This window comes from Halichoerus grypus, chromosome X, assembly GCF_964656455.1.
Source record: "Halichoerus grypus chromosome X, mHalGry1.hap1.1, whole genome shotgun sequence".
Lineage (NCBI taxonomy): Eukaryota > Metazoa > Chordata > Mammalia > Carnivora > Phocidae > Halichoerus > Halichoerus grypus.
The window spans coordinates 29,689,728-29,833,437 of NC_135727.1; the positions used below are offsets into that span (position 1 = coordinate 29,689,728).

Below are 143,710 nucleotides of genomic sequence, written 5' to 3' on the forward strand. Positions count from 1 at the left end.
GCACTATGCTAGATGCTTTACATATACCAAAGGAGGAGGGACCGGAAATGAGGAGAAATTTATGAATGCTATGACACTAATTTAGGCAAAAAGTAATGAAGGACTTAGTAGAATGGTAGCAGTTTGAATGGAAAGGAAAGAATAAACAGGATTCACTGTGAGGGGAGTTTCAGGCTAACTTACCAACTGATTGGGTGCAGAGGTCAGGGAGGAGGAAACCAAGAGAGCTTTGGGTTTTCATAGTAAGTGACTGGGAAGATAGGGGACATTAATAGGAAAATGACTGTCAGGAGATGGACGTAGGCAAGGTTGATCAATTTGGTTTGGGACCTAGTTAATATTTAAATTTTTTTTTAAAAGATTTTATTTATTTATTTGAGAAAGAGAGAGAGTGGGAGGAGGGGCAAAGGGGAAGGGAGAGGGAGAGGGAAAGAATCTCAAACAGACTCTGAGCTGAGTGTGGACCCTGACATGGGGCTCGATCGCAGGATCCTGAGATCATGAGATGAGCTGAAACCAAGAGTCAGACGCTCAACCGACTGAGCCACCCAGGCACCCCTTGAAATTTTTTATAATACAAATTTTCAAACATAGAGAAGAATTGAGGAAATAGGATACTGAAGTCCCATGTACCCATTACCTAGCTCAACAATTATCAATTCATGGCCAATCTTGTTTCATCAATACCTGACCTATTCCTCCTTTCCCCAACTGGATTATTTTGAAATAAATCCCAGATACATGATACCATCCATAAACACTTCAGTATGTATTTCTAAAAGATACTCTTAATATAGCCACATACAATTATCTTACCTAAAAAAAATTAATCATCAAATACTTAATGTCATCGGTAAGTATTCAAATTTCCTCGATGGTCTCCTTGTTTATAGTTGACTGGTCAAAATCAGGATCCAGATAAACAGACCCATTGAATGTAAGATTCTGTCTAAAACTGCCAGGTATACATACCAAGCAGGCAACTGAAATTTCAGGTCCAAAACTCAATGAAGAGGTAGAGGCCAGGAATACAGATTTAGAAATCATCTTCCCAGAGGGAATGATGAAGCTATTTGAATAAATGAAGCTACTGAGTAGATACCATAGAAGGAGAATATAGCAATAAAAATGGCCCAAGGATAGAACCTTGGGGAACAACGACATTCAGGAAGAGAAGAAAGAGCCTCCTGGGATGGGGATAGGAGTAGTTTGAGACAGAAGTGAAAAGTTGGAAAAGAAAACAAGATAGTGATGTCACTGGAGCCAAGAAATGAAAGCACTGCACAGAGGGAGGACCACACAATTTTGCCCATTTAATGTTTTCCATCACAAAAGTCTTGGGCTGGGGCACCCAGGTGGCTCAGAAGGTTAAGTGTCTGCCTTCGGCTCAGGTCATGATCCCAGAGTCCTGGGATCAGGCCCCAAGTCAGGCTCCCTGCTCCCTCTGCAATTTCCTCCGCTTGTGTGCTCTCTCTGTCTCTCTGTCAAATAAATAAATAAATAAAATCTTAAAAAAAAAAAAGTCTTGGGCTAAGACTCAGTCCCTGCTCTACTGTGTAACTTTCTAGCTATGTTACACATTAAGCAAATCATATCTATAAACCTAACATCCTTCAGATGTAAAAAACGGATAAGACCAGTCCTTCCCATTAAAAGGCTGTGTAAGGATCAAATGAGAATGGATGCACGTGAAGAAGGCCTTTTTTAACTGCAAAGTATTGGACAAATATGAGAGGCTATTCACTCAATAAACCTTTACTGTTTTTATTAATGTGAAACTATAACTTAACTGTTGAATGGAGGGTTAAGTTTCTAATATTAAAAAAATGCTGAATTTTAAAGGCCATGATTCTTCAAGTCTCACACTAGCTAGCTCTTATGAGCATCTATCATCTGCTGGGCACTGTTGTAAATCCTCCACATAGGGGCACCTGGGTGGCTCAGTCGGTTAAGAGTCTGCCTTCAGCTCAGGTCATGATCCCAGGGTCCTGGGATGGAGTCCCACGTTGGGCTCCCTGCTCAGGAGGGAGTCTGCTGCTCCCTCTGCTCATGTTCACTCTCTTTATCAAATAAACAAATAAAATCTTTAAAAAATACATCCTCCACATACCTTAACTCATTTGATCCGCTCAAAATCATGAGATAGGTACTATTATGAGCCTTGTTTTACAGATGAGGAAGCTGAAGCTGAGAGGAGTGAATGAACTTGCCCCAGGTCACACAGCTAGGAAACAGGTGAGCCAAAGCTCAAGCCAAGTCTTTCCTATGCCCAAACCTGACCTCTTAATCACTACACCAAAGTTCCTCTTAAAAATATGTCTCGAGGGCGCCTGGGTGGCTCAGTTGGTTAAGCGACTGCCTTCGGCTCAGGTCATGATCCTGGAGTCCCTGGATGGAGTCCCACATCAGGCTCCCTGCTCGGCAGGGAGTCTGCTTCTCCCTCTGACCCTCCCCCCTCTCATGTGCTCTCTCTCATTCTCTCTCTCTCAAATAAATAAATAAAATCTTTAAAAAAAAATATGTCTCGAGGGGCACTTGGGTGGCTCAGTTTGTTAAGTGTCTGACCCTTGATTTCGGCTCAGGTCATGATCTCAGGGTTGTGAGATCGAGTCCTGTGTTGGACTCCACACTCAGCAGGAGTCTGCTTGGGATTCTCTCCCTCTCCCTCTGCCCCTCCCCCCACTCGTGCCCCCCCCCAATAAATAAATAAACAGTATCTTTTTTAAAAATACGCCTTGAGGGACGCCTGAGTGGCTCAGTCGGTTAAGCGTCTGCCTTCAGCTCAGGTCATGATCCCAGGGTCCTAGGATTGAGTCCCGCATCAGACTCCTTCCTCAATGGGGAGCCTGCTTCTCCCTCTGCCTGCCGCTCACCCTTCTTGTGCTCTCTCTCTCTCTGACAAATAAATAAAATCTTAAAAAAAAAAAAAAAAAGAAATTAGTCCCTTAAAAAAAGTATGCCTTGAGGGGCACCTGGCTGGCTCAGTCCATGGAACATGCAACTCTTGATCTCAGGGTCCTGAGTTCAAGCCCCACACTGGGCTTAGAGCTTAAAAAAATTAAAAAAACAGTGGAAAAAAATATGCCTGAAAAATTAGAAGATCACCATACTATAATCCTAATGAATTACAGATCTAGGCATTAAGCATCCATGCAGCTATCATCACAGAGACAACCAGACATTATATGGCTCCTGAATGAAGCACACATCCACCATCTATGAAGTTAATCTTGCGCCCCACCCCCCCCCAAACCGAACCTGAATCAAACAAAACTTTTAGATTAGGGTTACAGTTGCCAGATAAAATTCAGGAAACCCAATTAAAGTTGCATTTCAGATAAACAACAAATAATTTTCCTAGTATAAGCATGTCCTATGCAATATTTAATATGTCCCATGCATTATATTTGGGACATACTTTTACTAAAAAGTATTCATTGTTCATCTGAAATTCAATTTTAACTGGGTATCCTGTATTTTTATTTGCTAAATCTGGCAATCCTACTTTATCGTTTTTTAAAGATTTTATTTACCTATTTGAGAGAGAGAGAGAGCACGAGCAGGGGGGAGAGGCAGAGGGAGAAGGAGAAGCAGACTCCCTGCTAAGCAGGGAGCCCGATGCAGGGCTCAATCCCAGGACCCCGGGAACATGACCCCAGCCGAAGGCAGTCGCTCAACCAACTGAGCCACCCAGGCACCCTGGCAATCCTACTTTAGATCTAACTACCCATTTATAAGAAACACAAAGGACTGAGAAATGTACTAATCTGAACACTCACTAGATGTTTGATTATATTAAGAAATTATTAACTTTTTAGTTGTCTAGCTGTATTGTGGGGTTTTTTTTTTTAAAGAAGCTCTTATCTTTTATAGATACACATTGAAATGTTTGTGGATGAAATTATATAATGTCCTGAAGGTCCTTCACAATAATTTGGAAGGGAGGGAAGTGGATGGGATATAAATGTAACAAGACTGGCTGTGAACTCATGATGTTGAAGCTTCCTTAAAAGTACATGTGATTTCATTATACTCTTCTATTTCTCTGTGTGTTTAAAATTTCCAATAAAAGTTTTTAAAAGAAACAATACCTAGCACAGTGACTGACATACTGTAAATACTTAATACGTATCTGTTGGCAGGCAATTTTTTTTTTTAAGAAAGCTCTCAGATGGCCATCAAATGGAAAAACATTCTGGAAATGAGATTACAAGCATGAATATGCCTGAAAACACAAATGAGATTCATTTAGGGACCAAACTATACTCAAATGGAAACAATAATGAATTTGCCCAGACAAGGGAATTTGTTTATTGAAGATGAACAGTTGTGAAAGTCTGGGCAGAAGAGGTACATACATTACAGGTACCTAATTTGGGTAAACACATAAGACATCTTTAACCCTCCAAAAAGATGTTATGCGGAAAACAATCCACCTTAGGTTTTCTTCAATATTAAGTATTCCAGTGAACTGCTGTGGAAAGCCATATTAATTTCCCAAAGGCCTTTGGACAGATTTTGAAAATTTGAGTGCTCACATGCAAGTAAATCGCCAGTTACTAGAAATTTATGACTTCTCATGCTGAATAATGCATGCACTTGACAGGAGGTCTTTATAAAAAATGCAGTATTGTCAATTTTAAATGCAGTGTTGCCTTAAGTGCTGGGTACATGAGGACAACCAAATTCCAAAGCAATCTCCTGCACAAGGTGCAGGCTACTGTGTTTAGTGAGTGTTTAGTGTAGGTACGTGAAATAAGTTTATTTTATGCTTAATATCCCACTATATGGATATGTTATAATTAATTCAACCATTTCTCTTATTGATGGATGTTTCCCACCTTTGCTATTATAGACAACAATGCATTTACCCTTCTACATTTAGCCTTACATTCTGGTGCTTTAATTTCTGGGAGAGATTATAAGAAGTGCGTTGGCTGGGCCAAGAGTATAAATATTCTTAATTTTAATAGATACTAATTGCATGTATTTTTAAATTAGGGCTACAATGTGGAATGGTGTTCTAAAAATGCAATCACCTAGGGCTGCCTGGCTGGCATGACTGGTTAAGGATCTGATTCTTGGTTTCTGCTCAGGTTGTGATCTCAGGGTCCTGAGATCAAGCCCCGCGTTGGGTTTCATGCTCAGTGTCTGCTTGAAATTCTCTTCTCCCTCTGCCCCTCCCCGCCACATGCTGGCTCGTGCGCTCGCTCTCTCTCTCTCAAATAAACAAATCTTTGTTTAAAATAAATAGGAATTGCATTTTTGAAATTATTTAACTACAAGTCAATCATCTTACTAACTTCACTACAAATGCTAAGTATATTTCAGCTCTGCTTTAAGTAGAGAACTGGGTTCTCCAACAACCTCCGATTAACAGTGCCTTGGTATTAGAAATCCCATGGTTTATTCTGTTTCAGAGCATCCTGTAGCTGTACTTCCAGTTTGGTCCTTCCTTATCAGGAAGTGGCATTTTAAATTGTCATCTTGTCAGTCTCTGAATTCTGAGTGCCATTTCAATCTGTCCTTTCTTGGTCCTTTTTTGCAAGGAGAGACTGGTTCTCTGCACTCTTTAAAAAGGTGCCTAGGGGTGCCGAGATGGTTCAGTAGTTAAGCATCTGCTTTTGGCTTGGGTCATGATCCCGGGGTCCTGGGATCGAGCCCCGCGTCAAGCCCTGCATCGAGCCCCACGTCAGGCTCCCTGCTCAGGGGACAGGCTGCTTCTCCCTCTCCCTCTGCTGCTCCCCCTGCTTGTGCTCTCTCTCTGTCTCTCTGTCAAATAAATAAATAAAATCTTAAAAAAATAAAATAATAATACAAAAAGGTATTTTTTTTAAAGATTTATTTATTTTAGAGAGAGTGCAGTGAGGAGGGGCAGAGGGAGAAAGAGAGAACCTCCAGCAGACTCCCCGAGGAGGAACTCGATCTCACGACCCTGAAATCATGACCTGAGCAGAAACCAAGAGTCCGATGCTTAACCGACTGAGCCACCCAGGTGCCCCCCAAAAGGTATTTTTATTAGTAACTTTTCCTCTTTTACTTTTTGTCCCTCTAATCTTGAAGATCCCTTTATTGGCTACTCTTCAAATTCAAAAGTAACAAATGCTTGTTAGAACCAGTGAAACAATTCACTATGAGGATGTATAAAGACAAAGCTCATCACCTCCACCTCAACCTCCTGATATAATCAGTATTAACAGCCTGCTGAGTCTTCCACAACTTTCCCTGCTCATACAAACAGATCACATATGTAAAATTTTGTTTACACCAAAATATAATCATACTATACATTGTTTTGCAACGTGTTTCACTCAACTATATATGTACATATATACATACATATATACTTATTGTATATGTGACAATGACAATATCTAGTATTTAACAAAATATAGTGGAGATACTCCACAGTCTTAAGTTCCTTTCCAGTTCTAAAATTTTTGTATTCCTTCAGAGAACATACTACCATTATAATTATTTGTAACGAATTGTTCAGTGTCTTTCTTCCCTGAGAGACTGAGAACTCCATGAAGGCAGGGGGCCAATTTTGCTCACCCCTCTAACTCCAGAATTTAGCATAGTGCTGCCAGGATAGTAATTGGCTAAAATCTATTTGTTCATTGTTTCAGTGCTTCCCGAAACCTTCAGTCTACTTAAACTGGGTCACTGTCAATACTCAAACATTTATCTTTAAGAATTCAGGCCCGAAGAAAGTCACCACTCAGTGTTATTTGGATGGAACCTAGTGACAGTACATTTTAAATATTTGGGGAAATTTGTATTTTTTAGCAAAAAAAAACAAAAAACAAAAAACACCTCGCTACCACACAAAAAAAAAAGAATTTTAAAAAGATCACGTGTTTAACAGAGAGTTCTGCACTTGTAATTAGGAAACCTGGATTCTAGTCCCACTTCCAACATTAATTACCGTGTGGCCTTTAAGAAGTTCCTTTCCTTTCTGGTCCTGGGGTCCTCATCTGTAGCTCTAACCTTCATTAATTCCAAAAGTATGTACTGTCTACTGCTTGCTGGCACAGGCTAGGTGCTAGTGATATAGGGATGAATAATAATAACAGCCAACATTTAATGAATGCTTACTCTGTGCTTGGTCTTTTACTAATGGAGTCCTATGCACTCTCATTTATCTCCTATAAGCACTACCGTGATATTTTCTGTACTTTACAAAGGAGGGAACTGAGGCATAACGAGGTGAAGTAACTTTCCCAGCATACCAAAGGACGCGGTGAAGACAGGATTGCATTCCAGTCAGTGGGACTTCAGATGCCATTCCAACAACCATAGAAAATCCTTGCCCTCATAATTCGAGGAATGTTTCAGTGGCTTGCATTTTGGTCCCAGCCCAGGAATACTGGGTGGCGCAGCCTCCTCATCGATATGAGGATGCAACGATGCAGTAGCACGTTAGAGAAACTACTGGGAAACGTGACACAAGCGCTGCAAGCCGTAATGCTCTACCTCGCTCTCGCGGTTTCCACGCCGAGAAGGTGAAGAGGTGGGAGGTGTCAGCGGGTCGTACGCACGCACGCCTCCCATTGGGTACAGGAAAGCGCGCGGGTCACGCCAGCAAGACGCGCTTCTCTGAACTCAGCAGGAGGCGGGGAATAAGGGAGCGCGGCGTGCGTGCGGGCCCTTCCGACGTCAGCACGGGCCGACGGCTCCTCCCCGCTGCCCGCGCGGTCGCGGCGTTCACTTCCTGGCCCTCCCCGCCTTTAGTGAAACCAACGAGAGGACACCCCCTGCATCTAGAGCAGCCCGACCAGGAGCGTAACCGGGTGGCGCGCGAACGTGAGAGGAAAGCCGTGCGCGGCTGCGCTTTCCCGCCTTTGAGCCGTTCTAGATGCGGGTGAGTGCTGGGGCCTCGGCCCGCACCCTGAGCCGACCCGGGAGCGGACCGACCCCACCCCTCTCCTGGGGGAAGGCCTGGGCTTTGGCCCAGTCCCAGCAGGCTTCACGCGGGGTACCCGGGCAGGTGCAGTGGGAGCGGTAGTGGGGGAGAGTGAGAGTCGCCTGCGTAGAGGCGCTGCCTTGGCCCCTCAATGGGGTTTTGAGGTGACCACGTCCTCCCTCTCATTTTTGTTCTCCATTTCGTTCTCCTCTTCCATACTCCACCTAACTACCTTCACCTTCTAAAAAGATGCCATCGCAGAAACCACTGTGGTAGTTTTTGCCTCATTTGTGCCCATGTGCAGTTTTAAGTTTCCCTCTCCTCTGCACCAAATATCCTATCATGTACAACTCCAGTGTTACAATTTTTTGCCCCCCCCTCCGATGGAAAAAGAGTAATTTATGCATATGATCCATGAGTAATATCCCCATCAGGAAGAATTCTGACATGCTATTCTCAAGCTAGGAGACACGTGTGAATTACCATATGTGGGCCAGAAATAATCAAAGTCCTATATAAATTACTTTTAAAGTGCATCTAGTAATTCCGATATTAAACAGAGCTTGTTTCCTATTAGTTCTCTTTTCCTTCTGTACCAAGTTCTGTGAGTGACACAGGAAAACCATCCTGCCTCTTTGCCCACTCCACCCACACTCAGGAATTATTCTGCCAAGCTATTCCACACCTTGGCCTTCTAATAGAAGTCAAAGTCTATTTCCTCTACAAGAAGACCAAGGGGTGGTTTCTTTATAGCAGGATGGTAAGATGGGTGCAAAATGTCAATTATGATTAACAGATCCCACATTTTTTTTTCATTTGTAGGAAAACAAGGTTATTCGGTAACTCATCTATTAAATTTTCAACAATATGAGTAGAAGCACTCTTCAGATCATTATTCTGTAATAGAAAGAGCATTACACTGATATCAGGAGATCTGATTTCTGGTTCAGTTCTACCACTGACTGTGTGACTTTGGGTCAGTTACTTAACCTCTGTGGACCCTCTCTTTCCCTATCTGTAAAATGAGAGAAATGATATTAGGTAGCTTCTGAGGTTTCTTTCAACTTTTAAGAGACAAAGGGAAAAATCTAAGTAGCTCAGTAGAACATTCCTTGTGGAGATACAGAGGAGATTGGGAAATCTCAACAGTTGTACTTAAGGTTGGCTTTTCTTTCAATTTCTAATTGAAATCAAAGTGTAGACTTTTCCCTTTTTACTTCCCCAAAGAATAAGAAAATGCCTTTGGAGGAAATAAAAATGTTCATTAATGGTTCCCCAGATACGCCTATATTGTGTCAGTTCTCATCCAAATAATTTAACTATTTTCATTATGGGCTTTTATTAACATTAGTTGGTTGGGATACTGTACTGGAAACCATTTAGTCTTAGGAATGAAAGTAATATTAACATGTACGGTATCAATCTCAAGAAATTTGCTGTGGATGCACTCAAACACCTAAAGACAGCAGCCATCAGTTAAATAAAGCACTAGGTTGAGAACAGAAATGCCAGCACAGATACCATTGGTGATTTGCTAATTGTAGGTGGTTTTATCTGTTCAATTTAAGGTTTTGATGTAAAGTCCATTTACATCTATGGAAGTATTTAAATAATATAAATGCAAGCTTTGAAATGAAATTCCTTCAGAGAATGATGGACTGACAACCTCTGTAACATTGGTTTCTAGGGTTAATGTTTTGATTTATTATTTAGTTAATTAATAGATGAAGTGCAGAATGGCCTCCCAGAAAGTTCTAGTGCATAGAGGTGTTGTAAAGTTCCAGTTTATACAGAACAGTGATCAGATACCATTGGAAGCTAAAGATCCTTAGACCTCTTGGTATTGGTACTCTATGCAACTAACTTGATTTCAAACTTGGGAACTTTATTTTAATGTTAAGAGCAAAATGTAAGTATATAAGGTATACCAAATCAAATTGCTAGACTAATCCTTTTCTATTAAGTATCCTAAGGATCTTTTTCTTTTTTTATAGGAAAAATGCTTTCTGAAAGCAGTTCATTTTTGAAGGGTGTGATGCTCGGAAGCATTTTCTGTGCCTTGATCACTATGCTAGGACACGTTAGGATTGGTCATGGAAATAGAATGCACCAGCATGAGCATCATCACCTGCAAGCGCCTAATAAAGAAGATATCTTGAAAATTTCAGAGGATGAACGTATGGAGCTCAGTAAGAGCTTTCGGGTATACTGTATCATCCTTGTAAAACCCAAAGATGTGAGTCTTTGGGCTGCAGTGAGGGAGACTTGGACCAAACACTGTGACAAAGCAGAGTTCTTCAGTTCTGAAAATGTTAAAGTGTTTGAGTCAATTAACATGGAAACAGATGACATGTGGCTAATGATGAGGAAAGCTTACAAATATGCCTTTGATAAATATAGAGACCAATACAACTGGTTCTTCCTTGCACGCCCCACTACGTTTGCTATTATTGAAAACTTAAAGTATTTTTTGTTAAAAAAGGATCCATCACAACCTTTCTATCTAGGCCACACTATAAAATCTGGAGACCTTGAATATGTGAGTGTAGAAGGAGGCATCGTCTTAAGTATAGAATCAATGAAAAGACTTAACAGCCTCCTCGGTATCCCCGAAAAGTGTCCTGAACAGGGAGGGATGATTTGGAAGATATCTGAAGATAAGCAGCTAGCAGTCTGCCTGAAATATGCTGGAGTGTTTGCAGAAAATGCAGAAGATTCTGAAGGAAAAGATGTATTTAATACCAAATCCATTGGGCTTTTTATTAAAGAGGCAATGACTAATCACCCCAACCTTGTGGTTGAAGGATGCTGTTCAGATACGGCTGTTACTTTTAATGGACTGACTCCTAATCAGATGCATGTGATGATGTATGGGGTATACCGTCTTAGGGCATTTGGGCATATTTTCCACGATGCATTGGTTTTCTTACCTCCAAATGGTTCTGACAATGACTGAGAAGTGAAAGAAAAACATGTATATGATCACCGTCTAGGACAGGTATTGTCACTATTTGTAGTAACAACTACATATCCAACACAACAGTATGTTTCTTTTTCTTTTTTAGTTTGGTGGCACTGGTATAGTTGCACATTAAAGTTTAGTGGTACATTTTTAAAGAGGGTGGGGTTTTTTTCCTTAAAACACGTGAAAATTTCAAACATGTTGGAAAGAAATGTTTTAAGAATGATAATTTTGCAAATAAAAGATATATTTATAAATATTATATTTATGTGATAAATCCTAAATTATGAATCTGTGGCACATATTTTTGCTGATCGGTTAAAAAATTTAACATGTCTTTTTAGCTTTCTAAGATATGCAAATAAAATCTCTAGTTGTGAATTTGTGATTAAAGTAAAACTTTCAGTTATGTGTTTCCATTACTTGTAATGCTGGTATATGTTCTAAGCCTCTGCAAGTGCCCATGGATTTGCTTTCTCAAAATACACAACCAAGCAACAAAGGAAATTAGTTCCCAACTAATGTTAAAGTGAAAGTTGAATTCTGTCCCTGAGAGAAAAAGTGAAAATTACCTATAAAAGTTAATAATTCTCCCAGGAGCTAATTTAGTGGCATTCCTCAGCATACACAAGTTGTCTAACTCTCTACTTCTCTGTGCAGACACTGAAATTGGAGTGGTCACTATGAAGAATCTATTATCAGTTGAGATTTCTTTACTTCTGCTAGGCAAATGAGTTCTGTGGAAGTCTCCTTTCAAGAACTTGTTTTGATAGTCTGGCAGTTTCACTTACCTGAGTGGAGTCTGGTCTTTGTTTACCTGTTCAAATTCTGAGATTTTTCCCATATTCATAGTTGCATCATATCCAATGGTTTGGGGTGTGGAGGCCTTAACCTCACCATTCACCTTGGATTACCATACCATTTGCCTAATTTCAGTGCCTGCCCAGAAGCTTTATCCGGGGGTGAGTACAATAGCTCTTGTGCTTATAAATGTGTGAAATACTTGCTGCTGATTTGTCCTATAATTGGGCCTGCACATGCTCTATTAAGTCAGATCCATAAGCCCCCCCCATAGGGTGTGAGACCATGACATTTTAAAGATCACTATTTCCTGTAACTGGCCTCATGCTGTTAATGGTCTCCCACAGCTTTTGCAAACCAAAAAGAGAATTTCCTCAAGAGGGCCTCAGGCTTCAAATTATTGATCATCAGTGCATAAAGCGCTTTTTAAAAATTTATCTGGTTTTCCTTAGTGGGGCTTTTGGCTAAAATGAAGCATTATTAATTTTAAAAAATAATAAAACCTTTTTATCAAGCACTCTAATACGTGGTCTCAAATGCAACTAATACAGATCAGGTCATGGTCAGTGTAAGTACAATGATAAACAGCATCTCCCTGAATGTGACACCCAATTTATAAGTGTCACCTTGCCCCAACAACAATATATTTTAAAGAACTATGCATTTATCACAACCAATTACATTAGTGTATCGAGGTATAATTGTAATAAATATATCAGAGAATGCATTCCATTGTTTGATTTCCTGGTGGGTGCTAAGGTAAAAATTGTTTTTTAAACCAAATTGATGCTCTTCAGAGGTGCCTGGCTGGCTCACTTGGTAGAGCAAGTAACTTGATCTTGGAGTTGTGAGTTTGAGTCCCACATTGGGTGTAGAGATTAAATTTTTTTAAGGGGCAGCTGGGTGGCTCAGTCAGTTAAGCGTCTGCTTCAACCCTGAGGTCCTGGGATCTAGCCCTCTGTCAGGCTCCCCACTCAGCAGGGAGTCTGCTTGTTCCTCTCCCTCTGCCCCTCCCCCACCCCCTGCTCATGCTCTCTCAGATAAATATTTTATTTATTTTTAAGATTTTATTATTTATTTGACAGAGAGAGACACAGTGAGAGAGGGAACATAAGCAGGGGAGTGGGAGAGGGAGAAGCAGGCTCCCTGCCGAGCCGGGAGCCCAATGTTGGGCTCGATCCCAGGACCCTGGGATCATGACCCGAGCCGAAGGCAGATGCCCAACAACTGAGCCACCCAGGCGCCCCAATAAAATCTTTAAAAAAATTTTTAATGAACCAAATTGATGCTCTTGGTTGTATTTTTATACACAAGTATTCCTTTATAAAATTACTTGTCTTAATATGCTGTCTCTTTGAATTAATTTGTACCCAGTCTTGTAGATAAAATCTGATTCAGTAATACAGAAAATAGTACTATTGGGGTCCTGGTTACAGATTTGGTCACTGTGCATTCAGTAGCCAAAAACTGTAACCCTAACCTCACTCTGTTACTGGGGACAGAATTGCAAAGAGTGGAGGTTAATGGAAATTAATCATGGTTGTGAATATATTTTACAAATGGCTAGTGACTACCACATTGGACAACACAGGTCTAACCAGTTCCAGAAGTGTGAGATCCACTGGATGAGATGTGAAAGAAAATTTAGGGGTGCCTGGGTGGCTCAGTCAGTTAAGCGGCTGCCTTCGGCTCAGGTCATGATCCCAGGGTCCTGGGATTGAGCCCCACGTCAGGCTCCCTGCTCATGGGGAATCTGCTTCTCCCTCTCCCTCTGCCTCCCCCCCCACCCCAGCTTGTAGCTCTATCTTTCTCTCAAATAAATAAAAAAAAATTATTTTTTTAAAAAAGAAAATTTTAAATTTCTTCTAAAAGTTTTTATTTTTCTGCATATCTTGAATGCAGTGGAAACTGCAACCTGACTTTTCACAGGCCCTAGGCCATCTCCTTGTGTGAATTTAATCACTAGATCTTCCTTCTCAAAATTAAAACATTGGGTTTGGAGGAAAATATAGATTAGACCCCTTGGCTTTTTTTTTTATGTAGCTATAAGGTTGTGTATCCATTCTGATTTATAATGGCCAGATTTTTCTGTAATGCATTTAAACCCATCTACTGAGCTTTCTTAAAGCAGGGCACACCTGTATTAGGAAATTTACTGACAGTACAGAGTCTAGTGATGACGTACCACTAATTTCCCCTTCATTTGTTAAGAATATTGTGTTCCTTTTAGTGCCAGCTGACTTGGAATGATGAATTCAGTGAAGGTTTGAGTGGTTATGTGAAGAGCATTGTGTTTGGAGAAGTTTAGCGCTTTTTTGGCATACAAAGAAATTCAGAAATGTTTGCCAACCTCCCCACAAAGGAGTCCCCCAAAGTTTCATTAAAAAATAATCACTCAATAATTCTAGTATCATCAAGGATAAAATATTTAAAGAGCAATGGGAAAATTACTTGTTTGGAAAGTATGAAATGATGGTATATATCTGGGGCCTCTACCATAATTTTTTTAAAATAAAGATAAATCCACTTCTGGGGTTCCTGGCTGGCTCAGTAGGAGGAGCGTAAGACTCTTGATCTTGGGGTCGTGAGTTTGAGCCCCACGTTGGGTGTGGAGACTACTTAAATTTTTTTAAAAAGATAAATCCAAATTTATTCGTATGGCACCTGTATTCTATAATATTCCTTGTATAAATTGATTATCTATGAGCTCAACACTAGGCCTGGTATTTTGTGAAAGCAAAAGGAGCCCAAACTCATACAATTCGTACAGGGAGTCAAAACAATCACTTCATGAAAGCTCTGCATGAGCAATAGAACAAGCTATAGTTTATTATTAGAATATGGTGGTCCTTTTGCGTTAAAAAGTCCTCAATTTGATAAATGCTATATATTTTAACCCACATAATTCTCATTTCCTTGGTTGTTTTCACTGATTCCATGCAAGAACGGCCACATTTGATTAGGCTATTGCTTTGGCAATTTGGCAAAAGCCTTAACAGGAAGAGCAGGACCTAAAAATAAGACTCAAGATTTTCACGGGATGCATGGATGGATGGGAGTGATGGAATAAGGATGTCCTGAATGGGATGGGCTTGCATTTTTTTTAAAAAATGGAATGCTTTGATCTAGTGAGTGACTAGGAGACATCCACATAGGCACTCAAAGTGTTGAATAAACGGGGATGTTCTAATAGTCAAAACACCAGCTCCATATGATCTGACGGGAAAAGGGAAAGGCTGGTCCTTGCTTGATGGAAGAGTGAATACTGGCGTTGGGAATCTTTTCCATATTTACATCTCTAAGGCACTCGCCACTAGAGGGAAGCTTCAGGGACTACTGCCCAGTCTCCACTCCAGTGCCATCCAACAGAAATAGGTGAGCCGCATGTGTTGTTTTAAATTTTCTAGTAGCCATATTAAAAAGGTAAAGACACAGGTGTAATTACTTTTAGTATTTTATTTTACCCAGTATATCCAAAGTATTGTCAGTTCAACATGTAATCAGCAGAAAAAAAATAATGTGATAGTTTACATTACTTTTTTATTTAAGTCTTTGAAATCCAGTATGTATTTTAGAGTTACAGCACAGGTCTAACCAACTTCAGAAATGTTAAGACCCCCACCCCCCACCCCAAGGCTAATATGTGAAATGGGAGAAAACTTTAAGTTCCTTCTAAAAGTCCTCTTTATTATTCTGGTTGTCTTGAATGCTATGGAAATTGCAACCTGACTTTTAGCAGGCCCCAGGCCATCTCCTTGCATGAGTCTAATCACTAGACCTTCCTTCTGAAAATTAAATCACTGGATCTTCTTTCTGAAAATTCAATCACTGCATCTGGAGCAATACATAGATTAGACCCCTCAGCTTTTCTCCTTAGATTATAACTGAACCAAACTGCTCCTGTCATTAGTTTTAATATTCACTACTCCTTTCCCCCATTTATCTTTTGGATATATTGATAGTCACAAAGCAGCTGCTAGCCCTGCCCTTGCACATTATACCCTATAATCTCCCCCATTTAACTAACTCTCCCCCTTATATCCTTTTCTAAATGGCGTTATCAGCCAAGGCTCCTAAATGGCATAACCTTTAAATGGTCACAAGTCACCTGGCTTGAAGGTGACTAATAGAAAAAGTTCAGCCCTCAGGACTGAGTCCAGTTTCAAAAGATTCTCTCCATATACCCCACTGATGAAGAGGGAAGCAGGAAAACATTCCCTCAGAAGCACAAATAAGCCCTGTGCAAGCAGCCCATTCTTAACCACATTCAAATCCTCCTTCTATTTTCCCACTGTGGATCAGAGGCGTGGCCAACTTAGACTCCTCTCCAATAACCCAGAAATAAAGATGGCGATACGACTGTGGGCTGAGGTTATTTTTTGAAATGTGTAGGGAGACTTTCTGCAAAACAGGGTTTGCAGTCAGACCTAGGTCCAAATCTCAATTCTGTATGTATCTTCAGGAAAATTATATAACCCCTCAGGTGCCTTAGTTTCCTCATTTGTAAATGAGAATTAAAATTTACCTCATGGAATCATACTAAAGATGAAGCAAGATACTGGAAGTAGAGCTTGTGCATATAGTAGGTGCTCCGGGAATGTTATCTCCCTCTCCTTCTCAGCCACCTGAACAAGTTTAACTAACACTTTACACAGCTAAATATGCACCAATCCCTTTTATTAAATACCTAGATGGTAAAATATTAAAATGTTGACGTGAATAACAGCTGGTATTGAATATTCAAATTCATAAGGGAACTCCTTAAGTTTTAAGATAACATCTGTACATTTAATCTGTGCCATGCAATAAAACAGCTCTTCCTCAAACAGCTTTTTTATAAAGTAAATACTTCTTTAGGAGAAGTTCAGAAGTTGCTTTTAAGAACATTAACTTAGAGCAAGTTCCCCTTTCACAGCAAATTAGACATTATTGAGCCCAAACTGCCCAAATCGGTATGGTTTCTCTCTCCTCACACTTTAATCAAGATGTTTCTCTTTACATAGGCAAAAACCACAGCTTAAATGAGACTCCTGCATTCCCAGTAAATGTATCTGGGCATTTGGTAGTTCAGAGAGAATTGGGTTTGACAACACCCAGAAACTCATGGGGCCATGTGCCTTCTCTCAGACTTCCACATTTGGGAGCAAGAAAGGGGAATTACTTTGTAGACTTCTTTCAAAATATTTTACAAAATACAAAATTTGTACCTTGTAAGTCACAATATAAAATCAGTACAGTATAAGTGTCCGAGTTTTTACTAGACTTTTAGCCCCTACTATTTTTAAAACAGAATAAAGCATTGCCAGTGAAAAATATTTTCTAGTCCTGTACTTTTGGAAAGCATTTAGGAGACACATTAACTTGATGGGCTAGAGACAGTGGTTATCCCACTAAGTGAAACTGTTTCTACTCTATATTCACATACATTTCAGGTTGAACTTTCTGAAATCCAAAATGCTTACACAAGCAACTTTTAGAAATATCTTAGTCAGGCAAAAGCGTACTTTTTCCTAATCCTGGATAAGTCAACTCTCCAAGAAACCTTCCAGAGCCTACAGGGCGAAAAGGACTCTCCTCCCATCCTCCTCATCCTGCCCAATCTAGTCCAGATGTCTAAGGGAACAGTGAATTTTGGCTTTACAAAATGAGTTCATCAGCATTAGACCCGATGAAAACAGAATCCAGACCAAGAAGTACATACAAAATCTTTCAGATCATGAGAAAAATTATTGGTAAGACATCTGTATGCAGAAACAGACATTTCAAGCCCTGCTGATAGGGAAGCAAAACTAGAAGAAAGTGCGCTGCTCCTTTTAAAAGTTGTCTCAAATTTAAGCTCATTCACGGGCAGTATCAATCCAACATGCAGTTTCATCACAAAATCATCTCATTAGTGTGCAAGTTTCCAAGCCTCAGGGTTTCATCATGCATCAGCATAGAAGGACAACCCCAGCATTTGGTGACAAAGACAGTGTCCCCTTTTGAAATAGAAAGTGGGAAGAATAAAAACAGATTGCCCGACCTCAAAAGTCTCCCCAATATGGCTTTCCCCAAGGCAAAAAGGGAACTGAATTTGATTTGTTTTCAAGGCATATGTTTGGAGAAATGGCACTTCCTCCAAGCGAGTGCTTACATGATTTATTGCTTATTAAAACAGTCTTTTGCTCACATGCTTGTGAAGATCAATAGAAATTACTTATTTCACCACAGATTAAATGAAAGTTCACAGTTATCATTCACAATCATGTCCTGTGATAAAAAATTAAAATTAGAAGGAAAGAAAACTAATCTGTGCATCTTTTAAATTTAGAGTTATTTCCCCCTATGGTAGAGTTCTGGGAACACTTACAATGAACCTGAAGGGAGTGAATGATTATACCCCAAAAGTTCCCTCTATTCACATATTAGCTGAAATTAAAGTACTTTAAAATTGAGGAATGGAACAAGAGCAATAAAAAATAGGATGTGGAAATCATAATTTGTTTTACTTTTAAAAAGATTTTAAAATGTGTAAGATAACCCATTTAATTAGAATTGAACAATAATGAAGCATGTCATTCTCTGTTAACAATTAGGATTTTAATTAGAAATTATTTCACTAATTGATCTTTTATTTCTCAAAGTGTTCAAGGATAAAATTTGGTGTCCTTTCATTTTTCACTCCAGGAGACAAAAATTAATAGTACTAAGTAGTTTGGATGAACAGGATATTACTAGGAGAATTCCAGTGAATCATCTCCTGTATGTTTTCCCATACATAAATTATATTCTCCAGGAGGCCAGCCTCTTAAGCAAACCAACCAATCAACGAACCAACCTGCATGCTTAATAGTCTCAACACAGATTAAAAACTGGTTCTCAATCACATTATTCACTCCTGTTCTGATGGAGTTGTAGTCCTTTACAAGTACTTAATTAGTTTTAATACAATATTAAACAAATTAGTGTTATAGTTCATTATGTGTACTCATTCTTTTACCTGCTATAAAAAGTATAATAAAGTATACATACAAAATATAAAAACATATAATACAAAGTATACATTTACATGCATCAGTCTCCATGTTGACAGGCATAACTTCTTTAGGAACTATTGCTGAGAGACTGGGATATTAAGAACAATTATATTTAATCTAATTTTTACTGCCTTAACACAACTAGTAACATTCTAAACATAAGTGTTCTGAAGGGCTTTCCAAATATATTTTAATGGCCTAATTCTTACTTGAGTAAGTTTCTGATTGCTTGAGACCTCAGAAGTGATGGTTATATTGACATAGGATGCATACATTTTCATTTTTTTCCTTTCATTATAAGTCAGTTCTAGTGGATACTCCTTTAGAAATTGGAACATTTTGAGTTTCGTGAAGAGCCTTGAGAGAGAGATTCTCAAAATTAAGGAACCTAGATAAACAAAGTTAAAATATTTACCACATTTTGTTTGGGCATACATTCATTTCATATTCCCATTAATATATGACTGCTACATTATTCTCATGAACAACAAAAAAGTAAAATACTTATTGTAATGAAATACCTGTGCAAATTGAGTCATTTGCCATTCTTATATTTTTTGAAGTACTATGCTTAGAAATACCGTATCCTCAGTAGCTGATTTGTATCCAAAGGAGGAACTTGGCTGGATATAATCATTGTTTGACAAATGGCATATGACCTTCTGTTTGGGGACTATCAAATTCCTCGAATTGGAAATGTTCATGACTACCCCTGGGATAAATCCAGCTGTCTGTTTTGGGTCCAGAACATGAGAAAAAAAGAAAAGGAAAAATGCAGCTGCCAAGAGACCACCACCAAACCACTATAATAGTCTGCTAGAAGAGGGCTGATCAGGCCTTTCTATTACTGCACAATGGGTCAGCCATCTGAGTTGGAATGCTGAATCATTGCAACTCCAAGACATCTGGATGTTTTTAACCTTCTCACATTGGATACAATCTAAGGAATATTTTTATATTTAGCTCATGTGTAATTTGCAAAGTTTGGTGACCGAAATTGGAAAAGTATTAGTAATTCCCAGTGGCTTTATAAATCGGTATTGGGCTGTCACCATTACCCAGATTTTTAAAAATGTAAATTTACTCACGAGCCTGGAAGCTCCTTAAGGGCAAGGGCCACTTATGTATTATTCATCTTTGTGCCACATCACCTAGAACCTAGCAGGTATTCAATAAATGTTCATTGAGGGGACGCCTGGGTGGCTCAGTCAGTGAAGCATCTGCCTTTGGCTCAGGTCGTGATCCCGGGGTCCTGGGATCGAGTCCCGCATTGGGCTTCCTACTCAGCGGGGAGCCTGCTTCTCCCTCTCCCTCTGACTCTGCCTCTCGCCCTACTTGTGCTCTCTCTGTCAAATAAATAAATTAAAATCTTTAAAAAAAAATGTTCACTGAGCTGAACTGACCTTGGCTGAGTATGTCAGATACATAGAAATGGCTACATTATAGGCAGGCTTGACACAAAGTTAATTCTGAAACTAAAAATGAACTGAAGATACATTGCCTTAGAGAAAACAGGCTCTCCCTGTATTCCTACTCTCAGGAATGTGGGTAGACCAGGTTTCCTTTAAGCATAAGACCTCAAGAGGCTGAGATGCTAGTTTAACCTCTTTGAATTGGCTTTCCTGCATGACCTAATGTTGAGACACTGACCAGGCTCCCAGTGTAGAGTGACACCCCTGACTAACACCATGACCTGAGGCCTCAGACCCAGGGGAAGGAGAAAACATACATATTTAGTCCACATCACCAAGGCAACAGTCACTATACCTCAGCATAGTAGGAAAAACAAGCACAGATGATGGTGTTAAATATTTTTAAAGTATTCCCTACACCCACTGTTAACAGTGGTTAGAAATAAGGATAAATTATTTCAGAAACCAGGCAATTAAAGGTTTTAACTTCTCTAATATGTGTGTGCTTTGTTTTTCATTGCTAACACTCCATAGGCAATCTTGGTCGATTAACATTAACTTAGTACCAAAACTAGAGGTTCAAAGTCTGGTTTTGACATCAGTGACTCAGATATTCTCTTTTTAAGAATGTAAGGTGATACAGGCCTCAAAGAGGGTGCCTCATCCCTCAAGTGGAGAGACATCTGAATTTGAAACTGGTAAGTCAGCATAAAATGAGACTGTTGAAGAAACCTACCCTGAAAGATGATTTATAAATGGGTCACTGATGAGACTACACTTTTATCCATCAGGAATAAATAGTAAAATATAACAATATACCAAGTTGTAGAATATAACTGTCATGACAAAGGAAAATATTCTACATAGAACTTAAAAAGAATATAGGAAGTAAAAATATCAGGGTTCCTCTACAGGCTAGGAAAGAAAGATTGTGGCAGACATAAGCATTCTAATTAATGATGAAGTAGGAAAAAATCTCTAAGCCTTACACCAGCCCAGATGAAATATTCCCCCAAATTTCAACCTTCCTTTACTCTTATTCATGTTCACCAAGAAACTTCCTGTTTACTGATTGTGTATCCTAAGCAGACTTACCACTATAAATGAACACATTCACATTCTAATGTGGGACTCCTCAAGTCTTACAAGTTTCATTAGTGGGAAATAGTTTCTCAGTCCGAAGGTCAGAGCCTGGATCAATAACCTTCACCCATGTTATATCTTGGGGGCCCAGCTGCAACAGCCAGTCAAATGGTCTCTCTCTTTTTACTATCCACCCTCACCTTTCTCACCACCTTCTAACTGTAACATGGGTCACCACAATCTTGTAAATGTCTGTATCCATCTGAAAAATAAAATCACATGTCATATATTTGTAAACAACCAAATGAAAATGAGACACTAGAACAGCAAGGTTATTAAGAAATACCTACTGTCACTATATAAATTCCCATTTAATTCTCGTTTAATTCCCAAAACAGCTTACTGTTCTTACTGAAATAGGTCCATGGCCTTCATATAACACTTATGATAGGAGATACATGTTCTTTGGGGGATACAGTGAGGACCCAAATCTGAAAGTTCTGAGCATCTGTGTAGCATGAGTTTACCCAGCTTCAGGACAGGGCACTAAATAAATTCAACCTGAATCTCATCAAGCCTATCTGTTTATGGGTTACGCAGGGGGCATAAAAACAAGTTAAACTACTTTACAGTGAAACTGACAAAATCCAGAATGGGGGAGAAAACTCTGTAAGACAAAACAACCAGATTTCTTCAATCATTAATTTAAAGGGGAAAAGACAAAGGGAGAACTTCTAACTTAAGGGACTTAAACAACCAACCACCAAATGCAATATATGGACCTTGTCTGGGACCAATTTCAAGCAAACCAATGGTTAAAGAATAAAAAAAGAGGAAATCAAGTTCACTTGTCACATATTTGAACCAGATATTTGATCATATTAAGAAACAGTTAAATTTTTTAGGTGTGATGATTTTTTTTAAAAACCCACTTATCTTTTAAAGATACATATTAAAGTATGGATAAAATGATATATCTGGGATTTGCTTCAAAATAACTGGGGAGTGGGGTGGGAAGGAGTAAATGAGATACAGATGAAGTGAGATTTGCCATGAATTGAAGCTGGGTGATGGATACAGAAAAGATCCATTATACTATTCCCCACATACTTTCATATATGTTTGGAATTTTCCATAATGAAAAGTTTAAAAACAACAACAAGCAAACAAACAAAAAACACACACAAAAGAGAAGGGGCATTTCCAGGGGGTAATGGGAGAAAATTCCCAGTCTAGCTTCCAGCCCCATTAAGTAGTCAGATTCTCTGGGGGTCAGCCATATACTATCAAGTTCATTTACCAAGTCCTGCCCTTCATTTTACATCATTAGCCTAAGAAAGGACACCAAGTTGTCTGAGTTTGAGTACTTACCAGATACCTCTTAATGTCCAAGTTTGCTACCCAATTTTAACTTGACTTTAAGAGAAATTAAAATAATGTTTGAAGCCAACAGAATTTTAGCATCTGTTGAATTTATTCAGCATAACCACAGAGGTATTGTCTTCATGCTCTCACACACAGACACAAACACAGATACAGCACAATATCCATATTTAGCCAAGTGCATTCCTTCCGAGGCTCATTTATATGTCTTCATATGCCACAGCCCATCATTTAAATAATGGATATTTTCAATGCCAATTCCTTTGTTGACTTTCTCACTGTAGAAGGGAAAAAGCATATAAACATATTGTTATGAATTTTTATAGGCTTACTTATGGTAAATATAATTCAAAGTGCATTGCTATTTTGCAATTATTGAGCCACATGTAGGGAATTTATTTATATTACATTAACATTATTGACTACATTAAACTACATTACTCTGCTGCAGTTCCTGTCTTAAAGTGATTCTAGTGATCTAACTAGTCTATAGAAACAAAGTAATGATGTCACCATACCAGGAGAACATCAAAGTGTCACACTTAACCGTGAAACAAAATTAACAGGAATAATTTGGTAATCAAATGAGTTCCAAAGTTTTTCAGTATATTGACTATATTTTGGTAATATATCGTTAATATTTCCTTAATATTCTATACCACCAGGTCAAAACAGAAGATAAACACTGTGTGGTACTGAACTATGTCACTGTTTTAAAAACTAACAGCAGGGTGCCTGGGTGGCTCAGTTAAGCGGCCGACTCTTGATTTTGGCTCAAGTCATGATCTCAGGGTCCTGGGACTGAGCCCCATGTCGGGCTCCGTGCTCAGTGAGAAGTCTGCTCAAGGATTCTCTCCCTCCCTCTCTCTCTCTGTCCCTCCCCTTGCTCTTTCTCTCTCTCTCTCTAAAAAAGAAAGAAATCTTTTTTAAAAATTAAAAAATTTAAAAAAACTAACAGCAAAACATCTTTCCTCCCACCCAATTTAAATCATACTAAATAAGAAGTTCCTAAAATACCACATACATACATATAAAACAGCTGTGTTGGCACACAGTTCTTTTCAGAGTGCTTAAGAAAGAATGCAATCCCAGAGGCAAAATAGGTTTCAATGGCTTCCTAAGAGTTAGGAAAAATCAGAAATGAGGCTTCTGTGCTTAAATATTTGTAGGATGTGGTATGAATGAGAGCAAATTTCACCTGTAATTCTGATGCTTTCTGAGTAGGTGACCCATACCTCAAAAGCTTAGGGGGACTAACATGAGACTTACATATCTTCTGCAGACATCTTCATGACTCCGACACACAGAGCATGCTGTTTTCCTTCTGCCATGATTGCCTGAAAACACACAGCTAAGAAAACTATTTATCTATCAAAATGCCTTAGAGAGGGGGGTTCAATGATCACATTACTAGTGAAGCCATTTTCAACCCATCTTGTATCCTCACCCAGACCATCAACACTCCTTGAGGACAGGGACCTAGCAGAGTCTGTAGGCACATTGTAAATATTCAATAAATGCTAAATGAATGAATCTAATTATCATTCTTGGTTTTTAAGTTAAGTGCTAATACTGGGGCGCCTGGGTGGCTCAGTCGTTAAGCGTCTGTCTTCGGCTCAGGTCATGATCCCAGTGGGATCGAGCCCCGCATCGGGCTCCCTGCTCCGTGGGAAGCCTGCTTCTCCCTCTCCCACTCCCCTGCTTGTGTTCCCTCTCTCGCTGTCTCTCTCTCTGTCAAATAAATAAAATCTTTTTTAGAAAAGTTAAATGCTAATACTATAACCCAATGCCAGCAAAAGCAGTAAGTCATGCGAAAAAGGAGATAAAATTTCTTGCATGTATTAAAAACTGTGAAATAAATACATATGAATTGTTCTAATGTTTTAATCACTGAATGGTGGTTTTATGTAATAGACACATTAAAATAATAATTATACCCCAATCTATCTTTAAGAACTCAGTGTAAGTTTCAACCTTTCTAGAACAACCAAAATGTTCTTGGTTATCACTTGAAGCATTCAGAATGTTAAACATTGTGAGGCACCTGGGTGGCTCAGTCGGTTAAACGTCTGCCTTCGGCTCAGGGTCCTGGGATCAAGCCCTGCATGGGGCTCTCTGCTCAGTGTGGAATCTGCTTCTTCCTCTGCCTCTACCCCCACTTATGCTCTCTCACGCACGCTCTCTCTCTCTCAAATAAATAAAATCTTAAAAAAAATAAAATGTTAAACATTGCAGTACATATTTTACAAAAAGTTCAAGGGTACACAGTATCTCTCTGCACTAGTTTTGCAACTGTCTAAAAGTCTATAAATTTCAAAATAAAAATTATTTAAAAAGCAAAGGCTAGGTACTAGGAAAATTTTCCATTTAAGAGAAACTCCAGAACTATTAACCTACAACACTTAGAAAAATCATAAACATAAAAAAAACCCTGTCCTTACAGAATACTATTCTCCATCTTCTCCATCGTACTTTCAGTTCATACATTCAATCTGATGTTCCAAAAATATTTGAGCACTTATTATGTGACCAGTATCTATGTCAATAGAAGCTGTTCCTAAGATATAAACCGACACTTTATACTACCCCTTAAATATAACCGCCACAACAGAGAATACTGTCCTTTCGAGTACAGGACACACTCTTTTTTTTTTTTTAAGTTTTTTTTTTTTTTTTTTTGCGAGAGAGAGAGAATGAGAGACAGAGAGCATGAGAGGGAGGAGGGTCAGAGGGACTCGATCCCGGGAGTCCAGGATCATGACCTGAGCCGAAGGCAGTCACCCAACCAACTGAGCCACCCAGGCGCCCACGGGACACACTCTTAAACCCACTCCAATGGCCTTTCCACTCCACAGTGATTTCCCTCTTCCTACCAAGTATTTTCTCAACCTGAAGCAAATGGCCACTTTATCTATGACAAAAGGAAAGATATCCTCCTGTCCAGATAGTTGACAAAAACCTAGTTAACCTAGAATATAGCAAACCACTGCTGTAGAAATGAAAATAATGCACAATTATTCAGCCACATCATGAGTTTTAAGGACTACCTGAAAAACATTTCTCTTGGAGAAAATATGTTCTGAGGCCCAAAGAGCCAACTTGAAAATGAACTTTAAAATTAAAGTTGGGAATTGTCCATATTTCCCACTACCCACTTCTAATACTCTACCTGGTACCTAAGCTCTTTTCCCTTTTGAGTGCTTTTACTTCAGTGTAGATGGGTAAGCCAATGGTAAAAGTAGCAAGCTGATGTCCAAAGAAGTGATTCAATCATATCATACATATCCTCTCCATTTATAATCAAGTTTTATTATTATTTTCTTTAAAGATTTTATTTATTTATTTGAGAGAGTGTGAGCAAGAGAGAAAGCACAAGCCGGGTTGGGGGGGAGAGGCAGAGGGAGAAGCAGACTCCCCACTGAGCAGGGAGCCCGATGTGGGGCTTGATCCCGGGATCGTGACCCGAGCCGAAGGCAGACGCTTAACCAACTGAGCCACCCAGGCACCCCAATAATCCAGTTTTATACTGTGTCCTGAGTCTGATAACACTGGGCCATAACTGGGCTGAAATGCAGCTGGGACTCTTTTATTACTTGTTCCCATTTAACTTCTAAGATGGGACAAAATTTAGTCTCAAGAAATGATGTTATTTCCCACATTTTGAAATGTAACCAGAAAGGTATGAGAAAACAGTAACAGTAACCTCCAAAAAGTACATCTAACCTTCTCTTGGACAAAGATCTTTTAGTAATGACAAAAATACTGTGAATACATTTTTCCACAGTTACAGCCTGGGAAGGATACAACAATCGTATCTACCGCAGCAGGGTAAAGTTTAGCTCCAGGAGAAGTTAAACCTGGACACATGATATTTGCTCCACTGAGTACGAATTTGATGGCTCCTTTATCAACTTGCTGGTGTGGCAGGATAAAAGGATCTAGAAGAAAAGAAATACATTACATAAATTAATGAGACTAATGACTCAATAGAAAATGGCAAAGGACGTGAACAAATATTTCCCCAAATTACAGGGGCGCCTGGGTGGCTCAGTTGATTAAGTGTCTGCCTTTGGCTCAGGTCATGATCCTGGGGTCCCCGGATCGAGCCCTGCATTGGGCTCTCTGCTCAGCGGGGAGTCTGCTTCTACCTCTCTCTCTCCCTCTGTGCTCTCTCTCAAATAAATAAATAAAATCTTTAAAAAAAATTTTTCCCCAAATTACAGTATTCTGACAGATGCAAAATGAAACTGAAACACCATCCTTCACTTATCAAATTGGTAAATGTTTTTTAAAGATTTTATTTATTTGTCAGACAGAGAGAGAGAGGCTGAGCACAAGCAGGGGGAGCGGCAGGCAGAGGGAGAAGCAGGCTCCCTTCTGAGCAAGGAGCCCGATGCAAGACTCGAACCTAGGACCCTGGGATCATGACCTGAGCCAAAGGCAGATGTTTAACTGACTGATCCATCCAGGTGTCCCCACATTGGTAAATATTTTCAACAGAAGTAATTCCCAGTGCTAATGTAGGAAAACTGGCATTCTTATATACTGCTAGAAGGCTTATAATTGGGTATAATCTTTCTTTAGGACTACTTGGCAACATGTATCAACAGTCTTGAAAAGGTTCAAACTCCTTGACTCAGTAATTCTATTTCTAGGACTTTATCCTATGAAAAAATTAGAGATATATAACATATTTAGGTAGAAATATATTCATTGCAGTACTACTCTTTATAATAGAAATAAATTGGAATCAACCTAAATGTCCAACAATAAAGAGATAAATGACTTAAGGTATGTCTATAATATACATAAAATAGAACCATATTTTTGGAGACTATGTAATACCCTGGTAAATGTTCATAATATAATGTTAAGAGAAAAAAAACAATAAAAAAAAAAACCACCAAAGAGATCAGTGGGTGCTAGGGGTTGAGGGGAAGGGGAGGGGGAGGAGGAAGGGACAAAGAGGTGGAGCAGAAGATTTTTTCAGGGCAGTGGAACTATTTTATGATACTATGATAGTACATAGTGATACTGTAACAGTGGATACATAACATTATGCATTTGGCAAAACCCACAGAATGTACAATGCAAAGAATGAACCCTAATGTAAACTATAGACTTTGGTTAATAATAATGAATGAACGTTGGTTCATGAATCATAACAAATGCATTACATCAATATAAGATGTTAATAACAAGGGAAGGGGGGAAGGAAGTATATGGGAACTCTGTACTTTCTGCCCCATTTTTCTGTAAACCTACAACTGTCCTAAAAAAGAAACTCTATTAATTAAAAACTATTTAATGGAGAGCCCAATTTAAAAAGGAAAAAATACACGCATTTATACACACACACATCATAGGAAATAATTTGATGAAAATACGCCAATAAGGGCACCTGGGTGGCTCAGTTGGTTAAGCTTCCGCCTTCAGCTCAGGTCATGATCCCAGGGTCCTGGGATCAAGCCCTGCATCAGGCTCCCTGCTCAGCGAGGAGTCAGCTTCTCCCTCTGCCCCTCCCCCTGCTTGTGTTCTCTCTCTCTCTCTCTTAAAGAAAGAAAAAGAAAGAAAGAAAGAAAGAAAGAAAGAAAGAAAGAAAGAAAGAAAGAAAGAAAGACACCGATATACTAACCATGGTTATCTCTAGGTCATGGAAATACAGATGATTTCATTTCTCTATTTTCCAACTCTCTAGAATGAACATAAATTCCTTTTGTAATCTCAAAAAATTTATTTTTGTGTGTGTATGTGTGTCTACTAATAGTTCATAATTTAAGAAGTAAAGGATCCCTGAAGGATTCAAAACTTTTTAGACCTCTCAGGGCTTTCTGGGAATAATAATAACTGGTAAAATTTATCCACTTCAATGTCTTACCACTAGCCCTCCCACTAATCAGAGAACAAGTAAGTCTTCTTCCTACCAAGACTACAAATTAAACATGGCTCCAAATTTAAACATCTTACTGAAAAAAAGGAACCTGAATGAATGCATTTATACATAATTTGTTTTCTAGTTCTCCATCCTCATTAATACCTGCCCTTTAATAATAATGATGATGATGACAGTAATACATAATAGTAGTGGACATTTTTTGAACAATTAGTACATCATTACAATGGCTGTCATATATTGAGCCATTGCTGTGTTCTGAGCATTGTGTTAGATGCATCATATACACAGTCTCATTTAATCCTCACAACCCTGGGAGATAATACAATATATCCTTTTTATTAAAGATTTTATTTATTTATTTCCTTATTTATTTGAGAGAGAGAACGCAAGCGCGCACAGGGGAGGAGGAGAAGGAAAGAGAGAGGATTCCAAGGAGACTCAGAGCTAAGCACAGAGACTGACGCAGGGACAATATATCCATTTTTAAAGATAAGGCAATAGGGGCGCCTGGGTGGCTCAGTCGGTTAAGTGTCTGCCTTCGGCTCAGGTTGTGATCTCAGGGTCCTGGGATTGAGTCCCGCATTGGGCTCCCTGCTCAGCGGTGAGTCTGCTTCTCCCTCTGCCTGCCACTTCCCCCTGCTTGCGCGCTCATGCGCTCTCTTTCTCTGACAAATAAATAAAATCTTTTAAAAAAATAAAGATAAGGCAATAAAGCTTAAGCAAGTTAAGTGACTTGACCTGTTTAAATGGCTTGGCAAAAATGACCTGCAGTGGGAACTGAACCCAGGTGTACCTAACTCCAAGTATGGTTTTAACCACTATATTACCCTGCTTCTTGCACATCAATAACTTTAGGATGTCCAAAAGGCTGGTTCCTGGCAAAATATTATCAAATAGGAACATTTTTCTCTTCCAACTTATTATGCAAAGGCTTAACATACAGGAAAACCATAAGAATAGTTCAATGAACACTTGGACACCATCCACTTAGATTGAACAACTGTTCCTTAACCCTTTGCTCTACCCGCTTTGTCTCTATCTATGCACACACATTTTGTCCTCCACCATTTGAAATTTCAGATGTAGTGCTTCACTATAAATAAGTACATATCACCTAAAAATAAAGTCATTCTCCTACATAACCACAATACTATTATCATACTAAGAACTTAACAATAGTTCCACAATATTGTCTTATACCCAAACCATATTCAAATTTCCCCCCAAGAGTCTAAGAAAGTGTTTTATAACTTTTGAGGCAGGGGAGGAGGGCTTGAATTTTGTTTTTCAAACCAGGATCCAATCTAGATTCATGCAATACATCTGAATATTTTGTCTTTGTCCTCTTTTAGTTAAGTAGGAATTAATGTCATCAAAACGTCCTAATGTCACCAAAATATTTTCATTTTAAACTTTTCCCATTGCATCAGGACTTAGTTTCTCTCCCTTGTACTTTTTTAACCTGAGGAAATCAATACTTAATCAAGTAATTGTAAATAATCCTTTCTAAATATTAAAATGCTTCACCTCTTTTAAGACTTGCCTTACTGCTCCGGACCTCCACTCCACCAGGTAACTCAAAATTGATCTCTTCTTACCAAAAACCAAACTCATTAAGTTACCACTACCATCTACAGAGCCCTCCAGGTGCTCCCTTCCTTTCTGCCTCTTAGCTAGAATGCCAGAAATACACTGGTTTGAAAAGCAGAAATTTTAACTTCACAGTTGAAAACCTCTTGTGCATGGGGATTGTATCTCCTTTGGATTTTCTTTTGTAACGTACTCGATCTAACAATATACAAATATAAGTATGTAATAAACATTATTTCATTTTATGACACCTGACCTTGGCACTCAACTAACAATAATGGGACTCCCACAATTAGCCAATGCTTTCCCTTATATAGAGTTATCTCCATGAGGCAAATCTAGATACAAATTTAAAAGAAGGAAGTGCTCACAGCACTTATCACAGTTTGTGAATATATATCCGTGAAATTATCTAATTGTTGTCTATTCTTCCAACTAGACTGTTAGCTTCATAGGGACAGGAACAATGTCTGCCTTTGCTTCCCATCATATTCTCAAGTAGCTAGCTCAGTGCCTGACACATGGTAAGTTCAATAAATATTTGCTGAATGAATGAATGAATGTTCTTTCTTGGCCTTTCTGGAATGCATAATAAGAAAATTTGCATTTTTCAGATTTACCACAGGATGGGGATTCATTTTAGTTTTATATTCCATATCACCTAGTATTAATAAATAAGTTAACTACCAGAAGTCACTTTCAACTCCTTTTATATCTTTCCATATCCCCAAATACATATTTTCTAACAAGACTTACATTTGTGAAGTAACCTTAGGGTTGGATAAAAAGGCCCTTCTCTTTGTCTAAAAAATAGTAATTCTCCATTTACTGTAAGGATTTCTATATGTTCATGGCTGTAAGACAAATGTCACAAAGTACCAAGTTAGATATCTTCCTTCAAAAATGAATATGCCAAACATCCTTTAAATAACAAAAAATATGAAACATATATATACAAAGATACAGTAACCTCTGTTTAACTTCATTAAATATCCAGGCAAAAAAGCATTGTTTAAATTGTTTCACCTACCATTCCAGTCCAGTAGAGAAAAAAAAGACGATTATGACCTACTACAATTTTATTTCACATTTTATTATTTTAATTTCATTGTTAGATAATTCAATAAAACAAATATCTACAGTACAAACTGAAATAAATTAAATTCAAGTCTGAATAAAAACACTTAACTCTTTAATAAAACAATCAGTACACAAAGTCACATTTTTCAGGAACATAGAGAAACACTTGAAAATACAAATATTGATGTTTTAGAGTTATTCTATTTATCTAATCCTATAATTAATCTACCAATGGTTAATGTGAAAATAATTCCATTTATTATGAGTGCAATCTAATCATACAATATTCAGCTACTCTGAGCTCTATATAGAGAAAAATAAAGACTTACCATCGCACTATTTTGACAGGATCTTTCTTAGGCATGATTTGATTAAGCCATGGCTCAATACCTGGGAATTGTTCTATCAATTGGTTCTTAATACCCTTTATAACTGAGGTTTTCAACTGGATGCAGTTGGACACATTTTCTTTTTCATCAAATCTGTCAAATGATTTTTGCAAGAAAAAAGGTATTTCTAAGCAGACATATCAAAATAGCTAAAGGTATTGTTTTAATTAGTCATCTATTCCCAAGTATTTAGATGTCTAAAATAATTATGAAATAAATTGTTTTTTAAAATACCATTTCCCTTTAATTCTGTCCAGCACAAAACCAGTGCCTTAATACAATATTAAACTGTCATGTATACACAATGGGGGGGGGGCGGGGAGGGGTAGAATATGAGGCATATTTCACATTATAATCTGTAATCAGCTACACAAACGTCTTTCCTGGAAAACCCTACTCAATTCTACCTAGGAAGAAACAGATTCCCACCTCTAACAAAACCCGTGTGAAAAAACAGAGTAAAACAAAACAAAACAAAAAACCCTCAGGCGCTGAGACACAAAAGACCAACCCAAATATAACACAGAAAACTGACCCCTGCTAGGCTATGTAATCTGCTGAGATTTTTTTTAAAGTGATGATGACGATGATTTCTAAGATCTCTATTTATTTTTGTTCAAAATGTCATGCACAAAACCCACCTTCCTTTGCCCATGTTCCCCCTTTGCTTTTTGCGTCTATCAAGTCTGGAAGGTAAACCCACTAGGTGGGTTCCCAAAGAATTTTTGTCTTCCTTACACTGAATAGCCTATGGGGCAATCACGCTATTTTCAAGACAAGGTTAATCTGGCAGCTAGGCAATAGGCATGACAGGCCGCTTGCTTCCTGTCACCCAGACTCCTTCACTGCCATGACCCAGGAAGTCAAGCCTTCCCTTATTCAGTTCATAACTAATAAACATATGGCAGTGAGTGCAGGGCTCTCCTCTCAGCTAAAGAGGATATACCCTTAAATCACGGTGCAAGATTGTGATTGGTAGAACCCTAGGAACAGGGATAGGATTGGGAGAGGGGGCAAAAGAGAAAGAGGGGTAAGGAAAAAGAAAATGAGGGTGGGAGGATCAAAACCCGACTGAAGATTAGGGATGGAAAGGCTACAGTGTTGCAAGTTGCGAGTGAGAGCATAGTACTATAGAAGACCTTGGGGAGTAAGGATGGCAGGGGCGGGGGAGAGAGAAAGAGGATCTTTGCTCTCGCCCTCTTCCCCACCCCCACCCCCACCACGTTTGTGAGCAGCCGATGGAGGCCACAGCATGTCCTTACTTCTTGAACATGATCCAAGGTGAAGGGGGCGACGATAGGGAAGGGCCCGGAATGGGAAAAAAATTGAATTAGCAAGGGTCCGGCAGATCCTCTTAACACGAGGAAGGCCGGCACTGACAGTCGGAGCTGTTGTCGTTATCCGGAAAGGGAGACAGCCAGCCGCACTTTACGGTTCTCAATGAAATTTGACTACTTCCGCTCCTCTGAACACGTCGGCGCTTTTGCCGGCCCTTTTTGGGCTACCGATTCCCCCTCCAGAGAGGAGACTTGGAAGGGCGGGACTAGAGAAGGAAGAAGAGATAGATAGAGCAATCATTCTAGCTGCAGGAAGAGAAGAATGAAGGGGGTGGGGTAATTAATCAAGGCAGCATTTATGGCAGTTGCGTCAGTTACGGGTTCCTCAAAGGGTCAAGATTATTCCGTGTTTGGTTGCTACCTGCTTATTAACCTGAGCAATTTTTTGGTGGGAACGGTTTTTGTTCCCTGACACAACCGAGTGGATCGGTGCTTACCGACCACCGTGAACCCAGGCAAGCCTCATGGCATCTTGTTAATGTATTCCTGGGCTTGCCAGGTTTAGCAAGCAAAAATACAGGATATCCAGTTAACTTTGAATTTCAGATAAACAATGAATATATATATTTTTAGTATGACTACATCTCATGCAATATTTGGGACATACTTATATTTTTTAAATTTCCTTGTTATCTGAATGTAATTGGGCATCCGGTATTTTGATCTGACAACCACATTCACCAGCCACAGTGAGGTGCCCCCATAGAATTATTCACTAGGTTGCTGTCCCCTGCCTCACCATACCTACGAGTTGGTCTATAACTCAAGGGAGCTAATTTCCCTGACGATAGAATGGCCTCTAGGCAAGCTATACAAGACTAATCTGATTGAAGAGATAACAGTTAAAGAAACACGTTTTACTAGTGTAATTTTAAAAAGAGCGAATCCAAAGTTTTGATCAGCAAAGAAACCATAGAAAAATACAAAACCTAACCAAACAGGCACCACCCAGGCAGTGGAGTGGATGAGCACTCACCTATAAAACAAATACACCATTCTCTCCAGGGAGCAAATACTCTATATTGGGGAGATGGGTGTTTGGAGCAATCATAATAAACGCTATTATGTATTTGAATTGTACAACTAACTCACCTTGCCTTGATTCTGTAGTAGGGACAATCTTCTGATTATAATTTGGTTTCCCATGAAGATCTCCCTGACAAGAATTTGCCATTTTTTTAAATTCTATTTACTTATTTGAGAGAGAGAGAGAGAGAAAATGAGCTGGGGGGGGGGGGTGGGCAGAGGGAGAAGCAGGCTCCTCACTGAGCCGGGACCAAAGGGGGGCTGGATCCCAGGACCCTGAGATCATGACCTGAGCCAAAGGCAGATGCTTAACTGCTGAGCCACCCAAGTGCCCCAAATTTGCTATTTTCAATTCAAATCCTCATGAACAATTGTTTGTCTTTGTAAATGAATTGTCATTCTGGTTTATACATCAGTCTCTTGTGAATGTCCTTAGCGTGAATCCGCATTCCCAGCATCAATCAACTCTGTGACGTTTAGAATATTGAGTTTATGAACATGCAAAACTGAAGCCCAGACCCCAGGCTGTGGTTGGTGCTACACTGTCAGGCTTCTTGCCAAACAGCTTTCTTCATCTGGCACATCACCCTGGGAGCCTGCCATGTAACAATAAATACATTATAACAACAATAAACAGTTATTAAGTAGCTTGAGATGAATGGAAAAAAGACCCCATTGAATCCGTACATGTTAACAGCATAGTAGTAACTATATATTCCACTAGTGAATAAAATTTAACCTGATAGACCCCAGAATTAATAACACCTAGATGGACTTTCTACTTTCTTGAAATTGTTTGAGAAACCTAATAATTAAAAAGTTGAATACTGGCAGTGCTAGAAATAATAGCTAACTTTTAATTCTATAAAATCATGCACGGGGCGCCTGGGTGGCTCAGTCATTAAGCGTCTGCCTTCAGCTCAGGTCATGATCCCAGGTTCCTGGGACTGAGCCCCACATGTGCTCCCTGCTCAGCGGGAAGCCTGTTTCTCTCTCTCCCACTCCCCCTGCTTGTGTTCCCTCTCTCGCTGTGTCTCTCTCTGTCAAATAAATAAATAAATTCTTTAAAAATAATAATAATAAAATAAAATCATGCATACTCTATCCAAATTATGACAAATCGTATATGCATGGGAATAGATACATAGCAACATGTACATACATATTTTAATCCACTTTCATACACTCAGATGATCACAGAAACTGAATCTGAATTATGACAAATGCCAAGTTAGGTCATTAGTATTAATGAGGTATTTACTTCTGTATGTGTGTATGAATACCTTCATTCATAACCCACCTACACAAATACATAAGCAGGGCCTGATTTTCACTGCAACGTGCTCCTGGTTTTGTGTTGTAAATGGTATCATCATAAAGTGGATTTTGTTTTTCCAAGGTTATAATTGGGGGTTTGCTCCTGACAAAGGACTCATCCTCAAATAAATCATTGCTATAACAGACAATATATCATAAAAGAAGAAACACCCCAACCTAAACCTCTTCAAAAATTAAAATAATGAAAAAAATTTTAAATAATGGGGCACCTGGGTGGTGCAGTTGGTTAAGCATCCTACTCTTGGTTTCCTCTCAGGTCATGATCTCGGGGTCATGGGATTGAGCCCTGCGTTGGGCGCCCAGTCGGCTTGAAGATTCTCTCTCCCTCTGCCCCTCCCGCTCATGCTCTCTCTCTAAAATAAATAAATAAGTCTTTTTAAAAATTAAAATAATGGGGTGCCTGGGTGGCTCAGTCAGTTGGGCATCTGCCTTCAGCTCGGATCGTGATCCCAGGGTCCTGGGATCCAGCCCAGTGTGGGGCTCCCTGCTCAGCAGGGAGCATGCTTCTCCCTCTCCCACTTCCCCTCCCCCCTGTTTGTACTCTCTCTGGCTATCTCTCTCTCTCTCAAATAAAAAAATGAAATCTTTAAAAAATTAAAATAATGAACTTCATTTATTCATGCAATAAGTAGTTATGAAGGGCCTTTATGTTTTAGACATACATGCTCTCTGTACTGTAATTTGTGCATAAATGTTCTGTGCAATTTACAAGGTTCTTCAACGTATATGCAGCATTGTACACAGAAAACCCAAGTCTATCATACATTTTACTAAAATAAATAGATAACCTAGCTATACTAAACATTAAATGTTCACAAATTGTATTTGCCTCCTTAAACTTTTGAAAGGTTTTTTTAGGGTCATCTTAACACAAGGCTCTAAAATGCTGCCCAGGGAAATTTGCAGGAGGACTGCCTTTTCTTCTTCATAAGCTTCCTTGAGCAATAAGCATGGCACCAAAACCCCTGAGCCCCCAGTAAAGAGAGGTTTCTTTAGGAGCTAGGCCACAGCTTTGAACATTGGAGGAACTGCTTTCACTGCAAGAAAGTATTGGGCCACTGCCAGACCCCTGCTGGGCCTCACATCTCTCAGAATCTACAGCCCCTGATGTCTTCCATTAAGGTCACTTCTCCCACAAACTGCCTCTTGGCCTTACACCTTAGAGCCCTCTGCAGCCCGGCTTTCTACCCCCCACAAGGGCAAGACATACCTAAGAATCACACCAACTACCCCCACCACCAATCACTCTGCAGAGCACAAGTGAGAAAATGCACTGGGCCCCGCCGATGCCTGAATCCTTCCATACGGAGCCGTATAAGGAACACCAACAAAACAGCAGCTCCTGCCTCCAGTGCCAAATACAGGTAAATTTGGAGAGAGCTGAGAGCCTCCTGTGTATCAGAAGACTGTTAGGACTAACCACCCTGCCAAACTTGGGATAAGTCAAACTCACCATGCTCATTCACATCCTTGTTTTCCTCTGTCACTGCCCAGTATGTAAGCACCCAGTTCAACTTATTTGCTATCTGACCTTGGGCAAGTGACTTGAATTCTGGGCCTGTCTTCTCATCTATACAATAAAGGCTCTACTTTATGAGGTTGCTATAAGGATTAAATGAGATAATCCACGCAAAGCATTGTTAGTTATCTTTTTTTTTTAAGTAAGCTCTACCCCCAATGTGTTTCTTGAACTCACAACCCTGAGATCAAGAGTCCCATGCTCTACCAACTAAGCCAGCCAGGTGCCCCTATTAAATTACCATATTGTTATTGTTTTCCCCATATTCCTCTGTGCTTCTTCTTCCCCCACCTGACCTGTCATTTCTACCTTAACTTCCAGGTGCTTCTGCTATCGCTTCTAGAACACCACTCCATGATTAACAAACTCTCCTACCATCCTCCAACTCATCCCTGAATATTCATGGCTTTCCTGTGAGGATGGAGCTTCTTTTGCAGACCTTTCAAGTGAAAGTGATTTATACCAACACATGCATGTACTGCAGAGTGAGGAGGTGAGGTGGGCATCCTCTTCCAGCCACATTACAACTTCCAGATAATTCTTCCTTCACCCTCAGGTGAAAAACCCCGATACTTCCTCTAAGTTTCATACCATTTGGTTATACCTCAACACCTTTACTCATTCACTGAAGATCCTGGCATCTGGTTCACAGTCTGTCCAGTCCCCACTCCACCCCCGTAAAGCATTGTTTACAAAAAAAAAAAAAAAACCCTCCAAGATATATTTCACCCATAAAGTGAAAAAAGCAAAAGCAAAATTGCATGCATTGTATGATCCTACCTATGTTTTTTAAAAGCACATATGTACAATGTATGTAAATATGCCAAAAAATTTCTGGAAGGATACACATAAAACTATCACTAGTTATTAACGTACTCGCAATGGCAGGGAGCTGGGGCCAAATGCTCTGGTCTCAGGCTTTGGGAACTCTTCGAGTATGGTTAGGGGTTCAGGGGGGACAGGGGTTAGCCAAGACATTGGAAGCAACAGCAGATACGGATTCCCCCTTCCCCCGTGGCTCAGTCTCGCCCCTCAGCCAGGCCCTACCAGGCCAGGGAAGGGGGACAGGTGGTGGGGTGGCTTCTCTGGGGTCAGGACAGGTGAGGGGCTCGGCCTCCCAGGGCCTGGGTCTGGGCCCCAGCCAGAAGGTCTCCAGCTGGTCCTGGAGAACAGGGGAGCTGGCTCCGCACGTCTCAGCAGCCACAGGGCTGAGGGGAGCCACGGCCCCGGGCGCTCGGAAGCTGCGGCAGCTGGGCGGAGGGAAGCGTCCCCGGTACTGAAGGCCTGAGCGCATCCCCTCGGGGGTCCGGCTGGCCGGATCGGATCTCGTTCCGGAAGGTGCGGGCACACTTCAGGAAAGCCTCTTGCACGTCCTCACCCGTGAGGACGCTAGTGTCCAGGAACATTAGCTCATTCTCCCGGGCAAAGCGGGAGGCCTCCACGAAAGCGACCTCGCGCTCGGGGTCCAGCTCTTTCTTGAAGCCACAGAGGCTGACCACGATGTGGGGACTGGCCAACGTGCGGGCGTCCGTCGGCCAGGCGGCCAGCGAGTTGTACGAGACGTACATGCAGGGCTCCAGCCGGCCCTCGGTAGCAACTCCGGGTCACTGCCCGAGTCGGCTCCTGGCCGGCTGGGTCCCTAATCGGGAGCTTCACAGGCTCCGCACCCACGTTGACCACCCGAGATCCAAACTCCTCCCGACTGTGCGCTCGGAGTCCCGTTCGAACTTATTTTCAATGAACTGACGAAGGAGACATGATTTGCCAGTTCCCGCACTGCCAGTCACCAGGAATTTGAAGGGGAGGTCGGAGGTGGCGGCCACAATATGGCGCCGCGGCCCCGCCTGCTCCTCGGCGAGCCACCGCTCCCCTCCGGCTGCCTCCCTGGCTCCTTCCTACTCCCGGGGCGGCGCCGCCACTTCATCTTGGAGACTTGTCTATGTCAGATCATACATGAGAGACAGACAGATAGATATGCTTCATTGCTTTTGATGGCTATAGAGCGTTCCATTGTAAGTGTGTACCATAACCGATTTAGCTAGTCTCCTTCTGATCGTCACCTACAAGAGGACTGAAGGGTAGGATGGAGCCAGAGAACTCCAATGCTCCTCAGGCCTTCCACTGGCCTCCCATCATCAGGGGTCAGGGCCCTGTGCTCTAACACTTACCTTAACCTCAAAAGTCTTCAACTGTATCAACAGGAGGTCACTGGGGACCCCATACACAGCCCTGCCCCTGGCAGAAGTCAAGAACAAACTCATACACTGGGACTAACCCCTCCTGGAGGTTTTCATCCACTGTCAACAGTAGTCAAGAGGGGGCTCAGAGTGGGGCAAATTTCAAGCCTCCCCAAACTTCCTCACCTTTATCTACAAGAGTTCAGACATGCAATGCTCCCTATAACCTCATCATCACAATCTACCTTGAGTCCATCAGGGACTGCTTTCATTAGAACATCTATCTCCATTTATGTTGGTCCCATAAGGAGCCCCAGACTCTCTAGTCACCACCCCTCATCTCACCCACTCTCATCTCTATGGCTCTGTACATCCCCCATTCTGTCCCCATCTCCCAACCTACTGTCTTCCCATTTCAGTAAATGGCAATTCCATCCACTTATTTTCTTGGGTTAAAAATCATCTATGTCGTCTCTCTCACATCCTACATCTAGTCCGTCAGCAAATACTATCAAAATATATCCAAACTCTGGGGAGCCCGGCTGGTTCCAGTCAACTCTTGATCTCGGGGTCGTGACTTCAAGCCCCATGTTGCACCTGGAGCTTACTTTTATATATATATAATATATATAATTCAAATACATATCCAAAATCTGATCACTTTTCACATACCTCCACCACTGTGACCTAGTCAAATCTGCAATCATCTTTCACCCTGACTACCAAACTAGCCTCTTAATTTGCCTTCTGGCTTCCATTCATGTGCCTGTCCCCACCTTACAGTCTACTTTTTTAAAAAACATTTTTTTTAAAGATTTTATTTATTTACTTGACAGCGAGAGACAGCGAGAGAAGGAACACAAGCAGGGGAGTGGGAGAGGGAGAAGCAGGCTTCCCGCAGAGCAGGGAGCCCACTGTGGGGCTCGATTCCAGGACCCTGGGATCATGACCTGAGCCAAAGGCAGACGCCCAAAGACTGAGCCACCCAGGCACCCCTACAGTCTACTTTTTACAGCAAATAGGGTGAACCTTTTAAAACATAAGTCAGGTAGGGGCACCTGAGTGGCTCAGTCGGTTAAACGTCTGATGCTTGGTTTCAGCTCAGGTCTTGATCTCAGGGTCATGAGTTTGAGCCCTGCGTTGGGCTCCACACTAGGTGTGGAGCCTGCTTAAAAAATAAATAAATAAAGCATAAATCAGATCATGTAACTCTCCTGCTCAAAACCCCCAGTGGCTTCCCATCTTAGTTATAATAAAATCCAAGGTTATCACCATGACCCAAAGACCCTACACGATCTGGCCCTCATCCAACACTCCACTTCATCTTGCTATTCCACAAGAATGCCAAGCATGGTCCCTGGCTTCTCAGAGCCTTTTTTTATTGGTCCTCAGATGAACAGAATTAAATTAATCATAGTCCTTGATTAACGACACATTCTCATTATTAGTCCAAATATAGCTCATTTTTAGTTAGTAAGTATCAATGAACCCAATAACCAGATCTAACTCCATGGCCCACAGTCTCATTCCCCTGCCTCTCCCCCTCCCTCCACCCTGGCAAATAACCATCACCCTGAATCTGGTGTTCATCATTCTGTGGCACTCTGTTTAATACAATTCTATTATATATATATGTGTGTGTGTTTGTGCGTGTGTATGTACATACATATGTAGATATATATTTCTTAAAAGTATATATTTTTATTATAATTTGCTTTAACTTTATACAAAGGTTGTTGGGCTATATGTACTCTTTCAGAACATAATTTTTCCCCTCAATATTTAATTTTCTAAGATTCATCCATGTATATTTGCATGTTGCTGCAGTTCATTCATTTGGATTGTTGTATAATATTTCATTGTGTATATGAATAACACTTCAGGGCCTTTGCACTTTGTTCCCTCTGGAATGTGCTTCTCTCAGATATCCACATGACTCCCTCCCTCACTTTATTTTATTTATTTATTTTTTCCTCCCTCACTTTAGCCATGCCATTACTCAAATGCCACCTCATCTTAATACTATCTAAAATAGTGCCCTATTTTACTCTATCTCTTTTACCCTTCTTTTGCCCATGGCACTTATCACTACTATGTTGAATATTCTCGCTTGGCCTGTCCAGATCCACTCTATCCCTTTTCACCCTGCTCTGAGTCCTGCAACAACGGGCTTCCTTGCCTTCTGGCTTCCCCTTTGGGTTTTGCGAAGGAGAGATACCCTCAAGAGATAGGAGGGTAAGAGAGACTGAAGTTGTGGTATTTATTCCCCAGCTCCCTCCCTACCATGATTTTTTCAGGGCCTGCCACATTCCTGTCCGGTGAGTCTCTGCTACTGCTATTTTTCTCTCCAGGTTCCAGTTAACTTCTCCCTCCCCTTGCCTCTTAATGCCAAGCTGTGGCAATGTCTCCCTATCCCTCTCCCATCCTGGGTGCTTAGTTATTCCTTGTTATCCTCCTTAACATTGTTCACAATTTTGTAAATACTCTTTCATTAAACTCATCAATTCTTTTTTTTAAGTAGGCTCCACGCCTGGCGTGGAGCCCAAGACAAGGCTTGAACTCACGACCCTGAAGATCAAGACCTGAGCTGAGATCAAAGAGTCAGATGGTTAACCGACTGAGCCACCCAGGCACCCCTAAACTCATCAATTCTTTTTTTTTTTTTTAAGATTTTATTTATTTATTTGGCAGAGAGAGACACAGCGAGAGAGGGAACACAAGCAGGGGGAGTGGGAGAGGGAGAAGCAGGCTTCCCGCGGAGCAGGGAGGCCGATGCGGGGCTCGATCCCAGGACCCTGGGATCATGACCTGAGCCGAAGGCAGACGCGCAACGACTGAGCCACCCAGGCGCCCTAAACTCATCAATTCTTGTGTTCGAATGTACCATCTATTTTTTGCCAGTATCCTGACTGACGGACTGCCTTACATTAATATTATTTATCCAATTTTGTTTTGTTGATTGTTTCTCTCACTAAATTGTAAGCTCTAAGAGGGTAGGGACTTTGTCTAATTCCCTGCTGTATTCCCAAGGTCTAGAATAGTGCTGAACTCATGATAAGCATGCAAGAAGTATTTGTTAAATGAATTATTAACACATACAATAATACATTTAAAGTGCTTACACACAAAAAATTGCTGTCGCATACCTCTTTCAAAATAATGCTATTTTGAAAGCTACATGCCTAATAGAATTACAGAGTTGAAGTTTAAATGGATTTTTAATTTAATATATATTACCAAATTTCCTCCATTCTCCAAGGAGAAATGGTTGCCCCTAGGACTGGAGCAGGGAAAATATAAGGTGAGCCTGGGGTGTCAGAAATTTTTCAAATTTGCAAAAACTGAACAAACATACAGACAAAACAAAACAAAACAAAACAAAACCCTGCAATGACAGAGGTATGTCAAACGGATGCAGAAGCTAACTGAAAGCTCCGAATAGCCAAAGTTGGATCAATATGAGCAACAAGAAGATGGGGCTGTCCTCATCTTCCTGTTTCCAAAAAGAACTTAAAACGATCTACCCCATCTCATTCCATTTAACTTTTCTCATTCTTATAGCAATGGAAGAGCTATTCCTCCTTCTGAGAGTGATCTCTCCACATGTCTTTTGGACTATGTACCTTTCTGCTTTCTCAGAAATCTTATCTTATCAATTATCCCTTTTCTCTTGATTTTTCAGCCTCCCTCCCTCCCACTCTCTCCCCCACTCCTCCCTCCCTCTCTTGTCTAATTCCCCTCTCCCTGAATCTGGACTGGTCTTAGTGAGTTGCCCAACCAAAAGAATGCAGCAGAAGTGATGTTCTGGGATTTATAGGGCTAGGTCATAAGAAGCTTTGCAGCTTCTACCTGGGCCTCTTAGAACATTCACCCTTGGGGATGTCTGGGTGGCTCAGTCAGTTAAGCGTCTGCCTTCGGTTCAGGTCATGATCCCAGGGTCCTGGGATCGGGTCCCGCATCGGGCTCCCTGCTCAGCAGGGAGCCTACTTCTCCCTCTGTCTGCAGCTCCCCCTGCTTGTGCTCTCTCTCTCTCCATCTCTCTCTGACAAATAAATAAATAAAATCTTAAAAAAAAAAAAAAGAACACTCACCCTTGGACTCTTGAGGCATCATGTAACAAGTCTGCCTACTCTGAGTCTGCCGTTCTGTGAGAAAACTCAAGCTAACCATGTGGAGGCTGTCTAGAGAAAAAGATGCCAACCTGCCCCCAAATATCCTAGTTCTTAACTATTCAAGTCACCCCAGCTGAGGCCCCAGACATCAGTAAGCAGAAATGAACTGTCCCTGATGTCCCTAGTCTGAATTCTTGATGCAAATAATCATGAGATATAATAATAATCAAATTTTTGTTTTAAGCCACTAAATTTTGGGATTGTGTGTTATGCCGATGTGTGTTATGCAAATGAATAACTGGAGCAGTCAAAAATGACCTTCATGTCGCTAAATGTAATAGACATGTTTTCACCCTCATTTATTTGTCCTGTAGGCAGCTCTTGTCACAGGTAACCATTCTCTCTCGTTTTTGTTTTGTTTTGTTTTGTTTTTAAGATTTTATTTATTTATTTGACAGAGAGAGACACAGAGAGAGGGAACACAAGCAGGGGGAGGGGGGGAGTGGGAGAGGGAGAAGCAGGCCTCCCGCAGAGCAGGGAGCCCAATGCGGGGCTCGATCCCAGGACTCTGGGATCATGACCTGAGCGGAAGGCAGACACTTAACGACTGAGCCACCCAGGCGCCCCTCTCTCTCGTTTTTTAAATTGAAGTATAATCGACACACCAAAGCCTATTGGTTTCAGGTGTATGTCATGGTAATTCTATATTTTTATGCATTATGAAACAATCCCCACGTTAAGTCTAGTTACTGTCACCATGCAAAGTTATTTTTTTTTATTTTGTTTTGTTAGTCACCATGCATTACATCATTAGTTTTTGATGTAGTGTTCCATGATTCATTGTTTGCGTATAACACCCAGTGCTCCATGTAATACGTGCCCTCTTTAATACCCATCACCAGGCTAACCCATCCCCCCACCCCCCTCCCCTCTAGAACCCTCAGTTTGTTTCTCAGAGTCCATAGCCTCTCATGGTTCATCTCCCCCTCTGATTTTCCTCCCTTCATTTTTCCCTTCCTACTATCTTCGTCTTCTTCTTCTTCTTCTTTTTTTTTTAACATATAATGTGTTATTTGTTTCAGAGGTACAGGTCTGTGATTCATCAGTCTTACAAAATTCACAGCACTCACCATAGCACATACCCTCCCCAATGTCTATCACCCAGCCACCCCATCCCTCCCACCCCCCCACCACTCCAGCAACCCTCAGTTTGTTTTCTGAGATTAAGAGTCTCTTATGGTTTGTCTCCCTCTCTGGTTTTATCTTGTTTCATTTTTTCCTCCCTTCTCCTATGATCCTCTGTCTTGTTTCTCAAAATCCTCATATCAGTGAGATCATGTGATACTTGTCTTTCTCTAACTGACTTATTTTGCTTAGCATAATACCCTCTAGTTCCATCCACGTCGTTGAAAATGGCAAGATTTTGTTTTTCTGATGGCTGTATAATATTCCATTGTATATATATACCACATCTTCTTTATCCATTCATCTGTTGATGGACATCTTGGCTCTTTCCATAGTTTGGCTATTGTGGACATTGCTGCTATAAACATTGGGGTGCACATACCCCTTCAGATCACTACATTTGTATCTTTGGGGTAAATACCCAGTAGTACCCTACTGGGTCGTAGGGTAGCTCTATGCAAAGTTATTTTAATATTATTGAATATATTCTCTATACTATACTTTACATCCCTATGACTCATTTATTTTATAACTGGAAGTTTATACCTCTTAATCCCCTTCCCCTATTTCGCCCATCCCCCAACCCCTCCCCTCTCTGGTAACCAACAGTTTGTTTCCTGTATCTATGAGTCTGTTTCTGTTTTGTTTTGTTTGTTTTGTTTTTTAGAACCCACATAGAAGTGAAATCATATGGTATTTGTCTTTCTCTGTCTGACTTATTACAGTCAGCTTAATACCCTCTAGGTCCATCCATGCTGTCACAAATGGCAAGATCTCATTCTTTTTTACGGCTATTATCCCAGTGTGTGTGTGTATATATATATATATCTATCTCACGTCTTCTTTATCCTTTCATCTATCATTGGACACTTAGGTGATTTTCATATCTTGGCTGTTGTAAATAATGCCACAAAGGGGGCACCTGGCTGGCTCAGTCAGTGGAGCGTGCGACTCTTGATCTTGGGATTGTGGATTTGAGCCCCACGTTGGGTGTAGAGATTACTTAACAAAATCTTTAAAAAAATAATGCCGCAATGAACATGGAGTGCATATATCTCTTCAAATTGGTGTTTTTCTTTTTCTTTGGGTAAATACCAGAAATGGAATTGGCTGGATCATACGGTAGTTCTATTTTTAATTTTCTGAGGAACCTCCACACTGCCATTCCCTTTTTTTGAGATATTCCCTTTCCTTGGTTTATCTGACACATCACTCTCCCCGCCTTTCTCATACCTCTTTGGGTCCTCCATATCCTCCTTTTTTTCAACCATAAATGCTAAGATTCAACTCAGTTTAGCCCCTCTTTTCACTTTAAAATCTCATCCAGGGTGAGATTTAAAACTTTGAATTTAAAAACCTTAAAATTTAGAAACTTTAAAACCTTACCTGGGTGGCTTGGTCAGTTGGGCATCCAATTCTTGATTTTGGCTCAGGTCATGATCTCAGGGTTGTGGGATCGAGCCCCGCGTCCAGCTCTGCGCTGAGTATACAGCCTGCTTAAGATTCTCTTTCTCTCCTTCTCCCTCTGCCCCCCTCCCTAAAAAATAATTAAAGGGTGCCTGGGTGGCTCAGTTGGTTAAATGTCTGCCTTGGGCTCAGGTCACAATCTTGGGGTCCTGGGATCAAGCCCCACATCGGGCTCCCTGCTCAGTGGGGAGCCTGCTTCTCCCTCTCCGTCTGCCGCTCCCCCTGCTTGTACTCTCTCTCTGTGTCAAATAAATAAACAAACAAACAAATAAATAAATAAATAAAATAATTTTAAAAATAAAAATAAAATCTCATCCAAATCTGGGACTTCAATTACCAGCTGTTCATATATCTCATAAATTTGTATCTCCAGCTTTTCTCTGAGCTCCAAACATTTTTATCCAAGTGCTTACTATACGTCTCCTCTTGGATGTCTCAAAAGCACTTCAAATTCAACATATTCAAAACCAAACTCTTCCTCTTCCCCCTAAAAGTCAAGAACAATAATCTGGTCCTCTTCCAGTGTTCCCTATCTCCGTGACTGGCACCATCATCCATCCATTTGCAAAAGCCAGAAACCAGGGAGTCATCCTTGCCATGTTCCCCCTCTCTCTTATTTTCATGCATAACCCATCCTGAGGCCCTATCAATTTTGCCTACTAAGCATCTTTTTTTTTTTTTTTTAAAATGTATTTAGACCACAGAATGCTACCAATGCTACCAATTGGGGATTTTTCCTTTCTTTTTTTTTTTTTTTAAAGATTTTATTTATTTATTTGTCAGAGAGAGAGAGAGGGAAAGGGAAAACACAAGCAGGGGGAGCAGCAGGCTCCCCACTGAGCAAGGAGTCCGATGTGGGACTCAATCCCAGGACCCTGGGATCATGACCTGAGCCGAGGGCAGATGCTTAACCGACTGAGACACCCAGGCATCCCACCTACTAAGCACCTGTTAAAGCTCTCTTCTCTCTCGATGCCTACCACTCTCCCCACCATTAAGATATCTTCTTTTCTCACCAGAAATGTAGTTGTAGCCTTTTAATTGAGCTCCCTGCTTTCATGTTTGCCCCTCGTCTAATAACTTTTACAGACGGGATCGTCTTTTTCACTTTTAATCTTTTCAATAATCCCTACTGTGCTTAGGATAAAGACACAAATCATCACCATAGCCTCTGAGGCCCTGCACAGCCTGGCCAATATCTATCTCATCAGCGTCATTTTTTAAAAAAGATTTATTTATTTGTTTATTTATTTATTTATTTGACACAGAGAGAGAAAGCACAAGCAGGGGGAGTGGCAGGCAGAGGAAGAGGGAGAAGCAGGCTCCCCGCTGAGCTGAGAGCGGGACATGGGGCTCATTCCCAGGACTCTGGGACCATGACCTGAGCTGGAGGTAGATGCTTAACTGACGGTGCCCCTCATCAGCGTCATTTTATAAAATTCTCCACTTGCTGACTGAATTACAGCTGTACCAGCTCTCTTTTGTCCCTCATATGCATTAAGCTTCCTCCTGCCATAGGGCCTTTGCACATGCCTTTCCCTCTGCTTGGAATGCCTTTTCTCCCTCCTCATGCAGTTAATTTCCATGCACTTTACAGATCTCTGGGGAGGTTTCGCTTGCTCAGTGAAGCTTCCCTGACCTCTCATACCTCTCTGTGTGCCTCTCCTACAGAGCACTCATCACAGTTGTAGTTTTACATGTATTTGAATTAATATTTGAATAATGTTTGTCTCTCTGACTAGACTGTAAGCTTCAGTGGCAGGCACCAAGGTTGTTTTGCTTGCTACTGTGCTCACAGTACCTAACATAATACCTGACACATAATAGGTGCTAATTATATATATCTTAGGGACGCCTGGGTGGCTCAGTCGGTTAAGCGGCTGCCTTCGGCTCAGGTCATGATCCCAGGGTCCTGGGATCGAGTCCCGCATCGGGCTCCCTGCTCAGGGAGCCTGCTTCTCCCTCTGCCTGCCGCTCCCCCTGCTTGTGCTCTCTCTCTGACAAATAAATAAACAAAATCTTTAAAAAATAAAATAAATATATATTTTTAGAAGAAAGTAGGGGAAAAGGTAGGAAAGGGATAAGGACAGAAGGAGGGAGGGAGGAAAGGGGGAGCAAGAGAGGGGACTCTCCCCCTATGACTGGTTATTTGTAAATTTTTATTCTCCTTGTATTTCTTTTTTTTTTTTTTTGCATTTTTGACTATTGTAAAAGTTTATTTAACAAAAAAAGTTCAATATGAAAATGCACACGACCTGATTTTCATATAGTAGTAAAACAGGTACTATGGAGGGGACATGTGGAAGCAGTTGATTTCTTCTGATGAACACACCCATTGTTTATACCCGCTCCAAGGCTTCTAACATGATGACACTATGTCCTCGTATTACCACCATTCCAATATTGTTCTGTTGTCCACTAGTTGCCATCTCCACACATTCATCTATCCCAAGATTCATAAACGGATCGAACCCCCACAATATTCCTTGGACATGTCTGCCACCATTTAATTTCAATGATAATTTCTTGTCCATAAACTTTTTCAACTTGGGAAGGTGAGCTTTGCTCATGGTGTCTACTCAGCGAGCTCAAAGATGCCTCCAAACGGAATTCGTGGTGTCCCTCACGCTCCCGCAGTAGGCCCCTCTCTTTGTATTTCTAACACACTTTGCTTTGTATATCTTTAATTCATTTGTTGTATGCATTTAGGTCCATGATTGTCACACGTTCTTGGTGGAGTGTACCTATGGTTTTTAAGATTTCATTTTTAAGTAATCTCTACACCCAACGTGGGGCTTGAACTCACAACCTTGAGATCAAGAGTCTCACGCTCCACCAACTGCGCCAGCCAGGCCCCCTGTGTGTACCTTTTATCAGTATTACACATCCCTTTGGCTCTTTTAATATTCTTAGCTCTGAATTATATTTTCCTCTGATTCAAATGGGGCTCTTTTTATGCTAGCCTTTGGACAACTCAAAGTTTCACTATTTCTTTGCTTACTACTATTTCTTATATTCCACAATGTTCCTCTTTTAGGGATTCATTTTCCAGTTTTCTGTAATACCTACCTGAGTAATTCATAGAGGTTCTGAATATGTCTGCAATGTGTTCTGAATATGCCTAAAAATTAGAATCTGAAAATTGGAGTTTTGTTCCCTATGTTATTTCACTCCCCCACCCCTTCACCACTTAGGGTCAATTGTACTATTTATCCATTTTGGTTCTTCTCTTATGTTGTAGATTTTCTCCAAATATTGTTCGTAATCCTTTGTTGTCCATATATATTAGTGAATAAGGGGCAAATCCTTAGCAAAGATAGCTTGCCTGGGTTTCCTGTGCAGTTTTGTGTCTCCCAACTAGCCTGTCTTCTGAGCAGGAAGGTTGTATGTGTTGCTTTAAAGTGGGTGGGTATGGAGGCTTCACTTTATTTTATTTGTAAAATTTATGTATTTTAAAGAGAGAGAGTGTGCGTGCGTGCGAGGAGGGGGAGGGGCGGAGGGAGAAGGAGAGAGAGTCCTCAGGCAGACTCCCCAGTAAGCCAGGAGCCTGACGCAGGGCTGGAAACCAGGACTCTGAGATCGTGACCTGAGCGGAAATCAAGAGTCAGACGCTAACTGACTGAGCCACCCAGGCGTCCCTGGAGGCTTCACTTTAAAGTGGGTGGGTATGCAGGCGACAGAGAGGCTGTTCCTCTGAATCCCTGCAAATTGCCAAAACAATTTTACTTTGACAGCACAGGATTTGAGTGTATTTCTCTCCTGGCTGGAGGTGCTTCTCTTTTTTTGTTTTTCCGTATATTTTGTGGAAGTCTAGATTATACATACCAAGGTCTGCTGTGTGTGTGTGTGTTGTGTGTTTTCTAGAATCCTACACTCACACAAGCCAACTTTGGGAAGTCAATAGCTCACCTCAGTGTGAAAGTTTAAGCTTTAACTTTGGAATGAGTCGAGGGATGGAGGGGCAGGGCTGGTCACAGAGAGGCTGAGCTGATCCTTCTTTTCTGAATGCAATTCTTTAATTGAATGGAGGGAAACCCCCCCCCCCACACACACACACTGCTTTTTCTATTCATTCTGAGATTTGACTTTCTCTGGATTTGCTCCAGTAATTTTCTCTTGCATGTTTTAGATGGGGCTCCTCCTCCTCTCTTATCAATAGGATTATATCTGATTTCTATCCTCAAGGAATTCTTCACAATTTCTGAACTGCTGATGGTACACTTTCCTTTAATGATACCACTCTTGGTCCTTTTAAAAGATTTGGGGAGGAGAAGATAGGGACGGAGTTACCAGTGCTTAAGGCTGTCCTCTTGATCTAATCTGGCCAAAGTAATTTTCTTATGTCAATTTGCCTGAGGCAAGGAGAGTGGCTAGGACTCTGAGAGGCAAGGGGAAAGGGCCTTTTGCAGCCCTGGCTTCTGATTACTCAGGACTACTAATTAAGGCCCATTAGGATTTAGAAAACTTGTATCTGCATATCAGTGCTTCTGAGAGAGCCAAGTTGGCCGCTAGCAGTCGGAACCCTCCGAGTAGAAAACTTGCACACACACACACACACAAAAAGTGACCCTCAGGGTAAATTAATTAGAAAATGGCACCCCTCTGGGCAGGCCAATTGTAAAAAAGCTTGCCTTTCTCTGCTGATAGTGGCATTCTTGCATGAGGGCACAAGGCTGGCAGACTACAGGCTCCTCTCACCGTCCTCCCACATACACCTTCAAATGCGCACCCTTGTGCAGGACATATCCTGCAGAACTGTATATAGCAAACGGTAGCCTCGGCTAATGTCAATTACAACGACCAGAGACAAAGCCTCCACCTTCTGGGGCTTCTCCCAATTCTACCCGCTCACACAGGGCTGAGAGGTCAAGTTCAAGGTCAGAGAGACTTTGCTCAAGTAGGACTCCTGTGACAGCAACCTCTGCTCCCCACCACCCTCTGCCCCAAGAGACAGGCTTCTGACTTCCCTAAGCCCTTGCAAAGCCAACATTGTAGAGTAGCCAGAGATCATGCTTCTAACAATCGGGGAACTCTGGTTTTAAAGACTAGGCCCTCTTCACTGGACATAGATCCACCGTCAGCTTCAAGAGGAGAGGTCCTTAATGCAAATGCCACCAATAGCCCTCGGAGACCATCAACCACCACTAGACCTCTCCAGGAGTTGTCCCCAGGAACTAGGGACAAGGCTTCTACTGACCACGCTAGAGTACCCCCTCCCTCGCCTGCCCCCACAACCTACCCACTTACCCAACCTGGGTAACTTCCACAAGCAGAACCGGCCATATCATGAGCATCCAGAGATCTCTCTCTGGTTCAGTTTCTACAAATAATAAACCTCTTTGCTGGGGTAACATATGTGAAGCACTTAGAACAGTCCATACTATGTTGTGAGTGCTTCTGCTAGTGCTAGCTAGCATCGTTTAGTTACCTGTCAACCTGCTTCCCGTTTTCACAAGTTATGCTTTCATGTAACATTTATCTCTTAGTTTCATGGAAGGTGGAGTCTACATTCCGATTTTTTTTTTCCTTTTGTTTTCAGGTGATTTCTGTACTTCACTCCTTACAAAATTTTTTATTTTTTATGTAGTCTTGTCTGTCAATGGATTGCCAAAATGTACTAGATAAAAATCAGCAGCTCTTCCTTATAAAAGTTCTAAGTACAGGGGGCGCCTGGGTGGCTCAGTCAGTTAAGTGTCTGCCTTTGGCTCAGGTCGTGATCCTGGGGTCCCGGGATTGAGCCCCACATCAGCAGAGAGCCTGCTTCTCCTTCTCCCTCTGCCCCTCCTCCCTTCTCGTGCTCTCCCTCTGTCAAATAAATAAATAAAATCTTGTTAAAAATTCTAAGTACAATAGAATAGAAGAGAACTTTCTAAACATAGGAAAGAGTATCAAAAAGCCATGGGCAGGGGCTCCTGGGTGGCTCAGTCGTTAAGCGTCTGCCTTCGGCTCAGGTCTTGATCTCAGGGTCCTGGGATCGAGCCCCGCATCTGGCGCCCTGCTCTGCCGGAAGCCTGCTTCTCCCTCTCCCACTCCCCCTGCTTGTGTTCCCTCTCTCGCTGTGTGTCTCTCTCTCTGTCAAACAAATAAATAAAATCTTTAAAAAAAAAAAAAAGCCATGTGCAAACATCATGATCAAGTTATCTCCCATCAAATTCAGGAATAAGGTTCAGATGTCTTCTGTGGTGTTTTGAAGGTTCTAAAATGTAATAAACCAAGAAAATGAAATAAGTCGTATAAATCTAAAAGGAATAAAGAGAAAAAGAATAATTATTTACAGATGATATGATTACATGCATTGAGAATCCAAGAAATGCAATTTAAAAACTACTAAAACTAAGAAGCCTGTATGGTGGACATCTGCTGCTTTGGTTTGCCCAGCATTTCTTCCCTGCTTCCTCTTCCTTTGGAGAGCTGTTCCTCCTTCACTGACCATAGTCCTGGTGGGACAGGTAATGATAGTACTTTGCCCCATTCACGCTCCACACACATGGCTGTGCACGTAACCCAGAGATCAAACTCTGCTGGACACAGTGGCAGCTCCAAGCAGGTAGGCATGTGTCCTAGGCCAGAGATATAAGGCCTTCCTTGGAATAATCCAAATCAGAGGTAAAGAAGTAGCTTTCTCTTTTCTTTGGATATTAAACTGTAAGGATGTGACCCCAAAGCAGATGGTATCGTATCCACGTCTCTACCATGTGAAAGAGTCTTAGAGAATGAGGCAATATAGAGAGGAGAGAAGCAGAGAAGAGAGATGGAGAGATGACTGAGAATCTGGTCATTTGAGTCTCTGGATCCTGGTGTGTCTGAGATATGTCCTGTCCTTCCCAGTTATAGAAGCCAATAAACTCCATTTGCCTCAAGCTTATTCAACTTGGGTTTCTGTCACTTGCAAACAAGAATCCTAACTAATACAAGCGGTATGTAAGATAAATATACTGAGTCCCAAAGCTTTCGGTTTTTTCTTTTCTTTTCTTTTCTTTTTTGAATTATTATAAAATAAATCCTTCTTGTTTTATTTTCCAACATTTATTATAAAAATTTTCAAATGTACAGGAAAGTTTAAAGAAGTTTATAGTGAATAACAATATACCCACCACCTAGATTTTATAATTAGCATTCTATTATTATATTCCAATAGCTTTCTTTTATTTTAACAATAACGGAAATAGAGACAGGAAAAAAAACCTAACCCATTCACAAGAGTAGAAAAAGAGATGTGTGAAACACCAACTGGCACAAATAAAGCCCCCACAAAATTCTGCTTTTTCTTTTCTTCTTCTTTTTTTTAACTTTAGTTTTAAGTAATCTCCACACCCAACCTGGGGCTCCAACCCACAACCCCAAGATCAAGAGTCCGCGGCTCCACCGACTGAGCCTGGCCTTGCTTTTTCTAGACAAAGGATCAGGAAATGAGTGACCCGGCAATACAGAAAATTTTAGACAGATCTACTCTAGCCAAATGCCATGGAAAAAAACTATGGCTTCACCTTCACCCACGTCAGCAATGGGCAGGGCGGGGAGTCTAGACTTCCAGCCTTGGCAGGTTATAATGAGGCTCCCACCCCGACCCCATCACCCACTTGCCCCACCCCTCGCGCCTCAGGGAAGACCACCTGGGGAGCTTGACGCCCCTCTACCCCCCCATCCCCCCACTGGGGTGGTGTCAGAGGAGACCCAGCGGAGAGTCAGGATTTCAGTCACCGTAGGTTTTGCACAGAACAACCTTGGCTGACCTACTGATGTTCCATAGGTGGTATTATTAAAGACAGAGAAACTCGGGACTTTAAGAAATGTATCAATATCAGAGGGCCGCCTGGGTAGCTCAATCTGTTAAGAAATGTATCAATATCAGATACATTGTGAGTTTTCTGTTTTTGCTTTTGACGCCAATCAGGCCCCTGTCAGGTGAGTGGGGTTTTCCCTGAAGGGATTGATCAGATCCGCTGTCAATCAATCATCCTTGAAACCCGTTAACTGCACCGGAACTCCGGGTTGGGTGGGCAGGACTTAGCTAGAAGAAAGCCCGCCAATTGCCCCATGAAAAACGATTGTCGGTGGTCAATTGTTCCTATTCGGAGTCGTCGGGTTCTGATCATAATAGATGGAAAACCAGTAACCACAACAAATCCTGTTGGTCCTGGGATGGTGAGTTAAACAGGCCCTTAGAGATCGTGGAAAGCGGAGAGGGTATCCTTTAGGAGCTTACTGGCTGTGGGCCTGCCTTCGAGCCAAGAGACTCTATCTAAGCCAAAGCTCATCTCTGGCTATTTTAAGTTATTTTGTTGTACTTCTTTTCGTTATTCCCAAACGTTCAAAAGAGGTATGTTGCTATAGAAGTTAGAGCCTTTACTCACCAGCGATATGGAGAAGTTACGGAAAAGCATGTTAGAGCCATAGTTACCTGCAGAGAAAATTCTCAGCCAGGTGGTGACCACGATGGGGCAGGGACCCCCAAAACCTTGGCTCTGTAGCCTGATGAAGAGGCCAATATAGAAGATAGAGACCTGGTTCGGATCTCAGTGAGATCAGTGAGACCCTCCGAAATAGCTGGAGGACACCTTGATGGGAGTCTGTTGGCCTTGAAGCACCACCCCCCGGGGGGGGGCGGTGAGTGGGGGGCACAAGCCATAGTAATTTAGGAGGGCATGGCAGATTTCCAATTTAAGATGTTAGTCTGAACAATTGCGCTTTTTCTCCCCAAGTTAACATTAAATGAAAGAAGAAAACTAAATATTAGAGCTGTAACCATAAGGGATGATGGGTAAGGGTGTGGTTAGCTGGCCAAAATTGTGAGGATTTTCTTGAAGATATGAAACAAATAGGGTGCAACTGATTGAGAAGCCAGAGTCAATGAATCCAGAACACCATACAGATGTGGGAGAGGACTGCTGTAAACATGAATTCTGTTTTCTAATGTGGCCTTTTAAAGACAGACTATGTCACAGTAATCAGAATCAGAATGGGAGTGATGATGTGGCCATCTCAGAAGATAAAGGGTGAGTAAATGAACTAGTAAAAGTGAAATACAGAGTTAAATACAAATAATTGTTAAGAATACGTCTAGAAAAAAACTAGAAATAACCAAATATCGAAAAATAAGAGAGTGGTTAAATAAACATGGTATGTCTTTACTATGAAATAGTTTGCAGCCCTTAAAAAGAGTGAGATTTCATGTACTGTCATGGAAAGATCCCCACAGTATATTACATTTAAAAAGCAAATTGTAGAGCCAAATATACAGTAATGATACCATTAAAAAATACCAAAGCTTCCTATTTGTATATATAAAATATATGTACATAAATGCTGAGGAGGGCTATGTACCAAACCTAACAGTGAAGGGACTTCTTATTTTATATCCTTTTATATATATATATTTTTTACAGGAATGTGTTTGTAAGTCATTTGTATAAGTTAACAAAACTGAAAGATAACCACTAATAGAATTTAGTGCGTAGAAGTTCCCAACAACTAATAGTTGAAAAAAAGGTAAAAAGGAAGTTCAGTCAGTCCAGTAAGAAAGAGGAAAAAGAAACAATAAAGCAATAATTAGATTTTTTAAGCGATAGGAATATGTGTATTCACATACAGTATACTATGCTGCCCTTAAAAGTGGGAAGGCAGATTTATGTATACTGACAAGGAAAGATGTCCGTGATACACTAGTAAGCAAAATAAAGTCGCAAAACAATTCATATAAGTATGATCTATTTTTTTAAAGCAATAACTATGTTGCTAAATGTATAGAAAAAGACTTTAGGGACACCTAGGTGGCTCGGTTGCTTAAGTGTCTGCCTTCAACTCAGGTCATGATCCCAGGGTCCTGGGATCGAGCCCCGGGTCGGGCTCCCTGCTCAGCGGAGAGTCTGTTTCTCCCTCTCCCTCTGCCCCTACACCTGCTTATATTCTCTCTCTCAAATAAATAAATAAAATCTTTAAAAAAAGAAAAAGATATGTATCAGGTCACCTTTATTTTTTTTTAAGATTTTATTTATTTATTTCAGACAGAAATAGCCAGAGAGAGAGAGAGAGAGAGCACAAGCGGGGAGGAGAGGGAGAAGCAGGCTCCCCACAGAGCAGGGAGCCCGATGTGGGACTTGATCCCAGACCCTGGGATCATGACCTGAGCTGAATGCAGATGCTTAACCGACTGAGCCACCCAGGCAGCCAGTAAAAGACTTTAATTAGCAAACTGTTAACTGAGATTACTTTTAAGGAATGGGTTTAGTTGGGGAGCAGAGAGTTAGGGGAGGTATCACCTTATTTTGTGGTTAAAGGTTGTTGAGACCTGGACATCTCACAAGCAGGGAGACAGGCAGAGGGAGAGGGAGAAGCAGACTCCCCGCCGAGCTGGGAGCCCAACGTGGGGCTTGATCACGGGACCCTGGGATCATGACCTGAGCCGAAGGCAGATGCTTAACCATCTGAACCACCCAGATGCCCTGAGACCTGGACATCTCTAAATGTACAGCTGTTCATTACTCCTTCCCTGCTTGAAGCCCTTCAATGGTTACCCATAACCTATTAGATAAAATCCAGACTCTGGAGCATGGCATATAATGTTCTCCATGATCTGAACCCTGCCTGCCTCTTTGTCTTCATCTCCCACCATCCGTCCATCAAGCCTACTGCACATCAGTCACACAGCATGGTAATACTTGCATTTGCTTAAATGGGCCATGATTTTTCTCATACCTCCATGTGTTTGCACACGCTGTTCCCTTTTTCAAGTAACCCCTAGGTTTCCAGATCTTGCCATCCTGATACTACAAATTAAGTTCAGATTTGTATAATTAATAAACAATTACAACAACTCTGCGTCCCCATTTTGCGGACCATGGAAAGTCCATTCTTCCACCAGGTTGGAGGGGGATTCCCCCAGGTCCCAAAGGAATCCATGAGAAATGCCTAAATGTTCCAAAGATCAGTCCTAGTTGTCATTTGCCATCTCTGCCAGCTATTCTTTCTCCAAACTGCTGTGCTCTAGCGTTCAACAAGTCACCGCTTGGTCTTTATACTTCATTATTATTACCATTATTATTTTTAAAAACTCCTTGTTTCCCATTTTTTTTTAAAAGGATTTCTCTTTGCCCAGGGGCATTTGGGTGGCTCAATCAGTTAATTGTCTGACTCTTGGTTTCCGCTCAGGTCATGATTTCATGGGTAGTGAGATCGAGCCCAGTATCAGGCTCTGTGCACAGCAGGAAGTCTGCTTGAAGATTCTCTCCCTCTACGCCTCTCCTGTTCTCACTCTCAAATAAATAAAAAAAAAATCTTAAAAAAAAAAAAGAAATCTCTATGCTCAACATGGGGCTTGAACTCACAGAGTCGCATGCTCTACTGACTGAGCCACCCAGGCACCCTCGTCCTTATACTTAAAAAAAAACTTATTATGGGGCACCTGGGTGGCTCAGTCGGTTAGGTGTCTGCCTTTTTTTTTCTTTTAAAGATTTTATTTATTTGACAGAGAGAGACACAGCGAGAGAGGGAACACAAGCAGGGGGAGCGGGAGAGGGAGAAGCAGGTGCCCCGCGGAGCAGGGAGCCCGATGCGGGGCTCGATCCCAGGACCCCGGGATCATGACCTGAGCCGAAGGCAGATGCTTAATGACTGAGCCACCCAGGCGCCCCAGGTGTCTGACTCTTGATCTCAGCTCAGGTCTTGATCTCACAGTCATGAGTTCAAGCCCCGTGTGGAGCCTACTTGAAAAAATAATAACAATAAAAATAAAAAATTTTATTATATAATTTTAATACATACAGAAGAATATGTGTGACATGTAATTTATGGAGCATAATAAGAAAACAAACACCCATGTACCCATCATCAACCTAAGAACTAGAACATTACCAATGCTTTTGAATCTACCTAAATTCTCCCCCTTGCTTCCCCCAGAGCAATCCCCTATCCTGGATTTTGTGCTTATGTTTTCCCTTCTATATTTTAATGGTTTTACCATATTTTCTACCCATTTAAGTTTTCCTTATTTTTGAGCTTTACAAAAAGTTATCAGTTGCATATATTCTGTAATTATTGCTTTTTTCATGTAACATTTTTGTGATTTATGCATGTAGCTATAATTAATTTTTTGGTGTCATGTAGTATTTCATCGTGTGACTATACCCCAATTTATTTAGTCATTCTATCAGAGAATATTCTCTTGCTGTTTTTTGAGGTCTGTATCAAAGGTGATGCAGACTAGGAACAGAAAATCCTTAGCATGTTTTAATCACTTCCCCCTTGGGCCACCACTATACAGTCTCCATAGATCTATTATTAGCACTGAGTCTATTCAAGGGCAAAGGTCAGCAATTTCTTTTTTCTGTAAAGGACTAGATAGGAAATATTTTAGGCTCTTAGCTGCCCATATGGTCTGTCCCAACTACTGAATTCTGTTGTTTTAGCACAAAAGCAGCCACAAAAAATATGTAGATGAATGAGTACGGCAGTATTCCAATAAAACTTTCTTATTTAAAAAAAAAAGATTTCAGGGCGCCTGGGTGGCTCAGTCGTTAAGCGTCTGCCATCGGCTCAGGTCATGATCTCAGGGCCCTGGGATGGAGCCCCGCATCGGGCTCCCTGCTCGGCGGGAAGCCTGCTTCTCCCTCTCCCACTCCCCCTGCTTGTGTTCCCTCTCTCGCTGTGTCTCTCTGTCAAATAAAAAAAAAAAATTTCATTATTTCAGTGAGAGAGAGAGAGTAAAGGGGGGAGGGGCAGAGGGAGAGGGAGAGAGAACTCAAGCTGACTGCACTGAGCATGCAGCCCGATGCAGGGCTTGATCTCACTACCCTGAGATCAGACCTGAGCTGAAACCAAGAGTCAGATGCTGAACCAACTATGCCACCCAGGCACCCCTCCAATAAAACTTTTTTTATAAAAGAGGCAGCTGGCTGGGTTCATTCCCCTGACCATCCTTTCCCAAACTCTGCTCTAGTTCATCTGAATTCCTGTAGCATTGTCCAGTATTGTGGTCACATGTGCATCTGCATTATCATTTCCTTCTCATTACCTTGTTTCCCATGCTTCTCTCTCCCCATGCCCCCCCCGCATCCACCCCCCCCCCATTCCTGAACCAGTAGGCACCACTCCAGCAGCAAGTACAGGATAGGAGTAAGGCCTGGTGCTAATAAGGGGCCTAAGCCTTACTGTACTAGATTTGAGACTGGGATGCTGCCTTGATTTCCCTCAACACTCTAGGGGTTTCGGTTAGGCCAAACTATTCCCTGAGAACTAGTTGCCTTGCAGATCCTAAATATGTCTTAGTCTTTCTCACCTTCAGGATTTAAACCTGTACCCTGTTTTCCTTCTTTGTGCCCCCTGCCCCCTCCCACTCTTCTTGCCCGGTTAATTCCCACTTACCCTCACAGATTTAAATTGAATTACTTTCTCTGGAAGCTATTATTTTCTCTGGAAACTATTCTGTAACTCCCCAGCCCCACCTTATCTCGACCCCCCCCCCCATCTTCCTAGGCTGTGCGGGTGGCTCTCTGTGTTCCTTTTATCACTCTGTCCTCTAATTGTCTGCCTCACCCACTAGGCCAATTGAGGACTGTTTGAGGGCAAGGGTTGTCTTTGTATACTCAGTGACTGGATCATAACAGGTCCTCAGGCAAGGCTTGTTCAGTGTTTGTCTGGATTTGGCTAGGAGAGGGAGCTGGTTTCTACCTCTGGTGAAGATCAGCCATTGGCTGAGCATCCAGCTAAATGGACTGATTCTGATTCTCTAGAACCAAATTGCTACTGTCTCCTTGAATGTGCATTGCTTGCTGCTGGGTCCTGCCTGAACTGAATCCAAGCTTGGTCTCCTGTTGGGCACTATGATTTAGCTCATCTCAATAAAGGAGTAATTTTTTTTTTATCCCTCTTTTCTTTTTTTCCTCCTGGTGAGTGGGGCTCTGAACGTCTTTTCCTAACTTGTCTATTACTTGTGACAATTTTATGGCATGTCTCCTTACTAAACTGGAAATTTTGGGAAGTACCATATTTGGGTTTTGAGAAAAAGTGGGTTTGGTTTAAGTCTGTGTGCTTCGTGTCTTTGGCAAGTCATTTTAACCTCCTTCCCTGGGCCTGTTTCTCATCTGTGAAATGGGGATGGCACCTGACCTATCTCATAGTGTGGTTATGAGGATAAAATAAGATTGTGTGTGAAAGTGCTTTGAAAAACTGTAAAATCAACCACAAATGGAATTTTGTATTAGTTCTGTATTCCCTTATGACATCTAGCACCATGCCTTGCCCAGAGTAGTTGCTCAATACATTTTTGTTGAATGACCAAATGAATTGGCAAGAAAAATAATGCTATTGGTGGGAATAAAGGACATTTAATGGAATCAGGAAAAACAGATCACTTGGCAATAGAAACACCCATATGGTGAATAATTCAGCATTGGGCATTTATAGATAGCCCCAAATCTACATTCCCAATGTCTGGTCTTTGTTTTGCTTATAAAAAATATTTAAATTTCTTTGAATAAGCTTTTGGCAGCTGAGATAAACTTGACTAGATCTTAAATATGCAGTCATCATAAAGCAGGATTGGCCCCAGGCAATACTGTGAGATCAGCAAAATGTACTCTGAGAAATCTTTCCTTCCTTGATGGTAGCTTTACCCACCCCTCACCCCCATTGCAATGCCTAGTCCTAGTTCTGTTTACCTCCAGGCACTTAGGACTCTTGTATTATCCTTTGTTCAAGGAGCATTCACCTTAAAGGGTCAGGACTGAGTCTCCCTGGCTAATTTGCATTTGAAAAAAGGAGTCCTAGAGAAGGAGACTATTTTTATCAAAAGGAATGAATAAATAATTGTGAAATTTCAGGCATTAAAGAGTACAAGGGCTTATCAGCCTCATTCAAATCACGATGGTACTTAGTTCACCTACAGCTGGGGTCTCAATCTTGGAGGTATGTAGTTCACCCTGAAAGCTTCTTAGAAATAATGATAATTGAGGCCCTACTCACAGAGATTCTAATTCAGCTGGACTAGTTTCAAAACCTGGGCAAAGGTGTTTTGTTTTTTTTTTTAAGTCCCCAGGCAATTCTGTTGTTTATTTGGAGTTGGGAACCACTGATTTAAGCCTAAAACGGCCTTGCTCTTGAGAAAAAGAAAAGCCAAATGTCTTTGGAAGATCAAATCTTAAAGCAGGGTGGGAGGGACTGTGAGAGTCATTGATAAAGTGAAGGGAAGGTTAAAAATAGGCCCAGCAATTCCACAATAAGCAAGTGCTTGGCAGCACCAAAGGAAGTAATCTGTGGCTGATCTAGTCCTCCACCCCAAACCCCCAGGGAAAACGGCCTGGCCCTAACTGTTAGTCCTTAAATCTGCTTTCCAGATGGTTCACAGGTTATAACTGTAGGTAAAATCTCTGAGCTAAGGGGCTGTCTTCAAATGTTTGATGTACCCAAGTCGGTAAGTCTTCAGTTGATATTTTATGTAGAAGATAAATGATTTTGTTAAAAATATGAGGTCTGTGTTCTTTATTTACATTGTACTGAGCACCACGGGTTTAGCATTTGTTATCAGGTTCCTTGCTTTAAACTCTAGGATGGGCAAGGGGTGAATTCACATTGTGTTGCTGGACCATCTTTGCTTAAGCTTTGACCTCCTCGGTCGTCCCCTAGCCGCCCCTTGCTGTTGATAGCATCACAAAGCCCTTATTATGATGTAATGTTGGCTACCTCACTGCAGCTTGGTTTGCCTTTTCTGTGTTTCCCAGCTTCAAAGATGGTCCTTCAGAAAGGCAGATAGGGAACATGGACTACCGTTTATCCACCAGTTGTGTTTTCTAGACACATTCCTAAACAATGATTGCTGCAGAAACATTTTTAGTATTCTCCTAAGCAAGCAGTCTCTCCTATTTTTAAGGAAAATCCCACCCGTGGATAACAAGGCTTTCGTGAATATGTCCGCGGATGACCCCAGCTCTGAGATGTCTGGAGAAGACTCAGAATCAAGCACCTTGGGGAATCCCCGTGATCAAAAAAAGGAAACAGGTCATACTCTTTGTTAGAGACATGACTGCTGAAATAGGGGAATGGACATTAGAAAAACTAGTCGTGCCTTTGTATTTCTTCCTTTATGTGTATATTTACCTTTATAAATAGCTACAGATTTATTTTATTTGCTTGATTAAAAGAATACCAATAATAACTATACTTCATCTGGCAGCACTGTAAAGTTTAATTAATGTTTCTAAGGTATGAGTTGAACTCACAAGATGAAAGATTCTATATATGGAGTATGTGTTAAGTGCCCAATCTGGTTTAGTCTGATAATGGCCATAATTGTATGGTGTCCTACATCGCATGTCTTGATTATTGTGGTTTCAGTGAGTTCAACCTTGAGAAATGTATTTTAATGTTGAGAATTTGTTTAACGTTGGTTGGCAAATGTTTAGGTGTATAGAATATATATGTTTATGTTTTAATTAGCCCAATTATTTGATTCTTGATTTAAAAGATGTTTTACAAAGAAACATGGAAGGTTTTTCTTCTTTTTAAATTGGTCCAAGGGTCCAAGAAGGCACAAAGTTCTGGCCCTTACACATCACATAGTAATATCTAAGTTGGTTTGTGCCACAAAATCTAAATGTTAAATTTAAAAATCATTATTAAAATTACATATCCATATCAAGATGTGCTAAATATGTGAGGATTGACCAAAATAAGGTTGTTAGGATATCAAAAGAAGATTACTATTAGTGACCAAGATAAAAAAGAAAAATATTTTTCCCACAAAACTCGTTTAAAGATATTTCATGGAAAACTTAAATAGTAAGTTAGACTACCAGGTCATTCAAAGTGAGCTAGCACTCAAGAGCCAAGGATCTGTGCTTTTAGAGCCAAGAATGTAGTTGAATATTAACAAGAGTCAGCTATGCTTTATGTTAGTATAAAAGTTTATCTTTGAATGGCAAAAGCAGTTTTCCATCTTTTTGTCCTTTAAGAAATATAATTACATGAATTAGAACAAGCCCCATTTTTTTGGTCTTGAGAAGTCTTTGGTTAAATTGCCAATCCTTCTAGAAAAGGTATCAATTTGAGCCATTATCAGCTGGCCCATCCATATACCCTTCTAAGGAATATAACTATACAAATTAGAACAACCTTGTTCATTAAATCTGGAAAATTAGCCAGTTAATCCTCCCCTGTAAAGACATGGCATTATTTTAGTCTCATTCAATGAGATATTCAATAAGTATTTACACTGCGTTTACAGTTTTTCAGCATCGTGTGAAATATGAGACACAATAAAGGAGGGTTTAATGTTTTAGGATACCTTCCTTGGCTTTAAGAGTTTACAGTCTCATTTTAGGCAGCAAGAACAAAACGGTACATTCAAAGAAGATAGGAGTCCATCTTCCCCCCTTTTCAGCCTCAATCACAGTTCTGTGGCTCTAGGGCCCAAGTTCCATTAGAGCCTTGCTCTCAGCCAATTGTCATCAAACGGCACAAAGCTGATAGTGGCTCAAGGTGGTACCTCTTTCTAGGAGGGTTTGCACTTTAACCAAAGACCTTTGAAGACCTAAAATTTTAAAAATAAATACATAAATAAAAAGTGGGCTTTTTATATAAACAGCTAGAAAATGGATTTATTCTTAGAGTTCTGATTTGTCTATCTCAAACTATACAATACAAACTGCTTCTACACCACCCACCATCCTATTACTCCCCTGCTTTTAAAAGCCCAGCTTGCTCCCTCCTCTCCTTGCTGTCTACCCTAGGCTACAGGGTAGACCAGATTTTTGGCTTTGTGTGCCAGAGGAGGGAAGGAAAAATTCTTCCTCTACCCTTCAAGGTCTTCCATCTGGATTAAGAATTAAATTTACATGAGACAGATTAATAAGAGGAAAAACCCGAAGTTTTATTATGTGGGCACAGAGGCCCAATAATGAAATTGAGACCCCCAAGAAATGATTAAGACAGGCAGTTTTTATACATTTTAGACAATGAAACAACAAACGTGAGGAATTGACAGGATAAAGAAAACAGGTGTTTGGGAGCTTTAATTAGTAGGGAATTCTAAGCAGAATTTAGATTGAGGTAGATTAGAAAAATGTTTCTGCAGCTTCCTCAACTTTAAAGTCTGTCTCTGGTAATAAGGATTTTTTTTTTACATCTTAGTACAGGGAAGATATTTTTCTTATGGGAGATTTGTTTCTTGCTTTCAGGGGGACAGCAGAGGGTCTTCCTGTCCTTGCACCAGTTGCTTCCTAAGTAGCTTCAATTCAAAATAATCAGTATGTCATTGTGTTACATTTTGGGCAACCTGCCCTTGGCCCCTACCCAGGCACTCTTGAGCCTCATTTTCCTTACTTCCAACCAGACATCTTACTTTCTAGCTTCATTGCACTTTCCATATTTCCATAAACAGGCCAGGCCCTTTCACAACTCCCTGCTTTGCCCATTTCCACTGCCCAGAATGCCTTTCACCTTCTCCCCTCTTGTCTTTTTGGCAATTCCCACTTTGGGACCCAGCATAAACAATTCCTCTGTGAAACTGACTATTCCCAAAATTCCTCCAAATCTCTTGATTCACCTGTTTCCAGAGTACTTTGTACATTTGTTATAGAACTGTTACAGAAATTAGTTTTGAAATTGTCTTCCCCTACTGGCTTTCTCAATGGCAGGGACCTGGTATAGTGTGTGGCATAAAGTCTTTCAGTACATGCTTGTTGAATGTTTCTGAGTTAGAATGATCAACAGGTTGGCAGACCTAGTTTTATTTGACATTGTGCTGCCCCCCACCATGCCCTCGCATTAAATAAAAACTCCCAGGAGGAAATTTACAAGGTTTATTGTTGCTAATTTAACCAAATTTAGAGGTTTGTCCTTATGAGTAATCCATTTTGAAATTTGAGCTTGTGGAATACATTGGTAGAAAACATTGATTTTTGCCAATGTCATTCTCCTAAAATGTGTTCTTTGAAACCGTATATGAACTAAGATTTAGTAAAAGTGGCTATGTTTAGTTTGTAAATTGCTGGATTGATGACGGAGGAGATCGGGGTTGGGCTTGGTACTGGGAACTGTGTTGTGTGTGTGTATGTGTTGGGGGGAGGTGTTAATTACCTTCCTGTTTCTTGGGCCTTAGAATGCACCCTTAACTCTAGCCAGCCATCTTAGAAAATGCTCCTGTTAGGAAGGTAAAAAGATTTGCAGCTACATTACTGAGAAAGGTATCAAAACTCAGGCCCTATTCATATTGGGTCAGGGGTGTCCTTGACAAAAAAGAAACAATTTATAGCTCAATCGAAGCAAAGACTCATTTTCTTTTCCTTGTATCTAAGATCTTTTTCTTTTCCTTTCCTATTTTAACATCATGACATTTCTCCTTAGCACCAGGCATAATGCCATGATTATGTTTTCCTCCATGTCGGGTTACTCCCCTTGCCTTGCAACCCCTCCTTATTCCTTTATCTCTTTCAAAGTTTCCATTCTCGGTTCCCTAACTTTTTACTCCCTCCCTTCCTCTCGTCCTCCTCCTCCTCTTTTTTCCCAGCTAGCTCACCCCGCCCCTCACCGTCACCACCTTCCCTCCCCTTCAGGCTTCTTCCCGCTGCTTCTCCCGCCACCTTCCCCCCACCCGGCCCGCCTCGCGTTCAGAAAGCTCCAATCAGGAGCTCGGGAGGTGTCTCGAAAGCCCGCCCCCTCCTCCCTGTCCACTTCTCTTCCCCCCCCTTTTCTCCCTCCCCCTCCCCCCCCAACTCAAGTCCTGCGGACCTGGGGGCTTCGGGATCTGGGCGCTATGAAAAGTGTCTGCCCAGTCACTTCCGGTAAGGGCGCTGCAGCGCGAAGCTCCCCGCGGGACCGTTAAGGAGGGGGTGGGAGTTACCGGCGGGCCGGGGGAGGACAGTGCTGCCAGGGAAGGGGACGGGAGAGGGAGGGGGAAGGACAGCGAGAGCGAGCGAAGGAGCACGAGCGTCTTGGGCTCCTTAGCCGCCGCTTTCCCGCCGCCTCTCCTGGAGCCAGCTCCCCCGCCCCCCGGGCGCCTGCAGTGCTTCTCTCCACCCCCCACTCCCGAGGACAGACGCCGCCCCTCCCTCGCCGCCGCGTGACCGGAAGTGGCGCCATCTTTAGCCTCTTGTGCTATTGACAATAACAAGCCCTGGTTCTCTCCCCCTCCCCCTTCCCCCTCCCCCCAACCACGGCATCTCCCCTCCCAGAGAGAGGGAGAAAAGGAGGAGGAGCTGCAGCCTCACAGACTCACTGAGTCGCTCCTGCAGAAAGGGGGGAGAGAGACCGAAAAGCAGGGGAGGGGGACGGCACTGCCGTTTACCTGTCTGCCTCCTCATTCGCTCTCCCCCCTCGTTCGGCTCACTCCTGGTGTCAGCCTATCCGCCTTCCCAAACCCTCCCATTCCCCCGGTGTAGCCCCCCCTTCACTTTCCTTCTCGTCCTCTGTGTTTCTCCTCTCTTTCTTCCCTTCCCCCTCTAGCATTGCCACCTTCTCTCCTACACGCACGCAGGCATATAAACGTAGATTTTTGATGCTCCTCTGCCTGTTGACCCCGCTATTTTCATGTTTCCAACAGGTTTTTCTTCCCCCAATCCCTCAGCTGCTGCTGCCGCTCAGGAGGTCAGATCTGCCACTGATGGTAATACCAGCACCACTCCGCCCACCTCTGCCAAGAAGAGAAAGTTAAACAGCAGCAGCAGTAGCAGCAGTAACAGTAGTAACGAGAGAGAAGACTTTGATTCCACCTCTTCCTCTTCTTCCACTCCTCCTTTACAACCCAGGGATTCGGCATCCCCTTCAACCTCGTCCTTCTGCCTGGGGGTTTCAGTGGCTACTTCCAGCCACGTACCGATACAGAAGAAGCTGCGTTTTGAAGACACCCTGGAGTTTGTAGGGTTTGATGCGAAGATGGCTGAGGAATCCTCCTCCTCTTCCTCCTCATCTTCACCAACTGCTGCAACATCTCAGCAGCAGCAACTTAAAAATAAGAGTATATTAATCTCTTCTGTGGCTTCGGGGCATCACGCAAACGGCCTAGCCAAATCTTCTACCACCACTTCTAGCTTTGCTAACAGCAAGCCTGGCTCTGCTAAGAAGTTAGTGATCAAGAACTTTAAAGGTAACCAAGGCCAAAATCCATAATCACCTACTAAGGATTTGACACTTGAGCGGTCACGTGCTCTATTTATGTTAATATATTAAACAGTATAGAGGTAGCCTAATGTTTTATGCATAATCAATGAGGTGGAGGGAGGTCCTTTTTTGGGTGGAGGGTTCATTTTCCGGGGGTGGTTAGTATTCTTGTGCTGAAGCATACACCGAGTGTTTCTGTGCAGTATTTTGATGTCTGGCTCAGCTTATATCTAATCTGTTACTCATTATAACATTGACAATCGGTATGATTGATCTGGATTATACAGGTGAGAAATTTGTGTTCTAAAGAGGTTTATTTATTTCAGGTGCATGGTGAGCCTTGGCACTGCTGGGATTTTTATTTTTATGCTTCAGTAGGCCACATTTTCTAGTCCCTAGAAATGCAGGTAGCAATGGTGATCTTTTCATGCTCAATGATGATTTATAGTTAGATTTATAATGTTGCATCCTATATTCTTGAAACTCATTGTGGAAGCAGTATTTGGGGAAAAATATTTATGATCTCTGCATTTCTTTCCAAAGGTAGGGTTTGGAAGTGAAAAATACTGTATACAGAGAAGTAGTAACTCTGTGTACCACTAGTCTAAAGATAGGAACAATTACTACATCTATTTTTTTTCTTTCACTAAAATGGGTTTTAAAGTACTGACCTGCAGCTTTTAGGAAGATTTGTTCACTTTATGTTTGAGATACATGATTGAGAGTATTATGAATGCATTGATGCATATAAAATCAACAGTTTTTTAAAAACATAATTGAGCTGAATTACTTTTTTCTGTTGACTGTGTTTCTCTTTTTCTGACTTAGTTTTTCAGCATCCTTAACTGGGAGGTAATAGATGCTAAGATGTTTATTAAATGGAGAAGTAAATGAATGAACTGAAGTAATATTTACCAGATAAGTGCCTTGTGGCTAAATATTAGTATTGAGAAAATTAGATTCTCAATGCTTGCGTTTTCAACATTAGTGTGGAAATCAGGAATGTGCTCTGTTTTGTTTAAAGCAGAGGGTTATGGTGTTTATTTTTAACCTTCTCTTTTTTTTCCTTCACTCCTCTCCCATCCCCAGGTTCTTAAGAGTGTTGTAATCTTTCTGATTTAATAGTAGACCTTTCTGAAGTAAATGTGAATTGTAATTGGCTAATGTGTTCACTGCTCCAGTCAAAGTATATCAATTTAATAGCCAAGAATTTTTAAAGGGATGAGCTATGATCCTAATTTCATTTGCATACTGGTTTCTGAGGTTTTGTTTGGGTTTTTTTCTTTCCCTCTTAAACTAAAAATACATCATTAAGGTATTAGGATGTTTTAATTAAAAAAAAAAATACTCATTGCTGGTCAATGAAGTTTAAAGCCTGGGTTAAGATAGTCCTTTCCATTCTGAAAATGCTACATAGGTTCTGGAGTTATTTGGATGTTTTAATTTTTTTTAAATTTCACTCTGCTCATTGATGTAGTTTAAATTAAAACCTGAGTTAAGATGTTTCTCTCCATTTGTAGATGGTGCATAAATGTGAGGGTCAAACAGACTTGGATTAGAATCTCAGTTTTGCCATTGATTAGCTTTGATGACCTTGGGCAAGCCTTTCTAAATGAGTCTTCTAGCCTCAGTTTTCTCGGTTGCATGATAGGGATAAATAATACCTTCCTTAGAGCATTGTTAGGGAGATTAAGATGTTTGGAAAGTACCTTGTGCATAGTAGACATTCAGTATTTTAAATCTCAGGTGCAAAATTCACGTTGACTGACTTAGGTTTTACATGTGATGGAATAAGATCAGGATTGTTATTTTTTATCTGTGATTCTTGAATTTTTATTTTTTGAAGCAATACAGTCAATTGAAAAAAAGAAACCTCACCTTTAATTCTAATAGGTGAGTCAAAATGACTTAAACAGTATTCTGGCATTTCAAATTTTCTTTATGCTAAGCCTAAATACAGTAGCTACTTTAATATTTAGATGTAATAATTATAAAAATCACAATTTACCCTTAAAAAGCAGTAATACTATTATTGTACTTTAATGGATCCTTCCATTACTATATGCTACATATTCTGATATCAACCTTGTACATATTATCTAGATAAGCCTAAATTACCAGAGAACTACACAGATGAAACATGGCAGAAGCTGAAAGAAGCGGTGGAAGCTATCCAGAATAGTACTTCGATTAAGTACAATTTAGAAGAACTCTATCAGGTATGTATTAATGTGGATAACCAGATTTGGCTAGCATAAATTGAGGTAGTATGTAGATGGATTTTACTTTGAAATGAGTCCTTATGTAGACTTTTGGTTTCCTTCTAGTGAAAATTTCTTGATTAATTTATGCACTATATTTTATAATCAGACTACACATTCTGATGTACTCTGACATTCTGACAAACTATGAGTACAGTCATATTGGTATATATTGGGTTTATCTTGGACCCTTCTGATTAGAATTTACAGTGAGGAGTACCTTGGTATAATCAAGGTTTTACCTATAATGGAATCCTACAGCCCGGATCCCAAAGATGATTTCTGGTGACATGTCATTCTGTTATGGTACTTCTTGCTAAGTGGTGTTACTCGCCTATAGGAAAGGCCTCAAGAAATACAAATGTTCTCTGTACTTTATCCTTCCTCCTTATTAGTAGCCTTTTGCCATTTCTTTTTCTTGCTGTTTATGTTTGTTTTATTTTCTGGGGTACAAGACAGTCCTTAGCCAAAAAATGAGCATCAGATTGTAGTCCATTGACTTGGTCTGAGGTTCAGGTTTGTTTCTTTTGCTTAACAAATGGGTCTATACTTGAAGTGTTTAGTTTAAATATACTATTAAGGGCAATTACTGATTTAGACTGCTTACTACCATGATATTTTGCCCTACTGTATTTTTTTAAAGATTTTATTTATTAGAGAGAGAGTGCACGCATGAGCGGGGGTTGGGGGGGAAGCAGAGGCAGAGGGAGAAGCAGACTCCCCGCTGAGCAGGGAGCCCAATGTGGGGCTCCATCCCAGCACTCTGAGATCCTGACCTGAGTCGAGGGCAGACGCTTAACTGAGCTACCCAGAGGCCCCTGCCCTACTGTATTTTTGACACAGCCACTTCAAGAAGTTACTTTCCATTATAGCATAAGCAGTTTCATATAAAAAAAATACTTAAGAGTCCCAATAGCTTGTGCTTTTTTTTTTTTTAAGATTTATTTATTTTAGAGAGCGACGGCATATGCTATTGAGCAGGGGGGAGGGCAGAGGGAGAGAGAATCTCAAGCAGACTGTAACTGAGTGTGGAGCCTGACTCGGGGTCATCACGACCCCGAGATCATGACCTGAGCCAAAACGAAGAGTCGGATGCTTAACCGACTGCGCCACCCAGGCACCCTTTTTGTGTTTTTCATATTGATAAATACCTTGTAAGAAATTAAGTTGGTTTGATTTATCAGAATTTGTAGTTTTTATCTATTCATTTTAGTTGCAGAGGTGGTATGGTAATGGCAAACCCTGGATTAGGAGTCCGAAGACAGATTTGGGATCTTCTTTTGGCGCCTATTACCCTTCTGATCTTGAGCAAGAAACTAGACCTCCCTCAGCTTCAGTTTCCTCCTCTGTAAAACAGGGGAAAGAATACTTGTCCTCTCTACCTCATGGGGTTGCTTCTAAGAATCAAATAAGATGTGAAAAACAACTTGAATCACTATGTTACAGAAATATAAGATGATGTTATCACTAGTAAAGCTCTTTCATAAGTCACAGTGTGGCTTTTTCACTTGCAATAAGTCAATTAAGATCACCAGTTTCTGTTGCTGTGAAAATTGAACGAGTCTGTGCATGCAAAACACTCACAACGATGCTTAACAGGTAGTAATAATGTTATAAAATGTAATCGTTGTAACACTGTGTGTCAGATAGTAGTAGCACTAAGCTATTAAGGAGAAGCCCACTTACTTGGCTATGTTGGTATATTACATATGTGGCTCCTGACTTGTACAGTAATAAAAGTAGAATTATGGAATTAGAGTTGGAAAGGCCTTAAGAGATCATGTAGCCCAATAGCTTTTCTTCATATAGTGCAGGTGGTCCTCTACAAATTAGGTTTATCTTTTATTATCTTTTAAGCATTATAGAAACCCTTTGGTGAAGTAGACGGGGTAGTAGTTATTATTCCTCTATTGATGAGGAAACTGAGTTTCAGGGAAGTTAAGTAATGTGCCCAGAGTCGCACTGAGATGCCCGAGTTTCAAGTCCAGTGCACTTGCGCTCCTGTGCTGCTTCAGGAATACGCCACAGCACTTCGAATACCTCTGTAGTGCGGTGTGAGAGGCCAGTAGTTTCACTTTAGGGAAAAAATGGTCCTTAAAGAAGGTAATTTTTTTCCTTCATGTATATGGTGTTTATTTGGATATGGTGGTATACAGCGTCTTTAGTTTCAATAATGTTATTTTATATGTTTTATATTTATAGCATATTGATTGTGATTGTTAATGAACCTTATTTACCTTGAATATTTTTCTAGAGCTTTTGGGTTCAAAAATATTTTTCCTGATAAATTGATTCTGTTAAATTCTTTTATGTTTCAAGAGTTCACAGCTTGGATTTTTTGTTTTTCATTTTCTTCTACTTCAGAGTTATTACCTGCTATTGTTCAGTTGCATTTCTTTAGCCTAGCATCAGTGTTACAACTTTTTACTCTCTGCACTTTTCACAGTACTTTACTGTTTCTGCTATAATAAATTCAAAAGCATTTGTTTCTAGCTCTTCTGTTGTTTTTGACCTTAATTTTATAAATGCTCCTTTGGATCGTTCTCAGAAAGTTTATTTTGAGATGTTCAGGTTCAAAAAAGGATACAAAGATAAGGGAGTAAAATTACTTCATACCATCTGGATTTCAGGTGCTTGTTTAATTTTGACTGGTTGAAATGTAAATGAAAAGTACTCTCCTAAAGAGGGGGTAGGGGAGGGAAATGGCAAAAAAAAAAAAAAAAAAAAAGTACTCTCCTAAAATTGAAACTATAGGAGTATGTAGTATACCAAGCAGAAGTTCACCAAACCCCTCATTCCCCCATCCTACCCTCTGTCTCTGAAGTAAATGCTTATTTGGCATATGCCTATGCAGAACTTTTTTCTGTGCATGCAAAACCGTTATGTTTTAAATCTCAAGCATGGAAGTCCCTAGTGTGGATTGCATGTACTGCCTCCCTAAGTTTTTAATTTCTAGAAAAGAACATGTGGTTCTGAGTGCATTTGCAAGAAACAAATGTCTTTTAAAAGTGATTTTTTAAAAAAGATTTTATTTATTTATTTGACAGACAGTGAGAGAGGGAACACAAGCAGGGGGAATGGGAGAGGGAGAAGCAGGCTTCCCGCAGAGCAGGGAGCCCGATGCGGGGCTCGATCCCAGGACCCTGGGATCATGACCTGAGCCGAAAGCAGACGCTTAACGACTGAGCCACCCAGGTGCCCCGTTAAAAGTGATTTTAAATAAGAATTGTGCTTGAGTTTAAAAATTATCTTTTCTAGACAACCTTGAAATCCTAAGTATGAGGCAGTGGTTAATGTTGTTTTGGTTTGGGGGGATTTTTTTTTTGTTTGCTTGTTTTTGATTGACTACAGATAGTATGGTTAAGCGCACTGACTTTTGATTTATCAGCCTGCCTTAGATTAGAGATCTGCCACTCATGATAATTTTGGGCAGGTGACTTCTCTAAGCCTTGTTTTCCTCATTTGTAAAATGGGAAGACCAACATTACCTATATGGCAGGGTTGTTGAGCTGTAAACAAAATACTGCAAAAACTACTTTTTACAATGTCTGCTACTTATTGGTGTTATCAATGATGATGATGATAATAAATGAGTCTTTTAAAAAGATACCTTTAGGGGTGCCTGGGTGGCTTAGTCATTAAGTGTCTCCTTCAGCTCAGGTCATGGTCCCAGGGTCCTGGGATCGAGCCCCACATCGGGCTCCCTGCTCGGCGGGAAGCCTGCTTCTCCCTCTCCCACTCCCCCTGCTTGTGTTCCCTCTCTCGCTGTCTCTCTCTGTCAAATAAATAAAATCTTAAGAAAACATAAAAAGATACCTTTATTTTAAGATTATATTTTATTATACAGCTCTAAAGACACACATGTTTTAAAATTCTAAATCCACATGGGGCCAGAACAGCTGGCTGATAAATAGATTACATTCCAAATATGTGTCAGTAGACACCATTAGCCAAATTGAAAAAATAATAGAAAAAGAGAGGAACTCTCTAGGAACAGTGTCCTTTACTTCTTAAGAGTGTGTCTTGTTTTTTACATGTGGTATCTTATAATCGTTGGAATTTGGAGTATTTTAAATAATGGGATCATTTTCCTCATGTTCTCAGCCTTTGTATAAGTAGCTATGTAGTGTTTTTAAATCAGCTACTTTTTTCTGGAGCTGGCTGGTTGTTTATATATGAAAGTATAACATTTATCCTTAGTATAAATGTCTAGCTATTTTCTTTGAAGGCAAGCCTAGTCCATACTTCAATTCTGATGGAAATAATTTTATTTATTATTAATAATAGGAACTCTTGTTTGGTTAGCTTTTTGTGAAATAAATCTTAAATAATGGCCTTTTCTAGTAATGCTTCATTTATCAAGTAGATGACCGTAAGACTGGAAGCAAATAGTGTGTCCATCTCAGTACAGGTTATTACCCATTGTAAAATCTGGTTGTTTAAGCAGTCAGAGGTTACAGAAGAGCAGTTAGGTTCTTAGCAGAGATGATTAGCTTTTGTATTCTATGTATTTTTTAAAGATTTTATTTATTTATTTGCGAGAAAGAGCGTAAGTGAGAGAGAGCTCAAGCCAGGGAGGAGAGGCAGAGGGAGAAGCAGACTCCCCGCTAAGCAGGGAGCCCAATGTGGGGCTCCATGAGGGGCTCCATGAGGGACTCCGTGCGGGGCTTGATCCCAGGACACCTGGACACCTGGACCCCTGGACCACGACCTGAGCCGAAGGCAGACAGACGCTTAACCAACTGAGCCACCCAGGCGTCCCTTTTGTATTCTATATTGATAAGTAGCTAGTTGTGTTCTATGTGAGGTTATTTTTAATTGTTGTCACTCTTGATGTTTTTTAAGTTTAGTCTATCACATTATGTAGTGCTTCTCTCTTTATTTAGTACTCAGTATTGTCCCCGCAATTTAAAAAGTGTGCAACTACAAATTCTTAGTCCTTGGTAATTTTAGTCTTACTTAAACTAACCTTTTTACTAGATGTAAAAAGAAAAATTAGATTTCATGTCTGGCTTCCTTTCTGCAAGTTCTTAGTTTTTGATGTATTTCAAGTATCTTATTTCAGCCATTTTTACTAAATGTAAAAAGATAATTTAGATTTTATTGCTGTATCAGTTCTTGAAAACTTTGTGGTGTGCTTTCCTTTCTTTAAACATATGGTTTGAAAAATAAGACCCAACCCATTAGGCCAATGACCGGAGTTCAGCACCCTGATGGGAATTTAGTATCTTTCTGGGTGTCTATTGTTGTTAAGTCAGAAAAATTTCTAGATTTCCTCCCTTATCATGTTTAATTATGTTTGTAGTCTTTGTGTTTTTTATTCTTATTTTAATCCTCTTCATTTTTTATTCTAGGCTTACTGCTCACCCTCATTTCCGTTCCCTTGTCCCAGATGCAATCTTTTGTGCCTTTGCAGTTTCTTAAATCCTGTATTCCCCAAAGCATCAAATTTCAGGAACTATAGTTTTACATTTCATTTGCTACATGTTTACATTTCTTTGGAGTGTATGGTTTTGTTTGTATCAGACAAACATGTTTGTTTTTTTTTTATTTTTGCAGACATTTTTGTTGATGTGACATGTATGGATTTTGGCGGGTAAGGGGCTGAGATTTAGAGGAATAACGGTTAGAACCTTGCTAGAATGTTTCTATTTTATATCTGATTACCTTCAAAAAGGATTTAAGGTAGCATATTTTACCAGTAATGATTGGGAGCTTGCATAGAAAGAAAGTTTTATTTAAGAGACTTATAAAACTATGGAAAGTCTGTTTGATACAAATAATTGCATGTGAAGTGAGAGAAAATAATTAATACTTAATACATGTCTAATAGTGCATTTCAAAGATCTGGAATAAAATAGAGCTTATCCCAAACTTTAAGTAGTGATTTAACACCTTCCTATTCATGTTTCTATCCCAGCACCTAACAGGGTACAGAGTACTTACTTAGTAAACAGTCATTGTTGAGTCAGTTACTGCTTCCTGTGTGCAAAGCTGGACAGATGCCCTGGGAAGATCACTTAGGCCTTGCCCCTGAGGTGCTTATCTTCTAGTAGGTTTATGAAATTGTAGTTTGTGACCAGCATTTTTTTTTTTTTAAGATTTTGTTTATTTATTTGACAGAGCACACAAGCAGGGGGAGCTGCAGAGAGAGAGAGAGAATCAGGCTCCCCACTGAGCAGGGAGTCCAACTGAGCCACCCAGACACCCTAATGACCAGCATTTTTTTTTTTTTTTTTTAGATTTTTATTTATTTGCGAGAGAGACAATGAGAGACAGAGAGCATGAGAGGGAGGAGGGTCAGAGGGAGAAGCAGACTCCCTGCTGAGCAGGGAGCCTGATGTGGGACTCGATCCCGGGACTCCAGGATCATGACCTGAGCAGAAGGCAGTCGCTTAACCAACTGAGCCACCCAGGCGCCCTGACCAGCATTTTTTAAAAGACAAAATAGAAAATAATTGGAGAACATCGTACATAGTAATGATAAGTGTACTTTCATGAAGATTTTGTTTCAGTTACATAAATTTATTTTATTTATTTATTTTTAAAGATTTATTTATTTATTTGACAGAGAGAGAGACAGCGAGAGAGGGAACACAAGCAGGGGGAGTGGGAGAGGGAGAAGCAGGCTTCCTGCCGAGCAGGGAGCCCGATGCGGGGCTCGATCCCAGGACCCTGGGATCATGACCCGAGCCGAAGGCAGACGCTTAACGACTGAGCCAGCCAGGCGCCCCTCAATTACATAAATTTATTTTATATACAATGGATTGTGACATAAAATGTATTTCTTGCTGTGGCTTGTCAGAAATTTTTGGAAGCCCCCGTTTTAGGCACACATGACTGCTCCAAACAAACCTTGCTTAAAAAAGTAAGGAAAGTAGAGTGTTTAGATCATGGTGTATGTGGAAGATTATAAACAGACCTGAGACTACTAAAATGGTAAGATTGAGCCTTGAATGCTGTGCTGAAAAGTGTGGTGGTGGGGAAGATAGAAAAGGTTTATTGGGTGAGGTGAATATTTAAGTTTTTTGAGTACTTAATATATATTCATCTGGTTCAAAGCCCAAAAAGTATTACAGAGCATGTAGTGAAAAGTTTCACTTCCACCCTATCCTTTACCCTCCTCCCCACAGCTAGTTCCTCTATCCACAAACATTATTAGTTTGGGGAGTATCTTTTCCAGCAGTGTTTTATGTATCTAAAAACAACTGTGTGTGTTTTGATTTATTTTGGCTTTTTTATGTAAATGATATTAGACCTTGCACCACATGGTTCAGTCCTTTGTATTTTTTAACAGATTTTTTTTAATAATTTATTTTTGAGGGGTGTCTGGTTGGCTCAGTCAGTTAAGCAGCTGCCTTCGGCTCAGGTCTTGATCCCAGGGGTCCTGGGATTGAGTCCTGCATCTGGCTCCCTGCTCAATGGGAAGCCTGCTTCTCCCTCTCCCTCTGCCTGCCACCCCCCTGCTTGTGCTTTCTCTCTCTGTCAAATAAATAAATAAAATCTTTTTTAAAAAAAGAATTTATTTTTGAGTAATTATAACACCCAACGCATGGCTTGAACCCACAACCCCAAAATCAAGAGTCGCATGCTCCACTGACTGAGCCAGTCAGGTGCCCCAGTCCTTTGTATTTTTTTATACCTATTATAGAATTTCTCTGTAACAGCACCTGAGGAGCTTGATGAAAGGTTGTTAAGGAAGGGAGATTACTAGGTCTGGTCTATATATGTTAAGAAGCAGTCAAGGCTAACTAGAGAAGCAGAGTGTTCTATTCCAGTTTGACCTTCAGGACTCATCTTAGATGCTCCCTTTCCTGTTTTTCTTGCCTCTAACATCTTAAGTAACTCTCCAACTAAACATGGAGGAGATTGTAAGCATATAAAGCTCAGCTTAATTCTCTATTTCTCATTATTCCCACTAGCTCTTCATTTTCCTCTGGTCTCTGGGATTCCACCTGTTATACCTCTGCTCAGGAAGCCTTTCCTGACTTGCTCCAGTCCTAAAGAGACTGGGTTAGGGCCTTTGCCTCTATGCTTATCCTCATCATAGCACCTAATACAATGTTTTGTAATTCTGTGTTTTCCGGTCAGTTTTCTCCTTACACTATAAGCCCCTTCTATGTGCAGGACACATTGCTAGTTGTAAGTACATTAATTTTTTGAATATTTACCATATTGCCTAGTTTAAACCCCCAAAAGCATTAAAAGAATATATGGATACATGAACGAGCACATAGTCTCTTTTTCTCATTAAGGAGAATTGGGGAACGGGATATACACAAATAGATACAGTATTTTAAAAAAGACATAGTATTGACTCAGTGACAAATCAGTGTGTTATGATTGGTGACATTGCCAGGTAAGGCAGTTAATGAAAGCTTATTGGAAGAGGTGGGACCTAGCTGAGTAGTAAGAGAATATGGTATCTTGTGTGAGAAGATAAAAAACACAGCAGAAGGGAATGGGAGAAGTAGGACTTGGAGAAGTACTGGAAGTGGGAAATGTGGATAAGATGAAGTACAAAGACAGAATCTAAGGGAAATGAGAAATGCTGAGAAAATGAGTCATTCAAGAGGAACATGAGCTACAACGAGAAGAATACTAAAGAAGGAAGGGGAAGAGTCCATAGAGAACCAATGTGAACAGAACGGCTCATGAAATAAGCATAAATACACCCTTTAGGTATTTGTGGCCTAACCCAAGGCCCCATGGAAAGTGGCCAGAGGAGAATCAGCTTTCTTATTCCTCCTTAGCTACTGGATCTAATTGGCCTGCTGTTTCCTGGTGAGGTGTAGTGACTTTCCTGCAATGATATAAGTGGTTTTCTTTAAGCTTTCTTTTCATTTGCTAATTTATTTATTGGACCTGCATGTTGGGAATGTGACTTCCACGTACGTATTTATAAAATTCCACTCCAACCTACAGAACTTGGATCCTTCCTTAGAGTCAATTTTAATGGATTTTCTGCCTTTCGTTGTGTTGAGGAAGGAATCCTGGTGTTATACTTAAGTCATTACTAGTTGGAATTGTAGATTATATCAGAGTTCATCCAAAGAGTTTTACCAGGCCTTTTGTTTTAAATTTGAAAGTCTTTGATACACATAACAAGAAACTCACAGAAATCTGAAGTTTGTCTTTTTGGGATCTGGGTATAAAAGAAGACCAATTCAACTATTAGAATGAAGTAAAAATAGTCATTTCTGTTGTAATTAATGTTTACTTAATTGTGCAAATTAAAAAACCTCTATATATAAATATTCATAAACTGAAATATTGGAGAAAAATACTTGGTGTTTACATCATACTCATTATAATACTGCTAGCAATAGTTCATTGTTCTGTTCAGGAAAACCAAAGTATAAGTTTCAATTCAATGGTGGTCAGACTGCCCAATCCATCTGATAAACAATTCGTGAAACTGTTTTTTAAACTCAAAATGGAATTCTGCTTATGAAAACAATTAACATTTTTAAGAACAAGACAGCATTGATAGGTAGTCATTGTTATAAATTGGATGTCTCCCCAGGGTAGAACTTGACTTGATTCCCTCCATCCTTAACCTGAACAGCCATAATAAATATATTAGTGGGATTTCTTTTTGGTACATTGGTTATGAAAAAGTTCATTCACATTCATATTTTGTTACTTTACTTTGTGTTTTAAATGGATAAATAATGCTTTTTAATAAAATGATGTAAAATATTAAAATAGTAAGAATTTGATGTAAATAATCAATAACCCCATTTTCTCCTTAAGCAAGTATGTGTTTAATCTTGCAGGCTGTAGAAAATCTCTGTTCCTACAAGATTTCTGCAAACTTGTACAAACAGCTGAGACAGATTTGTGAAGATCACATCAAAGCACAAATTCATCAGTTCAGAGAATATCCTTTTAAAAACCAAAAATACTGTATTTTTATCTGTTCCCTCCTTTTTTATCCCTCACTATTTAACCCAACTTGAGATGAATGCCTGTGTTTTGTAGATTTGTTACTGTTCCTTACATTTCTGGAGAAAGAAGAAATGAGTTTTTGACTTTCCAACTTTAATTAGGTTCCAAGCCTACATTGTGCTGTTAGTGCAAATAAGATGTCCTTATGTCCTTACCCTTTTTGTCCTAACAAATTTCCATTTAAGGAAAAATAAGGGAAATCATAAACAACATAATACTCACTTATGTGTAAGATTTGTTCTAAAAGGTATTTAGTGGGACCTAAAACTTTTTTACAGTTTAGGAAATAACATTTTGTTCTATAATTAAGTGCTATTTCATTTGTTGTTGTTTTTTTAGGATTTCATTTTTAAGATTTTATTTATTTATTTGCCAGAGAGAGAGCACAAGCAGGGGGAGCGGCAGGCAGAGGGGGAAGCAGGCTCCCTGCTGAGCAAGGAGCTGATGCGGGACTTGATCCCAGGGATCGTGACCCGAGCTGAAGGCAGGCGCCTAACTGACTGAGCCACCCAGGCGTCCCTATTTTTATTTAGTGTGTAATACTCCATATTTAAGACAAATATGCTCTTGGATTGCTTGTATTACTTGTACTAAGCACTTAAAAGTATCCTTGACACATCTCATGGATTCATTGGATAGTGTTCTTTTTCTAAAGAAAATTGATAGATGCTGGCAAAATCATTGCAGACAAATGGTAAGCTGGAAAAAGTATTGTTTCAGCTAAATATTGTAGTTAAATAAATTTCTTCAAATACGTGGATGTTAGTTTTAAATGCTTTGCAGTAGGGGCGGGGATTGCCTCAATATCTGCTCTTATTCTGAATTGAACACTAATTTTGGTTAAGCTTTCTATTTTAAAACTGCAAGTTATAGGGAAACCACCATTTTGGAATGACTTGCACCTTAGGATCATTTTTATTTTTGTCACACTTAAACAAAAAGTATCTCATTTTTAAAAAGTTACATTTTTGTCTGTTAGTCTTGATGGATGTCCCCCCCACCTACTTGATTGCCTGTGAAGGTGCCTGATGGTCCTGCATTTTAGTTCATTCAGATCACCACCTTTTCCTTTCTCCCTAATTTGGTATTTATTTTATACCTTATATTCTGCAAACTAAAAATCTTAAAATCCCCCTACCCAAAACGACACATATACAATTTAGGGCAGCTTCACCCTGAATGAGCTGTTACTGAGGAAGAATTGTATGTGTGTCCCCTTAATTCGCTGTTTTTATTTTCAGTTACATCTCAAGTTGCAGAGAAGTCATAGGACCATTTTAAGTGTCCCTTTTCTAGAAACTACAGCAAGGATTAAGACAATAGAATAGTTTAATAAAAATAGTATAGGCATATTCTCAGGTAGATTTCTTTATCTGTATGTAGTAGCCCAGTGTATGTATATATAAAAGTGAACCCTGTAATTTTATTCTTGTTTTATCAAGAGCAAATGTTTCAGCTTAACAAAATATAAAAATCAGTTTCTTTTTGTTGGCAGATCATGATCAGGAGCATTTTTCTGTTTCTGGATAGAACTTACGTTCTACAGAATTCAATGCTACCCTCCATTTGGTAAGGATGCCAGAAAAAAAAAATGAAAAAATTTGTTACAAATCATAGTCAAATCTTAATTACACTAATGGAAAGAGAGTAAGTGATACTGTGAATATTCTCCTAAAAACGCAAATTTGGCTTCTAGACTTGTATTTATAGCAGTTTTACCTTCTTAATTATGTTTTGCCTGTTCTAATACTGGAGATAGCTAACATTCCCTGAGCATATAATAACTTAATGAAGAAGTTTTTTTTTGTTAGCTAAGGGAATTAAAGTTTGCTCTGGACTGTCTAGGAGTGTGCATTATTTTGTTGCTTATCAAGAGTTTGCTCATTATCTGTTAACATTGCTATGGAAAATTCCATGTATACACGAAAATAGAATATTATAATGAGCTCTTTCCCCCACCTTGTGCCTAGCATCTACCTACAGTAATTATCGGAGAGTTTACTGATTTTTGAGTACTGAAGCCAGATGACAAATAGCCAATTAAGCCTTCATTACCAGTACAGTGAAAGCCGTTTTGTCTTTGAACTAATTTTGTCTCTTGATTTGACCAAGGAAGAAATCCACCAAAGGAAATAATACAAGAAAACTTAGTTATGGAGGAAGGCAGGAATTTAGCTTCAGTTCTCATTAAAGCCTAAATGAGTTTCCTGTATGCTTTAACTCTAATAATGTTGTGTAAAATTAAATGTGTGGATTTTATCTTTTTACAATTGCTGCTTCAAATCTGGAACCCTAATTAACATGTGGCGAGAAGTTAAGCAGGCCTCTCTGGAAGTGGTATTGTTGTCAATTAATTTTGATTCTATGTATTTTTTATTTTAGGGACATGGGACTGGAGTTATTTAGGGCTCATATTATAAGTGATCAGAAAGTCCAGAATAAGACAATTGATGGCATTCTTCTCTTGATTGAGAGGGAAAGGAATGGTGAAGCAATTGATAGAAGTTTACTCCGAAGCCTTTTAAGCATGCTCTCTGATTTGCAAGTAAGTTAACTTCACTTACAGAACTGATTGCTACTCCTAGTTTGATATTTAAAAACCAAATTCATAGTGCTGTTCACGTAGAGGATGTTTAATAAATATTTATTGAATAAATGAACTCCTTTATTTTGATCCCTCCTCCCAGATTTATCAGGATTCTTTTGAGCAACGATTTTTGGAAGAAACTAACCGGCTCTATGCAGCTGAAGGCCAAAAATTAATGCAGGAAAGAGAGGTATTTAAAAATCATGATTAATAAATCCACTGTGTCTCACAATAGACCTTGCACTCTAGAACATAAGCTGCCCTTTGCATTTATCTTCCCAACATTGTGATGCTTTTTGCTCACTTAGGTGCTCCTTTCTTTTCTCCCTTAAAAGCCAGAATTCTGGATCATAAACTACCTATAATTTTACATATGATTCAACCCTGTCGCATTTGACAGGGCTTTTCCCGGGATCTTTTGGACTTGACATTTTCTGAATGATTTATGGGGAGGAAAACAATAATATAAAAAACTATCTTTGTAGGTTCCTGAATATCTTCATCATGTTAACAAACGTCTAGAAGAAGAAGCAGACAGACTTATTACTTACTTAGATCAGACCACCCAGTAAGTATTATATGCTCAACCTAATAGACTTTAACCAGTGTTGTTGAATCACTTAAGGCACTTTCAGCATCCCCAAACCCATTAGTACCTATTTTCAGGTGTGATTTGAGATGGTTTTTTTTTAAAGATTTTGTTTATTTATTTGACAGAGAGCACAAGAAGGGGGAGCAGCGGAGGGAGAGGGAGAAGCAGGCTCCCCGCTGAGCGGAGAGCCCCATGCGGGGCTCGATCCCAGGACCCTGGGATCATGACCCGAGCCTAAGGCAGACACTTAACCGACTGAGCCACCCAGGAGCCCCTGATTTGAGATTTTTAACAATTGTTTTCTTGATGTAAACTTTATTTTCCCCCAGCTAATTAGATTTAATCAGTTAAATCTAATGTGTATGTGTTTAAGCAATTTAAAAATAGTATTATTAGAGGGGTGCCTGGCTGGTTCAGTCGGTAGAGCATGTGACTCTTGATCTCAGGGTCATGAGTTCAAGCCCCACGCTGGGTGTAGAGCTTACTTTTGTAAAAAATGAAAAAAAAAAGGTATCAGAAGCAGATGTGGGATCTTTGAAATCTTAAGGCTGATTAAAATTCAGTAGATGTTTGGAGGAGAAACTGTTTCTGTGCTTTCCTAAATATTACCAACCAAGGAGTTCCTGTAAGCAGCATAGATAACTACCTTCCTAATAAAAGCAGAGAAACTTGGAAAAAGCCAGCCATAGCAATACCATGGAAATATTGATTTAGTGATGTAAATCAGATTCTGAAATATTGCACTTTTCCTTCTTATGGTGTAGAGTAACTCTGAGCACCAATACATTTAGACATAGCATAGGGATATTGAAATTAACATAAAACAAGCTATTTGAGGGGTGCTTGGGTGGCTCAGTTGGTTAAGCGTCCCAACTCCTGATTTTGGCTCAGGTCATGCATGATCTCAGAGTCGTGAGATGGAACCCTGAGTTGGGCTCAGGCACTGGGTGTGGAGCCTGCTTGGGATTCTTTCTCTCCCTCTCCCCCCATCTCTCTATTTTATTTTTTTTTAAGGATTTACTTATCCATTTTAGAGAGAGAGAGAGCTAGGGGAGAGGGAGAGAGCAAATCCCAAGCATACTCCCCTCTGAGTGTGGAGCCTGATGTGGGGCTCGATTCCACAAGCCCGAGCGAGATCATGACCTGAGCCGTAATCAAGAGTCAGACACCTAACTGACTGAGCCACCCAGGCATCCCATTGCTCTCTCTTTTAAAAAAAAAAAAAAAAAGCAGCAAGCTATTTGTTTCCCCTGACCTCTGGAAAGGCTTTAAATTTTCAGCAAAGTCAAATGTCAGTAATTCTAAACTTTTTTTCCTTATAGGAAGTCATTAATTGCTACTGTAGAAAAACAACTTCTAGGTGAACACTTAACAGCAATTCTTCAGAAAGGTAATTGACCAATTTATAAAGAGATCACTTTTAAAATGGTAGCAGCAAATAAGTAAAAAAAAATTCTTAAGGATTACCCTTTTAAGAAGTTTGATACTTTGTGGCTGCTTTTCTGAGAATGGACATAATCCTTTTTCCCTATTTATCATGGTAAACTTTGAGGAGGTCCTTCTTGGCTTAATTTAAAGATACAGGAACTGAGAATGAGAGGGGTCCACTAACATCAGTAAAAAAAAAAAAGCAACAGTGGGAATATGGGAATTCTTGACTTAATTTGTAAGACTACGGTAGGGAAAAGAATTTCTTTTTACACTAAAGTGTATACGTTCATAGCATTTAAACCAAGCACTTCTAATCCCAAGTGATCTTAAGGGTAAACCCCGAATTTTACTTTGACAGTGCCAGAAATAGACAAAAGCCTTACCTTTCTCTCCAACCATCTTTTCTTTTATATAAAATGGATATATTTTAGAACTTTAATGCAGTTACACTATTAGTTCATTCTGAAAATCAAATACATTAGAATCTTATTCACTTGGCCTATTAATGCATGGTTTTTGAAATACCACAGACGACATCCAATACTCTGAAATACAGTTATGTATACTAATTAGTACCAGCTGTAGTATGGCTACTGCACATATGAGTGAGTTATTTATAATGTGTATTTAAGTAAATCAGTTTTTACGAATTGGTTTATACATCTGATCTACCATGCTAAATAGCACAAACCATTACAGAATTGTTTTTGTATTTATATAAACTAAAGCTCCCTATATTTAGTTTTCATTTGGAAAGGTGATGTATCTATTTGGATTTAAGAGAAAATAAATCTTTATATTAAAATTTATAGACTAGTAATAGTTTAGACCAGTATCACAATAATAATTTAATTTTCATTAAAATGTCTGGCATTTTTGTTCACTATTTTTAATGCCAAAATGTTTGAAAATTCAGGTTTAAATAACCTCCTTGATGAAAACCGAATTCAAGATTTGTCTCTCCTGTATCAGCTCTTCAGTAGAGTTCGAGGTGGAGTTCAGGTTCTCTTGCAGCAGTGGATTGAATACATTAAGGTATTAACAATTAACCTGTGGGGTTTTTTCTCTTATGTCTTAAAATCTATACACTCAGAGTACATATCAGCAAGCATTTCTTAATTGTTAGACCTGTTTTTTTTTAAGTAATGGGAGTTTTGAGGGCAGTCAACCTGAGAATGATCTGTATAACAGATCAGCAGTAAAAGTTATCTTCTTGATGTCTGATGGGATTTCTAGCTCCAATATTGAGAATAGTGAATATGGGGGGGAAAAAAAGAGGACTTTTTTGGGGTCCAAAATTTCTTTCCTTTCTTCAGTTTTATACTGAAGCCAGATTGCCATTTAAAAAAAAAATTCATACCTCACTTCCTTAAAAGTAGGGACAAAAGCCTAGAGGCTTATAATAATACCCGATTATGATACTGTATACCCAGTGGGTCATTCCTTATTTTGTGATTATAGATGAATGGTTATCAGTCTGGATGTTTTATCACTTTATTTTTCTTTTCCTGACTTCAAAAACAGCTTTATTTTATTTTAATATCTTGTAATTTAAAAATGTGTACCTACTTAAAATATGATTTGGGAATTGTTTTCATCGAGATAATTCAATTTTAAAAAGTGGTCATTTTTGTTTTTTAGGCATTTGGCAGCACTATTGTAATTAATCCTGAAAAAGATAAAACCATGGTTCAAGAATTGCTGGATTTTAAAGATAAGGTTGACCATATAATTGATATTTGCTTTCTGAAAAATGAAAAATTTATCAATGCCATGAAAGAAGCATTCGAAACATTCATTAACAAAAGACCAAACAAACCTGCTGAACTTATAGGTATTTTTCCAGTCTTTTTTCCCCCGGCTATTTAATGTTCTTTTATTCATAAAATTTCAGTCAATTTGAAATTTTGACAAGGTTGTGTAGTTTATTAACACATTTATTTGGGGTTGCTTAGGGGCTAGTTTCTAAGAACCTAGATGTAAGGAGTAAGTAAAGAACATCTCAAGGTAAAGAACATCTCAAGTTCACATGCCAAACATAATGTTCTTTCTTTGTAAGATAGTACATTGAACCCTGTTTACTCTTATTTATACTAAGCTGGATATCTGTTTTCTAAGCCTATAGCAATTTAGAGGTGGGGCAGGGTGCTACTTCTAGAGGCCCACACTAAGTGCTACAAGAGAGGGTAGCAAGAAATTACAGTTGCTAGCAAGAAAGGAAAAATGTCCAGGACAAAAATAAGCTTAATAATCTGGGCCCATTTAGTGTAAGGCCGTGGTATACAGCAGTGTTCCTCAGATTTCCCTACCAGACTACCCTTTAATGTCAGAAGGGGAGGTACCCTGTGATGAAGGTCTAGGGTCTTCTGCCAGAAGGATGAAATTTTGTTGGTCTACTACTTATCCTTTAATTTTTTGGCAAATTTTGCCTTTTACTCTGTGATGTGTCTGGTTTGTTTTAATAAGTAGTGTTTAAGGTTCCTTAACATCGGTGTAAAATGGACACCCCAGAAGATGTGCCAGGTCTTTCAGTGGCTTTTTTTTTTTTGAGATGTACTTGACATACAGTAATATTTGAGTTTCAGATGTACAACATAGTGATTCAGTGTTTGTATACATTGTGAAATGATCACTACAATAAGCCTAGTTACCATCTGTCCCCTTACGGAGTTAATACAATATTTATGGACTGTATTCCCTATGCTGTACATTACGTCCCCATGACTTACTTATTTTATCACTGAATTTGTACTTCTTTATCCCCTTTACCCATTTTGGCACCCCAGCCCCCCTTCCCTCTGGCACCCACCAGTCTGTTCTCTGTATTTGAGTCTGAATTTTGTTTTGTTTTTTAGATTCCACATATAAGTGAAACCACACGGTGCTTGTCTTATTTCTCTGTTTTCATTTCACTTAGCATAAAACCCTTAAGATCCATGTTATCGCAGAAGGCAAGATTTCATTCTTTTTATGACTGAGTAGTATTCCATTACACACACACCCACACATACCCTTTCTTATCCATTCATCCACTGGTGAACGCTTAGGTTGTTTCCCTATCTTGGATATTGTAAATAATGCTGCAGTGAACATGGGGGTGCGTATGTCTTAGTGTTTGCATTATCTTTGTAGTGGAATTTCTGGATCATATGATAGCACTATTAATTTTTTGAGGAACCTCCATAATGTTTTCCATGGTGGCTGCACCAATTTGCATTCCCACCGACACTGCACGAGGATTCCCTTTTACCCACATCTTCACCAAACATTTTTTTGTCTTTTCGATACTAGCTATTCTGACAGATGTGAGGTGCTATTCCATTATGATTTTGATTTGCATTTCCCTGTTGATTAGTGATACTGAGCGTCTTTTCATGTGCTTGTTGGCCATCTGTATGTCTTTGGAAAAAGACATTCAGATCCTCTGCCAATTTCTTAATTGGATTTTTTTGTTACTGAGTTGTATGGGTTCTTTATCTATGTTGGGTATTAACCCCTTATTGGATATATGATTTGCAAATATCTTCATTCCATCTTTTCCCAAAAAGGTCGCCTTTTCATTTTGTTGATGGTTTCCTTCTCTGTGCAGAAGCTTTTTAGTTGAAGTCCTATTTGTGTATTTTTGCATTCGTTTCCCTTGCATTTGGAGTCATATTCAGAAAAAAAACATTGCTAAGACCTGTGTCCAGGAGCTACAGCCTATGTTTTCTTTTCTTTTCTTTTTTTTTTTTTAAGATTTTATTTATTTATTTGACAGAGAGAGACACAGCGAGAGAGGGAACACAAGCAGGGGGAGTGGGAGAGGGAGAAGCAGGCTTCCCGATGAGCAGGGAGCCCGATGCAGGGCTTTGTCCCAGGACCCTGGGATCATGACCTGAGCCGAAGGCAGACGCTTAACAACTGAGCCACCCAGGCGCCCCCAGCCTATGTTTTCTTCTAGGAGTTTATGGTTTCAGGTCTTCATCCATCCATTAAAAAGACAGTCAAGTCTCTAATCCATTTTGAGTTAATTTTTCTGTATGGTGTAAGATCATGGTCCAGTTTCATTCTTTTGCATATGGCTGTCCAGTTTTCCCCAATACCATTTATTGAAGAGACTGTCTTTTTTCCCATCATATATTCTTGCCTCCTTTGGCATAGATTAATTGACCATATAAGCATGGGTTTATTTCTGGGCTCTCTGTTCTGTTCCATTGATATGTATGTCTCTTTATATGTTAATACCATACTGTTTTGATTACTACTATAGGGGTTTATTTGGTTTGTTTTTTTTTAAATATGGAATGCTTCATGAATTTGCATGTCATCCTTGGAGGGGCCATGCTAATCTCTGTATCCTTCCAATTTTAGTTATATGTGCTGCCAAAGTGAGCAATGATTACTTTAGTTTTGTAGTATAGTTTGAAATCAGGGAGCATGATACCTCTGGCTTTGTTCTTCTTTCTCAGGATTAGCTATTTGGGATCTTTTGTGGTTCAATACATATTTTTAAATTACTTGTTATGGTTTTGTGGAAAATGCCATTGGGATTTTGATAGGGATTGCACTGAATCTGTAGATTACTCCCTCTGCCCCTTCCCCTGCTTGTGCTTTGTCTCTCTCTCAAATAAATAGATAAAATCTTTTTTAAAAATTTACTTTTAGGTATTTTATTATTTATTTTTTTAAGATTTATTTATTTGAGAGTGAGAGCGGGGGGAGGGGCAAAGGGAGAGGGAGTCTCAAGCAGACTCCATATGGTGTTCCATTTTGCGACCCTGAGATCACGACCTGAGCTGAAACCAAGAGTTGGATGCTTAACCGACTGTGCCACCCAGGTGCCCCGGTATTTTATTCTTTTTGATGCAGTAAATGGGATTGTTTTCTTGAGTTCTCTTCCTGATAGTTCTTTATTAGTGTATAGAAACACAACAGACTTTTGTATATTTTGTATTCTGCAACTTCACTGAATTCGTTTATTCTAATAGTTCCTCAGTGGTCTTCAGGGTTTTCAATGTCTAGTGTCATGTCATGTACAAATAGTGACAGTTTTACTTCTTCCTTTCCACTTTGTATGCCTTTTATTTCTTTTCCTTGCCTAATTGCTGTGACTAGACTTCCAATACAATGTTGAATAAGAGTGGGTATAGTGGGTATTCTTGTCTTGTTCCTGATCTTAGAGGAAAGCTTTTCACTGGTGAGTATGATATTAGCTGTGAGTATGTCATATATGGCCTTTATTTTGTTGAAGTATGTTCCTGCTGTACCCACTTTGTTGAGAGTTTTTAACATAAATGGATGTTGAATTTTGTCAAATGCTTTTTCTATATCTGTTGATGATCATATGATTTTTATCTTTCATTTTGTTAATGTGGTGTATCCTGTTGATTGATTTGTAGATGTTGAACCATCCTTTCATCCCTGAAATAAATCCCACTTGATCATGGTGTAAAATCCTTTCAGTGTATTGTTGACTTCAGTTACCACATCCAAGCCCCCCTACCTATGCTAGCAGGCTGTGTGGAAAGTGCAATGATGGTGTCTGCCATCACCTTGATCTCTAGGGAGCATATTAGCTATATCCCGCCCCTCCAGCTGATAAGCCCCCGAGTCAGGAATGTATCTTTCACATATAGTCTAGGTGCTTTTCAAACTGCTGTTTTTTCACTGGGTCTTGGGGTGAGCCACACCACAAGAGAGCCCCCCAAGAGTGGAATCTCCATTTCCTACAGCACTTTGGGATCCCTGGAAATCACTTCTGTTTGTTTTTTAAGTCTGATGTTTCGGGGGCTCATCTCTGTAGTGCAGATCACTGGGGCCAGGGTGCCTGAAGTAAGGCACCAACCCCTTATTCCTCCAAGAGAAGCACCTGTCTGGTGAAATTTTTCCCTGTTGTGTGTTGTTATACCTGTGTTGTCTCTGCCTCTCCTATGCATCTTGATGTGATCCTTTTATCCTTTGTTGTGGAGAACAGTTCATCTAGTTTTCAGATGTTTTTCAAAAGGAAATGCTCTATGTAGCTGTAGCTGGGAGTGTGTTCATGGGAGGAGGTGTGTTCAGGCTCTTCCTATTCTGCCATCTTGGACCTCCCTCCCATCTTCAGTGGCTTTGATGACTCCAGCATGGTTCTGTATACACTACCTCCCCCACGCTACCCCATTTTAATAAGCATCAGGATAGTGGAAGTGGAAAGTACATTAGATCAGGAGCCAGAAGACTTGGGTTTGAGTTCAGGCTCTGGTATTTATTAGCTCTGTGAGATTGAATAAGTCACTTGCTAACCTTGACTTTGGAGACTTTAAAAAGTGCATGTATACCTCTGAAACATTGAAAAACTCAGTATATCATACTCCTGTTTGGGTATATATAGTGCCTAGTACCTTATGGATACCCATGATCACTAAATATGATCACTAAACAATGAACTTTCCCCCCATTTTAGCTAAGTATGTAGATTCAAAGCTTCGCGCAGGCAACAAAGAAGCTACAGATGAAGAACTTGAAAAAATGTTGGATAAAATTATGATCATATTTAGATTTATCTATGGTAAGTGTTTTTGTTTTAAAATTTTTCTTTTAAAACAGAGCACTCAGCAGAGAAACTATCAAGTATAATTAACCAGAAGGGACTATTTATTTGGGAGTTAGATATTTAAAATTGTATTATATTTGTGGCATTTAATTCATTAGGGTACTTGAGGAATATTACTTCATTGCCTTGTGCTTTGACTTTTCCACTTATTAAGAGCCTTGATTTTTGCTACTTGTTTTAATTTCTGTTGATGCTAAAGCCACCAGTTGACTCAAGTTTTTTTTTTTTTAAGTTAATGCAGTCTTAATTCTTTATAGCAAAGAACTTTTGAAATATCCAGCATAAATATCTACCTCTAATGTCTGTTGTATTTAACGAACTTGGGTAAATGTAAACATTTAAATAACTTGAAGTAATGGTGTGATTTATTAAGCACTTTGGAGCAATTTTGTCAAAACTTTTTATTGGACTCTTATGAGTTGTGTTTTATTATTTAACATAGGTAAGGATGTTTTTGAGGCCTTCTATAAGAAAGATTTAGCCAAGCGCCTGTTAGTTGGGAAGAGTGCATCTGTAGATGCTGAAAAATCAATGCTGTCCAAACTTAAACATGGTATGATTGTCATTCTTTCTACTCCTTTTCTTTGATATCTGAGGGAAAATGTTAGCTTAATTTTTACCCTTTAATTGCCTCTTTGATTAATCATTGTTCATATGATGAAAATTAAGTAAGCTCATGAGGTTTCCAACCTATTGTACATATCCAGAGCTGTTGCAGTTTTTTAAAAAATAAAGCATTGCTCTTGTTTTTATTATTTGTATAGATATTTTCCATTTGTCTTATGCCTAAATAGTAGATAAGGTTACTACAGGATTAAAGAGTTTGACTCTGAATTAGTGGGGCATATACTTTGGGGTAAGGATTTTTTCATTCTTGTGAATAGTTAAAGATCATATTTCATGCTAAAGTAAGTTTTATATTTCATGTTTTCAATTTTCAATTCTTTGTTTTCACCACTTTAAAATATCATAAATGTATAAACATCTTTAATAGAATGTGGAGCTGCTTTCACCAGCAAACTTGAAGGAATGTTTAAAGACATGGAACTTTCTAAAGACATCATGATTCAGTTCAAACAGGTAAAAGTGAGTTAAACTCTTACTTAATTTCTCAAACTTAAGTATATTTAGTTATCTTCTTCCTGTGATTTGCACTGAAGAGGATAAATAGAAACCTGTATTTGTTGTAAATACATCATAGCAGCTTAGATGATATTCACATTAGAGGGAAAAAATCACCAACAAAATACATTTGACGTACTTCAGAATTTATTCCCGATATATATATACCCAGGGTAACAAAAAAAAATGAATAAAATGTATTGACTGAAGTCAGGACAAGAAAAACTGTAGCTAGATCGTGAGAACAGGGCTTTCACTAGCATCTAATCACTGTTGGTGATATGTATGTTCAAAGCTGGCAATGGGGAGGGAGGAGAGGTGATAGAAAGGTTGTATAAGGCCTTTGGGAACATTGGGAGTGAAAAGCTAGATCCACAGTTTTGCAGATGTTGGTAGACGGTGGTTTTGAAATATTTAAGAGCATAGGTAATAGCAATAGCAAATTAGATTTTCCTCTCAGGGTTTTTAATGACTTCTTTACCACTATATTGCTATGGTGGGAACTGAGAGTGGACAACACAAGAGAAAGATCAATAGGATCATGGTCCTGTAGTAGTGACAGAATAGGGTTTATCTTCTTTGCCCTTTCCCCTTCTTCTTCCTTCCCCACTTTAGGTCATCCCCTGCAAACAGGCAGTGGAGCAAGTGAAAAACCGGAGACTTGGGCTGGCTGGTGGGGTGAGGAATGGGGGTTGCTACAGGGTGTTCCAAGCCACATAGGGGTCTCCAAAGGTGGGGACTGCAGGTGGTAGGGGGAAAAGAATGGAGAATGAGGGGCGCCTGGGTGGCTCAGTTGGTTAAACGACTGCCTTCGGCTCAGGTCATGATCCCTGTTCAGCGGGGAGCTTGCTTCTCCCTCTGACCCTCCCCTCTCTCCAGTCCTCTCTCTCGCTCACTTTCTCTCTCTCAAATAAATAAATAAAATCTTAAAAAAAAAAAAAAAAAAAGAATGGAGAATGAGATTCTACCTATAATAGCCCAGCCATAAGTGAGAAATTATTTAAGTCACTAATGCCTCTAACAAGGTCACGTGATCCTTGTGTGCCATTGTAATGAAATATTAACTAGTACATTTAATGTAGGCTTCATTTATAGTCCTTTTATAACAGTCGCCTTTTATTTTAAAGATGGTCAGTGTTTGCATGTAATTTTATAATGGGGAACTTCTTGAATGGGTCGTTATTATGACATGAAATGTATGCACCTTTATTTTTAAGATCTTAGTATGTGTGTTGATCTTATTGTAGTATATGCAGAACCAGAATGTACCTGGGAATATTGAATTAACTGTGAATATCCTGACAATGGGTTATTGGCCAACATATGTGCCTATGGAAGTCCATTTACCACCAGAGGTAAGAGTTGCTGTTCAGGACTTGAGTTATAAGCATAGAAATACATAAAGCTTCTATTTTGCTTGTCTTTGAAAAATAAATACTTTCTAAAAGTTTGTGCCAACTTTTAATATTTTGCTCTTCTTTTTATGTGACTCTCGTACTTATATCATTAGAGTGTAGTTAATGATGTCAAGTTTCTGGGTTCAGGGCCAATTTCTCTGACTCTTCTTTTAGTTCCCCAGATTGTAACCATCATTCTGCCCAGCTCTCTGAAATTTTTGCTCATGTATCACCTGGGGGTTGGATTGCTGAGTGAGTGGGCTTGAGTAAATGCATCCTAACTTTTGGGGAAATGTCTTAAATTCAGGACTGAAGCTTAGAAAGGGTTGGTTAAGGCTAGAGAGAGATATTGAGACTCCTTCGTGGAGATAATCATGGAAGCCAGGGGGTAGAGATCTCCCTCATTAAGAGGAAGAACGTAGAAATAGGAAGAAAAGGGCTGAGACAGAACTTTGGAAAAGGTTCACATTCGGCAGATGGTAGGAAGAGGAACCTGTTAAGGAAACCAACGAAGAAGCAATAGTGAGATAAAGGAACCAGTATGGTTTGGAGGCACAAAAGCCCCTGGAGGTGAATGTTTCAAAAGAGGGGATGTTTAAATGTTGCAGAGAGATCAAAGAGTATAAAAACTGATAAATGCCATTAGATTTGGTAGTTGGGAGACGGTTACCTTACATCAGAGTGATCGGTGGAGCTACTGGGTATAAAAACTGATATTAAAAACTTCCAGAAATTATTACACATGAGGTAAATATAAAGAATGGTGAAAGTGATGACTGGATACAGAGCTTAAATAAAGCTGTATTTTATTTATTGTAGATGGTAAAACTTCAGGGGATTTTCAAGACCTTTTACTTAGGCAAACATAGTGGCAGGAAACTTCAGTGGCAGTCAACCCTAGGCCACTGTGTGCTAAAGGCAGAATTTAAAGAGGTAAGTAGATGTTCCCCAAACCTAGTTTTCATCTTTGTCTTTGATGTTGAGGTCATCCTTCTTTTTTTCCTTAAAAAATTTTTTTATTTGAGTAAAGTTGACATACAATGTTACATTAGTTTCACGTGTACAACGTAGTGATTCAACTTCTCTATACATTATGCTATGCTCACCAAAAGGTCATTCCTCTTAACTTGAAGGTTTAAGCTGTTTTAAAGTTTATCTTAAATACATGACAGAGTGACTGCTTATCACAGCTTTGTGTGTATTATAAGAATGTGATCTTCTTCTTGGTTGAATTGGCCCTGCTGCAAAACCAAAAACCGGTAACCCTTTTTCTGCTATCCTTTCCCACCTGTGGATGCAGAATTCTCATTGCTGCTTCTTGACAGGAAACTTCTTGTTGCTGGGAGCTAGAGAATAGAGTGGGTGTAAAGGAGAACAGTTCCCATATCTAATTTCAAAAAAAATCCCTGCAGCCTTTCATGACTAATTTGAATCCAACAAGTTGAAAATGCATTTGAAATAGTGATTCCTTGCTGCTTGTGATAAATAATCTGTAATGACACATAAGGCTGAGTTATTAATTTTCATTACTTTGCTGTTCTGTTTTAATTATAAGGCTTAAAAAAAAGACCTGTAGAAAGGTCACCCAGTCCTTCTTCCTGTTTTAGGTGGGATCACACCTAAATCCTACACTGAACATACTGGCTTTTCTGGATAATGTTAATCCATGTTTCTGAATCCACTAATTGAAAAATGTTTTTCCTATTAAAGATTAGTTATTTGATTAATTTTCATGTATTTTTTTAAAAAAATGATGGCTAAACACTGCTGTTTCTCCAACAGGGTAAAAAAGAACTCCAGGTCTCTCTTTTCCAAACCCTGGTGCTGCTAATGTTTAATGAGGGAGAGGAGTTCAGTTTAGAAGAGATCAAGCAGGCTACTGGAATAGGTTTGTGTTGTATCAATTAGCAAGCATTATTCAATGTCTGCTGTGTGCATTCCACTAGGTTAAGAGCTTTGGGGGGATACAAAGGAATAATCCCTCTCCTCAGCACTCATAATCATGGAGAAAGGGGGAAATGACATTTGTAATAATTTCACAACCAATAAGTTACCAATCTGTGGTGCTGACTAGGAATGTGTTAGGAGTTCAGTGAAGCAGGAGATGTCTGTGGGCTAGCATAATTGGGAAATCCTTCATGAAGGAGGTGATATTTGAGGTGGGCCTTCAAGTTTTAGTTAGGGAGATGGCATAAGCTGCCAGGGGAGATAGTGTGAGAAAAGGCTTAGCGCTAGGAATGAGCACAGTGTGGGCAGGAGTCACGAAGTACTGAACTGCAGCATCAAATAGTGAGATACAAAGCTAGATAGGTAAGATGAAGAGAGCCTGATCATGGAAAGCCTTGCAAATCTAGCAGATGAAACCTGCTTTGTAGGGTCTCAAGTGTGAGACATAATAGAAGTGGCTTATTTGGACAACTTACCTGGAATGAGTAGACAATAGGGCAGCTTGGAGGTTGAAGAGATGCCAGTCCAGAAACTAGTGGGGGTAATTCAGGCATGAAGTGATAAGGGGCTTAGTTTAGAATGAGGCCAATGAGAGTGGAGAGGAGGCATCTATCTCTAAGGAAGTTAACTACTAGGTACATGAAGGATGAAGGGGAAGGAATAGTTAAAAGATGATTCCAGGGTTTCTCACCAGAGTAGATTGGTAGTTTCAGGGCTGACAATTGGAAAGAGGACACAGTTTTATGGGGAAGATTATGAATTAAACTTTGGATATATTGAAGTTGATAGTAAAACAGCCAGGTGGAGGTATCTTTTGTAAGATTTTTTAAAAAAGATTTTATTTATCTGTCAGAGCACAAGCAGGGGGGAGCAGCAGAGGCAGAGGAAGAAGCAGGCTCCCTGCTGAGCAAGGAGCCTGATGCGGGACTCAATCCCGGGACTCTGGGATCATGACCTGAGCCAAAGGCAGATCCTTAAGCAACTGAGCCACCCAAGGCATCCTTGGAGGTGTCTTTTGAATGTGGGATTAGAAGGAAGTGAGATGTCATTTCTGAAGATTTGGTAGTTATTCACATAGAATATTGAAGCCTTTAGAGGACCACAGGAAAAAAGTCATTGGTTAGGACAAAGAGGAAGTCATTGATGACCTTGGGGAGAAAAAGGAAACCATTTTTTTTTTTTTTAAGATTTTATTTATTTATTTGAAAGAGACAGAGATAGCGAGAGCAGGAACACAAGCAGAGGGAGTGGGAGAGGGAGAAACAGGCTTCCTGCCGGGCAGGGAGCCCCATGTGGGACTTGATCCCAGGACCCTAGGATCATGACCTGAGCCGAAGGCAGATGCTTAACGACTGAGCCACCCAGGCGCCCGAAAAAGGAAACCATTTTAATAGAGGGATGGGGTAGAAGTAGATTGAGGTGAATGTAGTGGTTTGTGTTGATGAACTAGTAACAAATAACTAATCCACTATTTCTTCTTCAGAGGATGGAGAATTAAGGAGAACACTGCAGTCATTGGCCTGTGGCAAAGCTAGAGTTCTGGCAAAAAATCCAAAGGGCAAAGATATTGAAGATGGTGACAAGTTCATTTGTAATGATGATTTCAAACACAAACTTTTCAGGATAAAGATCAATCAAATCCAGATGAAAGAAACGGTACTCTTTTTGCATTCTCCTTGTTCTGATGCACTGGAATTATACGTGTTTGTAATAAAAATTTATAAAGAAGATTTTATGCCTGTAATACAGCCACTAATATTTTCTGTGCCTTTATCTAGCTCAGTATATTTCAGTACTTGATCTTGAAGTTTTTTGGGGGGAAGTGCACACAGTTGGGCCTGATACTCAAGATAGTTTTATATCCTGCTTTTTTTGCCTAACATTAAATCTTTAGAATTTTCCATGCCATTAAATATCTTCATAAAATGGCAGATGGCCACACAGTGTTCTTTTACATGGCCATTATAATTTATTCAACCAATGCCTGTTGGGCAATTAAATTTATAATTTCTTAGTGTTGTCAATAAAACTGCAAGAAACATCTTTGTACCTAAATCTTAATCTCTCTGACACTTCCTTTATGATAAATTCATGGAAGTACTTCTTTGGAGTTAAAGAATATGAACATTATAAGAGTTGTAAAAATGATGTATTGTGTTCCAGAAATTCTGGACCAATTTACACTCTGTCTAGCAGTGTGAATGCCTGTCTTAATGGTGCCCTCACCAGCACTACAGATTATATTTTCTTTTTTAAATCTTTGCCAACTTGCTGAGTGAAAACTCTGAGTGATTTAATTAGTATTTCTTTGATTAACAGTGAAGTTTTTGTTTGTTTTTGCCATTTGAATTTGTAAGAGACTTTCATTACAGAAACAAACAACTACAGCATTTCCTGAAACCATTTAGTTTCAATTCCAAGGTTTAATGCAGTACATGAGGAAAAGTTTTAATGTGGGATAGAGGTCAGTATCTCAGACAAGTTCCTGCCTTACTCACGTTCACATCAAAGGTGTGATACTCCCTTAGAAGAGTACTGTGTTCTTTAAAAAAAAAAAAAAAAAATTGATGCTGTATCAGAAAGAAATTGACTACAAAAAGTCCAAACTATTCTTTTGACTTAGTTGCTAAAGATGGACATTTTTGCTTGAGCATTAAAATTGATAAACTGTCTCCTAAACACCTAAATTTCTGTTAGTCTTGAACAAATATAATTGCTAACACTGCATTTCTGATTTATGTATTATAAAATAAAAATTAATTTTTAAAAAGTTTGACTGTAGTTAGCTAGTACCATACTTTAAGTAAGAGGTCAGAGTCAGTCTATTTTGCAGATAAGCTAATGTTCTACAGAAATCTGGTCAGGAACCCCCTGTGACACATTTAGAAGATTTTGAGGACAAAGTAAAAGAAAATGGTAAATGCTCCATCAGCCATCTCTACTTCTAAGAAGACAACTTTAAGTGGTATTTTTCTATTAACTAATATTGGCATTACTTCATTGGTACAGGACAGTATAATTAGGACAGAAAGGAATTGTTTGTAGGTTTTTTTCTGTCATCATCTGTATTTATAAGGTTTCTTTAAATAATTCAGTATATTTAAATCGTTAATAGTGTGTCATGTCCCTAAAATGTACAGTTTGTGTAAGCAAGCAAGTTTCACTTCAGGTACAATTGCTAAGTTTAAAAATCTTTTTGTTAGGTTGAGGAACAAGCAAGCACTACAGAAAGAGTATTTCAAGACAGACAGTATCAAATTGATGCTGCAATTGTTCGAATTATGAAGATGAGAAAGACACTTAGCCACAATCTTCTTGTTTCAGAAGTGTACAACCAGCTGAAATTTCCAGTAAAGGTAGGTACTTCTGTGTTTTGGAATTGAGCTTGTATATATAAAAGAGAACACATTACATTTTCAGACACAAATCTTAAAAACATAGATTAAAGCCTCAAGACCATTTGGAGGGACAAAACTTTTTATTTCTCATGCTCATATATATGATCTCCCCCCAAAAAACCCTGTTGTTAGCATATGTGGATAACTGTGACAAAGGGGAAAACTGTAAGGGCTCTTATACCTGAAAGTTTAGCTGCTAAATGAGTGTGAAATTTTCAGGTTCATTCACAGTATTTCCTTTGAGCTTTTTTTTTTTTTTTTCTTTTTGAAATACCTTGGTATTCTGACAGATTTGGTTATTTTAATCTTTTGTTTAGTTAGCTTATGTAAGTGTCCATTAAAAACTCTATACAGATAATTAGCCATCAGGCATCTTTTTGAAAAGTTGAGCAATTGTTCTGGCAACCTGAAATTGGTCATTTAAATGGATGTGCTCCAGTGTAAATGTCCAATAATAAAGAGGCTTAGACAGTGTGGTGTTTTATTAGCCTGTTTTCCAAGTTCGTTTTTTTTTTTTTTTTTTAGAAGGTTCCCAAAGCTTTGTGATGATAAACACTTTGTAGAGTTTGGATAGACTCTTGGCTCTTGAGGTTCTCAGGAGCTTTGGGCTTAGGTACATCACTTCACCTTGTTTTATAAAATGGGGATGATAATAGTACTTAACTCACAGGTTCATTGTGAGGCTTAAAAGAGCTATGATCTATGTACAAAACTTAGCACTGGGCCTGGCATAGTAAGTGCTTGTTAGCTATGAATGCTAATAAGTCAGGCTTTCTCTCTTCTCCAAACCTAATACTGCCTTCTCATTACCACGCTCTTACCCTTATGCTCTGCCTTACAACCATGTCACCTCCAGCCAAAGAGGTCACTGAGGCAGTTAAAGGATCACTATAATAAATACTGGTTTTTGTCCACCCCATCAAACTACTTTTGCTCTTTACTCTTCTCAAATCAAGTGGCCATTTTACACTATCTGAAAAACTCTATTAGCAAGATTATATTCTTTTTATAGGCTAGATACAAAAGACAGTGAAATTTTGTCATCTAAGAGCTAAGAATGCAATCATGAGAACCAGTTAGAAGTTTTCTCAATTTTTCAACCACAAGTAGGATTCAAAAATCTAAATGGTTTATGGTAGGTAACAGGTAAATCTTACATTAAACCTGAAATACAGAGACTGAATTATGAGGTAATTCACTTATCAGACCATTTGTTGTAGCATTCTTGTAAACAGTGTTTTCTGTAGTGCATTTTTAATCTTAATTTATAAAAATGCAACCTGGCTTTGAAAACTAGCTTTTGCCCAAATTTAGGGTCTACTTATCTTCTCAAACTCTATTGACAAAGCTAAATAGAAATTCTGTTTTCTTAAACTATAATGTATTCCTGGTGCGAAGTTATGATAAGTTAGTCTTTTGTATTTGTGCAGAGAATAGCTGGTTCTCAAAAGACCTCTTTAAGATAGAAAAGTAACAAAGTATTGTGTAATGGTATGACAAGATGTAACAGTATATGTATAGTATAAAAACATTTCTTAATCTGGTTTTATTTTCATTATACTTTTTCTTTTTAAAAAAATTAGGAAATTAAATACATTAAATCAGTGAGCCAAAACTTTTTTTTTTTTTAATGGGGTGTTGGTACACAGGCTTGAGCCAATGATTATAAGGTTTGCACTGAAAACTTGCCTTCTCTTACAGCCTGCTGATCTTAAGAAGAGAATAGAATCCTTAATTGATCGGGATTACATGGAAAGAGATAAAGAAAATCCAAACCAATACAATTATATCGCATAAAACCTTGGCCTCCGAGTATTTGGTATCATATGCAGTAGCCAGTGGATAAACTAACCTGTTGATCCTATATTATTTGACTTCTTTTATACTACCAATGACCAAATGAAGCAGTGTAATGGAAATAGTTGAGTTGACTTTTTCAGTGGTTAACATGCCCATTTAAAGAGTTAATACTTAACCTTTAAGAAGAATGTTGTTGAACTCTTTGCATGTTATTTAGTATGATGTGCAGAAAATTCTTAAGAAAGTACCTGGTCTTCATGATTCCTCTTTGGAACTGGGGAAGAGGTCCTATGGCTATTAAAAAAGGAGGGGGGGTTCTTATACACCATTAATTATGAAGCAAAGGGTTTATTTGCTTAAAATGTCATTTAAAGATACTTAAACTGCATGCAAACTTTATTTACTGTACAGAGTTCTGGATGTATTTATCAAATAGAAAAACCACCCTGGACTTGGTTGTTCACCTGTTTTGTGATTTCCCTTGAAAAGAAAAATAAGTTGTCATAGCTATTGATATTTTACTAAGTAATGTTCTGTTACACTGAAAGGGATGTTTTAAAAAAACTTATTTGGAAACAAGTTTTCAAGTAGAGGGACAGTTGCTTACATAATCTCTTGTATACACATCCTAGATGTTCTATTTATGACCATGGGATGTGTGTATATGGCTTAGCCCTGAGTTTACTGTTCTGATTAACAGGTACTTATAATAATAGCTGAAAAAGAAAATTGCTGATCAGCTGTACTGGAAGAACATGGTGGGAGAGAAAAATCCAACTCTTCATATTAAAAATGAATACAATATGAACATTGCAAAAGAGACCAAAACCCCCGTGTTTTGTAAATTTTTACAAGAGCAAAAATTCATCAACTAGTTTTCAACTTCCTTTAGTAAGACTTTAATGTTGTTTGGACAGTTTTGTCTTCAACTTGGACCAATTGTTAGATTGTTACAGGCTTCCTAGGATTTAGCATTCCTATTTTCTCTACCAAAGTTTTTTTGGGAAGCGCCCCAACTTTCCATTTTGCTAAATAAACCTTTCATCCTCCTAACTTCCTAAAGACCTAGATATAAAGATCTTCCTTTATTTTCCCCAATACCCCCTAGTTGGGAATTTCAAAATCTGTATCATGCTGATCTTAATTCCTTTCCAAAATTTCTTGAAGAGTTCTCATAGCCACTGGACATCTTCTTTTCAGGGAATGTCCTAGGATTGTTCATACATAGAAAATAGCAAAAGTATTGTTACTCAAATTGATAATGTGAGTGAAAAGGCTTCTCTTTAGCATCAGTGGGGGTTGGTTGGTTGTTTGGTTTGTTTGTTTTTGTGGGTTTGGTGGTTGGGTTGTTTTGTTTGGTTTTGTTGTTTTTTTTGTTTTTTGCTTCCTTGTTTTTCCTTGAAGGGAATCGATCTTGGAGGAGAAGCAGAAAATTTTGTTTGGATTTTTTAAACAGAATTGCTTTGATGCTTTGGCAATAGTGTATTTTCTTGACTATTTGGAGCCATTAGGAAGAATACCTAGGTCCTAACCATGAACTGAGGAGACTTTTGGCTCTTGTATCTACTATTGATTATTTTCTTGAATTCTCAAGACCTGTGACCAGCTACTATAAAAAAGTTGCCTGTTTCTAATTGCATCAACTTGCACACTGTTAACAATATGTGGTATTTAGAATGCCTTCCTGATTCTTTTTGAGCAGCCATTGCCTATATTTTCTCAGCTTCTCCCTGGTTTCCTTGCATGAGCTCATCTGACAAGGAAATGCAGCTATTCTATTTGTCCTCTCTCCACACTGGACCAATTATGTCGTGTCCTAACTCATCCCTGATGGTCTCTGAGATATATAGACTATTCCACAAGACTCAATAGTTACTCTTAAGGAATTTTTAGGTAGAATTGGTCCCTGTTAGGAGGAGACTCTTGGTGTCACTTTTGTTATCTTGAAAGCTGGTCCCTTCCTTGAGGCTCTTAATTTTTTGAAAACTTGATGCTGTTTCAACTGAAAAATTGGCAAGAATATTAAAAAACAAGTTGAGGGGAGCTGTTTAAGACATTGAAAAGTAATTGCAAACAACATTGGGTAATTGTGACTTTCAGTTGTTCTGTATCAGTTAAATTTTTGTGCTCTTTTCCCTGTGTACGTGGTGGTTCTATTTTTCTCCAATAAAACTTTTATTTAAAAAAAGTTTCTGGAGAAGATCTTTAAAATTCAAGCATTTTAAGAAAGTTATGAAACCACAGAATTTTAAGTCTTTCCTAAGGATTTAATGAATCCATATCTGTCAATTTTGTTATTTTAAAAATGTCTCTTTTTTATTTTTGTGGTGGTTTGGTGATAATGCTATAGGAATGTGGAGGAGGGTATTGGTAAAGGGTGAGTAAAATTCCCAGGAATTCTCAAGGTGAGTATTCATTCTTAAATGTCATATTTTAGAAAAATCAAGTGCAAGTATAAATACTGTTTCATTTGAATTCTCAAAAGTCAAATAGTTTCATAAAGTTAATATGAAAGTAGTTTACATTGAGGGAAGAATAAAAGATTAAATACTTTTGTTTTAGTAATGGCACTTGATTTTCCTTTTCTATTAATATGACTTCTGGGCGATATACTCTCACTGTAAGATGCACATAAGGACCTTACCAAGCCAGGAATCAAGAAGCTTTTTTAACCCACTTCCTGAGTCTGTTGAACAGTCTTAACATGATGTCTAGCCATACTCTTGAAAATTCTTACCCTGTACGTGTGTGTACAGTTCAGGAAATCAGTTTATTCTATTTAGGCATCTGGGTCTCAAGATTTTCAGAAGTTTCTTTTTTAATCGTAGTATCCATAAATCTTTTTTTACATTAGCTGTTTTTTTGTTTGTTTTAATGACCATTCTGTTTAACGCTGTGAAAGGCAGGAAGTGTTATAAACATGTTCTGTTTATGTCATCTACATAAATTTGCCAAAACATATTGTTCATTAAAAAGAAAAGAGCAGTACTAATGGGAATTTGCATAATTATGCTTTATATAGTATCCTTGGAATGCTTCATTAATGAATATTTTTAAGTTTCCTACAAAAATTTGCTTTACGTTTGAATAATGATGAGATTTGTTCACCTGGAAACACTTGGTTCAAATATAACATTTTGTTCAGTTATTTTCCTCGCTATTATAAAATAGGTATTTCTTTTTTGGAACAGACACATAGTATACTTTGGAACAGACACATAGTATACTTAGGTATTTAACAATCCCTAGGGGCCCCTGCCTGGCTCAGTCAGTAGAGCATGCAACTCTTGATCTCGGGGGTTGTGAGTTCAAGCCCCACATTGGGTATGGAATCTACTTAAAAAAAATTTTTTTTTAATATAGTACAAAAAAGCCCCAGTCCCTAGAATTTATGTCTAGCATAGTAAAAAGAAATCTAACCTTTATTTTGTAGAACCTTTTTTTCTTAAAAGATTTTATTTATTTGAGAGAGAGAGGAACGAGCAGGGGGAGGAGCAGAGGGAGAGGGAGAAGCAGGCTCTCCCTCTGCCTGCCTGTCTGCCTACTTGTGCTCTCTATCTATCTCTCTGTCAAATAAATAAATAAAATCTTTTAAAAAAATTAAAAAATAAAACCTTTTCTTTAATTAAATTTGTAAATTACACATTTTCCATTTTAACCATTTTTAAAATTTTATTTGTCAGAGAGAGAGCACGAGCAGGAGGAGGGGTAGAGGGAGAAGCAGGCTCCCCGCTGAGCAAGGAGCCTGATGCAGGACTTGATCCCAGGACCCTGGGATCATGACCTGAGCTGAAGGCAGCCGTTTAACTGACTAAGCCACCCAGGCATCCCCATTTTAACCATTTTAAAGTGTACGGTTCAGTGACATTTAGTACATTCACCTTTTTGTGCAACCATCTAATTCTCTAGTTCCAGAACATTTTCATCATCCCAAAAGGAAACCCTGTACTCATCAAGTAGTCAGTCCCCATTCCTTCTCCATCCAGCCTCTGGAAAGCTTTTTAATAAGTTGAAGTTAGGAAGTGTGAGTCTTATACTTCTTTTTCAAGATTGTTTTAGTTATTCACGTCTCTTGCTATTCCATGTGAATTTTAGGATCAGCTTTTCCATTTCTGCAAAAAAGGCCATTGGGATTTTCATAAGGATTCCATTAAATGTGTAGATCTCTTTGAGAGTATTGCCATCTTAATAGTATTAAGTCTTGGTTTAGACCATGAACCTAAGATGTCTTTACATTTTTTTTTTTTTAAGAACAAGCATGTGAGTGGGGGCGGGGGGGAGGGGTGGGGAGAGGGAGAGAGAATCTTTTTTTTTTTTTTTAAGGTTTTATTTATTTATTTGACAGAGCAAGCAGAGGGACCAGCAGAGGGAGCGGGAGAAGCAGGCTCTCTGCCGAGCAGGGAGTCCGATGGTGGGGCTCAATCCCAGGACCCTGGGATCATGACCTGAGCCAAAGGCAGACGCTTAACTGACTAAGCCACCCAGGCACCTCAGGGAGAGAAAATCTTAAGCAGGCTCCACGTGCAGTGCAGAGCCCAACATGGGGCTTGATCTCAACCCCAAGATCATGACCTAAGCTGAAGTCAAGAGTCAGATGCTTAACTGACTGAGCCACCCAGGAGCCCCGATGTCTTTACATTTTTAAACCACTTGTTTTAGGTCTTTAAGAAATTTCTTTCAGTAGGGATGCCTGGGTGGCTCAGTTGGTTGGGCGTCCAACTCTTGGTTTCGGCTCAAGTCATGATCTCGTGGGTCGTGGGATGAGCCCTGTGTGGGGTTCTGTGCTCAGCGGGGAGTGTGCTTGATGGTTCTCTCCCTCTGCCCCTCCCCCCACTCATGTGTGCACATGCTCTCTCTCTCTACAATGAATGAATCTTCAAAAAAAATTCCCTTCAGTAATATTTTGTACTTTTCTCTATACAAGTCTTTTATATCAGCCTGGTTAAATATATTCCTATGTAGTTTGTTCTTTTTGGTGCTTTTATAAATTGAATTGTTTTCTTAATTTACTTTTCAGATTGTTCATTGCTAGCATATACAATTTTTTGGAAGATTTTATTTATTTATTTGAGAGAGTGAGCGAGAGAGAGAAGGAGCAGGGGGAGGGGCAAAGGGAGAAGGAGAAGCAGACTCCCTGCTGAACAGGGAGCCTGACACAGGGCTTGACACGGGGCTCAGTCCCAGGACTCTGGGATCATGACCTGAGCCGAAGGCAGATGCTTAACTGACGAGCCACCCAGGTGCCCCTAGCATATACAATTTTTTAAGGGATTTTATTTTTAAATAATCTCTACACCCAACATGGGACTGAACCCACAACCCTGAGATCGAGAGTCACATGCTCTACTGACTGAGCCAGCCAGGCTCCCCATATACAATTTTTGTGTGTTGATCTTATACCCTACAACTTTGCTGAATTTGTTTACCAGCTTTAATATATTTTTGTGGATTTTTAAGGATTTTCTAGGTATAGCGTCTTTGTTGCCTACAAAGAGATAGTTTTACTTTTTCCTTTCCAATTTGGGTATGTTTTATTTCTTTTTCTTGCCTAATTTCTCTGTCTGGAGCTTCCACTATAATGTCGAATAGAAGTGGCTAAAGCAGGCATCCTTGCCTTGTTCCTCATCTTAGGGGGAAAGCTTTCAGTCTTCCACCATTGAGAATGGTATTAGCTGTGGGGGTTTCACAAATACCCTTCATCATGTTGATGAATTTTCCTTCTATTCATAGTTTTCTGACTATCATTAAAGAATGCTGTATTTTGTCAAATGCTTTTCCTGCATCAATTCAGACAATTGTGGCTTTTTTCCTTTGTTCTATTAAATTGGCGTATTACATTTATTGGTTTTCATGTGTTGAACCACCCTTGCATTCCTGACATAAATCCTACTTGATCATGGTGTAAAATCCTTTTAATATGTTGCTTGATTTGGTGTGCTAGTATTTTGATGAGGATTTTTTTTGAAGATTTTATTTATTTATTTGACAGAGAGAGAGAGCACAAGCAGGGAGAGTGGCAGAGGGAGAGGGAAAAACAGGTTCCCCACTGAGCAGGGAGCCCGATGCGGGGCTCGATCCCAGGACCCTGGGATTATGACCTGAGCCAAAGGCAGATGCTTAACCGACTGAGCCACCCAGGCGCCCATTGATGAGGATTTTTGCATTATATATTCATAAGGGATATTGACTGGTCTGTAGTAGTCTTGTGTCTTTGGCTTTTCTCTCAATAGAAGGAGTTACAAAGTGTTTTTTCCTCTTCTGTTTTTTGGAAGACTTTGAGAAGGATTGGTATTAATTCTTATATATTTAATAGAATTCACCATTGGAGCCATCTGGTCCTGAGCTTTTCTCTATGAGGAATTTTTAAATTATTCATTCAGTCTCTTTGCTTATAGATCTGTTCAGGTTTTCTGTTTCTTCTTGAGTCAGTTTTAGTATTTTGTTTCTAGGAATTTGTTGATTTTATCTTGGTTATCCAATTAATAGGTGTATAGTTGTTCATAGCAGCTTTTTTTTCATCCTTTTCATTTCTGTAAGGTTAGTAGTAATGTCCTACCTTCATTTCTAATTTTAGTAATTTGAGTTTACTCTCTTTTTCTTAGTCTAGCTAAAGGCTTATCCATTTTGTTGATCTTTTCAAAGAGCCAACTTTTGGCTTTGTTGCTTTTCTCTTGTTTTTCTGTTCTCCGGTTATTTCCACTCTAATCTATATTATTCACTTCCCTCTGCTAGCTCTGAATTTAGTTTGCTCCTCTTTTCTAGTTCTTTAAGGTGTAAAAGTTAGCTTATTGATTTGAATTTTATTTAGTGTAGGCATTTACAGTTATACATTCCCCTGTTGGCACTATTTTTTGCTGCATCTCATTAAGTTTTAGTACAGTATTTTTGTTTATCTCAGCACTTTCTAATTTCCATTGTTTCTTTTTTGATATATTCGTAATTTAAGAGTGTATTGTATAATTTTTACATTTTGTGAACTGTTCACTTTTCTGTTATTGATTTCTAGTTTTTTCATCGTGGTCACAGAAGATCCTGTGTATGATTGAGTCTTTTCTTAATTTATTGAGACTTGTTTTGTGGCCTAACATAGATTTTTCCAGGAGAATGAATACTCCATGTGGACTTAAGAATGTGCCTAGTGTTTAAGTCCTGTTCCCTTACTGACTTTCTTCTTGTTCTATTAATTATTGAAATTGGGGTATTGAAGTCTTATTATTGTAGAACTGTCTGTTTCTCCCTTTAATTCTGTAAATTTCTGCTTCTTGTATTTTGGGACTCTGTTAGGTGTTTATACATATAGATTGTTCTAGCTTTTGGATGGGTTGACCCTTAATATATATTATTGCTCTTTGTCTCTTGTACAGTTTTTTACTTAAAAGTTCATTTTGTCTGATAGTAATAGAGCTACTCTAGCTCTCTTTTGGTTACTGTTTGCATGCAATATCTTTATACCTTCTTTCTCTTTCAGCCTATTTGTGTTTGGGATCTAAAGTGAGTCTCTTATAGACAGCCTATAGTTAATGTTTTTTTAATCCATTCTTTCAATCTCTGCCTTTTTTAATTGGAGAGTTTAAGCCATTTGCATTTAAAATACTGACTGATAAAACTGCCATTTTGTTATTTGTTTGCTATATATCTTATAGCTTTTGTTTCTCAACACCTTTATTACTATCTTTAGTGTTTGAATTTTTTTTTGTAATACACTGTATGGATTCCCTTCTCATTCCTTTTTTCTCTCTCATTTTAGTTATTTTCTTGGTGGTTAGGGGATTGCAATTGACATCTTAAATTCACCACAAACTAGTATGAATTAGTAACCAACTTAGCTGTAATAGTATACAGAAACTTCCTATACAACTCTGCCCTCCTCCTTTGTGTAGTCATTGTCACAAATTATATCTTTATACATTGTATGCCCATTAACATAGAGGTAATGTCTTTTTTATGTTTCCTAAATCAGTCTTAAGTAGCTAGTGAGGTATTAAGTTGAAAATAATTATCAAAGAGTGAGTTGTTTTCAGGTATTTAACTGTTTTGTGTTGATTAAAAGTCCTTGCTGTGCATAAAGGTATTTTCTTCCTCTTTGTCAGAAGTTATTTTTTTTAAGATTTTATTTAATTATTAGCACTTGCACGTGGGGGGATGTGGGGAGAGGCAGAGGGAGAGAATCCCAAGCAGACTCCCTGCTGAGCACAGAGCCCAATGTGGGGCTCAATCTCACAACCCCAAGATAGATCATGGTCTGTGTGGAAACCATGAGTAGGAAACTCAACTGACTGCGCTACCCAGGCACCTGCAGAAGTTATTTTTTAAAACATTTTCCAGGGGCCCCTGGATGGCTCAGTTGGTTAAATGTCTGACTCTTGATCTCAGCTAAGGTCTTGATATCGGGGTCGTGAGTTCAGGCCGCATCAGGCTCCACACTGGGTGTGGAGCCTACTAGTAAATACAATAAGTAGATAAATAGATAATTATAAGTACATACATACACACAGACAAACACACACATACATACATACATACCAAAACAAAACATTTTCCAGTTTTTATTAAGTACATCAATTTCATTGTTGATTTATTTAAATCATTGGTATGTTAATATCTTGTGAAAACATTTCTAAAAGATAATTGTCTGAAAAAAATAATTGGAAATTCTTCACAGTGGTTAACATATCTAAAAGGGCAGTATGGAATTTGCTAGATTTTAAAAAGATAACACACAAAAAAAGCAAAGGCAAATTTTCCTAGAATCAGACCTGTATGTCTGTCCTAAAACACTGGTTGCAATACAGGCCATGGAGTTGGCATTTTTCAAAGATTTGTTTCTAATTACTCTTTGAGTTAAGGAGCTTTGATTATGATGTAGAAAGGTACTGCACAAACATTTCCCCCTTTTGTCTGACTTTCATAAGTATTCTTAAAATACTTTATAATTCATAAAATGTTTAGGAATATTAACTATTCTGCTTAACATGGTTTTGCATTTGATTACTTTAAGAGGAAATTAGATATACACGGGTCAAATGTTTTAACAATAGACAAGAGTAGCATGAAAGCCTCAAGGATCTTGAAGTGAGGCCCATGGGGGCCTCTGCTAGCCTTCTCCCTCGACTCTTATGTAGGCAGTAATAAACAGAAGGTCATTTCCTTCACAGCTGAAGTGGACTAGAGAAGTCAGTTGTTCCGGACAAGTATGCAGCATCTTACATAAAACAGGTGATCAGGTTCTATCATCCAAGAATAGGTATTTTGGGGATAGCAGGTTCTATCATAATACTAGAACATTCTGTTCACTAAATTTCCAGTTTATCATTCCAAAGCAGATCATTAAAATGTGCTTTTTAGGAGAAATGAGTGGGATGCAAGAAGCAATGGTGATCATATTAATTGTTGAAATGTTCATATATTCAAATAAACATGGACTGAAAGTAAAATGACTAATTTTGTTGGGGAAGGTAAAAATAAGATTGGCACTAATAACAGAAGATGGAAAGAGTTTGGAATATAAATGTAGTAAGGCCTCTGTTCAGAAGAAGGATAAAGATACTAACTTTGGACTCTTAAGTATGCATATTAAAATTAAAGATGCCTAGAAATCCCACTCCTAATTTACCCAAGAGGAATGAAAACTTATATTCACACAGAAGCCTGTATGTAAATGCAGTAATTTTATTTATAATTCCCAATAACTTAAAACAGTCAAACTGTCCTGCTGGTGAATAAACAACTGGTTGGTACATACATGCAATGGAATACTAATACTGCTTGGCAATTTATTTATTTTAAAGATTTTATTTATTTGACACAGAGATAGTGAGAGCAGAAACACAAGCAGGGGAGTGGGAGAGGGAGAAGCAGGCTTCCTGCCGAGCAGGGAGCCTGATGCGGGGCTCGGTCCCAGGACCCTGGGATCATGACCTGAGCCAAAGGCAGACGCTTAATGACTGAGCCACCCAGGTGCCCCACTGCTTGGCAATTTAGAGGAGCAAATTATTGGGGGACCTGGCTGGCTCAGGTAGAGCATATGATTCTTGATCTCAGGGTTGAGAGTTCAAGTCCCATGTTAGGTATAGAGCTTACTTTAAATAAAAAAAAGGAACACGCTATTGATACATTCAACAATGTGGCTCTCCTATGCGTTATGTTAAATGAAAAAGCTAGAATCAAAAGGCTGCATATGGTATAATTCATTTACATTACATTGTGCAATAGGCAAAACTAGGAGTAGAAAACAGATTAGTGATTAGCATGGGTTGGTGTGGGGAGAGGCACTTGACCACAAAGGGGATAGTAAGAGGGAATCTCAGGAGGCAATGGAACCGTTTTGTATCTTAATTGTGGAGTTACACTTTGCATTTGTTAAAACTTGGACGTATACACCAAAATGAATTTTATTGTGCGTAAATTACAAGCTTTATAAGTCAGTAAGAAAAACAGGAGACTCAAAAGTGAGCAAATAATATGAATAGGCATTTCACAGAAGAGGAAACCCCAATGGCCATTGAATTTATAAAATCAATCTAATGGGGATGCAAAATAAAACAGGTACAATTTCACATGTATCAGGTTGGCAAAAATGGAAAAGTCTCAGTACTAGATGACAGTTATGATCAATGTAAACTTGATGGTGGTGATATAAATTGGCACAACTACTTTGAAAAGCAATATGGTGATGTTTTGTAAAGTCCAAGGTGCCCACATCTTAAAACTGAGCAGTTCTAATCCAAGATATATATCCTAGAGGAATTCTCACATCATGTACAAAGAAGTACACAAGAATATTTCTGTATCATCTGTAATTAGTAAGAAAATTGGAACAGACTATGTTCAACAGCACAATGGATAAATTATACATTTTAAAGTATATAACATTTAAACTTATAAATTATAAGATTTATAATAAATGTTATATAACAGTTGAATGAATTAGTACTATATCCACAGATAAATCTCTAAAACAGTGGTGGAAAATGCAAGGTGGAATACACATCCAGTATGATACCATTTACATAAGTTTTATTTTTTTAAGTTTATTTTTTTTTAGTAATCTCTCCACCCAGCGTGGGATTGAACTCACAACCCTGAGATCAAGAGTCACATGCTCTTCTGACTGAGCCAGCCAGGTGCCCGCCCATTTATGTAAATTTTAAATAACTTATAAAAAGTAAATAATTAAAATTCCTTATTTAAAATTTAAAAGTATAAATAATGCTTTATAATTATAATGTTTAAGGGCTACACATAAACATTTGAACTAGTAAAATTGCGTTAGAATGGTAAAGACCACATCCAGGACTGTGGTAATCTCTTGGGGGAGGATGAAGGGGAATAAGGAAGAGGGGTACACAGAACTTGAATTCTGTCTGTAGTGTTTTATGAAAATGTACAAACCCTATGATCAAGTGGTTCCACCCTCACATTGGAGAAACTTGCTCCGTGTGCATGAGAAGACGTGTACGTGAATATTCATAGCAGTTTCCAACCAAGTTTGTTAACTGGGTTCTTTGAATATTCTGTATTGTTGTTAATATTTTGTCTTTAGTTTTAACCTATCAAAAATTGAGAAAGGAGCATTACAGTGCACCACCTTTTATCTTGCTGTAGTGACCCTCTCATGAGGTCCCAAACAATGCATTTTAAATTCTGTTTTGACTTACATTAATATAACTACTCTGGCTTTTGACTAGTATTTGCTTGGTATGTTTCTTCATTACTTAACTGTCAGCCTTTCTGTGTTCTTATATTTTAGGGGTGTCTTTCCATTTTAGGTGCATTTTCGCTTTCTGCCCCTTATTTGACCACCGCTTTTAACTGGCAGATAACATCCATGTGCATCTCTGTGGTCACATTTATTTGTATTTGTTTCTAACGTCTTACTGGTTGCTGTCTTATCTGTTCTAATTTCCTTTGCTTTTTCTCCTTTCTCAGCTTAAAAAAATTGAATTTTGTTTATTTTCTTATTCCATTTTCCCCCACTACTTAATTTGGATATTACATATTCTGTGTCTGTTCTTTCATTGGTTACCCTTGATACGTTAGCATGTATGCTTAACAAAGTCTCGAGTTAATATCAGTTCTTCTAGATGATATATGGATTTGAGAACACTTTAGATACTGATCACCTCTTCCCCAACTTACACGGTAGTATCCAGTATTTTAGTTTTGTCCTCTTTTTAAAAATAAACACCACAAAAGTCGCTCAGACACCACTTTCTCAATGAGGCTTACCATAGCCACTGTATTTAAAATATCAATTTACTTGTTGAATATGCTTATGGTATATTGTCTGTTTACTCCTCTAGAGCAGAGTTTAAACTCCCATCAGGGCGGAGAGCTTTGTTTTGTCCCTTGATTATCCCAAACACTTAGGTGCATTTGTTTCCTGTGGCTGCTGTAACAAATGACCACAAATTTGGTGACTTAAATTCACAGAAATTAATTCTGTCACGGTTATAGAGGCCAGAAGTTGGAAATCAGCTTCACTGGGCTGAAATCAAAGTATTGGCAAGGCCACACACCCCCTAGAGGCTCTAAGGGAAAATCAGTTTCCTTGGCTTTGCCAATATCTAGAGTTGCATTCCTTGCATTCCTTGGCTCTTGTCCCCTTCCACCATCTTCAAAGCTAGCAGCATAGCATCTTCTTGGGCTCTGCTTCTATCATATGGCTCTGTAATCTCCCTCTGCCTCTCTCCTATAGGGACACTTGTGATGGCATTTTGGAACCACTCAGATAATTCAAAATACTCTCATTTCAAAATCCTTAATCATACATGCAAAACCCCTTTTTCCACATAAGGTGACATTTTATAGGTTCTAGGGATTAGGATCTGTTATCTTGGGTATACATTCAGTCTACTACAGTAGGTGATACATACTTGCTGAACAAATGAACAAATTATTTTATACAATGTATAAAATATATTTTATATACAATATATATATTTTATACTTATGTATATATACAAATTATTTTATACAATATATAGTTTACATATTTTCCAATTTTTTCTTCATTCCTTTTGGCATCTCAGAGTTGTTAATTCTTTTCCTTCTGATGTACATCTTTCATAAATTTGTTTGATGTAAGTCTATTGTGTGTAAGTTTGTTTTTCCTTAACTAAAATGTTTTTGCCTTGAAATATTTTTCTAGCCGCACATTTCTTGGTTGCCTGTTATTTTTTTCTCAGCTCTTGGGAGATACTGCACTGTCTTCCATCTTCTATTGTGCTAAAGAATTTACTGCTAGCCTCATTTTTATTTGTTTACAGATGATCTGACAATCTGAGGGGGGGGAGCTACTGTAGTTCTGTTTTTAAATTTTTGAGGAACCCTCCATACTGTTTTCTATATTGGCTGCACAAATTTACATTCCCACCAACAATGCATGCAGGTTCCCTTTTCTCCACATCCTCCCCAACACTTGTTATCACTTGTCTTTTTGATGATAGTCCTAATAAATATGCAGTGATACCTCATTGTGATTTTGATTTTCATTTCCCTGATGATTGGTGATGTTGAGCACCTTTTCATGTGTCTGTTGGCCATTTGTATGTCTTCTTTGGAAAAATGTCTATTCAGGGGCACCTGGGTGGCTCAGTTGGTTAAGCATCTGCCTTCGGCTCAGGTCATGATCCCAGGGTCCTGGGATCGAGTCCCACATCGGGCTCCCTGCTCAGTGGGAAGCCTGCTTCTCCCTCTTCCTTTGCCTCTCCCCCTTCCTTGTGTGCTCTCTCTCTCAAATAAATAAATAAAATCTTTGAAAAAAGTATTTTTTTAAAAAAGGAAAAATATTCAGTTTCTCTGCCCATTTTTTAATTGGATTGTTTAGTTTTGCCTTTTGCTTATTGAGTTTTATCAGTTTTTATATATTTTGGATATATTAACCCCTTATTAGTTGTATGGTTTGCAGATATTTTCTCCCATTTTATAGGTTGCCTTTTCATTTTGCTGATGGTTTCCTTTGCTGTGCAGAAGCTTTTTAGTTCCATGTGGTCCCACTTGTTTATCTTTTCTTTTTTTCTTTTTTTAAGATTTTATTTATTTATTTATTTGACAGAGGGAGACACAGTGAGAGAGGGAACGCAAGCAGGGGGAGTGGGAGAGGGAGAAGCAGGCTCCCACTGAGCAGGGAGCCTGATGCGGGGCTCGATCCCAGGACCCTGAGATCATGACCTGAGCCGAAGGCAGACGCTTAACGACTGAGCCACCCAGGCGCCCCTATCTTTTATTTTCTTGCCTTTGCCTATCTTCCATGTCTCTACTTAATTTTTTAAACATATGGGATACAATTAACTGTTTTAATATTCTTCTCTGCTAATTCTAACATTTCTGCTTTTTGATGAATTGATTATTCCCATTACGGGTTGTATTTCCTTGCCTCTTTTATGATTTGGACTGGATACCAGGCACGGTCAATTTCATTATGTTGGATCTTGAATCTTTTTGTATTTCTATAAATCTTCTTGAGCTTCTTAGTATTATTCTGCACTACTCAGGCAAGACCTATCTGTACTCTACTTGATGCCCTGTAACTCATGAGGTTTTCCATTCTGGCTGGTGGGATCAGGCACTGTTTCTGGCCTTATGTGTGCACCAGGCACTGTGTCCTCTAATTCTTTCAGATGGTTCTTTCCCTGTCTCGGGTAGCTTTCTCACCTGAATGCACTGCTTAGTACTCTGCTGAATATTTGAGGGGCACCATCTGCACATGTGTGTTCTCCCCTCTCTGCTGTTCTTTCTTATGTGCTCTAGCTGCCTGGGTGTCTCCAGATGCTCAGCCATGTCTCCTCAATTCAGGAAGTCTGGCAGGCTGTCTTGGTCCCCCTCCCTGGTAAATAGGAACAGCTTCACGGACTGGTAGCCACAGCAAGTAGCACAGGGCCCCAAACTCCAAAGGGCCCATGTTTGGATTTACTGCTCTGTGGTCACCATCTTGAAATTCCTAATAATTTTATCTTTGTGTGTTTTGTAAGTGAAGTCCCATGGGACTGCAGAGCATGCACTAAAGGCTTGGGACTGGGGTTCGCACATGGCCCTTTCTCCCTCTGTCTCACTGCTTCTCTGGGATAGGTTCCCTCACCCTCTGGCACCTCAGCCTCCCCCTCTCTTCCCTTGCCCAGCAACTAACGCCACCCCCTTGTCTTCAGTGGGACTTGGGCCTGGGCACAGGGAGAGTCAGAATCAGATGTCTGTCCCTGTGGCATATGAGGGCAGGGCACGGTGCCAACCGTCCCTGTCGCAGGCTGGCAGCCCACAGTACATTCAGCGGAAGATTGCACAGGGATGGGCCTCTTGCCTACTTTTATCCAGGTACCAAATCATCCTGGCCCAGAGTTTTCAGTACCCCGGGGGGCGGCTCATCCACCGTCATTGGGGGGGTCAGATTTATGGGAAGTGCCGATTCCTTGCTCCTCTTCCTCGGGGCATCCATACAGCAGCTGGTGTGAGGGAGAAGCCAGCAGCCGGTGTGCGGTAAGCATGTGTGCGCGTGCCTGTCAGAGGGCACGGCTTCTGGGCACCTCTGAGGGTCTGCATTTGCCCTGAAAGCATCTCATGCCTGAAGGAATGCAACATTCCGTAGCACATAAAAATCACCATGACAGCTTGAGAGACTGGAAGAAAGGAAAACTTTTTTCCTGCCTTTTGAGTAAGGGCCCCTACTTTTTTTTTTTTTTTTTTTTAGATTTTATTTATTTGTCAGAGAGAGCACAAGCAGGGGGAGTGGCAGGCAGAGGGAGAGGGAGAAGCAGACTCCCCGCTGAGCAGAGAGCCCAATGCGGGGCTCCATCCCAGGACCCCGGGATCATGACCCGAGCTGAAGGCAGGCGCCTAACTGACTGAGCCACCCTGGTGCCCAGGCCCCTACTTTTTTTATTTTGTACTGAGCCACACAATTTTTGTATCCAGCCTGGGTTGGAAGGTTCACCTTTTTAACCATTTTTCAGGGATTACTTTTCCTACATTGCCTGATGTGTCCTGAAAACTTGTTTCATGCACTTTCTATGGGGTTTTTTTTGTTGTTGTTGTTTCAGGCAAAGGGTTAATCCAGTCCTTGTTATTTACTGCCTCTTGGCTGGAGGCAGAAGTCCTCTACATTTTCATACATTTATCTTGTGTACTGACATCACTGTTATGCAACTGCTTTAGAAAATGTTTAATATTAGATTAATGGCAAGCTAAACTCAATAGCAATATTTGGAATCCACAGGGGTAAACACACATACACATCAGAAAGGGGGTCCAATCTTATTAAATTTAAAACCTATAACTCCCAGGGAAATCATTTCAGGAAATTTGATCGGAATCTGTTCTTAGGTTTTAATATCTGCCCTTAGCACCCTGGCCCATCCCAGCCAGCGCTGGATTCCAGGATAGCACAAGAAGGGTTGATCCTCAAATGAGTCATTCTGTTCAACTTCCCTAAAGATTCATGGGACAAGATACAATTAGTCATACAAGACCAATTCGTCCAAACCAATTGTCCAAAGGCCTAATCCAGAACATAGTGTTTTGAAAGGACACACAAAACCTATCATGCCCCACACAGTCTGGCCGGGATTGCATTTGAAGGGTCAAAGTCAGCAATGGGCAATTTCCACTGAGCAGATTAGGAATGTTGCCAAAAAGCCAGGGCTGTGCAAGTGCCTAGCAGCTGGGGAGCACAATCCAAGGGCTAGAGCCACTGTTGCTGGCTCCCTTCCCCCTCCCACCAACAGAGCAAGCCTGCCCCGCTACCCTCTCCCCAGGCACATACTCCTTGGTCATTAAGAAAGTCCAGCCCTTGTAAATGTTTGTTTGTTTGTTTTTAAGATTTTATTTATTTACTTGAGACAGAGTACAAGCAGGGAGGAGGATCAGAGGGAGAGGGAGAAGCAGGCTCCCCCTGAGCAGGGAGCCCGCCACGGGGCTCGATCCCAGGACCCCAGGATCATGACCTGAGCCAAAGGCAGATGCTTAACCTACTGAGCCACCCAGGTGTCCCCCTTGTAAAGGTTCTGACCATTAGCCTTTTACCAATCAGTGAAGTAAAAGTATGGTGATCTGAGACAGAAGATCTGAGTTTAATTCTATCTCTACCACCACCTAGTAGTAGAACCCTAAGCATATCTGGGCTTAAGCACTCCTGGACAGGGGATAATATCTGTCTCACAGGGACATTGTGAGGATTAAGTGAGATAATGTTAAGAAGTGCCTGACCTCTAATGGGCACTCAAAAAATGGTAATATATTACAAAATCTAGATGATAATATTTTGTAAAATCCTATACAGATGGAGCAAGGGGATACACAATGGGATGGATTCACTGCCTTTTTTTATTTTTTAAGAGAATGGGACCCTTCTTTATAAAGATTGATTATCCTGGCTTTTTGCTATAACATCTTTAAATTCAAGATTTCACAATAATAGTTTTCAGAGGGCGCCTGGGTGGCTCAGTCGTTAAGTGTCTGCCTTCGGCTCAGGTCATGATCCTGGGGTCCTGGGATCGAGCCCCGCATCGGGCTCCCTGCTCTGCAGGAAGCCTGCTTCTCCCTCTCCCACTCCCCCTGCTTGTGTTCTCTCTCTCGCTGTCTCTCTCTGTCAAATAAATAAATAAAATCTTAAAAAAAAATAATAGTTTTCAGAGAAGCTTAGGTTGGTAATGTGTCATAAAAGGATTGAAAAAAGACTTTTGGAAGGTGGGCAAAGACCTCTAGCTCTACCCACATCCCAAAATAAGGTGCTCTGGGAATTAGCCTAGGACACTTACTTCCTCAGTTGAGATAGATGATTCTTCTTGATTTTGGGGGGTAGGGGGTCTTCATAAGCACAGCATACTTCACATGTTGCATGATCTCATATTTGCCCATCAGAATGTTCACTACTCAGGGCGCCTGGGTGGCTCAGTCGGTTGAACATCTGACTTGATATCGGCTCGGGTCTTGATCTCAGGGCCGTGGGTTCAAACCCCATGTTGGGCTCCAAGCTGGGTGTGGAGCCTACTTAAAAAAAGGGGGGTTATTCACTACTCTTTATGTACATTTTTGTGCAACCCTGGTAACTTTCATATTCTAGTTTCATTTCTATTGTAACCCTAAATCACTTCTTATTGGAACTTTCAACACTCCCACTGCTTTTGTATGTATCAGATATATGTTAATAATGTTCATTAAACTGCTCAAACCTAAGCAAAACCACAGCAAACATGCCTGATGAACACCAATGCCAGAGACCAAAATGATAATCAATAACTATCTGCTAGTGACAGACAGAGTTGGTGATGTTTGCTCTCCGTACAGCTTTGTGACTCTGAGAAATGTCTCAAGTAGAGAAGTTTCTGTGGATAGGGAACTTCTGTGGATAGGCATTGCATCAGGAGCTGGGAATGCAGTGGGGAGCAAGACACACCTAGTCTCTGCTCTTCCCAAATTCTCAGTCTAGCAGAGGGGACAGATCAGGAGATGGGCAATTGTCATACAGTGTGGTGAAATGAGGGGGAACTATAGAAGCACAGAGGAAGGTCACCTAACCCATACTTGGAGAGCAGAGACTTCTGGAGGAAGTGATGTCTAAGCTGAGACCAAAAGGTTGAGTAAAATTCAGTCAGGTAAAGATGAAGGGAAGAGGGTCCTATGTAGGGAATGTGGCCTGTTCAGGGACCTGAAAGTACTTCTGTCTTGCTGGATACAAATTGTATTGAAGAACGCTGGAGAGGTAAGTGAAATCCAGGCCACCCAGGGCCTCCTCCTAAGTCATGGAGAGGGAGGGAGTAGTTGGGTGCTCTGGAGGGAGACACTTGGAGGCTCAGCTGTCTCTTCTACTTAGTAGTGTGAACTTAAACAAGTTATTTAAGATTTTAAGCCTCAGTTTCCTCATGTGTAAAATGAGGATAGTATTCAAATAATATCTACCTCATAGGCTTATTTAAGTGTTAATGAGTGCACATAAGATGTGTTCAATAAATATTAGCAATTTTTTTTTTAAAGATTTTGCTTATTGGGGCGCCTGGGTGGCTCAGTCGTTAAGCGTCTGCCTTCGGCTCGGGTCATGATCCCAGGGTCCTGGGATCGAGCCCCGCATCGGGCTCCCTGCTCGGCAGGGAGCCTGCTTCTCCCTCTCCCACTCCCCCTGCTTGTGTTCCCTCTCTCGCTGTGTCTCTCTCTGTCAAATAAATAAATAAAATCTTTAAAAAAAAAAAATAAAGATTTTGCTTATTTATTTGGGAGAGAGAGAGAGAGAGAGCGCAAGCAGGGGGAGAGGCAGAGGGAGAGGGAGAAGCAGACTCCCCGATAAGCAGGGAGCCTGACTCGGGGCTCGATCCCAGGACCCCAGGATCATGACCTGAGCCGAAGGCAGACCCTTAACTGACGGAACCACCCAGGCGCCCCATTAGCAATTATTTCTATATGATTTCTTCTACTATGAAGTTGACATATTTTGGTTGTTGAAGACTTGGTGTCATAGATTCAGACAGGATGTATGTACGTAGTGCAGATGTATATACATATATACACACATTTTTTCACATTACATTTTTACCTTAGTTTTGTTGATTATGAAACAGAAGTTTTATACATTGATATAGTGCTATTTGGATTCCTTTCTTTTCTAATTAGTCTTCCATGGCTTTAATATCTTAAACATCATCATGCCTCCACAGTGATAGTGTCTTCTGTCTTCCTCAGTGTTCTCGCTGCTTCTATGCCTTCTGGCTCTGTGAATCCAAATTGATATCCTTAGGAAAGTGCGCCCTCTGGCTTTCATCTTGTGTCAGTTCCAGAGACAATGTCCCATTAACTGTGGTCTAAGGTCCCTGCCTACTGCCTGGGAGCAGAAACCCTTAGTCCCAGAGAGCATGGAGGCTGTTCCAGCTATAGATTTTACAATAGAAAACCTCTGGCTATTATAAAATATTCTTGTCCTTGTCCTTTCAAAGGTATCATACAGCTACTAATTAATATATAGCCCACGTTAATATATCCATGGCACAAAGATGATAACATACAAGATGCCTTTCCTAGAAGAAAAGTCACAAGGATTTAGAGACCTAGGATCAAGGCCTATGAATCCACTATTACTGTGTGGCCTTGGGAAAGTCCTTCCAACTGGGCCTTCCATTTTTAAAATGAGAAAGGCTAGATCCATGTTTCATGAAATATGTTTTTTAGAATACTCTGTTAATTTTGAGGGATCACATACAAATGAGAGAAGAGGAGAGGCTACAAATAAATAGGGAAAATGAGGGTTAAAATTGAAGTGTTTCTTTACTGCAAGACTTCTCAGATTTTTACAGGGCTAACACAGTATTACAAATTTGCAAGAACATGGCTAGAGCTTCCTAATGGCAGTCGATTGCAGAAACTTTTGCTGGCAGAGCATCCTGCAGTGCCAATATTCTGAAGAAAACATTCTTGAAAATGCTGGTCTATTCTATGATTTAATTTGGTGAATCTTCCTGATCACTGGGTTCCTTTGCTAGGTTAAGACAAGGTCAGGCAACCAATCTGCTAATGTTAGGACACCAAGTCAGTGATAAAGATAATTTGCAGCAATCAAGAACATAGCCTCTTAATAATAGTAACAAAAACAACAATAATAATAGTTCATGTTTATCGAGTGCTCTATATGCCAAGCACTGTGCTAAGTGTGTTATGCATGTTACCTCATTTCATCCTTACAATAACCCAATGAGTTTCTATTATCATCCCCATTAAAAAATTTTTAAAGTGAATTTATTATCATTATTATTTTGAGAGACAGAGTGGGGGGGCGGGGGGCAGAGGGAGAGGAAGAGAGAGAATCTTAAGCAGGCTCCATGCCTAGTGTGGAGCCTGACTTGGGGCTCCATCTCACACCCCTGAGATCATAACCTGAGCCAAAATCGAGTCGGATGTTCAACTGACTGAGCCACCCAGGTGCCCCTAAAAATTTTTTTTTAATTTTATTTTTAGGGTCACCTGGGTGGCTCAGTTGGTTAAGCATCTGTCTTCGGCTCAGGTCGTAATCCCAGGGTCCTGGGATTGAGCCCCGCATCGGGTTCCCTGCTCAGCAGGGAGCCTGCTTCTCCCTCTCCCTCTGTCCCTTTCCCCCACCAGCTTGTGCTCTCTCTCTCTCTCAAATAAATAAATAAAACCCTTTTAAAAAATGAAAGCTGGTTATCTTCTAAAAAAAAGATTTAATTTTTATAAAAAGTATCTCTACACCCAGTGTGGGGCTTGAACCCACAACCCGGAGATCAAGAGTCGCATGCTCTCCTGACTGAGCCAGCCAGGTGTCCCCATTATTATCCTCATTTTAAAGATGAGAATACTTGAGTTTGCAGAGAGATTAAATAACTTTAGGTCTCAAAGCTACAAAATTGCAAAACTGGGATTGAAGCCCTGGCTGACTGCTGACAAAGCTCATATGCTATGTATGCTATAGTTAGAGTGATACTGTAGCTACTTACCCAAACTGAGACACTTTTGAGAGTGAAGGTGACTCTAAAAATAACTATATAATTTTTGAAATATTTATTTTTTCACCAAAATTAATTTCATTGGTGTGCAAAAACCACAGTCAAAAGTAAACTCCTTTGTTAAAAAATGAAAATAAAATCTGTGTATATTAAAGCAAGATATAAATCATTTATATCGATTATCAGAATTTTTTAAAGGATTTTATTTATTTGCCAGAGAGCACGCACGCACAACCAGGGAGAGGGACAGAGGAAGAAGCAAGCTCTGCACTGAGCAAAGGGCCCGATGCGGGACTCAATCCCAGGACCCTGGGATCATGGTCTGAGCTGAAGGCAGACGCTTAACCAACTGAGCCACCCAGGCGCCCCTATCTGAATATTTTTAAATAGCACAAGTAGAATAATTATTATTAGTACATATTCACATGATTTGATCGGCTTCTTATAATGCATCACTGGTATTTTTGTGAAGAATATTTTTTCAATATGGTTTTATTATTTAAAATTTTTAAAAATAAAATTGCAGTAATTTTCAAACTTGCATTTTATGGCTAAGAAGTTTGAAATTGTTCACACCTTCAATTGGCTCATATCTGTAAAGCATAATTTTTAATTGAGAAAATACTGTGTCTGCACGTGCTGAGGTGCCCTGCAACTCATTAGGTTCTACTAGAGATTATTCACAGTTACATTTTTTAAAACATTGAAATGTGTAAATAATCCCAAATCTTCTCACAAAAACTGTCTCTTCAAAGTATCATTCTTCAACAAATGTTTTCACAAGACAAAACTCATTTAAAAAGTTGTCTCTAGGGGCACCTGGTGGCTCAGTCATTGGGTGTCTGTCTTCGGCTCAGGTCACGATCCCAGGGTCCTGGGATCGAGTCCCACATAGGGCTCCCTGCTCGGCGGGAAGCCTGCTTCTCCCTCTCCCACTCCCCCTGCTTGTGTTCCCTCCCTCGCTGTCTCTCTCTCTGTCAAATAAATAAATAAAATCTTTTAAAAAAAAAAAAAAGTCGTCTCTATGTTTCTTTTGGAAATTTCACCAAATTTGGATACTGAAAGTCATAGGCCTTCTCAAATTTTGTTTTGTTCAGATACAGAATATAAACGTACCCAATTAAAATTTTATCCAATTAAGAAATAAGAGCTCTATCAAAATGTCAAGTGTCTTTTCACAAGTCAGAATATCCTAAAGCACAATTATAGAATTTCACAATTCAGTCCTATTTGTTGTTCACTGTAATTTGTTCCAGTCCTTTTTTGGGAAACATTTTAATGCCTTCCTGTTTTCATTAACTGCAATTCGCTAAAAGCTTCAAAAGCCAAAGGGATTTTTTTTTAGCACTCTATGTGTTGAATATTTTGATTAAATATTTCCAAGTGATGGTGAACAAAATAACCTGAAATTTAGAGAACTCTCTTTTTAAAAAATCCAGTGCCATTGTAGGAGACTTAAGTGGAGTAACAAAGTAGTTCTTCAGAAGCTCAAATGCATCTAAAATCTGATGCTGCCATGCTAAGTTTTTCTTATTTTGGGGGAAGTCAACATGAACTTTGTCACATATAAAAAATGTTCAGACACTAATTGTGTCTATAGAAAAAATACATTTGTAAATTTGACACTACAGCTTTGTCCATTGGTGTAATATTGCAGTTTGTTTGGGGGCGCCTGGGTGGCTCAGGCGGTTCAGCCTCCGACTCTTCATTTTGGCTCAGGTCATGGTCTCAGAGGTCCTGAGATTGCCTGCAGGCTCCGCGCTCAGCAGGGAGTGTGCTTCAAGAGTCTCTTCCTCTGCCCCTCCCCCCACTCGCTCTCCGGCACGCATTCTCTCTCAAATAAATAAATAAATCTTTGAAAAAATATTGCCGTTTGTTTGGATGCAGTTATCAATTATATGTGTACTATAACCAATCTCAATAATGTTCCTGTGCTATAGATTTCTTCATTGAGTAAAAATGTTATTTTTACCACAACATTTTCCTCTGCTAGAATTTATGTTCATATTATCACTGAAAAAAAAAACAAATTTATTAACTTCCAAAATTGTTATTTGATCCGAAACATTGCATGGGATAATTGAACTATTATTAATTTAACTTGTATTTGAAGCACCCAAACACACTGATGTAAAGTTGGTGCATGGAACCATTTGTTTGCCAAATTCAGCCAACACTTTAACAGCTACTGCTTCATTTTTCATACATACACAAGGAAATTTAGAATAAAAAATAAGCAAAATGAATTTAGAACAACCATTTGATCTTGAAAAGTTATGCTTCACAGCATTATATGTAAATCTTCTGTATCTGCATGTGATCCTTAAGCACATTATTAAAATGACTACCAACTTCTTTTTTATTTTAATTCCAGTATAGTTAACATATACTGTTATGTTAATTTCAGGTGTACAATTTAGTGATTCAACAGTTCCATATGTCACCCAGTGCTCATCGCAAGTGCCCTCCTTAATCCCCATCCCCTATTTCCCCCATCCCCTGACCCTCCTCCCCTCTGGTAACTATCAGTGTGTTCTCTAGAGTTAAGAGTCTGTTTGTCTCTCTCTCTCTTTTATTTTTTTCCTTTGCTCATTTTTTTTTTGTTTCTTAAATTCTACAATGAGCGAAATCATATGGTATTTGTCTTTCTCTGACTTACTTTTCTTAGCATTGTACTCTCTAGCCCCATCCATGTCATTGCAAATGACAAGATTTTCTTCTTTTTAATGGCTGAATAATATTCCACTGTGAATTAACTACTGACTTCTGAGGTAGGTGCTGATGTTCCGTCAGCAGATAGGTGTCTTCTGGTTTGTGTGTGACCAGTTATATCACTGTGGCCCACATGGGTGGCGGACGGCAGCAGACATTTTGTGTGAGTTACATGTAAATCGTTAAATTCAGTACCTAAATTTTCATAAACACCTATGTTCATTTATTTGTGCTCATTAGTGCGAAGAGGATTTATTGCAAAATAGAGAAGCATTATCAGTCAGTAAAATAAACTGTTGTAGATTTATACCATGCCTAAATTACGTAACCACTGTTGCAAGAACGTTCAGCTCTCTCTATATGCTATATGGCAGGGCTGCTTAGCCTCTATTCCCTACACTATTTCATGTACACCTAACCTGTAATTTCCCACATCTCCCACTGACCCTGCCACCTGGTGAGCCAATAGCTTGTGTGGCTGCCATCTGGAACTCACAGGCCAAGGAACCACTGGCTGGTATACCAAGGGACAGGCAGCTGGGCAGTGTCAAATACTTCCTCCACCACTACCTGCGACCTGAGGTTGTTAGGTGTCCCTAGCTGCTATTTCCTGGGCACATTTTCTTTCATCAGTGAGCTCCCTGCCTGCTTTTCCTGATGGGGACGTTAAGAAAGATGGTGAGGAGGGGCACCTGGGTGGCTCAGTCGGTTAAGCGACTGCCTTCGGCTCAGGTCATGATCCTGGAGTCCCGGGATTGAGTCCCACATCGGGCTCCCTGCTCAGCGGGGAGTCTGCTTCTCCCTCTGACCCTCCCCCCTCTCATGTGCTCTCTCTCTCTCATTCTCGCTCTCTCAAACAAATAAATAAATAAATCTTTAAAAAAAATGAATCAGAAGCACATATAAATACAGGGAACAAACTGGTGGTTGTCAGAGGGTAGGAGAGGTAGGTGTGGATGGGCAAATAGGTGAAAGGGATTAGGAGGTACAAACTTCCAGTTATAAAATAAATAAGTCACAGGGATGAAAAGTACAGCATAGGGGATATAGTCAATAATATTGTAATAACTTTGTATGGTGACAGGGTAACTAGACTTATTGTGGGGAGCATTTTGTAATGTCTAAAATTGTCAAATCACTATGTTGTATACCTGAAACTAATATGATATTGTATGTCAACTATACTTCAATTTAAAATGAAAATTGTTTAAAGTATGAGACAAATGCTAAATTGGATGAAATGCAGGACAATGAGTGCCTCTCTTCTCTATCTGCACTCTCTTCCTGGGGGATCTTCATCTAGGTCCATGGCTTCAAAAACCATGCTAATTGCTCTTGAATCTATATCTGCAGCTTCGGCTTTTCCCTTATACCCAGAATCATATCCTCACTTGCCTATTCAACATATCCACTTGGATGTTTTACATTGATTTCAAAATGAACATGTCTAAAAAGGAACTGTAGCCTGGGTTTGCATCTTGACTCTGAAACTTACTAGCTATGTATTGTTGGTTGCTTTTATGTGACTTAATTTCCTTATTTCTAAAATGGGAATTTTTTTTAAGGATTTTATTTATTTATTTGACAGAGAGATAGCAAGAGCAGGAACACAAGCAGGGGGAGTGGGAGAGGGAGAAGCAGGCTTCCCGCTGAGCAGGGAGCTCGATGCGGGGCTTGATCCCAGGACCCTGGGATCATGACCTGAGCCAAAGGCAGACGCTTAACGACTAAGCTACCCAGGTGCCCCTAAAATGGGAATATTAAACCTCTGGGGACCTTGTAGAGTTGTGTTAGTCAATGTAAAGCTTAGAACAATATTTGGCACATATTAAACATTCCACTCAATAAATGTTGGCTATTATTATCTCTATCCCCTGTTTGTTTTTTTCATAAAGCAATAAAACTTGAAATTATTTTGTATGTTTACTCGATTCTCACTAGTCTTCCCTACTAGAATGTAAACTTCTTTTTTTTTTTTTAAGATTTTATTTATTTATTTGACACAGAGAGACACAGTGAAAGAGGAAACACAAGCAGGGGGAGAGGGAGAGGGAGAAGCAGACTCCCTGCTGAGCAGGGAGCCCGATGTGGGGCTCAATCCCAGGACCCTGGGATCATGACCTCAGCCGAAGGCAGACGCTTAGCAACTGAGCCACCCAGGTGCCCCTAGAATGTAAACTTCTTGAGGAAAGAGACAATATTTGTCTTATTCATCACTGTATCTTCAGTACCCACCACAGTTAGTGCCTGGCTCATAATAGGTGCTCAATAAATATTTGTTGGAATGAATAAATGAATGAATGAATGAGTGAATAAAATAACTGCATGACCCAACTTAAAGGTCCTGAAGCAGAGTTTTCTGTCTCTCCTTCTTTCTAATGTGTTATATTTGGGAAATAATGCGGAGCAATGTTGGGAGTAGTTGTATTATATGGGGCTGGGGGATGGTTTGTGTATCAATTACCTAATATAAGTAACCACTAGCTCTATAGACTTTTCTACTACAGGACTTCTTAACGTGTTTTGTGCCATGCACCTCTTTAAGAATTTGATGAAGGTTATGGACCCTGACATAGAATAATGTTTTAAATGCATAAAATAATATATATAAGATTACAAGGAAACCAATTATATCAAAATACAATTATTAAAATATTTAATAATATGTGATGTAATATGTGCTTCTCTCTTAACACATTAAATAGCAAGATCTAGAGATGTAAAAAGTAACAACACTGAAGTACTGATGAGCATAAACTACGTGTGCAGATACTGACAATAATAGTCATGTGATATAAAACACAGCCACGGTTTCTCTTGGTTTTGACTAGGTCATAGGTATTGCTAAATTTACTGTGGGTTGTTGCCTATATCCGTGATTTAAGGAAATCCTCAATTTCAGTGAAAGACTGGTTCAGATGAAGCTGCTGTTTTTTCCCATCCCAGTTCATGAGCCCCTCTGAACTCCATCTATGGACCCTAGGTTAAGGACTCCTGGCTTAGAGTCAGGGAGTTTAGGACACTGACTGGGAGAAAACCTAGTATACCTGTATTTATTTCTGTAACTTAGGATCCCATTTGGATTGTCCTTTCTTTACCACATCTCCTTGATATGTGTTACTACATTGTTGCTTTACCCCCCCAGTGTGGTGGACACAGAGAATATACCGTCCTGATCACCATTCGAGGAAGGGCTTGCTGCCCAGCTGTGGGACGTGTGCTCAGACACCCCTGTCAGCCCCTGAGGGTCTGCATCCACTTCAGGTGGTGAGGTCACGCTCTTCCTGGGACAGCCCGCATCCCGTGATTGAAAGAGAGGGGGGTATAAAGGCCTGTTGTGGGATACTCTGATGGGCAAGACTTGTTCCAGACCTCCCTGTGAGTCAGACAAGGCTTTGTTAGGCTGGCATCCCTGTTCAACTTTTCCCTCTGCCCAATCCCGCCTTCCACCCATTTCTTTCACAGATACTGATCTCTAAACATCTTGCCTCAGCATCTGCTTCTGGAAAACCCAATCTGTCACACCCCACTTCCCGCCCTTAGAGCACCTACAACCTAAGTCCCCAGAGTGTGGGGCAACACTTCAGTGCAAACTGAGACGCTCGGACTGACCTCCATGCCAGGGGACCCAACCTAGTTTTCCCACCCTGTGCTTCCCCAAGATGTGCTACTTTGGCAGGCGGATTATTCTGAGCTGAAAACAAGGCTCAAAAGACTCGAGAAGAAACACTGACCTCCCGGCCTAACTGCCTAAAAGAGTTGGGATAAGGGACCTTCTCCAGGAAGAAAGTGACCACCATAGATAACTACAGTATATTATGAATTAGGGGCAGCAGACAGAAAAGAATTTAGAAAAGTCCCTTTGTTAAGATTCCTCCCTGTGTCCCATTGTTTCTAGATGGCCCAGCAAACATTTGTCTACCAAACATTTACTTTCTCATCTTCCTGTGAGTTGCTTTCCTTCCCTTTGTAGTCCCAGACCCCTGCCCCCTTCTCCTTAGCTCAGGACAACATATATACCTCATTTTGCCCAACTATCTGGAATCTCATGTGTATGTAGGTTCCCCGTACTTACATAATCAAATTTTATTTTCTCCTATTAATCTGTCTCATGTCAATTTAATTCTTAGACCAGCCAGAAGAACTCTGAAGGGTAGAGGAAAATCCACCCCTGCAACACCTGTATCCTGCCCCAGAGCCCCAGGTAAGGCCCTGTTGTTGAACTGGGGGACACGACACAGGGAAAGCCTCATACAGTGGGCTGAATTTGAGGTGAACGTTTCAAAGTAAGGAGAGAGACGGGGGAAGAGAACCAAGACCCACCTAGTTTACCTCTTATGTCTCAGGCTATCTGCTAGGAACTTGTTTATTTCACCAATGCTCTGCTCACAACGACACTGTGGGGTAGGTGGCTCCACCACCCCCAATCACAAAATAAAAATAAATCCAATGATTGAATGCAGTACTTACTATCTATAGGGTACTCTTCTGAGCCTTCACACTCATTATTATCTCATTTATTCCTTCAGGGTCCGCAAGGCCTGGGAAGCCTTCAGATTTTAGAGACATTCACCAGCTCCCACCCTCTAGTACCAGGGTTCCATGGACTTCACTTAGGATTAACATTTGTGATAACCATTCTACCAGCAATTCCACAAGAATACCCCCATGCAGCAGCCCAGATTTGAGCACCCCCCACCCAGGATAGAGGCCAAATGATCTCTCTTTCTGTTCCTCCTCTGCTGACCCTGATTTACTCAGGACCTTGTGAGGAAGCTGAGGCTCAGAGAAAACAAGGGACTTACTGCTGCTCCCACAGCTGAGTGGCAAGAGTTTGAGCTCAGACCTAGGCCAGCCCGACTCCTTAGCCTGTTTCCTGACACTGGTGATGTGTTACCTCTACTGGGCAGTGATGTTTCTTTCTTTTTTTTTTTTTAATGATTTTATTTATTCATTTTAGAGAGAGAGAGCGAGAGAGCACAAGCAGGGGGAGGGGCAGAGGCAGAGGGAGAAGCAGACTCCCTGCTAAGCAGGGAGCCCGATGCAGGGCTCCATCCCAGGACCCTGGGATCATAACCTGAGCCGAAGGCAGACACTTAACCAAATGAGCCACCCAGGTGCCCCTGGGCAGTGATGTTTCTTTTCTGTTTTGTTTTTTTTTTAAAGATTTTATTTATTAATTTGAGAGAGAGAGAAAGAGCACAAGCAGTGGGGTGGGAGGGGCAGAGGGAGAGGGAGAAGCAGACTCCGTGCTGAGCAAGACCCTGGGATCATGACCTAAGCTGAAGGCACATGCTTAACTGACTGAGCCACCCAGGCGCCCCTCTTCTCTGTTTTTGAGGCCCGATGGCACCGTGTTTTCTTAGGTGTCACAACCATAGTAAATAAAGTACTAATGAAATGTCTTCATTTAGGAAAAACTTTGCAGGTAAAACCATGTGCCTATATTTACAGAAATTTAAGGATTTAAAATAAATAACAGTTAACTCACCAAGAAAAGGCAGGAGATAACGATTTTTTTTACTACTCAGTGACATAGATAAAAGAAATATATTTTTGCATTTTATCAGTTCCTTAATTTTGATTACCATTTATTACTTCTCTACATGTGTTCCTTTTTAAAAGCTTTGTTGAGGTATTATTGACATTCAATACACTATACATATTTAAAGTGTACAATCTGATGAGTTTTGACGTATGTATATACGCGACACAATGTCTTTATGTCGAAGTTGGCTAGAGCCAACCCAAGAGAGCACTAGGCTTTGGTGCAGGTTCTTGCGCTCGTAAAGGACACCAGGTGAGTAAGTACGCCAGGTAAAGACTTCAAAGCAACTACTGCCATTGAACTCAGAAGTAACCAACTTTAGACATAAAGGCCAGCACTTTATTGTTCTTTCCTCCAAGAGGCCATAATTAACTGGTAAGGATTGCATTCCACTCTTGGCGCCAAAGCTAAGAATAAAACAGCATCACACAGCAAAAACAAACTGCATTTAGAAGCTAGGCCTGCAGGGGGAGAAAGCTCCTGGAGACGAGCCTAGAAAGCGGCAAAGCCTGCGGAGTCACGAGCTGAAAGTACGATAGTCGCTTTGCCGAGCAAGGTCTCCTTGACCGCTGGCCGCGAGCGCAGCCTGCCACGGCTGCAGCCGGCCCTCCAAAGGTACCACACGCAGGAGACACCCAAGGCCAATGTCTCGTCCGGCTCGCTGCGCTGCTGTTCCCGAAAGGCTGGCCCGCAAGGGCAAAGGCGCGCCTGCCCGCCCGGATCCCGCTCCTTCCACCACCCCTCTGGCTCCCGCCCGCCGGGTCCGCCCGGTGGAGGAGCCGAAGGACAGATTCAACCGACGCCCCCCGCGCCTGTAACAATACGAAGGGGGGGGGGTAGGGGAGGCAAAGCTCACCACTTCTGGTTTAGTTTCGTTTTTATTAAAAACTTCACGTGATTGCCCGACGCTTGACTCAGCGATTTCTCCAAAGAGCCTCCTTTAATTTATTGGTTTGTCATCACCGCCTTCACCCTTTCTCGTACAGTCCTACCTACCAATTTCGGACATTTAAGCGGCACTCTCCCATTCGATACAACGAACAAGTAAATTAGCTGTTCGATTCATTTAGCCAGTTCATTTCGCACCCGCAAGAGGAGAAGATAGCGGTTTTAAATAATCGCCTAAGTGATTCCCTCGTTCCCCACGGAAGCAACTGCCACACGTTTTCTTAAAAGGATCATCGGGGTTTGTTTTGTTTTGTTTTTTCACTCTTCTACCTTAGTTCTGGATTATTATAGATCCATTCTTAGGTAAAAGGGAGAATTAGATAAACACTTAATAAACAGTTGTCCCGGAACTTTCTCTCCCTCCCCCGGAGATACACCCCAATAACGACAATTCAGATAAGTTTTGAGCAAATTGAATTTTTAGAATACAAAGCTTGGTTTTTGTTTTTAAACGTTTTATTTTAATCTTCATTTTTTATTGTTTTACTTTGTTTTAAGTTTATTTATTTACTTTAGTCACCTCTACACCCAATGTGGGGCTCGAACTCACAACGCGGAGATCAAGCGTTGCATGCTTCGCCGACTGAGCCAGCCAGGCGCCCCTTATTTTAATCTTTATAATGAAAATAATACTCATTATAGAAAATGTGGACAATCAGACAATTCAAAAGACAAAAAGTCTATTATTTACAATCTCAATGCTCGGGAACAATTCCTGTTAATAATTTGGTGTCTTTCCAGTCTCTTTTATTATGGAATTAAAAAAAAAAAAACATTTTAATTGTTGGAAAGAAAAATTCTCCTCTACCATTCAAGGATCTTTTGGCTGGTCTAAGAATTAAATCGACAAGAGACAGATTGAACAGGAAAAAGTGAGACATCAGACAGATTAACGTGAGACAGGTTAACAGGAGGGGACTCCACAAGAAAATGAGACCCCAGGCAGTTAGGCAATTGAGGTTTATATGCCATCTAGTATTAAGGAGAAGGGATTAGGGTTCTGGATCTTCAAAGGGAAGAAGACAATTCCTAGGAAGATGAAAAAGTAAATATTTGGCGAACAAATGTTTGCTGGGTCATACAGAAACAATGGGACATAGAGAGGAATTTCAACAAACAGATTTTGCTAACTTTCTCCGTGCCCACCACCCCTACTTCATATTATAATGTAGGTATCTAAGGGGACTGTTCCCTTCCTGGAGCGGGTCCTCTGTCTAAATTCTTTTAGGCAGTTAGAGGGGAGGCAGAAAAGAAAAACTTCTTGAGTCTTCCATTTCTTAAATATAATCAGCTTAAAATAATCCACATGCCAAAGAGACATGTTTTGGGGTGGCAAATATTCCTCCCTTACATAATTATACAATTTCTTTTCCAACTGTCCCCCCTCATGACAACATTAGCATCTTCCCATTACATTAAGAACACAACTTTTAATAACCGTTTAATAGTCCACCGTATTAATGTAACGTGCATCATTTAATCCTCCATTTTGTGACATTCAGGTTCAAAATTTTCAATTGAGCCAACTCTTTAAAATAACCCGGAGGTAAATTCTTTCTGTGAAGTGAAGCATCCTTTGAAATGCAAGTGGACACTCTCAGATCCAATCTATTTTTACAAGCGGAGGGGTGAAAAACTTTTCCCTTCTATGAGTCTTTGCCTGGCCTAATAATCAAATTGACATAAGACATTAACAGGAGAAAAACGAACAAATAAAAATTCGAGACCCCCAGGCAGTCAGGTCCTAGAGTATCATCCTTGGCTGAGGAGAAGTGGGTAGCAGCCTGGGGCTTCAAAGGGGAGGAGGACACTTCACAGGAAGATGAGAAGAGCAAATGATGGGTAAACAAATATTTGCCATGCCATACATCTTTCTGATATAAAAAGTTATCTCTGGGGGCGCCTGGGGGGCTCAGTCAGTTGGGCGTCCGACTCTTTTTTTTTTAAAGATTTATTTATTTATTTATTTGAGAGAGCGAGAATGAGAGAGAGAGAGTGTACATGAGAGGGAGGAGGGTCAGAGGGAGAAGCAGACTCCCCGCCGAGCAGGGAGCCCGATGCGGGACTCGATCCCGGGACTCCAGGATCATGACCTGAGCCGAAGGCAGACGCTTAACCAACTGAGCCACCCAGGCGCCCCAAGGGTGTCCAACTCTTGATTTCGGCTCAGGTCATGATCTCAGGGTTGTGAGATCCAGCCCCACATCGGGCTCGCGCGCTTAAGATTCTCTCTCTCCCCCCTCCCTCGGCCCCTCCCCACCTCTTTCTTCCTCTCAAAAAAAAAAAAAAGTTATCTCTGGTAATAGCTGTCTTCCAGGTACAGGCATCCTATCTAAATTCATTTAAGCGGTTAAGGGGGAGGTAAAAAGCTTTTCCTGAGTTTGCTGGGTTTTAATTGCCTTCAGCTCAAACCATTCCACATGCCCAAGTGACACACGTTGGGGTATTGTATTCTGTTCCCCTCCCTAAATTTTTGAGTTCTCATTTATTGGGTTTATGTAAGGCAAAACACACCTGAACTTTTGCTTAAGTTTGGCGGTTGTTTGAGGTTTTCCTACAAATGTATGTTGGACAACCCCTAAAACTATTGTTCTAACCATCTTCTGTGTTTTTCCCAAAGCTCCTCAATACATCCATAAGCACCTAGATCAGTGGAACGAGTGGTTTAACTCCTTTCTCACTCATTCCTGTCCACTGAGTCCAGGAGGGAGATGTGGAGAGAATGGGCAACCACTAGGACGGCAGTCAGTGCTGAGGAGGGGAGAGCTGGGCTGAGCACCAGGGGATGTGCCCCCAAGTGTTAACAGCCCAGCCGGTCAGAGTGAAATCCAACTTGTGTGTCATACTGGGCAGGCCGATTGTGAGGCACACAAGGTCTTGTAAGAGACATTGTCAGATAAAGACACAGATTCCTGCACTTGGTGTCCTTAGCATTTTAATAGAGGAAGACAGACCCTAAACAATAAACATAATAATAAAGAAATTATATTTTATGTTAGGAGGAGACAAGTGCTGGGGAAAAATGGGCAAGAAAAGGGAGTTTGAAAGTGTGTGTGCGTGTGTGTGTGTGCGTGCGTGTGCGTGTGCGTATTAAATAGGGTAGTCAGGGTTGGCTTCAGTAAGAAAGTGGCAGGTAAGCAAAGACTTGGAGGAGAAACGAGAGAGTTCATCATCCAGATATCTGAAGAAAGAATGTTCCGGAGAAAACAGCCAGGGTAGAGCCCTGGAGTGGAACTGCACCTGAACAGCAAAGCGGCTAACACACATGGAGAGGGGCAAAGTTTATTGCTTACACGAGTGAATGGCTAGATACCCGATTGCAAAGCAAGGTGTTAGCAAGGACGAAAACAACCCTACCCGCAGGGCAGACGGAAGGTATGAGGGCTTGAGCAGCTGCTGAGTTGGAAAGAAGTTACCAGATGGAGGTTCTGGGTAGGCTTCCTGGGACTTGAGGGGTGGAAGGTGTGGGGAGGGCAGACAGGGCACATAAAACAGAGCCATGGCCTCAAACTGCTCCACAGTGGTTGCCAAGACTCGCAGGTTTCTAGAAGGCTAGATGAGAAACCTGTCTGGAGACCTTCGAAAACTGGCATTTGCTCTTATTCTGGGACTTCTAAGTGGCAAAGGAAGCAAATAAACCGACCCAAACCCCAAAACAACAAACTACATTTTCCACCAAAATCTTATAAAAGCCAACTTCAGGGGCAAAATACTCAGAGACCCACCTCTCCTTCCCTAAAATCTGCGAGTCTTTCCCTACAGGGGTTGTTTTATTAGTTTTCTGTTGGCTGCTTTGACAGGTCACCACAAACTTGGTGGCTTAAAGCCACACGTATTTATGATCTTATAGTTCTGGAGGCCAGAAGTCCTAAAATCAAAGTGTCAGCAGGATTGCATTCCCCCTGGAGGCTCTGGGGGAGAATCTGTTTTCCTGCTTTTTCTACATTATATAGGCTGCCCGCATTCCTTATCTTGTGGCCCCTTTCCTTTCATGGTATCGCCGTCCTTTGTATTTTCATTTATGGTAAATTCCCTCCTCTAACAACTTGTGAGGCACAAGGAATTTCAGAAAGCTACGGGATCCAAGTTGATAGAGCACTTAGAGGTCATCTGATCTAACTTTTCTACCGGTGCTGAAACTCATTCTACATTTTTCTGGACAAATGCTCATTCGGCTTCTCTTTTAAACACTTGTGGCAACTCAAAACAAGTCACTATGAGTTAGTACTTGTTAAGGTCTTACTGTTAAACAGTCTTCCTACTGAACCGAATCCTGGCTCCTTGTAACTCCAAACGAACCTTCCCATTTCCTCTCCGGAGCTCCAGAGAAGAGTCTTTCTCTTCCCCGTGTTTGCCCTGTAGGTAGGTATTTGAAGACCGCTACCCCCGCTAAGACCTGTTGTCCAGCCTGACCATGTGCCCATGGGGAGAGTTTCCGGTTCCTCTCTACCCTGGTCTCCCTTTTCTGGAGGCTCTCTAGTTTAGTGCCCTGAAACTGTGGTACCCAGAACTGAATATATGACTCTAGGGCAGAATCCACTGGGATAGCACCTTCTTTGACTTGAGCTTTCTTTCTTTCTTTTAAAGATTATTTTATTTGAGAGGGAGAGCGAGAGAGCACGAGCTGAGCACGGAGCCCGACACGGGGCTCGATCCCAGGACCCTGAGATCATGACCTGAGCCAAAATCAAGGGTTGGATGCTCAACTGACTGAGCCACCCAGACACCCCTTCCCCTTTCTGATTTGTAACAGCTACTTTCTTCTGTTAGTTTTCTGTTAAAAGTGTATTTTTAAGCACGTAAAAAATGCACCACAGAATTTTCTGGTTATAAAATGTAGCCCACAGACCACTTACATCTGACCCACCTGGCTATTTTCTAAAAATGCAGACCCCTGGGCCCAACTCAGACTCAGATTCTCCAGTAGTGAGGCTCAGGAGTCATCATTTGACATTAAACCACGGGTCATTCTTATGGACTCTAGAGTTTAAGCACCCTGCTTTAGGACTTCCACACAGTGATCTACAGCAGTGGGTCTCAACTCTTCACACCTCTCATGCCCAGACCACACCTCCTATTAAGTCAGACTCTCTGGGGGTGGGACCCTGGTATCTGTAGGTTTAAAAAAGTTCCCCAGGTGATTCTAATGTGTAGCCATTACTGAGAAACACTGATTTTTTATGTTCTCCAGTATAGATTTGAGAGTCAAATAACCCTTAACAACTTGTCACACCTCAAGAAAACCCTTTGAGCTCATAAAATGTCACCTGTTTACTTTGGACCTCGAGTTACCTGTCCTAGGGTAAAAATGAACTCCTTGTGAGGAGAGACACGAGGTGCCTCTTAGTCAGCACTAAAAACGTCAACAGTAATTGCCATCATTTTTATTCCGACAAGGAAGGTTGATGACCACCATATGTGTGGGACAGCGTTTACAGCGTTATGTACTGCTGGCAATGCTGGGGGTAAATAAGCTACTAGAAGGCATGTTCCTCAAGGAACTTAGTCTAGTTGGAGAGTCCAAATGAACCCAGGAGAACCTAGAGTGAAAAGTCATACAAAACCCCCTCATAACGAAATATTGAACTATAGGACACGTGGTAAACACTAGTTCAGAATCTCTACAGAGAAAGAGGTGGGTGAGGTCTGCAGGTAGGGTTTAAGGTGCATCTTGGAAACATTTCAAGATTTGAATTGATGGTGAAACAGATGGACAGCTTCCTGGATGAAGGATACTAGTTCAGATGACTTCAAGTCAGGCAATAAAGTTCCCCAACTAAGAGTGACTTAAGTTTATATGGACATGTATTATCCCACTTAACAAGAAGTTGGGAGGTGGGCAGTCCCAAGGGGATTGTGCAGCAACTCAGCGCTATTAAAAATATTTTTGTCTTTTTTGCTCTGACATCCTCAGTACCACAATGATGTCTTCCCTCATGGTTCCAAGATGGCTGCCACAGCACCAAACATTGCATCCTGACTCTAGTATCCCAACAATAGGTGGATGCAGGCCTTTCTCACGTTTGTCTCTTTTTCAGAGAGGAAAAATTTCAGAGCTCCCTCGGGGTCCTCCTCTTGTCTCATTAGTCAGAATTAGGTCACTTGGTCACCTTTATATGCATCACTAGCAAAGGCTTGCATGGCTGGCTTAAAGCAATTGTGATTTCATCTCTTGGAGCTGAACACATTGTCACCTGTAACATAATCAAGGTCGTGTCACTAAGGAAGTAGGGGGAATGACTCTTTGGAAGGCAACAGCCGTTTCTGCCACAGACGTACTGAGCATTTGTACTAAATGACTGAAAACTTATGATAAGTCATTATAGCAATTCAAACTGACAAAGATGTGCACGTTATTTAAACTTTCTGTGCTTCAGTCTCCTCGTCTGTAAAACAGAGATAACAATGCCTGCTGTATAGAGTTGTCTCGAGAATCCCACGAGATAGTACATGGAAAAGGCTTACACCAGCCCCGGGCGTATAGGACCTGCTAGCTATCATGCTTTTTAGGGGGTTACCAGCTTAGAGATGGTTCTAGAGGACTGCCATGGATATGCTCTTTGAGTGTTCTCATTTGAGCTTCTATTTTTATTTTCATTTTTTTTTAAAGACGTATTTATTTGAGAGAGCGAGAATGAGAGAGAGAGAGAGTACATGAGAGGGGGGCGGGTTAGAGGGAGAAGCAGGCTCCTCGCCAAGCAGGGAGCCCGATGCGGGACTCGATCCAGGGACTCCAGGATCATGACCTGAGCCGAAGGCAGTCACTTAACCAACGGAGCCACCCAGGTGCCCTGAGCTTCTATTTTTAGAACAAAATCCACCCGAATCTTTCATCATAAAACAGGCCTATCTTGGGCACTGGGAAAGAACCTCGGATTTTAGACTAGTACAGCTAAAAGTGAACATGGCGATTTCTTCGTCCAATGTTTCTTGTACTTTTTTTTAGCGACAGAGCCACAAAAACTTATGCTCTAAAACAAAGAAAACTGGAGCCATTGTCTTCCTTACTCGCTCCGAGATACCTCCCCTGACCCCAAGGACGCCATGGAACACACTTTGAGAAACACTGACGGGAGTTCAAACACTTAGACGGTAAAGTGTCATTAGGTGGCCAAAGAGATGAAGTGGCCTAAAGAGGCCACAGAGTGAGTAGTGGCCAAACTGGGATCAGAAAGCAGCTTCCCTGGTTTGTAAGCTGAGGAGAGTGAGCGAATGTGCGGTGGGAGCAGGAGGCTAGATGGGACATTATGGCCAAACCTCCGCGGGGCCCTGCCAAGCCCATCATTTAGGTTTTATCTGGAGGGTTGTTGTCTTCATCCTGCTTTACAGGTCTTCAGGGAGACGTGCCTACCCCCGGGAGCCACCCTGGCTCGCAGAAACCACTGTGTCCGGGGAGAAAGGATGGAGAGACGCCGATGGAAAGAAAGGGATGGAATCAAAGGATGTGGACTTGTTTTTCTCAACTTCCGTTAAATCCCTAATGAAGTGGTTGGCCGATGGGCTGTCCTTCCTTACAGCCCGTCATAGAGCCAGCAAGTGCTCCTTCCCGCTGAGCAAGGAGCCCAATGTGGGACTCGATCCCAGGACCCTGGGATCATGCACTGAGCCGAAGGCAGACGCTTAACCATCTGAGCCACCCAGGCGCCCCTATTTATTTTTTTTTTTAAAGATGTATTTATTTGAGAGAGCGAGAATGAGAGAGAGAGAGAGTACATGAGAGGGGGGAAGGTCAGAGGGAGAAGCTGCAAAAGGGAGGAAGTAACATCTGGAAGAGGGATGTTGCTAGGAAACTCCCACAGTTCAGTTCCTAAGAGTGCTAAGGTCTGCACCCGATCAATTCTGCACCAGCGCCGAACAGCACCCTCGGGGTTTTCCCGGCCTCTCTCACTGACAGGACACTTCGATGAGTGGGGCCTTTTATTTTTTTATTTTTTTTTTATTTTTTAAAGATTTTATTTATTTATTCATGAGAGAGAGAGAGAGGCAGAGGCAGAGGGAGAAGCAGGGTCCCCGCGGAGCAGGGAGCCCGATGCGGGACTCGATCCCAGGACCCCGGGATCATGACCTGAGCCGAAGGCAGACGCTCAACCGACTGAGCCACCCAGGCATCCCGATGAGTGGGGCCTTTTAGAGCCCAGGCTTGGAGCTAACCAAGAATAGAGCACTAGACAAGAAGTACAGAGATGAGAGTTCTAGTCCCCGTTTGGCTGCCCACTTGGGCAAGTAAGTTGAGCTCCCTGGGCAAAATGGAGAGGTTGAAGCGAAGCGGACAAGGGCTCTTCTGATTTGAACATGTCCATCGCTTCAAATCAAGGGTCTGCAACAAGGGGCCGCCATCTTGTGCCAAAGAGTTGGCTGCGGCCTTCTCAGTTGTACCTGCCGAGTCAGGTTATCCTCATCATGAATACCGTCACCAGGTGGGGTTAAGGATTTCTGAAGGTGAACCCTCTCCTCCAAACCCCTGCTGCAAAGGAAGGGAAATGGGACATTATTTCACAGTTTGTGGGTCGTACTGTCCTGGGATCAGTCTCCCACATAATCTGTTGTGTTGAAGGAGAATGTGGGGATCATGGGGGAGGTATAAGTAAGGCCAGCACGCATGTGTGTGAGAGAGAGAGAGAGAGAGAGAGAGAGAATGAGACTCAGAAAGAGAGAGAGACGAAGAGACGAGGAGAAAGTGGTAGAGGTGGAAGGCAGACGTTTGTCAATGGTCAGCTGGTTGGTCTAGTGGAAAGAAGGCATATAACCTGCCACTTTCCCTGATGTGACTCAGATGGAAAAAACTGGGGAAATATTCTGCTGGGGAGACCATTTCTCCAGCTCAGCACTTAGGTCATATAGTCTCCAAAAGCCAGATCCTATTCTTAGATCTGTTATTCATTCATTAATCCAATATACATTTACCGAGCACTTACTATGAGAAGAGATTGGTAAAAAAAAAAAAAAAAAAAAATGGCCACATCCTCTGCCCTAAGGAAGCTCACAGGCTACTCTCGGGTCTGGGCCAGTGAATAGACAATTACAGTGTGATGAATGCCATGATGAGGGAAGTCCAGGATATTGGGGGGAGCCCGTTGGTGAAACCCCCCTAATTCAGCCTTGGCTGGTTAAAGAAGGTTTCTTCTGAGAAAATCATGTCACCTGGAGAAGCAGAAGCCGGTCTGCTGTTGGAGGAGGTGGAAAGAGAAGGAAAGTTCTAGGCAGAAGGAGGACTACGGGCTTTAAAATTTTTTTTCTTTGTGCTTAGCAGTGTTTTACAAATATTCTTCGCTGGCAATATATTACATTAATATAGAAGGAATTTTAGAATTTAAAGGTTAGCAACGGCCCTCCCTTAATCAGTGAGCACCAATGAGAACTTCCTTAGGTCTGTGACACGCTGACAGAGAGCAAAGGGAACACTATAATGACCACGACTGATCACAGCATTGGAAATATTTGTTAATTTCTTTCTATATGTGAGCACTTTCCACGTACCTCACTTAATCCCTACAATAATCCTACGTGATAGATACTACTGTTATCACCTCCATTTTACGGATGAGGAAACTGAGGCCCAGAAGTCACACAATTAGGGAGTGGAAGAAACGGGAATCAAATAGAGGCAGTCCGAGGCCCGAGCTTGGGCTCTTCCCTACTAGGCTGTGGGGCCCCTCTCTAAGAGACTAAAGCGATATGCACAGGAGAAGAACTAGTGTTTTAACTTCCCCCTCTTCTAAGAAGCAACTTCTTGCCATCAGCTGACTACGCTCCCGTCTCCTCCAAGTCAGGCTTGGGGAGGGGGGAACAGGGGAGAGTCTTCATTTGGGCGTGGAGAGGGATATCAGATGCACAAAGCATGAAGTGATTTTCCGAAGGTTGCATGATAATCTGATGGCTGAATGGGTTCCAAAAACCCATTTCAGCATCACAACTTCTGGACCCCACTTTGCTCTGGCCACGCCAGCAATGTTTATCTTGTGCTAAGCGTCCAATTTTCAAACCACCGACTTCAGTCTAAATGGTTTTTTAAAATTCCCTTATACTGATGCTGTTCTGTGGTGCAATTCCTACGGGAACCACAAGGTGGTGCTGCAGACAGATCTAGGGATTTGTTTGAAAGGAGCGGTTTAAGCATATTTGTGTTTTTACGAATTATGATATAGCTACACAATTAAATATTAAGCAGCCATTTGAAAGGATGAGGTAAAGCTATATGGCTTTTAAGAAATATCTTCAAGGGGCACCTGGGTGGCTCAGTCGTTAAGCGTCTGCCTTCGGCTCAGGTCATGATCCCAGGGTCTTGGGATGGAGCCCCGCACCAGGCTCCCTGCTCCGCAGGAAGCCTGCTTCTCCCTCTCCCACTCCCCCTGCTTGTGTTCCCTCTCTGGCTGTCTTTCTCTCTGTCAAATAAATAAAACCTTAAAAAAAAAAAGAAATATCTTCAAGATATGCCACAAGTGAGAAAAGCAAGTCAGTAAGCAATGTGTATAGCATGCTCGTATTTGTCTAATTAGAAAAAGAATATAAATACATACGCAGGTACAGGCATAATTTTTTCCTGAGAGTATTAAAAAATAGTGTTAACAGTTATTACTCTGAGGACTAATTTAAAATCATTAATTTAAAATCATTATTGCAAAAACAATCCAATTGCTCTTAAAAATTTAAATACTGCAGAAGTTAATCAAAGTCCTTTCTGCACCCCCCCCCCCCACCCCTTAATTCCACTGCCCAGAGGACAGGTAGCCACAGATGAGAGTTTGGGACCTCACTACTCAGAGTATGGTTTCCAGAACAGCAGCATCAGGATCATCTGGGAAGCTGCTAGAAAAGGGGATTCTCGTGCCTCACCCCAGACCTGCTCAAACTCCATAATGGGGCTGAGTAATCTGGGTTTTAAAAAGTTCTTTTGGTTATTTTGAGGCGTGCTCAAACCATTTCGTTTTAACAGGTTAAACCATATCTTTTGGGGGGTGGTCGAGAAGAATCCCGCTAGAGGAAACTAAGAACTCAAAACAGCATGTCTCCATTCACCCAGAGAGCTCTAGCTCAAAGGTTGGCAGCCTCTTGAGTCCACTGTGATCTCTCTGTTGGGGTCGACTGAGGACCGTATTGTCACAGTTTGGAGGCATGATCCAGAAAAGGGGACACGCTAGCGTGAAAATGGAAAAGGGAGTGGAGGAGAAACTTAAAGGAGGAGGAATAGGGAAAAGAAAGATGGCAGAGCGAGAATGCAAATAAAACCACCATAGGACGGCAGTTAGATGACATTGATACCTCACGGCCACTCATTCATTCATTTCATAATTTTTTTTCAGGAAAACTTTTCTTTTTATTTATTTTTTAATTTTTTTAAAGATTTTATTTATTTGACAGAGAGAGAGCCAGAAAGGGAACACAAGCAGGGGGAGTGGGAGAGGGAGAAGCAGGCTTCCCGCGGAGCAGGGAGCCCGATGCGGGGCTCGATCCCAGGACCCCGGGACCATGACCTGAGCCGAAGGCAGACGCTTAACGACTGAGCCACCCAGGCGCCTCTATTTTTTAATTTTTAAAAAAAGATTGTATTTATTTATTTGAAAGAGACAGAGATAGGGAGAGAGAGCATGAGCGGGGAGGAGAGGGAGAAGCAGGTTCCCCACTGAGCAGGGAGCCCAATCTGGGGCTCGATCCCAGGATCATGACCTGAGCCAAAGGCAGACACTCAACCAACTGAGCCACCCAGGCGCCCCAAAGCTTTTCTTTTTTTAAATTGAGGTATAGTTGACACACAATTTACATTGGTTTCCGGTGTACAACATAGCAACTGGACAAATCTATATGTTATGCTACACTCACCATGAACGTAGCTACCATCTGTCATAGTACAACGTGATTACAATACCATCAACTGTACCCCTTACGTTTCATAACCATTTATCACTTTCTCATTCTAAACCTCTGTATCTTTATGTCCATTTCCCCCCTCTGACCCACACATTTCATTGTCTTTCGTTTACCAAATCTGATAGGACCATTATTTCTCACGCCATTCAGAGTGTTCACATTTAGGGATGTGTTTGCCAGCGATTTCCCGCTCCCTGGCCAAAAAGTCATGAGCTCGCAAAGCTGCTCAAAAGAGTCACAGGGGCCCCTGGCTGGCTCAGTCAGTGGAGCGTGCGACTCTTGATCTCGGAGTTGTGGGTTCGAGCCCCACATTGGGTGTAGAGATTACTTAAAAATAAAAAAAAATTTTTTTTTAAAGAGTCATAAACAGGGCCGCCTGGCTGGCTCGGTCGAGCGTGCGGCTCTTGATTTCAGGGTCGTGAGTTCGAGCCCCCCGTTGGATGTAAAGCTTGCTTAAATGAATAAATAAATAAAAACTTAAAAAAAAGAGTCATAAACTACCTATGGGGGTAGAGGGTGGGGAGGGGGTGTGCTGAGGATTTCTGCACACTGGGGAGGTAGGAGAGAGGAGGTGCCCTTAAAAGCACTCCGGATGCGGCAGCAGCAACCATCAAGACACCGGATGTGAAGCTCAGAGGGGAGGGGATCCCACAGAATTTCTCAAACATGGATGCTGGTCCCAGACGTACACATCTGCCTCCAATACGGAAGAGCTTGCGCTAAGCTCCTTTGACTGTGCTGGGGTCATGGGACTAGTTCTCACGAAACGGCGGTGAGTATGGAAGCTCAGACCAAACAAAGACTGAGAATGTTTAATCGATTCATTCTAACAACACACCCACCATTTACTTACCGCTTCAAAAACATTGTTCTGTCTCCTGAGGTTCCTGTCCCAGTCAGGGAGCCAGTGTTTGTTTTTGGTCAGGGGAAAAGGTTGTGATGGGGAGATTTAGCTTACCAGGCTGTTTATATCTCACTGTCTTCTTTTTTAATTTGACGATACCTGCAGAAAGTTAAGGGCAACAATTTATTAAGCTGGACATTTCACTAATTGTGACACTGTTTCCTTATATTTTCAATAAATGAACATTTATTCTTATAGAATCTTAGCTGGGACCACCTTAGAGATCATCGCTGGCCTGTTAACATTGCCTTGGGGAGTTTAGAGAAAAATACAATGCCCAGGCCCCACTCCCTACCAGCTGAATCAGAATCTCAAGGGCTGGGACCAAGGGGCAATGCTAGTTTTAAGGTCCCACCAGTTATTCCAGTGCAGCCAGGATTGAGAAACTGCTCTGGTCTCCTTTTATTTTATGGATAAAAATACAGAAGTTAAAGAGATGAAGTGACTTGCTTTGGCAGCACATGTACTAAAAGAGA

The 143,710-nt window shown here is 40.3% G+C and overlaps 3 protein-coding genes, 1 non-coding gene and 2 pseudogenes across 9 annotated transcripts; 2 read left to right on the plus strand and 4 right to left on the minus strand.

Annotated features, from left to right (window-relative positions):
- The first annotated feature begins 7,667 nt into the window (after nucleotides 1–7,667).
- C1GALT1C1 (C1GALT1 specific chaperone 1) lies at nucleotides 7,668–11,277 on the plus strand. Its single transcript, XM_078065430.1, has 2 exons — nucleotides 7,668–7,864; nucleotides 9,901–11,277. The coding sequence occupies exon 2, from the start codon at nucleotides 9,906–9,908 to the stop codon at nucleotides 10,860–10,862; it is 957 nt and encodes a 318-aa protein (XP_077921556.1). The 5' UTR covers nucleotides 7,668–7,864; nucleotides 9,901–9,905; the 3' UTR covers nucleotides 10,863–11,277.
- An 11,355-nt stretch (nucleotides 11,278–22,632) lies between these two features.
- On the minus strand, nucleotides 22,633–33,059 carry MCTS1 (MCTS1 re-initiation and release factor). Of its 3 annotated transcripts, none has more exons than XM_078064408.1 (6): nucleotides 32,781–33,059; nucleotides 31,459–31,611; nucleotides 30,806–30,903; nucleotides 26,368–26,501; nucleotides 23,833–23,900; nucleotides 22,633–22,841 (listed from the first exon to the last, which is right to left on the minus strand). In XM_078064408.1, the coding sequence occupies exons 1-6, from the start codon at nucleotides 32,789–32,791 to the stop codon at nucleotides 22,760–22,762; spliced, it is 546 nt and encodes a 181-aa protein (XP_077920534.1). In that variant the 5' UTR covers nucleotides 32,792–33,059; the 3' UTR covers nucleotides 22,633–22,759. The 3 variants fall into 3 exon arrangements, with proteins under 3 accessions (XP_077920534.1, XP_077920533.1, XP_077920536.1); XM_078064407.1 differs by lacking the exon at nucleotides 32,781–33,059 and adding an exon at nucleotides 32,160–32,396; XM_078064410.1 differs by lacking the exons at nucleotides 23,833–23,900; nucleotides 32,781–33,059 and adding an exon at nucleotides 32,160–32,407 and having other exon boundaries at nucleotides 26,287–26,501.
- Nucleotides 33,060–37,931: 4,872 nt separating this feature from the next.
- Nucleotides 37,932–39,622, minus strand: LOC118536275 (ras-related protein Rab-4B pseudogene; annotated as a pseudogene).
- Nucleotides 39,623–47,784: 8,162 nt separating this feature from the next.
- Nucleotides 47,785–48,320, minus strand: LOC118552237 (small nuclear ribonucleoprotein G pseudogene; annotated as a pseudogene).
- A 17,026-nt stretch (nucleotides 48,321–65,346) lies between these two features.
- Nucleotides 65,347–107,905, plus strand: CUL4B (cullin 4B). Of its 4 annotated transcripts, none has more exons than XM_078064403.1 (21): nucleotides 65,347–65,451; nucleotides 66,210–66,752; nucleotides 68,870–68,985; nucleotides 78,807–78,910; nucleotides 79,603–79,672; nucleotides 80,474–80,547; nucleotides 81,361–81,523; nucleotides 81,666–81,755; nucleotides 82,051–82,133; nucleotides 83,480–83,547; nucleotides 84,505–84,623; nucleotides 85,230–85,422; nucleotides 90,010–90,114; nucleotides 90,602–90,712; nucleotides 91,154–91,245; nucleotides 92,529–92,636; nucleotides 93,498–93,611; nucleotides 94,461–94,566; nucleotides 96,109–96,281; nucleotides 97,829–97,981; nucleotides 99,725–107,905. In XM_078064403.1, the coding sequence occupies exons 1-21, from the start codon at nucleotides 65,424–65,426 to the stop codon at nucleotides 99,818–99,820; spliced, it is 2,709 nt and encodes a 902-aa protein (XP_077920529.1). In that variant the 5' UTR covers nucleotides 65,347–65,423; the 3' UTR covers nucleotides 99,821–107,905. The 4 variants fall into 4 exon arrangements, with proteins under 4 accessions (XP_077920529.1, XP_077920530.1, XP_077920531.1 ...); XM_078064404.1 differs by having other exon boundaries at nucleotides 91,154–91,239; XM_078064405.1 differs by lacking the exons at nucleotides 65,347–65,451; nucleotides 66,210–66,752 and adding an exon at nucleotides 66,939–67,053.
- Nucleotides 87,861–87,963, minus strand: LOC118549945 (U6 spliceosomal RNA). The gene has a single exon (XR_004924317.1). It is a non-coding gene; the product is annotated as a U6 spliceosomal RNA (small nuclear RNA).
- Nucleotides 107,906–143,710: the final 35,805 nt, after the last annotated feature.

What these genes read in the sequence shown, in the direction of transcription:
- C1GALT1C1 (XM_078065430.1), top strand. Translation starts at nt 9,906, where the DNA reads ATGCTTTCTGAAAGCAGTTCATTTTTGAAGGGTGTGATGCTCGGAAGC.
- MCTS1 (XM_078064407.1), bottom strand. An exon ending in CCTGTCAAAATAGTGCGATG is followed by an intron (nt 30,904 to 31,458) that starts GTAAGTCTTTAT and finishes TTTGTCTTACAG; the next exon opens with CCATGAACATATAGAAATCC. An exon ending in AAGATGTCTGCAGAAGATAT is followed by an intron (nt 22,842 to 23,832) that starts GTAAGTCTCATG and finishes TCCCTTCTACAG; the next exon opens with TGAGAAAGTCAACAAAGGAA.
- CUL4B (XM_078064403.1), top strand. Translation starts at nt 65,424, where the DNA reads ATGAAAAGTGTCTGCCCAGTCACTTCCG. An exon ending in CAAATTCATCAGTTCAGAGA is followed by an intron (nt 78,911 to 79,602) that starts ATATCCTTTTAA and finishes GACACATCTCAT; the next exon opens with GGATTCATTGGATAGTGTTC. An exon ending in AGTGGATTGAATACATTAAG is followed by an intron (nt 84,624 to 85,229) that starts GTATTAACAATT and finishes TTTGTTTTTTAG; the next exon opens with GCATTTGGCAGCACTATTGT.